The 144,179-nt window shown below is 40.1% G+C and overlaps 1 protein-coding gene across 1 annotated transcript; it reads left to right on the top strand.

Moving 5' to 3' along the window:
* Positions 1–24,554: 24,554 nt before the first annotated feature.
* Positions 24,555–95,144, top strand: LOC124261784 (C-type lectin domain family 4 member D-like). Its single transcript, XM_046696135.1, has 4 exons — positions 24,555–24,801; positions 56,288–56,422; positions 57,858–58,049; positions 94,689–95,144. The coding sequence occupies exons 1-4, from the start codon at positions 24,582–24,584 to the stop codon at positions 94,886–94,888; spliced, it is 747 nt and encodes a 248-aa protein (XP_046552091.1). The 5' UTR covers positions 24,555–24,581; the 3' UTR covers positions 94,889–95,144.
* The last annotated feature ends 49,035 nt before the right edge of the window (positions 95,145–144,179 follow it).

Here is a 144,179-nt window from a genome sequence, read left to right as displayed (position 1 = left end):
TGACAGCCCTGATTCTCAAAACCTACTTTTCGCCAACATTCCATATTTTTAGATGCACTGGTGTTATTTAGAAAATTATTTGCAGTTACAACGCTTGGAACTGAATCAGTTGAAAGCAATTTTAGTGTACGACATGATGTTTTTGTCTCCGTAAAAAATAGTCTAACAATTTAACATAGTTGATTCAACATTAAGTAAATATGTTTAGCAGAAATTGAAAAGTTGATATTCTTTATAAGTAAGGCAATTTGCTCACCTGACCTCTCCACCACGGTGTGCCTGATTTTGAGGCTTTACATTTATTTAAACTGTTAAACTGGGATATACAATACCTTTAGAGAAGAATGTGCCAATGTGCAAAATTAATATTGAGCAGAAACTATAAGCAATGGTTTTAGGGGGGGGAGCATAAATCAGCATATTATTGTTTATTCTTCATTGGCCTGTGCATCGTCGTCAGGCTACACATGGGATTCCAAAACTGCCATGTGCTACATGATTGAAAGAAGAGTGAAGAAGACTGAGGCTGAAAGAAACTGCACCATGAGCCATGAACATCTCATTAGACCTGACAATGCTGACAAAACTGGCACATTGAGGAATCTTCTTAGGGAAATTGATTTACGTATGAAACATTTTATACTTATATCATGATAATACATATGAAACATAACACAAAGGAGAACTGTGGTAGTCTAGTAACTTTGGGGTCCTTTCACGACAGGTTTTATAATATTTTATAACATACATACATACATACACACACACATACACACACACACACACACACACACACACACACACACACACACACACACACACACACACACACATACATACATACATACACACACACACACACACACACACACACACATACATACATACATACATACATACATACATACATACATACATACATACATACATACATACATACATACACACACACACACACACACACATACATACATACACACACATACACACAAACATACAGACAGACGCACGCACGCACGCACGCACACACACACACACAGATACACACATACATACATACATACATACATACATACATACATACAAACATACATACATTCTTTGAAAACGTAAAATTATTCTCCTCTCGAAATTGCTGCCAAATTGCCTATGTGACGTTAAATATTAACTCACTCACTCACAAAGTATAAGTTCCTCCACACAAATAACACTTAAACTTAAAAGTGTGAGTGAGTTAATATTTATCGTCACATCGGCAATATTTCAGCCATATCGTGACGAGAACAATGAATGATTATATCATTTATCAATACAAATAGAAATTAAAACCTGTTGACGAAGAACAGGAAAACTACTAGTGTATCACAGATATCCATTTAAAACTAGCAATAAAATCTAAAACATGTTAACTATAAATGACAAGACCATGTAACAAACAGGTTATAGAATGCCAACAACTGAAGGTAGATCACCATACTAGGGACTTACAGTACATTTGCTTCCTGCATGGACCTAAGCTCGATTTACACCATCCCTTCAGCCGTTAGCAGCCTAGACACACTTGGCCATACATTAAAAATACACATATTCTACGAGTAAAAGGTTGGATGGATTTAAACTGACTTTGAATGTTTTTGGACTGACGTACCTACTCAGGAGGACAATAATTTTACATTCCTTCAACCACCTTTGTGGGTACAGCCACTAACATTCTCAGTTACTAATCTAAACTACCAATAATACAATATTTAGCTATTTACAAACCACTTATCAAAATATATCTAGTAATTCTATTTCTTTTAGAAATGCAATGATCAATCATCGAAATCCTTGGTGTAATCCATTATATTTCTGTTGAATACTTAAAGGCATTTATTAATCTTAAACATGATTATCCAGGAAGTGCACAAGAGCTGTCCGGCCATTATGATGGATATACCCCCGCACCATGACGCTTTCACCGTCATTTACCAAATTTATCGACTTGCTATACACAGTTATTTCGTAGGAAACCTTCTTTCCGACGTCTATATAAACGTGAACGTCCATCAGCATGTCTGAGAAGAAACCAAGACTCATCTGAGAACACAATTGTCCTCCATCTTGCCCGCGGCCATCTCACTCGTCCGCACCATTGTAGACATTCAGTCCGGTCACGTGTCTGACGTTACTCCGAACTGGTCTTCTCGCAAAAAGTATGGTTTCCTGTAGCCGACTGTCTGGTCGGAGATTCGGTGCAGTGCGGGGATTTTGGGTTGTTGTGGATTTTACGGCCGTGGTGTGTGAACGAAGATGTCACGTGTAGCGATCCTCGGCGGCGGTGGTAACTCTAGGTCGTTCGGACCTGACGATTGGTCACATCTTACACAGTCCATTCAATATAATGTACATATTTCAATATTTTTCAACAAAAATTGGTAGCTATATCAAACAGAACCTAAGGTGGTGCCTTTTGCTATTTACAGATTTTTTTCATTTTCTTTTTTCTCGGTTTCCATGGAAACGTTTTGGACTTAGTCCCAAAAGGGAGGAGTGGGCTTCGTTTCCGGAGCATAATTAAAGAACCGTTCAATATTTTCCAGCAAAACTTGGTAGATGTATCAAACAGAACCTGAAGTGGTGTCTTTTGCTATTTGCAGATTTTTGGCATTTTTATTTTTTTCGGTTTCCAAGGAAACGATTCGGACTTAGTCTCAAAAGGGAGGGGCGGGTTTCGTTTCCGGAGCACAACTCGAAAACTTCTTTCAGCAAAACTTGGCAGAAATGTGAGGCAGATGCCAAAGTGGTGCCTTTTGCTATCTGGCAGATTTTTGGCATATATATTTTTCCCGGTTTCCATGGAAACGATTCGGACTTACATACAATAATGATATGGTCAGATTCCTTGGTGCATATGATGCAAGAGTCAGTGAAACAAAACACTATGAAGCTGAAAACCTAGCGTTGTTGTCCCCCCCAAAAAAATGAAAGCGGAAAACCTAAAACTTTGCAATCAATAAAGTGAAGCAGAATTGAGAGACTCAAAGGACACTTTCATTAAAATGCTAAACTCTATTGATAAGAGTGTACGCGCAGTTGACGGGAAGATGGATTGCATAAACACACAAAAAAAGTTATTGTATTCGGACACTGTAAAGGTAGATAATCATTTGTCAGATGCTGACTTTGACGATATCCACAAAGTGCATGCTCAAGCCCCAAGCGCACCCGCAGCAGCACAAGCCCATCGTATGCCAAGTTCATCACAGGTTATTGTTCGCAAGGGTACACCAATGACTCCAACCGACAATGACATAATCATCTGTGAACACTCTCACCCCTACGATGAGCGTGCTGATAATGAAACCCAGAGCAATACAAGGAAAGCCAGAACTGTGACATTCAACAATGAGTGGAAAAAGTGATTTAGTGGTGTTCCGAAGCATAGGAATAAACGTTTAGTGCTAAGTTTTGTCAGGGCTGACAAGTCTTTTGACATCATCAAAGACGCTATTGTGGATTACGCTAAAGACCGTGGCGTTGTGATATCTCATACCAGATTAATGAAGCATTGGGCTGTTCGCGTAACCCGACATACACCATTCGGATTACAATCACTAGAGACTCATCATGGATGACGACTCTTTCTGGCCTGAAAACGTGAACTGTCGGGAATGGGTTCCGAATTATACATGGTACGGCGATAATGGACATGAAGGTAACGGACAGTAATATATGTCTTGCAATTTATACATACTGAGTCTTGCAATGTCATTATCTCGTGTCATTACATGGAATATTCGTGGTGTTACGAACTGTTTGTCGGAACTCAAGTATAAACTGGATAGCTGTGATATACTGTTCCTAAGTGAACACTGGCTGAATGACAAACAGAACCCAATTTTAACTGATCTTCATGACGACTTCCATGTGTATGTCAAATGCCAGCAGAACCATTTTTCACCTAGAGGAGCTGGTGGAGTTGCATTGTTCATCAGGAAGCAAGATAGTTGTAGTGTCTCGGTATTAAATATACCGAACAGTGAACGCATCATTGGTGTTAAGCTGACTAAATGTGGCATTCCAGTGTACATAGTTGGTGTGCGACTCCCATCGTCTAATGTCATGGACACTGTCTACGCAGAAGAGTTCCATAATGCTATGGATGTATACGATACCTGTTCATATCATGGACAAACTGTAATACTTGGTGATTTTAATACTGACCTTCGGACTCTCTCAACATTAAAACTTCGAGCTAGTGTTTGCAGAGAGCTTTGAAGGAACGTGACCTGATCTCGATTGTACCAGTAGACAATCAAAATGCTTACACCTTCACTAGTAAATGTAGACAGGTTAAAACTATGATCGATTATGTTTTTGTTAACACTGATTGTAGAAGTAGTATTGTTGGCTATGATATTGACTATTCTATCCCGTATTCTGTCTCAGATCACTACCCTATACTTAAACTTTGTATGCATGCTATGAACTGATGATGTACGTCAATATCACTTATGGGGTGAAAAGTTAAACTGGCGAATATTTTACTTTATCAACCAAAGGCATTGATCTGATGCTTTATCGCTATGAGACTGTCATAGAAATTATTTCAGAAATGTCAGTTTAGATATAGCTGATTACATAGCTGAACACACCAGAGGAGTATATTGAAGCCTACCATAATTTCATCCTTGATTCATTACATGCTTCAGCCAATATCAGTATTCCTGCTTCAAAATTCCAATCCCATTCAAAACCCTACTGGAAGAGGGATAATTTAAAGCCATGTCATAACGATATGCGACACGCACGTAAAGAATGGGTCCATATGGGTAAGCTACGAAATAAGGACGATGTTCACTACGTAAAATATAAGCAGGCTAAGAGAATCTTTCGGAAAGAACATCGCCGATCAAAACGTAAACTTCAAGATGAAAAGTTCAGGGACATTTATGAAGCAGCCGAAGTTGATATTCAGGAATATACCAGGGTTACAAAAAGTACAAACGCAATAAAGAACGCGTTAAAACCCTTGTGTATGAGAACGAGACCTGTGACACTCAAGAAAGTATCTGTAACCTATTTGCTAAGTACTTTAGAGATCTCTCCCAGCCGTATGAAGATATCCATTTTGATCAAGATTTTACCTGTTTTGTTAATAGTTTTATTGAAGATCTTGTCACAAAACAAGACGTTGATGACTGTAATGACACCAGTATGAATCTTTTATGTCCATTTACTGGTGATGAACTATTGAAAACTGTAAAATCATTTGAAGGCGGGTAAATCCCCAGGCCCGGATCTTATTGTAAATGACCATGTTTAATTTAGTTGAAGATCACTCATCAACCATCTTCTTACGTGTTGTAATGATATTGTTTCTTGTGAATATGTTCCTAAGTTGTTTAGTGTGGGGAATAAACTCCCAACCCACAAAGGCTATGGTAAAAGTAAGGATAATCCTTCTAATTACAGAGGCATCACACTTACTCCAGTTTTAGGTAAACTTTTTGAAAGACTGCTTTTGAATACAATCAAAAACAATTTTCCTCACCCTTTTCAGTTTGGTTTTAGAAAAGGTGCTGGAGCAGAGACCGCCTTTTTTTACGCTCCAAGAACATATTGCTTACTACAATGAAAGAGAAACGCCAGTATACTGTGCATTTGTCGATAATGAAAACGCATTCGATCAGGTTTGGCTTAATGGTCTTTTCCTAAATCTTCACAACTTTGGAATTAAAGGTAAAATGTGGAGACTTTTTATACATACTTTCTTCATCAATGAAATCACGTTTTAGCATTGGCGGTCATATTTCGGATACCTTTGAAATACGTCAGGGTGTTGGGCAAGGACGGGTCCTATCGGCTTGGTTGTTTACATTGTACATTATAGATCTGTTAAATGCTGCTGATAATTCAGGAAGAGGCTCAAATCTCCCCCTGGGCCACTGCCCCTGGTATCCTACTTGCAGATGATACAACCCTATTAAGTTGTACACCCGATGGTCTTCAATATCTGATTAATGGTGGTAAAAGGGCCTTCCTTCTGTTTGGGGCACCCATGAAGGGCCACCTCCTCGTGGTGGGTGCTGGGTAACGCTAAGCGCCCTTCAACCCTCCGTTGTGGACCCGGGGGGAATATTTGGTCCACCAACCTGTTGGCCGTGGGTTGCGCCCCTGTGTCGGTGGAGGACGGGAGGCTGGTGGTTGAGGGCACTGGTTCCAGGAACAGTGTTCATTTGCCCAACACACCACTTCGCCCCTTACTTCACCTAGACGGGTGGTTGAACTGGCCCGGTTCAATCAATCGGCTGGTCACGCCATGCCCTGCGCATGGAAACTGTTTTCAATATTTGATCTTTTGAACAATTCAGACCATTTTGACTTTGAATATTCAAATGTTTGATGAAATTACATTGCCTAGAGTCCTGTGCCAGAAGGCGGTGGCTCATGGGCCAATCTGGTGATATGGATCTCTGATTTCTGAGTATCTTGAGATTACTGTCATGGGCCGAACCAGCCTGACATTTATTCTTTTAGATTTCTTAGCTATTCATGTCTGTGTTTCTGGAGTATAGCCTCCCTGTAGCCCTGGTGTTGTAGTCTGGTTTCCACTGCAACATCGTCCATGTTGACACTCGATGGCGGGTAGGGGGCAGGGTTGCCGAACCTTAGTATTTTACTATGGCTCAAAACACGCATTCTGGTTCGTCTAAAACAAATAAACGGAGACATCTTTCTTCTTCATCTGATGAGGAGGTATGCCCTTTATTGACTGAATCCTGGCGAAGATTTTTGGTTATTGCAACTGATGATGGGAGTCCGTTAAATATCAATCCTTTGGCCGTCTCCAAGGGCATCCAAGGTGTCTGGTGGAGAGGTAAAGAATGTCACCCGCCTCCGAAATGGTTCACTTTTGGTAGAATGTGTTCGGAGGCAGCAATCTGTCAATCTGCTGGGATTACAGCAGTTTGTACACAAGCAGGTTGTTGTCTCAGTGCATAAAACATTGAACACTTGCAGAGGTATTGTGAGAGACAGGTCCCGTTGTTTATCCGACATGGATGAAGACGAGATTGTGGCAGAGTTAAAGGACCAAGGTGTTACTACTGTGAAGCGTTTTACCAGGAAACAAGACTCAAACATTGTAAAAACAAATACATACCTATTCACGTTTGGTATGACACAGCTTCCGAAATCCATTAAGGCTGGATACTGTAACATCGGAATGGAGGTATATGTACCAAATCCACTCCGGTGTTATAAGTGCCAAAAATTTGGACATGGTGCAAGGTCTTGCACAGGCAAATCTGTATGCTCTCGCTGCAGTGGAAGTCACGAGAGTAATGACTGCAGTGATACCATACAATGCGCTACCTGTGGTGGTAATCATCTGGCATCCTCCAAATCTTGCCCAAAGTTTGTAAATGAGGCCACAGTTCTCAAAGTCAAATGTACTAGCAACATATCATACTTTGAAGCAAAGAAAGTAGTAAATGCAGAGTCTAAATCTTCTACAGGACCAACATACTCAGCCATAGTTTCTTCTCCTTCTCCGACACCTGTTTATAAATCTCAACCAGTTTCAACTGCATGCCAAACCGTTATATCTTGGGTGACTGATGTTCAAATAACCTTGAATGACACTGATCTAACATCAAACGATTGTCAACGTTCATCAGCCTCCCAGACTGACGAAACTCAACCAGACAATATAAATTCAACCCAGGCAACACAGAGTGTTATCCAACTTTCAAGAAAAGAAAAGAAAAAGTTAAGGAAAAAGAACAGGGCACTTCAGCATTTGGAAGAGTCTCCTTCTTTGTGCCCTCCTGTGGTGGTTCAAAATTCGTTTGACCCACTTGACATGGAGATTGCTTCTTCACACACAACGTGTAGGAGTGATGACTCCTTGCATTCTCGATCTCCAGTCAAACCACCATAAACATTTTTCATGAACTTAATCCAATGGAATTGCAGGGGTCTAAGGAACAATTTTCAGGATCTACAATTATTATCGCAGGATTATAAACCATCTGTGTTTAGTTTACAGGAGACATACCTGAAAAATACAGACAAATTTGAATTTCGTCAGTACAATTCATTCCATTCGTTTTCACCTCCAGGTGATAAAGCCACCGGCGGCGCTTCTATTTTGGTGAGGCAGGGTGTGATTCATAGCCCTGACCCCCTTAAAAGTCCTCTTCAGGCGGTTGCCGTCCGTCTTTCGTTACAAATAACCTTCACTCTTTGATCATTGTACATTTCTCCATCTTCAGCTCTTCAGCAGTCTGATCTTCAGGATCTATTCGACCAACCTTCCAAGCCCTGTATTCTCATGGGTGATCTTAACGGTCATAACCCTTTGTGGGGAAGTACTGATACTAACATTAAAGGGAAAATCCTAGAAGACTTCATTTCTAATAATGACCTGTGCATATTTAATGATGGATCTAACACGTATTTACACCCTGGTACAGGAACATATTCTGCACTAGATCTATCACTCACAGACCCAAATATTTATAACGAATTCGAATGGTCAGTTCATGATGACCTGTGTGGAAGTGACCATTTCCCCACAATACTTTCAGCTGTAAATCAAATGGATGATCCTCCTGCAACAAGGCGAAATTTTAATAAGACCAACTGGTCATTATATCAGACACTTTGTACTGACGAACTGAAATCTGACTTTTTGGTCAATGCTCTAGATCCTATTCAGTTGTTCTCGGACAAACTGAATCAAACAGCTGATAAAACTATTCCTAAGTCCTCTGCGACACCAACCATTCGTAAACCATGGTTTACTGATGATTGCAAACAGGCCAGGAAGTGTAGGAAGAAGGCAGAGAAATACTTTCGCCGGCATCCTACAGTTCACAATTTAAATAATGTCAAAATAAATAGTGCCAAAGCTCGACGTGCCTTTAAACAGAATAAGCGTCAGTCTTGGCGAAATTATGTTTCCAACTTAAATTCACGCACACCAATTTCAAAGGTGTGGAACATGATTCAACGAATAAAGGGCAAAGGTTCCAAATCTACTGTCCACTATGTGAAGGATGGTGATAATTTATTAACTGATAAGTCTGACTTTGCCAATATGCTTGGTGAAACTCTCGCCAAACATTCTTCTTCGTCAAATTACGTACCCGAATTTCAAACATATCAGAAACAACAAGAGAAAAGGAGAATAAATTTTAACTCAGACAATGGCGAAGACTATAATGAATTATTTTCATTACATAAGCTCCACACTGCCCTTGAGCAAGCTCATGATACATCAACAGGAGCTGATAATATTCACTATCAGCTCTTGAAGCATTCACCTGAATCATGTTTGGGAACTCTTCTAAATATTTTTGATTCAATATGGACTTCAGGGAATTTCCCCACTTCATGGCGTAATGCCATTGTAGTCCCCATTCCAAAACCTGGTCGTGATCATACAGATCCATCTAATTATAGACCAATCTCTTTAACGAGTTGTGTCTGTAAAACCATGGAACGAATGGTAAACAACAGGTCAACATGGTATCTTGAAACCAATAACCTCATAACAAATATCCAATGTGGTTTCAGGAAAAATCGTAGTACCATTGATCATTTGGTACGTTTAGAATCCTTTGTCAAAAATGCAATAGTCAATAACCAACATGCAGTATCGATATTCTTTGATCTCGAGAAAGCGTACGATACCACCTGGAAGCATGGCATTTTAAAGGATTTACATGATTTTGGTTTAAGGGGTCGTTTACCTCTTTTTATATCACAGTTTTTAAAAGACAGGCAATTTCAAGTCCGAGTGGGTTCAACCCTGTCTGATCATTATAATCAGGATCAGGGTGTCCCTAAAGGCAGTATTTTGTCTGTCACTTTATTTAGTATCAAGATCAACAGTTTATCCAAGGTTTTAAACGATTCCATTGATGGATCACTTTTTGTGGATGATTTTAATATTTCTTGTCGCGGTAAAAATATGCATACTATTGAACGGCAATTGCAGTTGTGTTTAAATAAAATAAATAAATGGTGTCTTGAGAACGGCTTTAAATTTTCCAAATCCAAAACTAATTGTGTACACTTTTGTAGAAAATATCAGCCGCATGAAGACCCAGAACTATCTTTAAATGGCACTCCCATCAAACTTGTCAAGGAGGCCAAGTTCTTGGGTCTAATTTTTGACTCCCATTTAACTTTTTTGCCGCACATTAAATCCCTTAAAGCTAAATGCCTGAAGGCCCTTGATGTGTTGAAAGTTGTTTCCTCGTGCTTTAACTATAATAGTTCAGGGCAAAAGTGTGTTTTATTACACTATACATGGTGGTAGAGCGAAGTGTATTTCTTAAATAACCTACTTCAAGCTTACAGTTTAACCAGGGTCATTGCCATTTAGTGAAAAATAGGACCTGCGTTTAAAACCTGATTGAAAGTCTATTTGAATTTAGATTTGAATATTAAATGGAGCCAAATGTATACTTAGAGTCATACTTAGAGTCATAGGCTTTCTAAATCATGTACGTTCTCCTCTCAGAGGTCACTATTTTCCCCAGAAACTAACAAAATATCTGCATATTTAGGGGAAAATTGTATCAAAATATGGGCAATTGAATACTGAGAATATTTCGACCCACATGTCTTAGCTTTAGCTGTAGCATAATTATTGTCGACAGATGGTCTAGTTCAAGAAAATGGCGGCCATCTTTAATAATGGCCGCCAAAAACGCATTTAGCTGGGCATGGGAGGTGTCCATCACGTGATTTCATAAACAACATACCTTAAGCTATATGAAAATCATAGTGGATGTTTGCCCCTCAATTCTGACTCGGGACTTATGTACCCTCTCAAGAGGACAATACTTTTACGCTACTTCAACCTGCTTTGAGGGTACAGCCACAAACAATCTCAGTTACTTATTTAAACTACCAATAATAAAATATGTATATATTTACATATTTTTAAAAAAAAATGCAGTAACATATTATTAAAAAGATCCTTCATAGTTCGTGATTTGAAATAGTTATCCCTTGTGATGGAATATTCCACACAGTCAAGCAAGACATGCTTGACCGTGATTCTTTCATCACAAGGGATGCAAAACGGAGGATCCTCACCTTTCAATAGGTATTCATGAGTATATCTTGTGTGGCCAATACGACATCATCGTATGATGACCTCTTCAAATCTGGACTGACAACCCAAGTAGGTATAACCAATATAAGGTTGTATTGCATGTAATTTATTTATACCTACTTGGGTGTCCCACTTATTTTGCTTGTAATAAGTGAAATAAGGCTATGGATTTGACGAGGATTGAAAATCCTCCTGTGGCTGTATCACCCGGAGGTGAGAAATAATTATGCATCTGTTGAAAAAAGCATCTGTTTCTTTTCAATATGTCTCCTGCAGACAGAATGTTGATGGCGTACAATCACGGACTAATAATTGTAAATCATTGTAATTATGCCTTAGTCCTCTGTAATTCCACTGTACAAAATTAATGGAATAACATATCTTTTGGGGGTGGTAGATAATGATTGAGACCTTCTGGCTGACTGAGATGATGTATCATGATTAGAAGCTAACTGATTGGTTTTGGGACATGCCAGGAAGTGGTTATGCAGTTTGGGTGGATACTGTAAGTAAAAAAAAATCTTCAGAGAATCGATTTTCACCAACGTCAAGTTTGTTTGACAGATTGAAGATGATTTAGGTACTTTAGTGAGTGACTGAGATAATAGTTTACGTCACATTGGCAATATCTCAGTCATATCGTGTCGAAAACGTAGGTACTCTAGTGGTAGACGTGTTTATATTTCTGTTAATTCTTTGAACAATCTGTTTGGCTTCGGCAAAACTAATATTTTGAGTGAATTTGACCTTCTTCCTTTCCATCAGCTGCTTAAAAATCGGACACTCTTTCGAGAAAGAAGACCTGTCTCCTGAACAGTTGGTGCATTTCTTGTAATTACTTTTACAACTTCTGTTGTGTGTCTTCTCAAGTGTTTACACCCTGACCATACTTTTGGCCTTAGTTTTGTGACTACTGCACCGCTGTGATACACATGTGGGCAAACATATTCCACACGCCGTAACATGCCTCCGCATCTTCCGGAGACCTTTGCAGAAAAGTAATAACACTGAGTCAATATGTTCATTTGAATATTTGGTTACACAGCAGTAAGTACAGACCACAATCAGAAGGATCAAAAAAAAGCCAAGTCTAGCACTTTTCATTGCGTTTATCTATTGGTTAAACCTCCAATCTGCACCAAACTTGCACTTTGGGTTAAAAGCACAAACTTATATATTGAACCATTCCGAACATTTCTGGATATGGATCCACCTCAACAGTGCCCCCTGGTGGCAGAAAATCCAAGATGGCCGCCATTTCGACTAAAATGCAATCGATGTTCAATATATCATAATTATCTTGTCAAATTTCGTATTTCATAGAGGATTAATTGGAACAGTGAGGTACATATTCCCAATTTATTACACAGCGCCACCTGGTGGTGATGAAAATCCAAGATGGCCGCCAAAATATTCAGAAATTGCCTTGTTATACTGCTGTTATTTGTAAGTTATTACCTTTTGGTTTTGGATAAGTTGATGATATTTAGATATATTTAATATTGTGAAAAAGACATTTTAAATAGCAACAAATGAATGTATATATTTGTGCACTCTTGTGTATGATCTGTTGGTATTATGCTTTATAATGTAAGAACTATTCCGGTTAGTATTTTACAAATGCAAAGTTTCAGAGAACAATTTAATGCAGACGCCTTTCAGTACTTATTTGCAAGTAAACGATTCTGTTGTATTATTAGTGAGTGAGTGAGTTTAGTTCTACGCCACACGCAATATTCCAGCTATATGGCGGCGGTCTGTAAATAATCGAGTCTGGACCAGACAATCCAGTGATCAACAGCATGGGCATCGATCTGCGCAATTGGGAACCGATGACATTTGTCAACCATGTCAGCGAGCCTGACAAACCGATCCCGTTAGTTGCCTCTTACGACAAGCATGGGTTACTGAAGATCAATTCTAACTCGGACCTTCATGGGTCTGTTTCCAGTGACTGATCATGAATATTGAAACTGTAGAAAGATGTATTGTACTGATATTCCTGGCCATATCTTAAACAAAGTAAGGTGGTTATTTAAAACGTACTTTCCAGATTTTAAGAAAAGAAACTATTTCTCTGTGATTGCGTAAATTTCATCAGAAGAATATAATACATCACCGATGCTCACGCTGTTGATCACTGGATTGTCTGGTCCAGACTTGATTATTTACAAACCGCCGCCATAAAGCTGGAATATTGCTGAGTGCGGCGTAAAACTAAACTCACTCACTGGAAACACTTTCCTTCACAACTGCACAAAGCAGTGCACTTTGGACCAGCTTTGTAACATTTACAAAGGCCTGTGCAAGACTTTGTACAGGTGCAGTATGTCAGTTCATAACACTGTTCCTGTGCCTGACCTAGCGTTGTCCACTATGGTATCCATGTTTTATCACATGCCAACTTCCAACCCCAGTCTGCAGGACGTGGCAGAGATGCACCTCACCTTCCTGTAATGTGTGTTGTTTTAGGGTTGCCTGTGTCTGTCTGGCTTTTGTCTGACTGACGTTCCAAGTCACACTAGTTCTGTCATATAAAAGAATGACAAACAGCTCAAGGAATTGCATTGCGTTGTCAGATACAATACAATACAGGTATCTGCTGGGGCATCTGCTAGTGGCAGGAATGCTTAGTGACTTCAGGATATAGCTTCCAAGTATCCCAAGCAGTTTTCTTCACGATCCCGCCAAAATGAAGTTACGCAATTGGTGAAGGCATGCAATACTGACAATGCCTTTTATTTTGATGGAAAGAGGGTAGTTCCAATTTAATGTGCAGCTATATATCCTTTGTGCTTGCCTAGGCCAAATGATATCCATACTCTGAAGGTATCTGTTGAATGTTTGTTATCGTTATGACAACAACGTCTGTGTAAGCAGTACTAATCAGCACCGTTTTAGCGCACCACGTGAAGCAGCAGATATTGCAATACAAGACGAGTGTGGGCTTCTTCATGGACTCTTCTGTCAGCTGTTTCAGGAGAGGTTACAACTCTTGTCTCAAGGGTGCTGTAAATTTGTTTTCCTTCAAATTATGTTGAAGAAACCTGTTCAGCATGCAGTGCAAAAGCTCATCTTTGTTCTCATTAACTGAGAAGAAGCTTTCTCAGTTACTTCGCACAAGTGATGATGCTTTGACTATTCTTCTTAGACCCTTGCCACCTTTTTCTATGGTGAATGCTTTAAGGCTGTGCGTTTAGGTGTCCCAAAGAATATCCAGTCTGTCCTGGTGTTCAAGATACTGGAACATGTATGGCAGAAATACATTCTGGATATCGACTTGAAACATTATGGATGTTCTGGGATGAAGCATCTGCACAATCATGGGGCCATCAAGTATCACTGCAGAAACTTCTGGAGTAGCATCTGGTGGCTCCGCCTGTATATGTTCAAGTTGTTCAAGAAGGTCTGTACGAGATCTAATTCCTCCCATCTTGGACAATAAAGGAGGCCATGGTTGATTTTCATGCTCGAAGAAAGTCCCCTTCTCTTGGTAGACATGATATGTACAACCTGGTAAACAGAGTGCACAGTCACCCTCAAGTGATGCACAATGAGATAGGAAGACGAAGAGTCTTCAGTCTTAAAAACAGTGGCAGCTTGCTCTTTCTTATTGGTTCCTTTATTGGTTTTGATCTGTCAATGAACCTTTCTTTTACAAAACTCTCATATTGAATTGAATTCTTGAATCATTCTAGACGCTTCTGGTCCTGCAACCACCCATCCTGATGGGTTTTCTGTCAGTCCAACTGCCCCTCCATCTCCTTTCACAAGAGCATTGATTTCTTCATGAGCCTGATCTAGTACCATGGCAGGGAATGGTCGTTTAGTTTTATGTTCTACAAATCCACCAGAACAAAATGTGTGGTACAGTGCTGAGTGTTCCACTGATAAGGAAGACATGTTTCTGATGTGAACTGAAAGCGAACGTGCATAGATGACATGATCTAACATAAAGACCCATGGTATTACTCTGACAAGTGATGCTACATACTTTGGGGGATCTGCTTTTCGAATTGCACCCACCAGGCACAATGTGCAAAGTTCAAGTTCAGGAACAAAGGACCAATACTGAAACTAGGATTGAGAAGCTGACTTTGCATCACACCAACTTCTAAAAGTAAAAAGGTCTTCTTTGTTTGGTTCTGTTTCCTGATAGTGAGCATATGCCTGTTGTAGTAGGAAGAGTGTAGCGGATGTGATCTGATGGACATGTCTTGTTCTAGCAAGGTGGGTACACTTGATGAAGGAATCAGCAAACCCAGCTACGCAAATTGCAGTTGTCCGTCAAATCCGAGGATCCTGAACGCAGCTATTTCAATACCCAATCCACCAAACCTGATATAAGGAAACTGGCATCATCATATGATTCCGGAAAATTCCACTGGATTGTTTTAGCATTTGCATACAGGTAGATGACCTGGGTGTAACTGCTCAACAGCTTTCTTTGCCACATTCATTGAATGTTGTATCGTAGCAACAGAGTGTGCACATTCTAAAAACAGTGGCATAAGCGCAATTGTTGTTGGAGGGTCTGTTAGTGCATTGTATGCTGCCCATGAGAGAAAAACATCATTATTACCTAGTTCTCATAATCAAGCATTGTGTTAACACAATGTTCATCTTGAGTAAAAGGTCATTTCAAAGGCGGCACATAATGATCCGTCTTGGTAAAACATAATGGGGTACACTGGTATAGACGAACGGCAGCTTGACAATGATCTTCCTATTTCTTCCATCAGTTGAACTTTGTTTGATGTTCCCTCCCATTCAACCTTTGGGTGCCTCATTAATGAAATATCCATCACAAGAATGCTCTCCAAAATGCATCGACTGCTACAAGCAGCCATCTTAGATTGTTCAAAGGAGAAAATTCCAATACTACTTGCAAAAGTGCTGATCTCATTTAAAAAGGCCATACACATATGTGTATTAACAGAATATATTTTAAAATCCATAGCTATAAAACAATAAACATTGTGGAACATAATATCGTTGATCAATACTGTATTCATCATGTTAATCATGTGTTAATTATTTTATAAATAACAAAAAGTAATACTTTAAATGTACAAGGAAAATCATTTTGGTATTAATAGCTAGAACATTCAGTAACAAGGAATTTTTTAAATCCTAAATTAAACTGATCTGAACAAATAATACTGACATTGTGTACAAACATTTGAAACATTCTATAGAAATCTAAATTTGGCGGCCATCTTGGAATTTTATCATCACCAGGGGGCGCTACATGCTAGATGTAAATTACATACAACACTATGAAGACAATTCCTTAATAAAATACTGAATATGACAAGATAATTATGATATGTTGAGCATGGGCTGACATAGTTAGAGATTTCAGTCAAACTGGCGGCCATCTTGGATTTTCGGCCACCAGGGGGCACTACTGAGGTGGATCCATATCCAGAAATGTTTAGAATTGTTCAATGTATCAGTGTGCCAAATTTGGTGCTTTTAACCCAAAGTGCACAATTTTGACAAAATCCTGGCCTTAACCGCCCCATTTTAGGTTAAAAGCTGGTTTTAATATGTCAAATTCTGATATTTTACTTATGTTACTCTCTTTTGTCGACAGATATTAGATACTAAAATATTATCAAAGGTTAACTTGTTATCTGTCTTAGTCACAATGTGACTTAAAACGTAACACATTCACTCCGATATACATCACTAAGTGTGACCAAAGCGCTTGTCAATATTTTTTCTTCTTCACGGGAAATTTATTTCTACTTCAGCTTCACGGGTTGTAGTTGGCTCAATGTCATCACTAAAAGCTTTTTGATCGATCACACTTCCGTTCCGTTCCTGTAGACATAAAGGAGGGATCTCAGAATTCTCAGATTCACCATTAAATGGAGTAGTATCAAGAAAAGTAATTATTTCAGTTTTTAATGTAAAGTCACATCGGCATTATTTCAGCCATATCGTGACTATGAGAGTTGAATATATGAAAATAGAATTAGACACTATAACAGATATCACAGATAAAGACATTAAACTATCAATTTACCAAAAAACAATAATTATGCATGCAACAATACAATATAAAGATGGGCTATAGATCAACAACAACTAAAGGTAGATCATCATACTAGGGACGATTCCTTACCTTACTGTCAACTCAAATAGGTCTAACCGATAGTTAGCTTAGTTTCTTGTAGTGAGCCACTTCTTTCGCATAAGATCTCTAATATAACATTCAATAATGTAGGGAATGAGAAGTGGTATCACAGACTTGCTGCGGCTTTGTTGCAGCATCAGCCACCGTCTTCCCAGAAATTCCTACATGACTTGGTAACCAACAAATTACGATATCATTTGGGCCAGTAGAAAAACAAAACGTCACGCCACATCAGGTACTGTTCCAACAATAGCAGGGTTGGGACACTAGAAATGGACAACACACATTGCACCCACTTGGCTACTACACCACTCTTAACGTCAAGAGACATCTCCCTAATGTACTGCAGTATCACTGCATATACTGAATCTTTGGTCAGAATACCTGTGTGGTTCGGTGAACAAAGGAGCCGAAGGTTAATGGTTCCATTTTCAATGTCGACACATAAATTGCATATCAAGTATGATGAGTTCACGCCATTGCTGTTCTTCTGGATCTTATTCGACGATCAATCAATTTATTTTTTTTAACCAAAAAAGTTAGCTTAATGTAATCACTGTTATTATTTTGCCTCACACATAAATGCCGTTTCTGATTGGCTGAGCGTTCTTCTATCATTTTCAATGTACCCCACTTACAAGCGAGTAACATTTTCTATGTACCCCGTTCGGAATGCCGAACTCATTTGGTACTTCGTAGTGGTATTCTTTAGCTCGAATAACATTGAATCACGTATGATGTACGGAAATTACCGATGTTTTGCGAATGCAAATCGATGGTAGGGAGATAACTCTTAATTGTTTTTCTTCTCTTGTTGTCTGCTACTTCATACTATGATCCGATAACCGTGCTTCAAACAGTTCAAAATTACCATTCAGGTGTTTGGTAAGATAAATTTATACGTTGTTCACTGGTCCCTCGGGCCCATAGGTTGATGTGCCCTCGATATTTCTTTATGTTCAAACAACGAAAACAAACATCGAGAGGACATCAGCCCATGCCCCCCTCGAGACCAGTGAACAACTTACAATATACCAAACATATTATTTGAGTCGGATACATTACTTGAACTTTATCATTTCGAGAAGTACAAGCAATAAGCCGGTACTTTGTTTTCCCTGATGATATCTACTTCATCGCATGCACTACATTCAACTCATTTTTTTAATCATGCGTTCTTATTTCCCTTTCAGCATTACAAATATGTTACGGGCGCTTTTAAGGTTTATACGGCTGAGTGGATATGATAATTGTATGTTTTGGACAAAGGATGGCGTTAAGCTTGAAGTCATGTTTCCAATGGATCACATACATCATTTAACACTAAGCATATGAGTACAGTGCAGTCGCATTAGACACAACAGTGTTATTACCACACTAATTGAAGCCTGAAGGTAAAGTTGGTGTCAGTAGGTGTGGCAAGTTATGCCTCCGTTGATCACAGGGCTGTTGTTTTATTGGTTATATTTTGGTGAATTCACAAATCGATATATTTTTTTAGCAAACTTAATCTTTCGTCAGAACCATTAGCATCACATTTCCCACAGTCCATATTTCCTATAGTTCTGGCGATATTCATTTATTTGTGTGACGTTTGGATTCAAAAGTTGAATATAAAAAGCTAACTGGGAATAAGTGAAAGAAGTTTATAATTCATTAGGACATCAAGTCAGTACAAGGTAGCACTATGTCAGAAGAAAGTCAAAATGAAGCTACGAACAATAGTCTGATGATCAAACAGAAACAAACGAAGAAAAAAATACTCACTAAAATGGATCGAGGGAGACAGGGTTAACTCATCTGTGAGATGAGTGAATTAAAATTTTACATCGCCTTGGCAATTTTACAGCCATATAGCGTTGAAAACAAGGTAATCAATTTAAATAGCTATCGACGAAGGGCAGTAGAGCCAACTAGACTATCACAGATATATACTTAAAACTAGTAGTGAGTGAGTGAATTAAAATGTATCGTCATATCAGCAATATTTCAACCATATCGTGACGAGAACAATTAATTTTATACATAGCTATTAATGGTAAATGGTTAAAACCTGTCAACGAAGGACATTAAAAAAACTAGATTATCACAAATTCGAATTTAAAACTAGTAATTAAATCTAAAACAGTTTAACTATAGATGACAATACAAGGTAAAAAACAGGCTATAGATTGCCACCAGATGAAGGTAGATCACCGTACAACTCACAGGTTAGGGGCGTCTTAAACAAATGTAGATAAGATCATTAAAAGTCGTGATATTCGGTTCAGTGGAATTTCTCAAATGTAATGTTCCAACACTTGAACATGTTTGATAATTCCACTACTACTTCAGGGATTTGAAAAAAAAGACGCCACTACCATCCCCTGTATGTTCTCCAGGTCCAAAAGGTGTTGTGCAGAACGCATTCTGGTCAAGCCACTGCCACCTCTGTAAGGTCAGGATACCAGATTTTTAAAATGTAGTATTTTTTTGTTCTTTTAAAGTTTGGCTAAATATTTCCTACAATCCTACCTTGTAGTCGGTGAGCACCAGTTTAGCAATTTTTGGGCGTGGTCTATCACTACCAGGCTTCTGCAATAAATAAATGGTATTTTAAAGATGGTAGTATAAATTGGGAACTGCAATTGTTAGCGGTTGTATCCTCGAAGGGGATTAAATTATCGTACAATTATTGTCTTCCTGAGAGGATACGTAAATCCCAAAACTTTCAAAGCTACATTTAAACCTACCATATTTTTAAACCGTAGTATTTTTGTTCTCTTAAAGTTTGGCTAAATATTGTCTACAATCGCCAGCGGCTGAAGGGATGGTGTAAATCCAACTAGAGTCACGCAGGTAGCAAAGGCACTGTAAGTCCCCATAGTCCCTGGTATGGTGATCTACCTTCAGTTGTTGGCGATATATAGCCTGTTTCTATATTGTATCGTCCTCTATAATTAAAGGGTTTAGATTTAATTACTAGTTTTAAATATATATCTGTGACAGTACTATTGGGTTTACTGTCCTTTGTCGACAGATATTTAAATTGATTACCTTGTGTCCATCGCTATATGGCTGTAATATTGCCGATGCCGATGTAAACAATAACTCGCTCACTCACTGTAGCGTCAGGATTATTTCGGACTCCAATCCGATATTCAGTTGCAATAAAAATCGAAAGTTATCATTTCAATATCCCAGTTTGCTGGTTGTCTCACACCACTGTATATGTTGTGTGTACATAACCGTGACATATCATGAGCGAAACTTCACGATGACTCTTGAAGATCCGGGTTAGTATCGGTCTTCAGCAAATCGTACCTGGCGTAGGAGACGACTGGCAGAATCGAGGCGTCAGGCCCCACGACCAGGGCCCCGTTCCTCAAAGCGATCGTAGCGCTAAGGTGATCGTAACTCCCACACTTTAACATAGACTTACGACTGTCGTAGCGCTACGATCGCTTTGAGGAACGGGGCCCTTGTTTATACCGCTCGTATTTCAATTCCCTAAATTGATTCATTCGCACCGGATCCATCACTGCATTGTCTGGTCCAGACTGCTGTTATACATTTCTTTGAGAGGCATTTCTGTTATACAACTGGAATAATAGCACGTGCTAATAAGTGAGGTCTTAAACAATTACACAATCAACAAATCAGTGACTGAGGCCATGAGTCACTACAATGATAAAAAAATGATTAAAATCCGGGCACACCTTCAGTCCGGAGAAAACGAAATCAAACAAATGTCTGTTTATGTCTGCGCTTTGTATCCCGACTTAATCAATTACGTATCTGAGGAGTTCAGGTTGAGGCAACGTCTCCTAGTCTATTATACTTAACTGTCTCATGTGTCAAGCAACGTTTTGCAGGTCACTATAACACCCATTTAAATGTTGGCTAGGCAGAAAGCTGATGAAGCCAGAGAGTAGACAAAGGACAGACGTGGAAGAGTTGTTTTCTTTGTTACATTTTACATCCAATATATATATACTTCCCCCTTCTTCATGTTCCATTATGCTTGACAACGGTACAAGAATCTGTATCGAAACGTCGCAGTCAAAAAAAGAAGTTGTTATCCATAAAGTTTGTTCTATTTTGTACTTCCCAACGTCTAAAATGCCACGTCGCACTCAAAAAAAGAAGTTGTTATCCATAAAGTTTGTTCTATTTTGTACTTCCCAACGTCTAAAATGCCACTCAAAGAAGTTACTGTACTCAATGTATCGGTGCCTGCTGCACATTATATAGAATAGTCAAGCGGTTTAGACAGAAGCGGCTGTGAAACATGTGATTTGAGTCAATGAGTATTAATCTGTCTAGACCGGCGCCATGGCAATTTGTACTTTAGACAGCGTGGCTGTAAGTGCTTATTGCTTTACCATACGATTTGCAATCTCGTGCATATTCGCGTGTTTCTCGTATCTCAGACTGTGTGACTATAATTAGAAAATGCTCATCTGAAGTTACAGGCTGCAGTGGTGATTATAATGTCTTGTCCACAGGGGCGTGTCGCGCTTAGAAACAGAGTTAGAAAGACATATATATATATATATGTATATATATGGTGATTATAATGTCTTGTCCACAGGGACGTGTCGCGCTTAGAAACAGAGTTAGAAGGATATATATATATATATATAAAGAAAGTGATGAGAATACCGAGCGTACAGTAGTACATATATAAGAAGAAGTTTTTGAAATAGGCACACGACACGGATCTTCTCCAACATGTTTCACTATTATCTTCAGGGAGAAGTGATTACAGTTAAACGGATTATGTTATGACGTCAATTTGTCATGACGTCACAATGCAACTGTATACAAATGTTGTGACGCGGCGTTGCCATGACGTGAAACTCACAAATATATATATATATATTTATATATCCTACCATATGTTATCCATATATACCATATATATGTTATCCATAAAGTTTGTTCTGTATTGTACTTCCCAACGTCTAAAATGCCACTCAAAGAAGTTACGCACTCACGGCGTTGCCATGACGTGAAACTCACAAATATATATATATATATATATCCTACCATATATTATCCATATTATACCATATATATATCCTACCCTAGTACTATATAAAAGGAAAGGGATGTAACGACGAAACCACCCCCTCCTCCATCAAAGTTAGATTTCACCATGTAAAATATTTTCGAGGCCCTGCCGAGGCGAGGCCTACGGATCAAAAGCTAGATAATGTCCCTACAAAATGAGCTATAAATTGTCACAATCGGATCATTATTTCAAAAGTTATACGCCACGACTCACCCAAAACAGCTTCCTCCGCAATTCAACGCAAAAATCATGGATCAGCCAAGAGAGCGAAAATTCACCTTTTAAAGTCGTTTAATAATTCCAGGCACGTTGACAGCACCAGTTGACCATGCTTGGAGCATTTGTGATGGTCAGCTTATCCCTATTCTGATGTCGAGAGATCCTGCTCCCCGTGGATTGGTTGAACTGTAATCGTGTAAATGCAAAAAGTCAGCATGCCAGCAGAAAGAATGATATAGTGTGTACAGAGGCATGTCTATTTGTATGGCTAATGATTTTTGCCCGAACACCTTTGAGTTGTTGCCAGTACATGACTCCGATTCTGACAGGGGTGAGTGAGTGAGTTTGGTTTTACGCACTCAGCAATATTCCAGCTATATGGCGGCGGTCTGTAAATAATCGAGTCTGAACCAGACAATCCAGGATCAACAACATGAACATCAATCTGCGCAATTGGGATACGATGACATGTGTCAACCCAGTCAGCGAGCCTGACAACCAGATCCCTTTAGTCGCCTCTTATGACAAGCATGGGTTATTGAAGATCAATTCTAACCCGGATCTTTACAGGTCCGATTCTGACATGAAGTAACATATGAAATGAAAGAAAGTGAAAAGGGGGGTTAATTGCAAGCTTTTGGATGTATCAAATGTGATTAAGAGTAATCTGATAGAACAATTTGAATACCTTCAACCAAAGCTTAGACGGAGTTATCGGCCATGAAACATAGTTTCCAAACACTTCTGGATAATGTTATTTCATCAAATATTTTAGGAGTGTGAAGATTTGATTGACAATATCATTGAAATGTTGCTCTATTCCTGTACTGTATTAAACATTAGACACCAAATGAGCTGTTTGGATTTCATATCAGTACAAATTTAGTCCTCCACTAAGTATATGAAGTTAAACTACAATGGCGGCCATTTCGAATTCTGGGTAATATGTAAACATTCCCAATAACATGCCGTCACTCTAGAAGTAAAGAGAAAACAAAAACAACTTGTTTTAGTAACAAAAATATGTTAACTGCCATTAAATAAGCTTGAACAACATTTTCAAGCATGATAACGCGCGGGCCCATACTGTCAGAGCTACACGGGACTTCCTACAGCAGAACAGTGTCAACATTATGCAGGAACCAGCCCTTAGTCCTGATTTAAACCAAGTTGAACATCTTTGGGATGAAATTCAGAGGAGACTGAATAATGTCATACCAAGGCACAGCCGATTTATTGCGCCATGCCTCTCTCATAGTGTGGTACAAGGTGCCAATGGCCGTCATCAATCGATTGGTGCACTTCATGCATAGACGATGTGCTGCAGTTATTGCCGCTCGTGGTGGTCACACTAGATACTGAAGTCAAGAGTCTGATTGGACTGCAAGCGTTCACGTAATGTCTTGGAATTGTGCTGAGTTATTCATTGATGTGTCAAGATGTTGTACACAAAAAATGTTTTAGATCCGCTTGTTATGTGCATTTCGGTAATGATTTGATTGCAGTGCCTATCTAATTTTGAATTCGTACTGACGTTTGTTTTGCTGCTGAGTATATATACATACTCAAAAACACACCAATGTGCCTCTATTGTTTGTTTAGACATCCTTGAACATACTACGAATGCAGATATTGATTCAGTCTGTTTTCTTTGCATAAATGATGACAGTTGGGTGGTGTTGTGCAGTGCTAGCTGAACAAACTCTTTTTGCGAATATACCACCAGATCAATTCTTTCGTTTTGAGTTTAAAAACCTCCATACAAGGGATACGGATCACAACATCAGTCACATACAGGAATAGTGTAACTTTGGATATTCATACATTCTATAGTCTGGCTGGTTCTCATCCCGTTGAAGGCCTGTTCCCCTGAAAGAGTTCACTGTCAGCTGAATCTGTATTACCAAAGAATGCCGAGTCGCAACATGAAGATGCTATCTGTCTTCTGTCTGCTATTCAGGTGTATCTACTTCATTGGTCTCACTGTGTTTTCTTCTATAACAGCCGCTGAGACCTACACCTTTCTGAATGCGCGACGCCTTATGGAGTATGACAATAGGAAGATTGTAGAGTCAGAAATACACACCTTCACAGTTAGGAGCATGATCGACTGTATTCGTGCATGTTCGGAAGAGACGTACTGCACAAGTTTTCAATTCTTCTCCGGCGGGCCAACCTGTGTCACTCTCCGCGAACGTTTCAGAGGTGTCACTACGAAGACGATTGCTGCCCCTGGGTATCAGCTCTTCCAAACTGACAAACGTAAGTATATTGTGTGACGATGTTCCGAAATCTTAAACCGGCCATGTGCCCATTTACTGTGATAATTCTTTCGACACATTGTATGCATGTCACTCAGTTTATCATTGTGTGCCGTAATCGGAGGCTATATAACAGTCGCTAACGTCCTGGCCGTGATTTTCGAAGCTCTCTTAGCGCTTAGATACTCGTAAGTTACATGGATTAACATTAACTTACGACTATCTTTGCGCTACGAGAGCTTCGAAAATCTAGGCCCAGATTTGAACCAATATCAGTGATATCAAAGAATCATCTTGGTTCAATGCCATAACAATGCCCATGTCAGTATTATTAAAGAGTGAGTGAGTTTAGTTTTGACGCCGCTTTCAGTAATATTCAAGCAATATCACGGCGGGGGACACCAGAAATAGGCTTCACACAATGTGCTCATGTGGGGATTCGAACCCGGGTCTTTGGCGTGACGACTGACTGACTGAGTGAGTTTGGTTTTACCCCGCTTTTTAGCAATATTCCAGCAACATCACGGCGGGGGACACCAGAAATAGGCTTCACACAATGTGCCCATGTGGGGATTCGAACCTGGGTCTTCGGCGTGACGAGCCAACGCTTTAACCATTAGGCTACCCCACCGCCCCGTTATTTAAGAGGAGTCATTCGTGGTTGGTAACGCTAATAGCTCTTCCCTCGTGTGGACCGATGCAGAATGTGTCCACAGCACCCATTGATGGTCGTAAAAGGTATTGAAGAGCAGTCTCCTCGTGGTGGGTGCTGGGTATCGCTAATAACGTCCGCATTGGAACCAATATCAGTGAGCGCTACAAAGAACCAGAATGGTTTAATGCCACTTCGAGGACTGGCATGCTGCTGACCAGTATAGGGTGATAAGGACCAATTTGGATGCAAGTGTTTTTCTTGTATCTTGAAACAAATCTATCTCATGTATAGAAAGTTCTATCTATAGGCATTGTTTCCGCAGACATTACAACATTTTATACACGTTATACATTTACATGATTGTGGATTGCGAGGCCATTTTCCTCAATTCATATCCATGATTTCAAATACACGTGGGTTCTGCCCAGTCTGATTATTTTAATTAGGGTCAGAGGCAGTGTTTTTTCTGTCACTTCATTCATCATTAAAATGAATAACACGTCACAATTTAATTCTTGAAACCCAAAAGTCCAGAATATCCATGAATATATGCGAAGGATGAAAACAATTGTTCGAAAACTTAGTTTTATAACTACCTCGCCCATGTTTACGTGTGCAAAACAATTCATGTTTGGAGGTTGTAAATGAATGAAAGTATGTTTACAAGTATCATGACACAAAATGTATTATGCGTTATTAAAATATCTCGCTCAAGAGACAGAAATGTTGTCCTTGGGCGAGAATAGTACTTCTGCTCAAAACCCAGGATTTTCGTTTTAATACATGTCAGTCCACAATGGGGAAAACATTTTGACCCCCTGGCGAGCAAAACTTTATTTCACAATTCATTTGTTTTGGTTTGCTGGAAAAAAACTATACACTCTTCAAACGGAACAGACAAGTCATTTTTAGAATATTTTTTTTCATCAGTTTAAGAGGAATTATTTCATGTAATTTCAATGTTCAAAAGGTGAAAGTTTACACGTCTCTAGACAAAGAGTTCATCAACACAACAGCAGTCCTTATTGTTGTGGTTGTTTATTGGAATCCAGAAGATGGTGTCTTAGTCAGTCCGAAGTCGCTGTTGCGGAATTCTTCCTACAATGCGATGGCCAGTTCTGGAAGTGTCTGAGGAGTGTTTTGACTTCGATGTACGCATCGATTGAGTTCGACAGCAGACGTGACGCGTGCTTTATGTGAAGTAGTGTTGTCATGCTCCCTCTGCCGGTGCATAATCGGAAGCATGTGACGTGTCAAATTCCCCTGACCCACCACTAAGTCAGATCTTTAGTGTACTGGATATTGCGCCCCTCACGTTGACACTCAATCTGTCGACCTGTCGAATGCAATTAGGGGCAAAGCGTAAACATGCTGTCGTCCACCTCGCCAGTGAAGACGAAATCGTGATGTATCACTGAACCAGACTCCACTGCAGTTTCTAGGGTTCCAGTTCCGGACACTACGACACCACTTCAAACGACTTTGCGATGGAAGTCTCTCAAATCAGGGGCGAAAACTGGCCTTCACGGTCGAATCCCCACTTCACACAATCGATTCCTGACAGTTGGGTGGGAAGTTCTCCCCAAATCAGGTTTGTTTTCTGCAGTCCTCATGACTGGCACACGTGAGCAACACAGATGTAGCGGTCCTTGTCTCGGGTGGTAGCATTTTAACGACAGCTCCTCGGGCGATCTTATGTACCCTGTGACGGGGACAGTAATTTTACAGTTCTTCAATCGTCATCGATGGCACAGCCAGAATCAGTCTCTGTGTATAATTATATCCTACCAAAATATTTTTAAAAAACCATTTCTATGTACATCACAATTTATGAATCAAAGTTATTTCTTTTTAAAAATCCAGAATATAATGAGGTGAGTAGAGTTGAAATTGGGTTCTACGTCATGCTTGAGAATATTTCGCTCATATGACGACGTGCATGCGTGTGTATGTACGGTTGCTTGTACTAGCCCAGACTTAAGCCGGTTTGATAGTGCTAGCCCACTGAGATACCATGCCGCAGTGAAGCATGAATACCCCACTCAGACACATTAGACTGAATCCGAGCCGACCAGTCCTTGTTGTACCCATTAATGCCGAATGCCAGGCAGGGGAAAATAAGTACCATATTTTAACATCTTTTGGTATGACGCAGTCGGGTATCGAACTTGCGACCTTCCGCTCTCGGGGCAGACGCTCTCACCACTACAACACGGAGGCGGTCCTTAGTTTGAGACAGACTCGGATCAGTTTCGACAAGGTAAATTCATTGACACATAGCAAATGCCTTTGTGAATTACTTTTTTGACGAACAGTATCCGAGTGTGTGGCAACAAAAATATATCTCATGCATTATAAAAGCAGCCTGACTTAAATGTTGGATGCAGCTTATAAAGATATACCTGAGCAATGAATGCTTCAACAATTGAGTCGTAAGTAGACAATATACATACTCGTGAGAACCATAAAACATACGGACATACAAACACCAAACTTATTGTAGATTTTGCAATGGATACGAAACAATATCAATGGGTTATTGTTGCCCACCCACCACAATGATATATGTCGCATTTTGACGACGAAGTTGTGCTCGGATGTCGTCAACGTTGGTTTATTCAAAAGGAAGAGAAGCTGCGATATCGACCCGTGGACGTTCTGGACTCATGATCCAACTAGGGTCCATGCAGGTAGCAAAAGTAATGTAAGTCCCCATGGTCCCTGGTCTGGTGATCTACCTTCAGTTATTGGCGATTTATAGTCCATTTTTAAAACTGTATTGTTGTCCCCTATAGTTATAACGTTTTAGATTTAATTACTAGTTTTACATACATATCTGTGATATTCTAGTTGTTTTACTGTCCTTCGTCGGCAGGTTTTTATAATATACATATATTTCATTTCAATATCAAATGTTCTCGTCACGATATGGCTGAAATATTGCCGATGTGACGTTAAATATTAACTCACTCACTCACTCTGGACTCATGGGGAAGCCCGTACATATTTATATATTCTCGCACAGCATACAATCAACGTAGTCCGTACATCATAGCAGACAGGAAATGAACTTACCAACAGAAGTGGACGAAATAAACTCTAGAGTAACGGCATATTTGGAATACTATCTATGGTGCGCCTATGACGCAGTGGTATGGAAATTTATAAAAACGTATGAGAGGGAGACAGAGCATGATTTCGATACAAGTTGTCATACGTCTATGAAAGCGATAGACGAAGATGCGGTAATTCTGAAGTGGCGTCAGTACGTGGATGGTGATCCGTATCTATGCGTCAGCTCTCCATTATATTTTCTGAAATATCAAAGTAGAGACTACCGAGAAATCAGTGTGAAAACCGACCAGTGGATGAACCATATCAAACGGACGCTTAAACGTTGGTGTGGGAAAGTATAGTCATGTAGGTTGATTATCAACAGGAATACTATGATCCTAGGAAACAAGGCGCTCTCGCGGGTACAAAAAAATTTTTACACTGCCCTTAAGCGTTGTAACCGTAACGTTTCTTCTCATGACGTACGAAGATGGATGAGAACGCAAGACGCCTACAACCTACATCGTTTACCCAAGATACGATTTTCAAGAAATAAAGTCATCGTGGGAGGAATCTACGTACAGGCAGAAGGAGACCTGTAGGCAAGCGCAAGACAACGATGGAATTAAGTATATTCTCATCGTAATCGACTGCTTTTCGAGATATGTCTTAGTCCAACCTATGGATACTAAAGAATCAAACACGACCACCAAAGCGATGAGGGAACTATTGTCATCCATGGAGAAACCGCCATACAGTCTAAGAATGGACAAAGGAACAGAATTTAATAATGAAACAGTGTGACAGATTTACACTCTATTTAACGTCAAACATTTTGTAACGTAAAACTCAGACATTAAAGCGAACTACGTCGAACGTTTCATTCGTACTTTGAGATCTATGATGTATCGATTCTTCACGTACAGTCATACCCATAGGAACATCGACGTATGACAAGACCTTGTTTATAACTACAACCATCGCCCGCACAGGAGCCTGAGAGAAAGAGCACCCGTGGAAGTGAAACCCATCAAACATTGCTAGCATATGGTTGGATATATACGCAACAAAGCGAAAAAACAAACCTCTATGAAACAACAGCTTTGCATTTAAAGTAGGAGACAACGTCAGAGTATCATTGGTCAAGAGGGTTCGAGAAGGAATACGAACAGAAATGGTCGGAAGAAGTATTAATGATATGTCAGTGTCAACTCAGAGACAATATACGCGTATATTGGCTAGAAGCCCTCCAATCCGATCCCATTTAAGGATTCTTTTATCGAAACGAGTTGAAGAAATATCCTCACGATCCCAACGAGGTGAATTGGCGAGTTGGACAAATACTCAAAACGAAATGTGTTGGTAAGAAAGGAAATAAGAAAAAGACCAAACGTGTTTTAGTGAAGTGGTTGGGATATCCAAAGAAATTCAATTCATGGATCGACGCTGACCAAATCAAGAACGTACACGCGTTGAGAGAATGATGTCAACGGAATTGATTGTGACTAAAAGCGACGACAGCATTGAGTATTTTCCTGAAAATAAACCTTATAAATTTTCCATGTACCTGAAACAACAACTCAGACTTATCCGACATTGGACCATATCGCTACAAGAAGTATACCCCAGAAGGAAGAACGCCAATGAGAAAAGATATGTTTTGAATGGAATGTTGTATATATTCTGTTCCATTTGGGCACCCGTGAAGGGCCACCTCCTCGTGGTGGGTGCTGGGTCACGCTAAGCGCCCTTCAACCCCCTCGTAGTGGACCCTGGGGGATATTTGGTCCACCAACCGGTTTGCAGTGGGTTGCGCCCCTGTGTCGGTGGAGGATGGGAGGCTGGTGGTTGAGGGCACTGGGAGCCTGGAACCGTGTTCCTTTTGCCCAACACACCACTTCGCCCCTTACTTCACCTAGACGGGTGGTAGAACTGGCCCGGTTCTATCAATCGGCTGGTCACGCCATGCCCTGTGCATAGACCTATTTTTGCACATTTAATTTATTGGGTTTTGGTTACTTTGATATGTAGTTTACAAATTATTTTCCAATTATTCATGATCTTATCTTGCCTAGAGTCCTATGCCAGAAGGCGGTGGCTCATGGGCCAATCTGGTAATTTCGCCCTCTGAATTCCGTATGTCTCCAATTACCTGTCATGGGCCAAACCAGCCTGGCAGTGTTTTTTTGGTAGGCAAATATGGCTATTCACGTTGTATTTACTGGAGTATAGCACCCTTGTAACCCCTGGTGTTGTAGATGGTTACCTCTGCACCACCGTCCATGTTGACACTCGATGGCGGGTGGGGATCGAGGGTCTCAAAACCAAAACCCTGGTTCTTCGAAAACAACGAAACGTCGCCACGTAGAATCTTTGTCTTCTGATGAAGAAGTTTCTCCAGATGTTGCAAAATCTTGGCCAAAGTTTATCGTTCTATCTTCTGCTGATGGAAATCCATTGAAAATCAATCCTTTCGCTGTATCCAAGGGCATACAAAGTGTCTGCGGAGAAGTGAAGAATGTAACTCGTCTTCGCAGTGGTTCATTGCTTGTTGAATGTGCTCGAAAACAGCAATCTGTTAACCTGCTGGGTCTCCAGGAGTTTGTTAACACTAAGGTTATTGTCTCGGTACACAAATCACTGAATTCATGTAGAGGGATAGTTCGGGACAGAGCTTAATGTCTGTTTGATATGACAGAAGATGGAATTTCTGCTTCTTTAACAAATCAAGGCCTTACCTCTGCGAAACGCTTCACCAGAAAACAGGACAACACTATTATGAAAACAAATACTTACCTGTTCACCTATGCCCTCTCCACTCTTCCGAAATCAATAAGGGCTGGTTACTTTAATATCAGTGTGGACGTTTATATTCCAAGCCCACTACGATGTTTTAATTGCCAAAAATTTGGTCATGGTGCCGGGACTTGCAATCATGTTTCTATCTGTGTCCGTTGCAGTGGGGCTCATGAGAGCTCAGAGTGCACAAATGAAATCAAGTGTGCCAACTGTGATGGACAGCCTTTAGCATCATCCAAATCCTGCCCCAGTTTTGAACATCAGTCTGAAATACTCAAACTAAAGTATACCTACAACATCTCTTTTGCATAAGCCAAAAAATTAGTTCCAATACCGACACAAACAACTGTTTCCTCTTATTCTGCAGCCGTATCTTCATCTTGTCCTGTTAAAGTTTCACAGCAATCTGTTTCCTGTCAGACAGAGATATCTTGGGTGACAGATACACAGTTTACATTTGATAAATCTGTCTCATCCGGAACTGTCCAAAAAAACTCATCAGCTTCTCAGACGGAGGAACAATCAGAACCACTAACTGTGCCATCATCTGACCAGGAAATTGGGACAATTCAACCGTCAAAAAATCAACGAAAACAGTTAAAGAAAAAGGGTAAAACTCTAAAGCATTAGGAGGTCCCCTCCTCTTTGGATGCTCATGTAACGGTTCACAATCCATTTGAACCGCTTCATATGGATGTCACTCCATCGCTTCCAATACATGAGAGTGGTCATTCCATACATTCTAGACCCCCAGTTGAGCCTCCATGAATGGCTCCAAAATTCTGATCCAGAGGACTCGGGAGGAATTTAAATGAGATACAGTTATTAGTACAAGATTTTCGACCATCAGCACTGTGTCTCCAAGAGACTTATCTTCAACTGACTGATCAAGTTGATTTGAGACAGTACAACTCGTCGCCTGAAAACCAAAGAGTACTAAGTCACAAAAACCTATTTTCGAGAAATTCGATCTTAAAGTTTAGGACAACAATATCTTCTTCACTTTTCAATCGAATTCTTTCAAATTTTGCACATGCATGTGACATGTTAAACAGGATCAGAAAATATCAAATCATATGCTCAATCCATTGAAATAAATAAGAAATTCACGAAAAATGATTGGAGATAGAACACTTGGCCAAAGAAAATCGTGATTTCTCTTAAAACCAAAGTGTTCTAAGTGTCAAAAAACACAGCTAAAACTCAGCTTTATTATATTATATCGATATTTGATTGTTAAATTTCCTTTTTACCAGGTTGTATTTTTGTCGTTTAAACCTGTTTTTCTTTCATAAGAACTAAATTTAATTAGATAAAGCAGAAATAAGAACAGAGTTAAAATGTTCCATCTCCATGATGACAATCACTTCAAAATTGGTAAATCTCAATGTCACGTGATCAAATTGTGCTTACCCATTGGTCAATTGACAACTTAGAACACTCGAAAATTAACAACATGTGATTTTCATGGAGATAGCAGACAGTTTGTGTTTGAAAAACCACTTTTACAGCTAGATAGCACTGTAAAAAGTTGCTAGAGTAATAGATTATGCTCTAAAACCTACCCTGAGCATACTAACTTTAATTTTGTCAAAAGTTGACTTAGAACACTCTGGTTTTCAGGCGACGAACTGTTATCATTCGTTTTCTCCACCTGCAGATAAGGCTTCAGGCGGATCTTCTATTTTCATACGACAAGGAGTTATTTCCAGCCCTGTTGCCCTTAATACCAATCTTCAAGTTGTTGCCGTCCGCATAACTTTACACATTGTGTTTACTCTGTGTTCATTGTACATACCTCCGTCCACTACACTCCGACCATCTGAGCTTCAACACCTATATGATCAGCTCCCTCAGCCATGCATAATCATGGGTGATCTGAATGGACACAACCCTCTATTGGGAAGTATAAATACAAATTATACAGGGAAAGTCCTTGAGGAATTCATAAATGACAATAACTTATGCATATTTAATGATGATTCAAACACCTGTTTACACCCTGCCACTGGGATCTATTCAGCCCTTGACCTTTCTCTCACAGATGCAAACTTATTAAAAGAATTTGACTGGTCAGTTCATGATGACCTTTGTGGTAGTGATCACTTTCCCACTGTACTAAAAGCCATGACCCCAACTGCTGACTCATCGTCATCTCGGTGGAAGTTTAATAAAGCAAACTGGCAAATGTATGAGTTATTGTGTATTTCAAACCTTACATCTGATCGTTTTGATAATACTGAAGATCCAATTAAGATATTTTCAGATCAGCTCACTGACATAGCTGATCAAACCATACCTCAGTCCTCTGCAAATCCTCACATTCGCAAACCATGGTTTTATAACGAGTGTAAACAGGCCAGGAAGAGTAGGAAAAAAGCCGAAAAATATTTTCGACGACATCCTACAGTTCAAAATTTAGATGAAGTTAAAATTTTACATGCCAAGGCTCGATGCGCATTTAAACAAAATAAGCGTCAGTCTTGGCTAAACTATGTTTCCAAAATACATTCGCGCACACCGATGTCAAAGGTGTGGAACATGATACAAAGAATAAAGGGAAAAGGTTCCAAATCTACCGTTCATCATTTGACTGAATGACTGAGTTTAGTTTTACGCCGCTTTTAGCAATATTCCAGCAATATCACGGCGGGGGACACCAGAAATGGGCTTAACACATTGTGCCCATGTGGAGAATCGAACCCGAGTCTTCGGCGTGACGAGCCAACGTTTTAACCACTAGGCTACCCCAACGCCCCGTTCATCATTTGAAGGACGGTGATAATTTATTAACTGATAAGGCTGACATTGCCAATAAGCTTGGTTAAACACTCGCCCAACATTCGTCTTCATCCAACTATGTTCCTGAGTTTCAGAAACATCAGAAACAAGAGAGAAGAAACGAATTAATTTCAACTCAGAAAATGGAGAAGACTATAATGAATTATTTTCACTACATGAGCTCCGTACCGCCCTTGATCAAGCTCATGATAGAGCCACAGGGGCTGATAATATACACTATCAGCTCTTGAAACATTTTCCTGAATCATGTTTGGAAACACTTTTGAATATTTTTTATACAATATGGACTACAGGGAATTTCCCAACTTCGTGGCGTAATGCCATTGTAGTCCCTATTCCAAAGCCTGGCCGGGATCATAATGATCCGTCTAATTACAGAACAATCTCTTTAACGAGTTGTGTCTGTAAAACCATGGAATGAATCGTAAACAACCGATTAACATGGTATCTTGAAACCAATAACCTCATAACAAATATTCAAGTTGGTTTCAGGAAAAATCGTAGTACCAATGATCATTTGGTACGATTGGAATCCTTTGTCAAAAATGCAATAGTCAATAAACAACATGCTGTATCGATATTCTTTGATCTCGAGAAAGCGTACGATACCACCTGGAAGCATGGCATTTTAAAGGATTTATATGATTTTGGTTTAAGGGGTCGTTTATCTCTCTTTATTGCACAGTTTTTAACCGACAGGCAATTTCAAGTCCGAGTGGGTTCAACCCAGTCTGACCATTATAATCAGGATCAGGGCGTTCCACAAGGCAGTATTTTGTCTGTCACATTGTTTAGCATTAAGATCAACAGTTTATCCAAGGTTTTAAATGATTCTATTGATGGATCACTTTTTGTGGATGATTTTAATGTTTCTTGTCGCGGTCTTAATATGCATACTATTGAACGGCAACTACAGCTGTGTTTAAAAAAATACATAAATGGTGTCTTGAAAACGGCTTTAAATTTTCTAAATCAAAAACAAATTGCATACATTTCTGCCGTAAATATAAACCACATAAAGACCCAGGACTGTGTTTAAATGGCACTCCCATCAAGGTTGTAAAAGAGGCCAAGTTCTTAGGTCTCATTTTCGACTCCCATTTAACTTTTCTTCCGCATATCAAATCTCTAAAAACTAAACGCCTGAAGGCACTCGATTTATTGAAAGTCGTGTCTAATTCAAGGTGGGGAGGGGATCAAGCTACGCTCCTACACCTTTTCAGATCACTGGTCCGCTCGAAGCTTGCTTATGGCTCCATCGTATATGGTGGAGCCTGCAAAAGCAACCTAAAACTACTTGATTCTGTCCACCACCAAGGCCTAAGACATTGTCTTAGGTCCTTTAGAACCTCTCCTATTGATAGTATCTATGTTGAGGCTGAAGAGCCATCTCTTACCCATCGTCGTATCAAATTATCTTTACAGTATATAACAAAACTATTCTAACGAGTCTAATCCTGCATTTAACTGTGTTTTCCATCCTCTTTATGAGGAGTTGTACAACAAAAAGCCTTCTCTTGTTCCGCCTCTTGGTTTAAGAATTAAACCATTTCTTTCTGCTGCCGGCATTGAGCTGGAAAATATAGCTCCTTCTCGTCTTCTTTCTTCTCCTCCTTGGCAACTGGTGAGGCCTGAAGTTGACCTAACTCTGACACAGTTTAAGAAGTCTGAAACTAATGAATTACAATATAAACAAGAATATAATCAATTAAAAATCAAATATAATACATACAAATCCTTATTTACAGTTGGGTCCAAGGACGGTGGCGCAGTGGCATGTGCCACTGTCATTGGATCCAGAACAATAGCTTCTAGACTACCTGATAACAGTTCTATTTTTACAGCGGAAGCAAACGCCATCTTAACAGCTCTTAAATATATCCAAAGACATTCCAAACATAAACAATACATAATATTTTCGGACTCTCTTTCTTGTCTTCAGGCTATTAACAACTTATCCTGTAAACATCCACTTTTAATAGAAATTATTGAGTTATATAATGAACTTGCTACTGGCCAATGCAACATCGTCTTCTGTTGGTTACCCAGTCACGTTGGCATTTCGGGGAATACAATGGCCGATCTTTCTGCCAAGGCAGCACTCAACAAATCTGTGACACCACTTCTTATTCCTTACTCTCATTACAAAGCTTGCATTAGAACTTACATCCGTGATCTGATGCAGAAGAAGTGGGACACCCAAGTAGATATCAATAAATTACATGCAATAAAACCGACTATCGGTTACACCTACTTGGGTTGTCAGTCCAGATTTGAAGAGGTCATCATACGACGATGTCGTATTGGCCACACACGATATACTCATGAGTACCTATTAAAAGGTGAGGATCCTCCGTTTTGTATCCCTTGTGATGAACGAATCACAGTCAAGCATGTCTTGCTTGACTGTGTTGAGTATTCAATCACAAGGGATATCTATTTCAAATCACGAACGATGAAGGATCTTTTTAATAATATAAGTTCTCATTTAGTTATAGCGTTTTCAAAAGAATTAGATTTGCTGAATGAATTGTAAATAGATAAATATTTTATAATTGGTAGTTTAATTGAGCAGCTGAGATTGTTAGTGGCTGTATCCTCACAGGGGGTTGAAGCACTGTAAAATTATTATCCTCCAGTGGGGGTACGTAAGTCCCAAAACATTCAAACTAAATTTGAATATACCATTAGTTTTAATCGTAGAATATGTGTTATTTTAACTTATGGCTAATTTGTCAAAACTTGCTGACGGCTGATGGGATGGTGTAAATCCAGCTAGGGTCCATGCAGGAAGCAAATGTACTTTAAGTCCCCATGGTCCCTAGTATGGTGATCTACCTTCAGTTGTTAGCGATCTATAGCCCATTTTTATATTGTGTTGGCCCCCATAGTTAAAATGTTTTAGCTTCAATTACTAGTTTTACATATATATCTGTAATAATCTAGTTATTTTACTGTCCTTCGCTGGCAGAATTTTATAATTTCACTTAAATTGTTGATATATTTATAACTTGCTTTAGTCACGATATGGCTGAAATATTGCCGATGTGACTAAAAATCTTAACTCACTCACTCACTGTTGGCGCTCTATAGCCCGTATTTTATATTGTATTGTCTTCTTTAATTGGAATATTTTAACTTTGCGCTAGTTTTATATTTATTACTGTGATTCTCTAGTCTTTTTACTGTCCATCGTCGACAGGTTTTAATCTTTAAAATGTTTCTACTTTTCATTGTATGACTTGTTTTCGTCACGATATGGCTGCAATATTGCCGATGTGACGTTAAATCTTAACTCACTCACTCACTCACTGTTCCATTTGCGAACCGATCATAGTATACGGCCAACGTCAACCGCTGTTGAGACGAGTGCAACAGTCAACAGCATCGACGTGGAAGGCTACGTTCTCTCCCTATTTTCACCAAAACAATAACTCCAGAAACAATGTCACGACCATGTCACCAGTTTCCGCATCAAATCTGATGATCATCAACTCACCACATGACATGTCAACTCTCCCGACGTGTGGCTACAGGGACGCCTCATCAGTTCCACAAACAATCATTATCTGTATAAAGCCATCATTAAAACGTTGTTAAATACAAATGAAGTCGACGCCAACTCCAAGCTGACATCGCAACTATTCATCAAGGAAAACATGGACGTTACAAAGCCAAACTCGACTAACAGAGGAATGTTCGAAAGACACAACTTGTCGGAGAGTAAGAGCTTCAACATGGAAGGTCCTATTATGCATGATCTCTTTCAGCTTAGACGCTACATCATGAACCAAATCGACGTGCAAGTGAAACTATACAGATCTCCTCCGAGCTTTCTTTTTCATGGCCGACCCGTGAAGGTCCGGGGTAGAATAGCCCTTCAGCAACCCATGCTTGCTATAAAAGGCGACTATGCTTGTCGTTAAAGGCGACTAACGGGATCGGGTGGTCAGGCTCGCTGTCTTTGTTGACACATATTATCGGTTCCCAATTGCGCAGATCGATGCTCATGCTGTTGATCACTGGATTGTCTGGTCCACTCGATTATTTACACACCGCCGCCATATAGCTTGAATATTGCTCAACTCACTCTCACTCACTCACTCACTCTCTTGATGACTACCAAAACGGATGAAAATTACACGGTACACATAGACGACATCGTCCTTCGCATCATGAGTGTCGAGGTGAACCCCGTTCTGATATACAGACACAACACCGCTCTTTCTACGACAACGGCTAAGTATTTTTACCCTCACACGGAAGTGAAAATGATGTCCATACCCAGACGTCAAATGGCGTTCACATGCGATAATATCTTTCAAGGCGTGCGACCCAACAAGTTGGTCGTAGGCTTCGTACCTTCCGATGCAGTAGCTGGAGATTATAGTCGAAATCCTTTCAACTTCGCCAACTACGATCTATCTCAGATAGCACTCAACTGCGACGGATGATACGTTGGAGAATCGGGACCTATGAAACTTCAATTCAACAAAAAGCAAGGTGAAAACGGCTCAAGGAGGAGGTATCGATTCACAAAGCAGCGTCTATCCAGATAGGACGGATTTCGACTGGGATTACGGCCTATACGTCTTTTTTTTTTAACCCATCTTCAGACGAAGCCACGAACAATCCTATCTAAATCTGCAAAAACAAGGTAACCTCTGTCTGGAAGCTCAATTCGCCACTGCTCTTCCGGAAACGGTCACGGGTATTGTGTACGCGGAATTGGGGGAAGGATTTCAGGTCGATAAAACCAGGAAAGTCATAGTGCGAGAGATAATGAACATACAGAAGGAATGTTATGTATACCAATATATACTGAGACATTAGCTGTAGTATCTCACTACTGTGTTTACTATTAAACCGTGTGCAACAACGACGATATGACGACTACCGCTCGAGACAGAGTACAGGGTACTACAGATGATGCTGTGAAGTGTTGTCGCCCCGACCACTATTTTCATTAGCGGTGCTACGGTAGCCGGGAAATCTACCTTCACCAAGAGATTGATAGAAAATGTTGACGCCATGTTTGAAAGAAACGTAATGAAAATACTATATTGTTATTCTGTGTGGCAAGATACCTACGACTCTTTGGAAAGAAATGCCGGAGAAAATGCACATCAACCGCTCTTAGAATTCAATAAAAGGATTACCATGCTAAGAAAGTCTAAACGAATTGGCGAATTCTATGGAACCCAAACAACATAAGCTAATGATAGCCGACGATCTGATCGATCTGATCTAGCATCACGTGACCCAACAATGTGTAAAGTCTATACGACTGTTGGGCATCATAAGACATAACGGTCTGTCTTCTGAGCCAAACTCTCTTTCCCTTTGTCGCGTATGGAAAGTGCGCAAGGACCATATCTTTCAATTCTCACTACATCGTACTATTCAAAAATAGATGTGATACCTCTCAAATATCAACGATTGGACGACAGATCCGACCCTGGAAGGTGAAGTTTTTTCTGGATGCATATGAAAAGGCAACGAGTAAACCGTTTGGGTATTTGATCATAGATCTGTCACAGAGAGGCGACCTGCGGTATCAGCTCAGAACCAACATATTCCCGGGTGAGGTGTTGACGTATACGAAGCATCCTGATAATCACCAAGTCCCATCCGCTATCGTCAGCAGGCGCATTTCTGCATTTTATCAAAGATGCGCCGACGGACAGACAGTGGAAGTCGATACTGAACCTGATGACCAATGAGCAAATGGACGTACTGAACGAAGTGTGTGTAAACATCTTATCATGCAGAAACATCCCAATTCCGCCCAATCTTAAGGAGAAACTCGGACGCAAGAAAGGACAGTTGAGGAAGATCGCCGACAGGAGAAAAGGCCGCTCTACCACCAAACGCCTCCTGTTACAAATCAGACATTTCTTGCCATTACTAATTAGTCTATTGAAGCTTAGGAATGAAGAAACACAGCACCATCTACCCCGATAGCATTGGTCAACAACCGTGGATACGATATTGAAGAAATATCACACCGCAGTAGGGATTGTGAATCTAGAATATGAGAATACACTATGTAAATAGCACCTTGTACAATCGTAGCACTACTTCTCTATATGTGTACATGTATATGTATGTATTCTGTTTTGCACTATCTATGTATCCGATGTATATAGTTCTCTTGATTATACGTAATTACTGATTAACTGGTGTTTTGTGAATATGTATCTTTCTCATGTTCAAACCCTTGCAGCTCAATTTCACACTCTGACGAAAGGCATACGTTTTCGAATTCTGCGTTACAATCTCATCACCCTGGCTCTCAACTTTAAAAGGCCCTGGAGTACGTTTGTTTCGCATGTCGTCTTTGGCGTAACATTCACGAGGTAGAAAATGCATTTTATCTTCCGCCTTGATGTCAGCTTTGTCGCAAAACCCGTACAGCATCCTGTCATACTCAGTTAGTTTTTCGGGTTTAACCGTCAGACGTACAGTCTTCTCCGATAAAGTGAAGTAACAGCTATCAGTATCGCATTGCAACAGCTCGAACATGCTCTTGTCAAGGAATTTCAGTAGGAATTCGTAATATAATTATAACATGCATAACTTGGGCTACTGTAACACGAAGTAGCAGAGGACAGACGGCATATCGACCGAGATAGACCTTTTAAGTGATGTGACCTCGAAGTCATTGTTGTCTAAAGCGCACAAGGACATGAAATGTCTTTTATTGACTTGAGTCAAGACCGAGTTTTCTCCGTGAACGTACTTACACGTAGTATGTCGCGTTTTGGTGGTGGATAGAGTCTAATTTTTCTAAAATGCTTTTGCAGGCTCCACCGTAGACAATGGAGCCATAATCTAGTTTACTGCAAACTAATGATCTGTACAAGTGAAGGAGGGTGGTCTGATCCCCTCCCCACTCTGTATTTGAGACTACTTTTAGCAAGAATGTCAGGTGGCGGTCGAATATGAGTCCAAGGAATTTGGCCTCTTCTACTACCTTGATGGGAGTACCATCTATAGATAAGTCTGGATCCTTGTGTGGTTTGTATTTTCGACAAAAGTGAATACAATTTGTTTTGGATTTTGAAAAATTAAAACCATTTTCATTGGCACATTTTTGGATTTTGTTAAGGCAGAGTTGTATCTGCCTTTCTATTGCGTGCATGTTCTTACCACGACATGAAATATTGAAGTCATCCACGAAAAGTGACCCATCAACGCAACTGTTCAGAACGTTAGTGAGGCTGTTAAGTTTGATGCTAAAAAGTGTGACAGACAGGATGCTGCCTTGGGGGACGCCCTGATCTTGGTGGAAATAGTCAGACAGTGTGGAACCCACCCGAACTTGAAATTGTCTGTTATTTAAAAACTGAGATATGAAATGAGGTAGTCTACCCCTCAATTCAAACTCGTGTAAATCTTTTAGGATACCATGTTTCCATGTTGTATCATATGCTTTTTTAAGTCGAAAAAGATAGATACGGTATGTTGTTTGTTGACAATGGAGATTTTGATGAATGATTCGAGACGCACCAGATGGTCAATGGTACTTCGGTTTTTTCCGGAAACCACATTGGAGGTCACTGAGGAGGTTATTAGTCTCCAAGTGCCAGATTAATCGATTGTTGACCATGCGCTCCATGGTTTTGCAAACGCAGCTAGTTAGTGATATAGGACGGCAGTTTGAGGGATCAGTATGATCGCAGCCGGGTTTTTGGTATAGGGATGATAATTGTGCCACGAAGGGGGCAAGTGTCTGGATGTCCATATGTCATCAAATATATATTAGGAGTGTTTCCAAGCCTGTGTCAGGGAGGTGTTTCAGAAGCTGATAATGGATTTCATCAGCTCCTGCTGCAGTGTCGTGAGCCTGTCCTAGGGCAGTACGTAATTCATGGAGGGAAAACGTTTCGTTGTAATCCTCCCCATTATCAGAGTTAAAATTGACTGGTTTCTTTTCTTGTTGGGTTTGGTATTTCTGGAACTGAGGGTTATAATTTGATGAGGAGGAGTGGTTTGCCAAAGTTTCGCCAAGTTTGTTTGCAATTTCAGATTTATTTGTTAGAAGGGAGTCACCAGCTTTCAGGTGGTGAACTCCTGATTTTGACCCTTTGCGCTTAATCTTTTGAATCATGTTCCACACTTTGGACATGGGTGTTTGGGGTTGATTTTTTGACACATATTTCCTCCATGACCGGCGTTTAGTTTGTTTGAAGGTACGTTTTACCCTGGCATTTGTCATTTTAACAGCATTGAGGTTATGCACTGTAGGATGTTGTCGGAAATATTTTTCCGCCTTCTTCCTATTTTTCCTAGCTTGTTTGCAGTTTGTATCAAACCATGGTTTGCGTATGTGCGGGTTTGCAGAGGACTTGGGAATAGTTTTGTCTCCGATGGCATTTAGGACGTCTGAAAATAGTTCCATGGGGTCAGGAACATTCCTGAAGTTGTCCGGCTTAAGTTTTTCTGAATATAGGGTTTGGAATAAAGGCCAATTGGCCTTAGTAAAATTCCATCTTGTTGATGGTGGTTCATCCGTGGGGTTGATAGGAGTAAGAATTGTTGGGAAGTGGTCGCTTCCACAAAGGTCGTCATGGACCGACCATTCAAACTCATTTAAAAGATTAGAATCTGTAAGTGATAGATCGAGAGCAGAGTATGATCCAGTGGCAGGATGGAGGTAGGTGTTTGATCCATCGTTGAAGATGCATACATCATTATTTGAGAGAAACTCTTCAAGGACCTTTCCCTTACTATTTGTATCAGTACTGCCCCAAAGGGGGTTATGGCCGTTGAAGTCGCCCCGGATTATGCAGGGCTTCGGGAGTTGATCATATAAGTTCTGAAGATCTGATAGGCGAACAGTTGAGATGGGAGGGAGATAGAAGGAACATAGTGTAAACCCTATGTTCAGGGTCATGCGGACAGCAACAGTTTGTAGGTTGGTTTTAAGTGGAACGGGGCTATGAAGGACGCCCTGCCTCACCAGGATAGAAGTGCCTCCTCTAGCTTTTACACCGGGAGGAGAAAAGGAGTGGTAGGAACTGTACCGACGGATGTCGAATTTATCGGTCCTTTTTAGGTAGGTTTCTTGGAGACAAAACGCTGGTGGTTTGAAGTCTTGAATCAATAGCTGTAATTCATTATAATTATTCTTACTTCCTCTGCAATTCCATTGGATCATGTTTTGTGGAGTCATGGTGCTTCCACTGGTGACATGTCACGTGAACGTGAGAAAGCGTTTGATGAACTCCTATTGGTGTGAGGTTGAGTTGGAGTTACCTCCATATGCAGAGGGCCAAAGGAGTTGTGGACCTCGATGGGGACCTCTGAAGGAGAGGTGGCCTTTGGTTTTGTGTTTGGCAGTTGCTCAAGTTGTTTTAGTCTCTCTAGCCTCTTTTTTTCCCTTTTCTGCGCGCAGTTTCTGTTTCTGGTTTTGGCATTTGTTCTGGTGTTTGTGATTCAGAGGTTTATACTTTTGGCGTTGGAGATGGAGTTGCTGAGATAGGCTGAGTTGTGTTGAGTTCAGTTGGCTGAGAAGACATGATCCATGTCAGGTCGGTCTGACATGTGATGGTTGCAGTAGTGATAGTAGGACGGGAGACAGCAGAAGAGTAGGTGATGGTTGAAGGGGCTGCAGTTAAACTTGCAACCCTCTTCTTTGCTTCGTGAAAGGAGATATTTTCTTTGTGCTTGATCTTTAGTATCTCGGATTCGCGTTTCCACACTGGACAGAACTTGGAAGAGGCCATATGGTTACCACCGCAGTTTGTGCACTTCACTTCCTTAGTACAGTCGGTGCCCTCATGCTTGTCTCCACAGCGGTAACAAACAGCAGAGGAACGACAGGACTTGGATCCATGTCCAAACGTTTGGCAGTTGTAGCACCGGAGTGGATTGGGCACATACACCTCCACACCAATGCTACAATAACCAGCTCTAATCGAGTCAGGAATGTTTGCTCGCGCGAACGTGAAGAGATAAGTGTTCGTTGGTTGAACAACACCATCCTTTTTGAAGGTGAATCGTTTTACGGCTGTGACCGATTGCTGAGAGAGTTCCTTGACAATTTGTTCTTCAGTCATGTCAGACAGGCATCGAGCTCTGTCCCGTAAAATGCCTCTACACGAGTTAAGTGTTTTGTGTGCTGAGACAGCGACCTTGATATTGACAGATTCTTGTATTTTGAGGTGATTGGTGTATCCGGGTACATTCTATAAGGAGAGAGCCAGATCTAAGCTTTGTAACATTGGCAACCTCTCCTCAGATACCAGCGATACCTTTGGAGATTGCAAAAAAGGTTCAATTGCAAAGGTTGCTTGTCACAAGCCTCAATGATCAGGAAACGTGGCCAGTAGTCAGGTCGGAGGGGCGTACTCTCGTCAGACGAGGAATTGTCATCATCCATGTGTCTTCGTTTTGAACCGGGATAATGGGAAGCCATGTCGTGGGTAATGTGGTTCGGCATCCCCTCTCCCCACCCACCGTGGAGTGTCAACAAGGACGATCTTATACTGCAGCGGGTCTCTAAGCTGCAAAGACCAGGGATAAGGGGGTGTTATACTCCAGCGAATTTGACATGAAATGCTGTAGCTGCCTACCAGATTAAGGGTCAGGATGGTTCTGTCCATGACAATCAATTGGAGACGTTCAGAAATCGGAGGTCAGCATCACCAGATTGGCCCATGAGCCACCGCCTTCTGTGCATGGGTCTGCGAGGCTATTTGTTTTGGTAAAATATTTGTTAACATTTTGAACATGGTCAAAAGTGTTATGTAATACCAAATTTTGTATAGACATTCCATGCACAGGGCAAGGCGTGACCAGCCGATTGGTAGAATCGGGCCTATTTTACCACCCGTCTAGGCAAAGTTAGGGTCGAAGTGGTGTGTTGGATTATTGAACACTATTGCCGGTTCCGTCATCCTCAACCACCAGACTCCCTTCCTCTGCCGACACAGGGATGCAACCCACGGCAAACGGGTTGCCCAATTTGGTCGCCTGTTACAACCAGCAATGGGGTGCTGTGGACCTATTCGACCCCGGGTCCACACGGGGGCGAAGAGCCATTGGCGTTACCCAGCACCCACCACGAGGAGGTTGCTCTTCAAGGGGTGCCAATTACAGAAGTGAGAAATTTCACTGTCAAATTTGGGACTGTCAAAATTGGGACTAAACCTATGTGGATATTGATGGATACATCCCTCGAACAAAGTAATAGCCTGGCATTGTTGCAGACTTTAGTTTGTTTTATTTCTAATATTTGCAGTTTGTTTTTATTCATTTGTGGTAGCATTCAACGTAATCATTTTTTTCCGCCGTGTAGCGTAATAAGACAGACAACATACACTTAGGGCGTGTGTGAAATATGATTCATGTTGGCATTCTATCAAATGTCTAGATATAACAGTCATGTTAGAAATACACTATAAGTATAAGCAGATCGTAGGCTTTTTATTAAGTTTCAATATGACAATAAAATAATTAGGATTATAAGACAAACTATAAAGACATACAGTCTTTTTCAGTCCTGAAGTTTTTTACCACTGGCAGATGATTAAACTTCAAAATGTTTTCATTTGTTATAATAAAAATGAAGATGGAAATAGTATCGAGTAAAACAGATTTCATTTTTGTTGATCAATCTATACCTATACTATCAATTACGAAGCAGTTGAAAGCATCCGGGTACTAAGGGGAGAAAAACAATAACAAAAGCAACAACCAGTGCGCGGAAATTGCTCTGGATAAGTGCCCTTTTAAATGTGTTCATCATATGATTGTTTTAATCATATTTTTACACGGTCGGCTCCCGTGTGCGATGTGTTCACTTCCTTCAACCACCAGCTTGTGATAACACGTCACATGAGATTAGCAATGTGCTAAAATAACACCTAAACTTTAAAGCGTACCCCCTTGTCAACGTCCTGAGCTTTATAAAAATCAAAAGGTCGGCTTCCTGAGTCGACGCCTTCTCAAACTATTGTCATGTAAGTGGTAATAATTCCTTAGCATTAGAGAACAGATTGGCCCGCTTATTTTGGAATGTAATGCTTTTCATAAACTAGAATCCCATGAACTATTTCTATCTGGAATCATCTGTGATATGAACTTGTGTATTGATTTCTCTAGAAATCATTTAACAAGATCTAAAATGAATAATGCATTAAACACTTAGTCACCTTTCATTGTAAATGACCAAATTAATTAGTTACACTATGAATTTTTTTAAGAAGGAATTCATTTGGGTTGTTTTGCCTCAGGCCGCCCGTGTGTGGACAACATAGCCAAACAAGTTCATGATATTTCGTGAATACACGAACTGCATAACGCCGTCTCGGACCACACACCCAAACGGGTTGTTCTCTATTCGCCTACATCCCAATTCGCCTACAGTCTTATTACAACAATTCAGGGTCTGTTGACTGTTGATTACGCAATGATAAACCCCCAAACGATCCATCCCTTGTGACAGGTGTTAATAAGAGGGTACCAATTAGAGAATGTATTCTACTACAATAACCCTATTATTCCCTGGCAAGGGTTCACTTTTATGACATGTAATAAACCCTGTCCAGTCAGTCAGTGGGTCCGGTAAACTTTTATTTAATCCATGATGTAACGTAGGTCTATGTAATTTATGTTTATGCAAACCGAGACAGGTCAAAAACTATTTTCGCTTCTGTGGATAATAAGTAAAACATACACTTAAAACGGTATTTTGGAAAATGCTAGCCATGCCAAGGGCAAATAAAACAGTCAATTTCAATTTTTGACACTTAGAACAAGAAGGATCCAGATGAGTGAAGTTATACCAGGGATAATCTACAACGTCTTATAGTCTCGCTGGTTATACTAATATATAGAATTAGTTCCTAGTTGATCGCATCAGACGAATACACTCCTTGGAGGACGAATACACAGTCTATACACGCATGGGGATCCTTGGGAAAAGGAGAAACTGAAAGAAGTAGTGGTAAAATCCTTCCTAAATTTCCAAAAAAATTCCAAGCCTTGGAAATATCATGTTTCCAATTTTGTAAATTTTTGGAAATATGATATTTCCAAATTTGAATTTTTGGGAAACAATCATTTACTTTCTTGTGTATAGCACAGGGCTTGGCGTGGCCAGCCGATTGATAGAACCGGGCCAGTTCTACCACCCGTCTAGTTGAAGTCAGGGGCGAAGTGGTGTGTTGGGCAAGGAACACTGTTCCTGGAACCAGTGCCCTCAACCACTCCCTTCCTCCACCGACACAGGGGCGCAACCCACGGCAAACGGGTTGGTGAACCAAATATACCCCCGGGTCCACAACGGGGGGTTCAAGAGCGCTTAGCGTTACCCAGCACCCACCACGAGGAGGTGGCTCTTCACGGGGGGCCTTCTGTTGGGTGAGTGAGTGAGTTAAGATTTTAAGTCACATCGGCAATATTTCAGCCATATCGTGACTAAAGCAAGTTATCAATATATCAACAATTTAAGTGAAATTAGAAAATTCTGCCGACGAAGGACAGTAAAATAACTAGATTATCACAGATATAGATATAAAACTAGTAACTAAATCTAAAACATTTGAACTATACAAGACGATACAATATAAAAACAGGCTATTGATCGCCAACAACTGAAGTTAGATCACCATACTAGGGACCATGGGGACTTACAGTACATTTGCTTCCTGCATGGACCCTAGCTGAATTTACACCATCCCTTCAGCCATTGGCGACAGAATAGAAACCTAGCCATAAATTAAAAGTACACATATTCTACGATTAAAAACCTGGTACACTTAAATTGACTAAATGTTTTGGGACTTACGTACCCTCTCAGGAGGACAATAATTTTACGCTACTTCAACCCCCGTTGAGGGTACAGCCACTAACAACATCAGTTACTAATTTAAACTACCAATAATAAAATATATATCTATTTACAAATCAGTTAGCAAGTCTAATTTTTTTAAAAAGGCAATAATTAAATGAGAACTTATATGACTAAAAAGATCCTTCATAGTTTTTACTTTGAAATAAATATCCCTTGTGATGGAATATTCAACACAGTCAAGCAAGACATGCTTGACCGTGATTCGTTCATCACAAGGGATACAAAACGGAGGATCCTCACCTTTCAATAGGTACTCATGCGTATATCTTGTGTGGCCAATACGACATCGTCGTATGATGACCTCTTCAAACCTGGACTGACAACCCAAGTAAGTGTAACCGATATAGGGTTTTATTGCATGTAATTTATTGATACCTACTTGGGTGTCCCACTTCTTTTGCATCAGATCACGGATGTAAGATCTAATGCAAGCTTTGTAATCAGAGTATGGGAGCAGAAGTGGTGTCACAGATTTGTTGAGTGCAGCCTTAGCAGCAATATCAGCCATCGTGTTCCCAGAAATGCCAACGTGGCTGGGTAACCAACAAAAGACGATGTCGCATTGGCTAGTAGCAAGCTCATTATACAATTCAATAATTTCTAATAAAAGTGGATGTTTGCAAGAAAGATTTTTAATAGCCTGAAGACGCGAAAGAGAATCTGAAAAGATGATATATTGTTTATATTTACGGTGTTTATTAATATATTTAAGAGCTGTTAGTATTGCGTTTGCTTCTGCTGTGAAAATTGAACTGTCATTGGGTAGTCTGGAAGATATTGTTTTGGACCCAATGACAGTGGCACAAGCAACCGCGCCACCATCCTTGGATCCATCTGTATATAAGGATTTATAGGTATTATATTTATTTCTTAACTGACTAAATTCTTGTTTATACTGTAAATCATTAGTTTCGGATTTTTTAAATGTGGTTAATGTTAAGTCAACGTCTGGCCTCACCAATTGCCAAGGAGGAGAAGAAAGAAGACGAGAAGGAGATATATTCTCCAGCTCAATGCCGACAGCAGAAAGGAATGGTTTAATTCTGTGCCCAAGAGGCGGAACAAGAGAAGGCTTTTTGTTATAGAAATCATCATAAAGAGGAGTGAAGATGCAGTGAAACGCAGGATTAGACTCGTTAGAATATAGCTTCGTAATATACTGTAATGATAATTTTATACGGCGTTGGGTAAGAGAAGGCTCATCTGCCTCGACGTAGAGACTGTCAACAGGAGATGTTCTGAAGGACCCAAGACAAAGTCTCAGACCTTGATGGTGGACTGAATCTAAGAGTTTTAGGTTGCTTTTGCAGGCTCCACCATAAACGATGGAGCCATAATCAAGCTTCGAGCGGACAAGTGATCTGTAAAGGTGTAGGAGCGTAGCTTGATCCCTTCCCCACCTTGAATTAGACACGACTTTCAATAAATCAAGTGCCTTCAGGCATTTAGTTTTGAGAGATTTGATATGCGGAAGAAAAGTTAAATGGGAGTCGAAAATGAGACCTAAGAACTTGGCCTCTTTCACAACCTTGATGGGAGTGCCATTTAAAAACAGTTCTGGGTCTTTATGTGGTTTATATTTTCGACAGAAGTGTATGCAATTTGTTTTTGATTTAGAAAATTTAAAGCCGTTTTCAAGACACCATTTATGTATTTTATTTAAACACAACTGTAGTTGCCGTTCAATAGTATGCATATTCTTACCGCGACAAGAAGTGTTAAAATCATCTACAAAAAGTGATCCATCAATGGAATCGTTTAAAACCTTGGATAAACTGTTGATCTTAATGCTAAATAAAGTGACAGACAAAATACTGCCTTGTGGGACACCCTGATCCTGATTGTAATGGTCAGACAGGGTTGAACCCACTTGGACTTGAAATTGCCTGTCTTTTAAAAACTGTGATATAAAAAGAGGTAAACGACCCCTTAAACCAAAATCATATAAATCCTTTAAAATGCCATGCTTCCAGGTGGTATCGTACGCTTTCTCGAGATCAAAGAATAGCGACACTGCATGTTGTTTATTAACTATTGCATTTTTGACAAAGGATTCTAAACGTACCAAATGATCAATGGTACTACGATTTTTCCTGAAACCACATTGAATATTTGTTATGAGATTATTGGTTTCAAGATACCATGTCAGTCTATTATTTACCATTCTTTCCATGGTTTTACAGACACAACTCGTTAAAGAGATTGGTCTGTAATTTGATGGATCAGTATGATCCCGGCCGGGTTTTGGAATGGGGACGACAATGGCATTACGCCATGAAGTTGGGAAATTCCCTGAAGTCCATATTGAATCAAAAATATTTAGCAATGTTTCCAAACATGGTTCGGGCAAATGCTTCAGGAGCTGATAGTGGATATCGTCAGCCCCTGTTGCTGTATCATGAGCTTGCTCAAGGGCGGTATGTAGCTCATGTATTGAAAATAATTCATTATAATCTTCACCATTGCCTGAGTTAAAATGTAACCTTTTCTTCTCCTGTTGTTTCTGAAAGTTTTGAAACTCAGGGACATAATTGGATGAAGATGAGTGCTTGGCGAGAGTTTCACCAAGTTTATTGGCAATATCAGTTTTATCAGTTAATAAATTATCACCATCCTTCAGATGGTGAACAGTAGATTTAGAACCTTTGCCCTTTATTCTCTGAATCATGTTCCACACCTTTGACATAGGTGTGCGTGAATTTATTTTAGAAACATAAGTTCGCCAAGACTGACGCTTATTTTGTTTAAAAGCACGTCTAGCCTTAGCATTTAAAATTTTAACTTTGTCTAGATTATGGACAGTAGGATGTCGGCGAAAATACTTTTCAGCTTTCTTCCTACACTTTCTGGCCTGTTTACAGTCATTATTGAACCATGGCTTACGAAGGTGTGGAATTGCAGAGGACTTTGGTACAGTTTGGTCAGCAATGTTGTTCAGTATATCTGAAAATAACTGTATAGGATCTTCGCTGTTCGCAAAAATGTCATGTTTTAAGTGATCAGTACATAGTGTCTGATACAATGACCAGTTAGCCCTGGCAAAATTCCGTCGTGATAAAGGTGGATCTTCACCAGGGTTGACCGCTCTGAGAATGGTGGGAAAGTGATCACTCCCACATAGGTCATCATGTACCCCCCATTCAAATTCATTATATACGTTGGAATCGGCGAGTGATAGATCCAGGGAAGAATATGTTCCCGTAGCTGGATGTAAATAAGTGGCTGAGTCATCATTAAAAATACATAAATTATTATCGGAAATGAATTCCTCAAGGATTTTACCTTTTGTATTAGTATGGTCACTTCCCCAAAGTGGGTTGTGACCGTTCAGATCGCCCATGATGATACATGGCTTCGGAAGCTGGTCATATAGGTTTTTAAGATCCGACTGTCTAATATCAGTAGAGGGAGGAATGTATAAACTGCACAGAGTCAATGCAATATGCAGGGTGATGTGAACAGCAACAGTTTGAAGATTTGTACTAAGAGGAACAGGGCTGTGTATTATCCCTTGCCGTACCAAAATGGAAGCACCTCCAGTTGCTTTGTCTCCTGGAGGAGAGAAAGAGTGATAATCACTATACCGTCTCAGAATAAAGTTATCGGTATATTTTAGATATGTCTCTTGGAGACATATAGCTGACGGTTGAAAATCCTGTGTTAGTAATTGAATCTCGTTGAAATTATGTTTGAGTCCTCTGCAATTCCATTGAATTATAGTGGACAATTGAGTCATGGTGCCTCAATTGGTGATCGTCCACGTGAATGTGAGGAAGTGGAGCTCCTCCGGGTGTCCTGAGTGGACGGTGACACCTCCATATCTAGAGGTTCAAAGGGGTTCTCAAAAGGAACCTCTGAAGGTATTGGGACAGTTGGTAATTGTTGTTTCCTGTTGAATTTTTTTTTCCTTTCTTTTTGGGCAAATGACCAGTGTTTGACTGTTGAGCTGACGCTTGTGATGTCTCTGGCTGAGTCTTAGTCTGAGAGTCTGATAAAGACTGAGAGACAGATGAAGTCTGAGATCCAGATGAGGTCTGAGAGGCAGATGGAGATTGCGTGGCTCGGGATGTCGAGGGTAAGGGTGAAGAAGAATTCATGGGCTTCTCTGACTTGACCCAAGTCAGATCTGTTTGACAGGTAACAGAGGATGTCATTACAGACCGAGTTACTGCAGCAGAGTATGACGGATGTAATGGAGTCTGATTCTCACTTTTAAAGAGTTTTTTAGCGTCAAGGTATGGGATGTTCTTTTCACACTTCAGCTTCATTATTTTTGATTCCGTTTTCCAAACGGGACAGGATTTGGATGAAGAGTCATGTGGACCAGAACAGTTTGCACATTTAAACTCTTTGTCACAGTCTGCGTGTTCATGATTGTCACCACAGCGATGACACACCACAGAGCCACGACAAGAGTTGGATCCATGACCAAATTTCTGGCATTTATAACACCGGAGTGGACTGGGGACATACACATCCACTCCGATATTAAAGTATCCTGCCTTAATTGACTGTGGTAAAGATGCACGGGCAAACGTCAAGAGATATGTATTAGTTTTCACAAGGGTACCCTCTCTCTTGACGGTGAAACGTTTTACAGCGGTTACACCTTGATCTACAAGCTCTGCAGCAATATCATCCTCTGACATGTCGAACAGACGGCGAGCTCTGTCGTGAATGATTCCTCGACATGAATTTAATGTTCTGTGCACAGACACAGCAACCTCAATATTGGCAAAAGTTGTGATGGACAAAAAATTGAGAGACTGCTGTCTCCGTGCACATTCCACCAGAAGTGAACCACTACGGAGACGGGTGACGTTCTCAACATCTCCACAAATTCCAGAAACAGCCTTAGATATCGCAAAAGGATTTAGTTTTATAGGCAGAAAATCAGTTGCCTCAATCACAAGGAAACGAGCCCATGAGTCAGAATTCGAAGAAACAGTTTTTGAAGGGTCATCAACATGTTCGAAACGTCGCTTTTTTTCGTTTCGCAATGAACCAGATGGAGTGGGATCCATGATAAGTGTAAATAGATTCAGCACCACTGATCCCCACCCACCACGGAGTGTCAACAAGGACAGTGTCAAATAGCACCGGATCTCCTAGATGCTGACACCAGGGACACAGTGGCGTTATACTCCAGAGACAAAGACTTGAAAAGCTATGGAAAACTAAAAGAATAAATGCCAGGCTGGTTCGGCCCATGACACCATTCCCAAGAATCACAGATTCCAGAGGTCTATTATCACCAGATTGGCCCATGAGCCACCGCCTTCTGGCATAGGACTCTAGGCAATTTAAAGTAATAACATTTCAAACACATTAGATCCAAAAAATCCAAGACCCAATGATAATATAATGTGCAATATAGTCACCACGCACAGGGCTTGGCGTGACCAGCCGATTGATGGAACCGGGCCAGTTCCACCACCCGTCTAGGTGAAGTAAGGGCCGAAGTGGTGTGTTGGGCAACAGGAACACGGTTCCAGGATCCTATTGCCCTCAACCACCAGAATCCCGTCATCCACCGACACAGGGGCGCAACCCACGGCAAACGGGTTGGTGGACCTAATATCCCCCCGGGTCCACAACGGGGGGTTGAAGGGCGCTTAGCGTGACCCAGCACCCACCACGAGGAGGTGGCCCTTCATGGGTGCCGGCCTTCTGTTGGACAAACGATGAGGTTGAGGTAGCTTTATTTTCACACTCAACTTTATATGCACGGAAATTTGAGACTTTGAGAAAGGCTTCATCTTCCAAGTAAACTGCCACTCGTGGTCGACTTGAACTCGGACGGCCCTTAAAGTCATTTGTCTGTTTATGGTTGGTAGTCGATGGATGACAAACAACATCTCTAGCAATATCCCTCAATGACATGCCAGCATTCCATGTACCAATAACTTGCCATCTTTGAGCCATTATCCGTTGAGGGGACAATGGGCGTAGCTACCATAATAAAAACAAGCCCGAACTTGCACATGATTGTTGCTAAAAAGTCTGGACAAGCCCTCAATACTATCTAAATATGAAGCTCTGCAACCTGTCGGGCTTATACAAAAACAACTGCCTGCTACGCGCCTGGGGACGGTGGGGTAGGTCGATTGCTTAAGCATCCCCCGTTGTAACGCTTGTTTGATTCCCCACATGGGTACAGCCATTTCTGGTGTCCCCACCCGGATGTTGCTGGAATATTGCTGAAAGTGACGTAAAACCCAACTCGCTCACTCATTTGAGGAGGCCCTATATGTGCTTATCAACAATGAAATCAATTGCTTTTTTCAAGTTATGGAGTTGTGTACTATAACTTGATATGTGTTTAATGACGGGAACAAGCATTGCACATATTGTCATGCCTTTGATAGCATCAAGTGCATATCTAAGTTCTACGTATGACAAAGGGTCTATATAATCAACATAATTATGATATGAATATTAACGGCTGTATTGGGATTAATAGTCACAGTGTAGCGATGCATTTTTCCGTGTGTATACATTTTGTTGGATATTAAAATATTTCAAGTCATAGGTTGGTTGTTTTTAAGAGACTGTCAAACTGGGCACTTAAAACCACATATGGGGCCTCGTCAAATGAGTGAGCGAGTTTAGTTTTACGCCGCACTCAGCAATTTTCCAGCTATATGGCGGCGGTCTGAAATAATCGAGTCTGGACCAGACAATCCAGTGATCAACAGCATGCGTATCGATCTGCGCAATTGGGAACCGATGTCATGTGTCAACCAAGTCAGCGAGCCTGACCACCCGATCCCGTTACTCACCTCTTACGACCAGCATAGTCACCTTTTGTTGCAAGCATCGGTTGCTTAAGACCTATTCTACCCTGCATCTTCACTGGTCTCATTGCCATGAGAAATGCCACACATATCGATGGGACGAACAATATTGAACAAACTTTATGGAAACGAAATAAAACAAGTTGTTATCCATAAACTTACAATAATCCGAAGATACCTTTTTGTACTAATTAGTGGTGAAGAAACGGCAATATCTTAATGTATGTTGTTAAACTATGGATGAGCGTATTCATCGTTGACATAAGATGCATGTTCAATAAATTTGGCTTAAGCACTTGTCGATTTTATATACCATTCACTGAATTCAATTCCACCATAGCTTCAGAAGTTGTAGTGGGCTTATCATCAGTACTAAAAGCTTTTTGATCATTCACATTTATCTTACTTTCCTGCGAAGATTAAAAGGGATCTCTGGATTCTCAGATTCATCATAAATGGAGTGCTGTCAAGAAAAGAATTATTTCAGGTCTCAAAGTCTGGAATATCTCATTAATCTAAAGTTTTTAACCAGGTGTTTGAGCAGGCAGTAGACCTTATATACTACCGACAAAAAAAAAGCCACTTCAGGGATTGAAATTATTATATATAATAATATCCACAGCACTGATAAAATCGTAATTGCAATCGTAGTAGTAATTCCTACCTGCGTGCCTTTATGACACTCTTGATTTATTAGCGAATGTGCACTAAAGTATTTTTTTACCGTTATTATTGATCATGCTTTAAAGTGAATGTCTAAACGAATTGTGAAGATATTTTCTCGGAAAACGGCAATGTAAACATCGTATGGGAGCGACCATTATTATGATTACTGCGCATGTCCAAACTGAATTATGGGCGATCTCGGAAGCAGACAATATGCGAGAGTGTTAGTGACACGTGTTCGATAAACATGAAAGAAACTGAGGTTTTAATTGTCTCTTATCGTGGAACAGCAGAAGATTTTAAAATTCTTTGGAAACTTCAAGTCTTTAAGATCCCTATTTATATTTAGATACGCCTCTGAGTTGTGAACAATGATAAAGTGAACAGGTCAGACAGGCAGCTAATCATCAATGTCTTGTCAAAGTTTGAGGTCAGCAAATATACAAAAATACTTATCTATCATTGTTTTTTTACTGATGATTTAGTAGTGAAGGTTATAATACGATTACAACTTTGACAATCACTTCAAATCCTGCACGTCAGGTCTTGTAATGTTTTCAAGTTTAATAGACTATGAGTTTATGCCACACTTGAAATGGTAATGGCACACTTAAATTATTAGGATGGTGCTCATGAGGTACAATTGAAAAAAAAAAGTTCGATCCCTGCACTTATTATGTGAATATCATTGCAAATGGAAATACTTAGATTTCAGTTGTAAACTTTCATGTGGGAACAATGCGATTAATCGAATCACAGAGCAGATTAAGTATCCAAGTGTAAAACATTAGAAGAAGAAGAGTATTTTGTCTTTCAGTTGAATATTGTAACATTACTACCACTCTTTCAGCTTTGGCTACTGTTGGATCTGACTGTGAACTGGATGTGGACTGCATCTCACTGTTCCATGCCCACTGCCACGAGGGTTCCTGTAGGTGTAAGGTTGGACATCGCCTTGGTGGCAACATATGTCGCAATTACACAGGTACAGTCGATAGAAATGAACGTTTGACATACAGACTAAAAGTCCACAACAACACTAGTAAGCAAAGATCAGTTTCCCAACCCCCAAAATGAAAACGACAAACATGAAGCACTCGGTCATTCAATATCATGTGTACCGTCCTCGCGCGTCAAAGACACAGGTGCACCTTGTTCTCATCCTCCATATCAAGTTCATGAACAAAGCTCGAGGAATCACATTCGATTCCTTTACCAGTGCTCTCCAAAGTCTTGGGAGATCCACTGGTGCTGGCCACAGCTGGGTGACTTGTGTACAGACGTCGACCGAGCTCATCCCAGGCATGTTCCATTGGGTTGAGGTCTGGTGAGCGTGCTGGCCACTCCATCCGCTCTTCGCCCTGCTGCTTAAGGTATTCCGTGACAATCCTGTCCCTATGGAAGGACACATTGAATCTGCTTTCATCTGTGAAGAGAACATGAGACTATTGACGTTGATTCCAGCGGCCATGATGTCTACTCCATCGCAAACGCGCCTGCCCGTAACGTGGTGTTAGTTAGTGTTAGCGGGTCACCAGCAGCGTAGTCTGGCTGCCAATCGACGAACGGTGCTCCTGCATATCCTTAATTGTTAACATTTAAGTGTTCTGTCAGACGATCTCCTGAGTTAAGCAATATGTTACGTAACGCAGTGTAGTCATGTGCCTATCATCTCAGACTGTTGTAACTCTGGGGCGACCTGGTTGACATGCATTTTCCACGGACCCATTGGCTTAAAATCTCTGCCACATTTTACCAATAGCACTCTGACTCACATTAAAGCAGACATCAACTGGCCGCTAAGTTTGACCAGATTTCAAAAGGCCTATTTCCTTACCCCCTTCAGCAAGTGTCAGTAAATGTCTCCTTTTAAGCTTCGATTTCAAAAAGGTACCTGAACAGTGAACGACAGTGAAAAAGCATCAATGCATGTGTATAGTTGTCCACTTTCCATGGATAGAACAACATGCACGTGCAAATCAATGACATTAAATGGCAGGTGTATTTCCATATTAACAATCTGAATAAAGAATGTGCCATTTGTAACAGAATGTATCGGGCGTTAAGGAACGTAATAATGGCACTTCAATGGCCTTAGGTGTTTTACATACTGTTAAGAGTGTTTGTAAAACATTCATTTGTATATATTTCAAACACAGACGAAGATTTTACTTTTAAGAAATAGTGTTACCAACAGTTTGACCCTTCATTAATGACACCGTGTTTAAATAACATAACCATAAAGCTTTGTAATTTAACCAGATGTTTCAAAGGCATCGATATGAGTGTTTATGGTGTTTTAAAGTAAAATTGTTTTTTCAACACCATTAATTAAGAAAGTGTCAACACTATATATGAAACACTGTAAAGACGGAAAATAATCTCTGATAGGTTAGCACATGTTTTGTTCTGCTTTTCAGAGCTATGTGTATCTTCACCTGGCTACACATTGGATGTTGACAGTGACACGTGCTACAGGATTGAAACAAGAGAGAAAAGGAACTGGACTGATGCTGAGAGAAACTGCACCGCCAACCAGGGGCATCTAGTCAGACCTGACACCGTGACCAAAAATAATAAACTGAGGACGCTTCTGGAACCAACAGGCTTAAGTATGAAACACTCATTGCATTATATCCTTTGGTTTTGTTGTTATTTATCGTGACATAAACTACTGGGCAAACGAAAGTAGTAGTAAACACAATAGTGCAACGAGACCAGGTCCTTCCCAAAGCCTTAAGTTTCCAAATTAAGGCCTTGGGAAGTCCCTAATCCCGTTTCGGTATTGTGTATACTACTGGTAGAGGTACATGCCAAATTTCACGAAAATCGGTTGAATAGTTTCTGATATATTGACTTTTTAGTGAGCATGTGGTAAGTCTGGCAAAAGCTTAAATGTTCAATGTAAATTGCAGTATTTGTTCATAGTGGCTAGGCGATGCCTGTCCGATGTCTGATGCGGTCACAACACCACAAGGGAGAAAGAAATAGAGAGATGCGCAAGTTTTCTCCCTCGTGGAATTGCATCCAGGCGTGTACTCTCGACGAGAGCGCCCCGTTCTAGATAACCTTACCTAAAGTCTCGAAAGTTGCAAGGAAATCATAGAGGCTAGACGGGATACGAACTCACAATCACACAGTTGCGCGGCTGCAAGAAAGCAAGATGACCCCAGCAGCTTAGTGAACTGAGCCACCACGGCTCCCGTTGGTCTTGGTATTCGATTTTCCTAGTCTATGTTGAGCAAGCAAGCGGTGTGTCAGATTTCACAGTTCACAGTTCACAGGTCAAAGATCACAATTGTTTTTCCTAGTCTGGAGTTGAGCGAGCGCTGTGGGCGAGTTGCAGTGCATGTGTGTCTCGGCTCGGCTATTATTCATCATGTGCAGCTCACTGTAGAGCTGGTTGGCTGGCTGGCTACGTTATGTCGATTTCCGCGAAACAATTTATTGTGAATCTCCTATGATTTGTTTTTTTTTTTCTGTAATGCCGACCGTGTTTCACGTTCATGTAGTAGTTGTTGTTTGATCTCGCATATCTGTCGCAAACGAAGCGCATCTACTGTTTCCAGTGTTTTTGCTACTTCATCCACGACTGGATACAGTCCTATCCTGTGTGTTTGTATATAAATATATTTTATAACATAATATTTAATTGTTTTTCCTTTAATATCCGATCGATGTATTTGAGGCTGATACGGTTTAGATTATCATACATGTAAATATTCGAGACATGAATCGAACACGAACTCCATCAAGGCTTACTAAGGGTGTCGATCCCGGTGACGATACGACACCGTTGCTGATTGTGTCTGTCAAAACAGCGTATTGTCAACCCAGTCGAAAGTGTTCGTTCTGACCCACGAGCATCTGCAAGATAGACATTTATTATGAGCATGGTGTGAGATTTGATAGTCAAATTTGAATCGAAAAAATCCCGTTGGTAATCGGGTACGTCGAACCGTAAATATGAAGCGACGTCGTTTGAAGCTAACATATTGCCCATGTGGCCTGGTATTCGTGAAACTTGTACATCGAGCTCTGGAGTGAAAGACGTGAGATTCGTAATTTTGGAGACGTAACCATTGTTTTTAAAAGATACGTTGGGTGAGGTGACAGTCATGTCGATCAACCAGTCGGGCTGTTTGAAGTCTTCTTGTATATCTACGTTGTCTTTTAAGTGCAGGTCATACAAAGTATTTTGCTCACCGGGCAGATCGAATCCCCGCGTGCCTCCGAGATTGGCTAGCATTACATTGGGAAGATGGATCATCGTTTTTTATACAAAATTACGAAATGGTTTTCAATTGGTTATCAGATAATACTTCGGACGTGCACTTCAAACCCATGAGATGTATGTTGTCGAGTAGGACAATTTTGGTGAGCGATATCGTGTCTTCCACGGTCACGGTGACTCCCTGCAGACTGGTGTAGGCGTTAACATTTACCCGCATGCAAACCGAGCAAACTTGGTATTGTTTGACTCAGCGGAGTTTGATCCCTTTCACGATTTTGACGACGTCACGCGCTGACGGCGGTTCACAGACGTAGACATGGATGTACAGCCTGGATTTTGCCAGCAGACTTTCCAGGACGTTTACCACGCTGTCCAATTCCGACACCATCTGCAATGGCACATTTCGTGTCCCGGGTTTGCTCGACAGCATATGGGTTGATCTTTGCCTCAACGTGCTTACAATCACGCTGCGAAAGGCTGGGGTTATCATCCATTCGTCCTAGTCATTGGGGATCAGGTCATACAGAGTCGAAGGTAAGCAGGGTTGAAGGTCGTTCGCCTTGAACGTTGTCGGTCGTGCTCAGCTGATCGAGATGAATACATACTTCGCGATACGGAATAAGATCTGGTATTTCGTGCCGGTCATGGTGATTTCGGTGGTATGTCGTTCGACATCAACCCGAGCGTTCTAGCCAATGGTTTGAAGATGTCTTCGTTGAGTGAGCACACGCTGTAGTAGCCATCCTTCATTTGGTTGTGTTTGTCGTTGATGATCAGCCTGTTGTTACTGCCGCTGATGTTGATCCATCGCGGGTAGTAGGTGATATCGCAGAGCGAGACTTCGCGCTGACCCGATGTATTATCAATGGCGTTATTCCCGGAAGCGTTACGTACATAAGTAGATATGTATACTAAATTTAAAATAACAATTAAATACGTACAAACCCGGAGTGTTTTATTCTAAAAGTGATAACATAAGTGCTACCGAGTATTGTGGTCGATGCAAAGGATGGTTTACATTTCATAGTTCGGTTCATCGACATGTTTAAAATTGATGTGTTTTCGGTCACGAATGTGATAATGGTACACGCTTGGTTTAACAACCTGATGCAGTTCTGGCATTCAATTTCGCCGATCACCGAGTGCAGCGTGACATTGAACAACACTCGCTGTGATGTGCTGAGTCGGTCTGTATTCTCGTTTGACGTGTACAACCAGATCAGATGTATCCTGAAAGAAATCAGCGCCCCAATTCCAGGGCAAGACGTGGAATGCCGCAATCAATCCATACGATCGACGTGCGTACGAACGCATTTGCGGTGAATTCGAACTAGATCCGAAGACGGTCAGTAGATTGGTGTTTGGGCATTCCCATCTCTCGTGGAAGCCAGCAAACAGCTGGTGAAAGATTGGGGTTACATTGGAATGACGATTACATGGCTTTCGATGACAACAAGGATTACCGTGTTTGGAGGCTTGAGCAGGGACCCGCGGACGGTGTCTTCAGATTGAACGATTAAATTCGAACATACGTGGGGCCGTGCTGGGCACTCAGACGCAAACGCGTTCCAGCATCGTGGGTCGTGAAGGGACTGCTTTCGACGCGCAAAAACGGTTTGTGGCTAATGTCGAGGATGCCATTACTAGATCGGTCGATCCACCGAGTGCCATCAAATGCTATCAAAACATGCTGGAATACGCCTGTTCGAAAGTCGAGTTGAGTTGAGTTGAGTTGGGCTTTACATCACATCGGCATTATTCCTGCCACATAGAGACGAGAACAAGTTTGCATTAGTAAACATTGTAAGTACATACTCGGAATGAGTTTTATTTCAAAGACATATATTGATTACATTGTCAATTAAAAGCAGAGAAAGTCATAGCATCAAATTTAAAGGCAGGCAATTTGTTAGTCACATTTCATTGTTACAATTTATGGTTGTTACATTTCACAGTTACAATTTATGATACAGATCAACTTCCCTCAGGTAGTTCACTATCAGATGAGCTCTCACACGGGAGAACAGATCTTTTAGGTTTGTTGCTTCATAATGTGAGTCCCTTGCAGACGATAAGTCCACGCATTCAAGCAGAATATGCTTGATGGTCGACTACGTGTTCAGTGCAGGATTGTACATGGCTCCGAGCGACATGCAACTGAGGGTCAATAACGCGAGTCGAGTCGAGTCGTGCCGCAGTACGAAACATGGCACCGACACCGGAAGAAGTAGAACCACCTCGCCAACAACAACAGCGGCGGCAGCTGCCCCTGCACGTGCAGGCAAACAATCAGCGGCATGTCGATCTCAAAACGGCGCTGGTGGTCGGCGGGATTGCGGTCAGACTGTGCCTCATTTGGTTAATAATTCCTTAGCTGCGACGTACACCAGACCCGACACGGCGATGACAAAAGCCAACAGGTTTTGACCGAGCCATGTGACCGTTTTAGACAAGAAGCCTAACAACCAGGAAACGATGCTGCCCAAGATGCCAGGCAGAGCTTCGACAGCTTTGCCGGCCAGTTTAGCCAGGGCCTCGCCGAGAGATTTCAAATGTTTTTTATCCAGTCACCCGATGATGATGATGATGGGCTTGGTGGTGGTGTTGGGCTTGGTCACTGATACGACCAGGGTCGAAATAATGGAGACGAAAGTCGTCAGAACACTGGTGATGGTGATCCCATGTTCCCGGGAACAGAATTCGAATCCTGTTAGTCAACGTGGTGTACTCGTTCAAGACTCCGTTGATGGTTTCGCGCATGCGGCTGATCTGTGATCGGAGGGCTTTCTGGTTGGAGGAAGCGGCTTCCAATTGGGTCCGTGTCTCGTCTTCCAGGTCGGGAAAGGCCTTTCTCAATGATGTTTTTCGTGGCCTCGTCGTCCACGATCCTGAGTTTTCTTTTCTCGCAAGCGATGTGCTCATTGATTTCATTCAGTTCAGTTGTTGGTGACGTTTTTCAGGCCTTCGTCTAGACCGCAAAGTTCCCTGAGGAGAAATTCTAAACTGGACAAGGGTTCGTCCCAGTACTGGGTCAATAATGTTTCGATTCGTCTGACGCTTCTTTGCCATGCTGGGGCTCTTCTCTCGAATCGGCGCCAGCACCACCGAGTTCGGTCCGTCCCTTTTTTGCACATCTCAGACAACCTTTGGCAGAAGTTTGGGACATCGTCCGCCACCATAATCTCGGAGGTTTAAATTGTCATGGATCAGTTGCCTACCGCCACGGCGACTGACTAGTGTAGACAGGGTGAGCGGTTTTCTCGTGTGTTTGTTCATGAAATCGACCTCCGGATGGGCTTTTAATCGCAGCGTCCCTTCATTGTTGATTTTGAACTTCGGATAGTCATGACCCAATGGTTTGATGTAATTTTTATCACGCTTTAAAGCATCGTAATAATCGTCCACGGTCTGCGTTAAAAGTTGCCCACAGTGTCGCCCATGAACGAGGTGTCCTCTGCTGCTGCATTGTCGTTGTCGTCGTTCAGCAGCGGCTGGATGTCGAAATCATCCATCTGAATATCGTCAGCCATTATTTTTTTAATATTAAACTTAGGATATAGTTTCAATATAAACAAGGTCGCAATACTGACAAAAGCTAGATCATTTCCGAAGATCGAGAGCGCCACATGTTGTCAAAGCCATGCGTCAGTCGGTGACCATCACCAACAATCCGAGCATGATCTTTCAAAACCAAACGTTACTGGTTTGATTCCAGTTTTGCATACCACTCGACTTCGAGCTGCTCGAGGGACACATGCCGTTGCACTAGGCCGCGCTGGGCAACTGGCTGGAATAAGAAGTCACTTTCAACGACTACGGCTAAGTTATATTACAACATGATTTGGAGAATTTCTTTTTATTCCTAATAATCGTTTGCATACTTCTAGATGAACCACTTCAATCTCATTTATGCTAGCAAAGCCCCAAACTTCAGACCCATATAGCAATATAGGTATCACCTCAGAATCGAAAATCTTGAAAAAAACCATCAAATGGTAACGGTTTTAAATTATGCATAGATTTTAATATACCATAAACAACCTTTTTGGCTTGCAATGCAGCATTATGAACCTGATACTCCAAGATAATGTCTTAGAAGAAAACTACTCCAAGATAAGTACACACACATTCTAATCTAATACCACTTTTCAATATTAGATATAATTGCTCAATTTTTAAACACTCCTACATTCCTTTTTTCTTAATTTACCGTGAAATGATATTGAATACAATACTTATCTAAAACACACTCTGGAGCCCCACAACAGCATCAGCTATTAATATTATATCGTCTGCAAACATATCTTTAGAAAGCTTATTAATAAGAAAACGAAAACAAAAAAGGAATTAATATGCATCTTTAGCGGACACCTGTCCTACAATGAAACTGTTCTGATAAATAATCTCCTGGTTTAACACAATCTTTAAAGCAATTATAAATAGAATATAGAGTCCAATACATCTTAGATGATAAACCACTTCTGCAAAGAACCCTAAAATCAAACGCTTTTCTAAAATCGACAAAAAACGCATAAATCTTACCACGTTTTTTGCAAAGATACTGTTCTACCATGGACTGTAAATCAAAAATATTATCCAAAGTATTATAGCCATTCCTAAAGCCAGCCAGACATTTTTTCATAAGCGTTTGATAATGTAATACTAATCAATAATGTAATACTATTGTACAAATCTTACATAATACACTAAGCACAGTTACTCCTCTATCATTATTGGGATCAGGCTGACTACCCTTCTTGTGAATAGGAATTAAAACTCGACCAGGCTCGATTACTGGTATAGATTTGCACACAGCCATAATACAGCTGGAATATTTGCTACTCGAATCTCATGATGTGTACTTTTATTTGTTCTTGCTCATCCGAAACTACAACTTTCCGAATTGGTGATCATAATTCATTGTTAATACATTCAGAAATGTCTGTTTGCCGTCTTTGCTTATGTTCCTTGACGACCACTCTCCAAAAGGCATTGAGTATTCACACCTTAATACAGTTGATCTGCATTAATAATGTTTCCACTTTCTCGCCTGTAAGGCCTTTGTCAACAACAAGTAGGCTTCCGTGGCTACAATTGACTAATGTTTGCATGCGTTTATGACTGGTGACACCGATTGGGCAGGATATGCCCAGCTACTAGAGAACATCTGGCATCATCATTTTTCGATTTATGAACACATGCTTGTGATATACTGCTTACTGATTTCACACTGTAAAGGGTTCTGCCGTGTATATTTATCTTAGATCAACCCTTGACAGCAGCGTTGATTGTTTGATCAAAAGACTACGCTCTTGTGTACCATACTAGGCAAAAGAAAGTTATCACCGCCTTCGCTGGACTAAAACAAGAGAAACATGGACGGATGTGAGATTTATGATAACCATATTACAAACAGAAATCATTTTCTGATAATTTGACATGTAAAGTTCATTCAAAAACTCCATAAATAGACACATAATGAGGCAGGAGTCAGGGCACATGGTAACAACATGTTAACCACCCTGAGCATTCATACACTCCAACACACGTCTCCTCATTGACGTCGTCAGTCAGCGGACGACGTCAGCAGGAATCCTGTTCCATAAGTCCAAAAGAGTCTGTTCCTGTTCCAGGAGCTCGGTATGTTGTCAAGTTCGGTACAAGTTTCTCAACGTTAGCCGGCTTATTGTTTCCCAGCAAGTTTCGTTGATATTCAGACATCCAGTCTGGGTTCACCGTCAATCATTCGGGTGCTAGCGGATAGCCGTTGTGCGATTTGTGTAACTCTCGGGGGTAGTCCACTTCGAGTATCTAGCCTCTGTTCGAATCTGGTGCCTTGCTTTTGATGTCGATATCAGTTGGGAGACCCATTCGAATCCTCCGGTGGGGAGATATGGACTCATGTCCCAGTCGTACAGGTTGTTGGACTAGTTTTAGTCACGATATGGCTGAAATATTGCCGATGTGACTTTAAATCTTAACTCACTCACTCACTCACTCACAGGTTGTTGGAGTCGAGATAGATGATGTGTTTGGTCAGTTTGCTCGGGTCATGACCTGGAACGTACTTGTTGTTGGCTTTGGCATACCGTTTGGATGTCATGGAAACAGACCTTTCTCCACGAACAGGTGCATGTCGTAATCCATCAGTAGTTTCGGTTCCACGTCTGTCTTTTTCAACTAGGCGCTTTTCTCAATGTCTCGAACACGTCAGCCAGCAGCAGCACGTCGGTTTTCAAGTACAGGTCGTGGTAATCGCCCAAATTCTTGCAGCCCAGGTCCACACGTTGATGGTGTGCTCGTAATCGCCCGGGGTGATCGTCGAGTTGGTCAAGTTACTGTGAAAGCGGTTGATGGGAGGTAATTGCATCACGTCTAACTTGGACCAACCGTCCATGTATTCGTAGGGGTAGACGCCCTTCCTCAGCAGCAGAGGTCGAGTCTCGGTGTTGGTGTAACGATTGGTGATGTCGAAGTCGTTCGGTTCATTGGCGTTCACAAGATCAAGAGACGACAGCAGGAACTGTTGTTGTTCCATGTTGTTGGGGATGCACATTATGTTACCGTCGACCTTCCCGATGACCTGCATGATCAGGTGAGAATCGTAACCGCGGAGATTGTGAAACACGACAGGGATTTTGATGGTTTTTGGATTGATTTTGAGTGAGTGAGTGAGTGAGTTAATATTTAACGTCACATCGGCAATATTTCAGCCATATAGTGACGAGAAATGTTTTATACAAATAATAAATTAAAGTTGCTAAAGAATCAGCCAGCGAAGGACTGAAAAATAACTAGAGTATCACAGATGGAGTCTAAAACTAGCATGAACATGTAAAACTATTTATTTACGAAGACAATACAATATAAAAACGGGCTATAGATCGCCAACAACTGAAGGTAGATCACCATACTAGGAACCATGGGGACTTACATTACTTTGCTACCTGCATGGACCCTAGTTGGATTTACACCATCCCTTCAGCCATTGGCGGCAGAAGAGAAATCTAGCCATAAATTAAAAGCACACTTATTCTACGATTAAAAAGCAGGTACACTTCGATTGATTAAATGTTTTGGGACTTATGTACCCTCTCAGGAGGACAATAATTTTACAATACTTCAACCCCCTTTAAGGATACAGCCACTAACAATCTCAGTTGCTAATCTAAACTACCAATAATAAAATATATATCTATTTACAACTCACTCAACAAATCTATTTTTTATTAAAAAAGCAATAATTAAATGAGAACTGACATTAATAAAAAGATCCTTCAGAGTTTTGGAGTGAGTGAGTGAGTTAATATTTAACGTCACATCGGCAATATTTCAGCCATATCGTGACGAGAACATTTTACATTGTAATGGAATATGTATATATTATAAAACCTGTCATCGAAGGACAGTAAAGCAACTAGAGTATCACAGATATATAAATGTAAAACTAGTAATTGAATCTAAAACATTTTAACCATAGGGGACAACACAATCTAAAAATGGGCTATAGATCGCTAACAACTGAAGGTAGATCACCATACTAGGGACCATGGGGACTTACAGTACATTTGCTTCCTGCATGGGCCCTAGCTGGATTTATATCATCCCCTCAGCCGTTAGCAATTAAGACATATCTAGCCATACATTAAAATTACAAATATTCTACGATTAAAAACGGAAAGTTGAAATTTACTTTGAATGTTTTGGGACTTACGTACCCTCTCAGGAGGACAATAATTTTACAGTACTTTAACCCCCCTCGAGGATACAGCCACTAACAATCTATGTTACTAATTCAAACTTCCAATCATAAAATATTTAGCTATTTACAAATCTGTCAACAAATTTAATTCTTTTAAAAAAGCAATAATTAAATGAGGACTTACATTAGTAAAAAGATCCTTCATAGTTCGGGATTTGAAATAGATATCCCTTGTGATGGAGTACTCAACACAGTCAAGCAAGACATGCTTGACCGTGATTCGTTCATCACAAGGGATACAAAACGGAGGATCCTCACCTTTTAATAGGTACTCGTGAGTGTATCTTGTGTGGCCAATACGACATCGTCGTATGATGACCTCTTCAAATCTGGACTGACAACCCAAGTAAGTGCAACCGATATAGGGTTTTATTGCATGTAATTTATTGATACCTACTTGGGTGTCCCACTTCTTTTGCATCAGATCACGAATATAAGATCTTATAGCAGCTTTGTAATCAGAATATGGAATAAGAAGTGGTGTTACAGATTTGTTGAGGGCTGTCTTGGCAGCAAGATCAGCCATTGTGTTCCCAGAAATGCCAACGTGGCTGGGTAACCAACAAAAGACGATGTCGCATTGGCCAGTAGCAAGATCATTATATAATTCGATTATTTCAATTAAAAGTGGATGTTTGCAAGAGAGATTTTTAATTGCCTGAAGGCAAGAAAGAGAGTCAGAAAATATTATATATTGTTTATATTTACGGTGTTTATTAATATATTTAAGAGCTGTTAGTATTGCGTTTGCTTCTGCTGTGAAAATTGAACTGTCATTGGGTAGTCTGGAAGATATTGTTTTGGACCCAATGACAGTGGCACAAGCAACCGCGCCACCATCCTTGGATCCATCTGTATATAAGGATTTATAGGTATTATATTTGTTTCTTAATTGACTAAATTCTTGTTTATATTGTAAATCATTAGTTTCGGATTTTTTAAATGTGGTTAATGTTAAGTCAACTTCTGGCCTCACCAATTGCCAAGGAGGAGAAGAAAGAAGACGAGAAGGAGATATATTCTCCAGCTCTATGCCAGCAGCAGAAAGGAATGGTTTAATTCTGTGCCCAAGAGGCGGAACAAGAGAAGGCTTTTTGTTATACAAATCCTCATAAAGAGGATTGAAGACACAATTAAATGCAGGATTAGATTTGTTTGAATATAGTTTAGTAATATATTGTAAGGATAATTTAATACGCCGTTGGAAAAGCGAAGGCTCATCTGCCTCAGCATAGAGACTATCAACTGGAGAGGTTCTAAATGATCCAAGACAAAGTCTTAGACCTTGGTGGTGAACAGAATCAAGTAATTTAAGGTTGCTTTTGCAGGCTCCGCCATATACGATGGAACCATAATCAAGTTTAGATCGTACCAATGCTCGGTATAAGTGAAGGAGCGTAGTTTGATCCCTCCCACTTTGAGTTGGAAACAACTTTTAACAAATCGAGTGCCTTCAGGCATTTAGTTTTAAGTGTTTTAATATGTGGTAGAAACGTTAAGTGTGAGTCAAAAATAATACCCAAGAACTTGGCCTCCTTCACAACTTTGATAGGAGTGCCATTTAGAGATAGTTCCGGTCTTTTATGCGGCTTATATTTTCTACAAAAGTGTAGACAATTAGTTTTGGACTTGGAAAATTTAAAACCGTTTTCAAGACACCATTTATGTATTTTATTTAAACACAGCTGCAGTTGCCGTTCAATAGTATGCATATTCTTACCACGACAAGAAATATTAAAATCATCCACAAAAGTGATCCATCAATTGAATCGTTTAAAACCCTGGATAAACTGTTAATTTTGATGCTAAAAGTGTGACAGACAAAATACTGCCTTGTGGGACACCCTGATCCTGATTATAATGGTCAGACAGGGTAGAACCCACTCGGACTTGAAATTGCCTGTCAGCTAAAAACTTGGATATAAATTGAGGCAAACGGCCTCTCAATCCAAAATCGTGTAAATCTCTTAAAATACCATGTTTCCATGTAGTGTCATATGCTTTTTCTAAATCAAAAAAGATTGACACTGCATGTTGTTTATTAATTATGGCATTTTTTACAAAAGATTCTAAACGCACTAAATGATCGATGGTACTACGGTTTTTACGGAAACCACATTGTATATCTGTTATTAAGTTATTGGTTTCCAGGTACCAAACAAGTCGATTATTTATCATGCGTTCCATGGTCTTGCACAAACACAACTAGTTAGTGAAATTGGCCTATAATTGGAAGGATCAGTATGATCACGTCCAGGTTTAGGGATGGGCACAACGATAGCATCACGCCACGACGAAGGGAAATTTCCAGTTGTCCAAATATCATCAAAAATATGTAACAGTGTCTCCAAACATGACTCTGGCAAGTGCTTCAGGAGTTGATAATGTATGTTATCAGCTCCAGAAGCAATATCGTGAAACCTGATCAAGAGCAGTATGAAGCTCATGTATCGAAAAGGTTTCATTGTAGTCTTCCCCATTATCTGAATTAAAATTAATAGCTTTCTTTTCTTGCTGTTTTTGATATTTTTGGAATTCAGGTACATAATTTGCCGAGGAAGAATGTTTGGCCAACGTCTCACCAAGTTTATTAGCAATATCAGATTTATTAGTAAGTAACTCGTTCCCATCTTTGAGATGGTGTATGCTAGACTTAGAGCCCTTACCCTTGATTTTCTGGATCATATTCCACACCTTGGATATAGGTGTGCGAGAATTAATTTTTGATATATAGTTTCGCCAAGATAAGCGTTTACTTTGCTTGAAAGTACGTCGTGCTTTGGCGTTTAACATTATATTTGTCCAAATTGTGGACCATAGGATGGCGACGGAAATAGTGCTCGGCTTTCTTCCGTGCCTTCCTAGCCTGTTTGCAATCATTGGTAAACCATGGTTTTCGTACATGAGGAATTGCAGAGGACTTTGGGATACACTCGTCAGCTATATTATTTAGTTCATCCGAAAAACATTTTATGGCATCAGGAACATCATTAAAAGTTCAGGCCTAAGTTTGTCACGACAGAGAGTTTCATATAAAGGCCAGTTAGCCTTTTAAAATTCCATCTCGATGATGGAGGAACGTCAGATGGATTCACAGGTGTTAGTATCGTTGGGAAATGGTCACTTCCACAAAGGTCGTCGTGGACTGACCATTCGAATTCACTCAATAGGTTGGAGTCAGTAATAGATAAATCAAGAGCTGAATATGTTCCTGTGCCAGGATGTAAATAGGTAGTTGAACCGTCATTGTAAATGCATAAATCATTATTTGAGATGAAATCCTCCAGTAATTTACCTTTGGTGTTTGTATTAGTGCTGCCCCAGAGTGGATTGTGCCCATTTAAATCACCCATGATTATACAAGGTTTAGGGAGTTCATCATACAGAGCCTGAAGATCCACCTGCTGAACAGATGATGAAGGCGAAATGTACAGAGAGCAAAGAGTAACTGCAACATGCAAAGTAAGTCTTACTGCAACGGCCTGGAGACTTGTTTTAAGTACAACCGGGCTGTGGATTACATCATTCCGAACAATGATTGAAGATCCTCCAGTGGCTCTATCGCCCATAGGAGAAAAACAATGATATGCATTATACTGACGTAAGTCAAAATGATCAGTCTGCTTTAGATATGTCTCTTGTAAGCAGAATACTGACGGTTTAAAATCTTGGACTAAAAGATGTAAATCATTCAAATTCGTCCTGAGTCCTCTACAGTTCCACTGTATTAGAGGTGAAGAAACTATCTCTTCGGGGGATTAACAGGAGATCGACCCCTTACTTTCCTCGAAGGTGACAAGCTATGTGTCCTATCATGGTTGTGGTCGGACACATCCATGTCCTCGAATGATCCAAACTTGTTAAATAGTTGGACCGGATTATTTGCCCCTTTCGGGGTTCTACCACTTTGATTCTTTTTAATTGTTTCAGCTCTAGATCTGGATTTGATTTTTTCAATTTGTTTCTCATTGTTGTCTGATTTTGATTTTGGAGATGATGTTTTTTGTGTGAGATGAGGACGGATCCTTATCGCTAGATGTCGTGGACTGATTTGATGTTTGTGAACTGGATGTTTGTGTAGGTTTCGCATGTACTGAGGCCGATATCAAAGTTGGAGCAGAAGATTTTGCCCAAGTGTATTCTGTCTGGCAAGCAACCGATTTACATGGAATAGATCTGGGAGTTGAAGTTGAAGCAGAAGTAGAAGCAGTTGCGGCGGCATAAGACGGGCCAGGAGTTTCCTGAGCCATGACATATTTCTTAGCCTCGAAAAAGGTGATATTTCGGTCATGTTTGACACGTGAAATTTTTGACTGGAGTTTCCATGTCGGGCAGTCTCTGGAAGACGAGGGATGACTTCCAGAACAGTTTACACAAGCAGACGGGTTAGTGCAGAGGGTACTGTCTTCACATTTGCCTCCACATCGGTGGCAGGCAGCTGGATTATGGCAGGATTTGGAGCCATGGCCATACTTTTGGCAATTGTAACACCTCAGGGGATTCGGAATGTAGGCATCGACCCTTAGGTGACAGTAACCAGCTTTAAGTGAGTTAGGGCGTGACGGAAGACAGAAAGTAAACAAGTATGTATTGCTTTTCAGAATTTCATTGTCTCTTTTATACGTAAATCGTTGTACAGCAGTGACTCCTTGAGAGTGCAACTCTGAAACAATGTCTGCTTCAGTCATGTCAGATAAGCAACGTCCTACATCACGGACGATGCCTTTGCTATTGTTGAGTGTCCTGTGAGATGAAACCTTTACAGGAACATTGGCCAGAGAGGAAGTTGAAAGCAGAATTTGTGATTGTATTTGTTTCTTACATTCAATAAGAAGAGATCCAGATCGTAATTTTTTAACTTCTTTGACTTCGCCAGCCAAACCTTCTATGCCTTTCGCAATAGCAAAAGGATTCAATTTAAGGGGACCATCATTTGGATCAGACATTACAAGAAAGCGAGACCAATTTGCAGGATTTGTGAGAGCTGTAGCAGCCTCGTCCTCCGACGAGAATGAATCATCTGATTCATGTGAACGTTTTTTAAGTGGTGGTGCCATGATTGTATTGAATATGATTCACTCTCCTAGCTCCCCACCCACCATGGAGTATCAACGAGGACGATGCCGTATGTCTGTGGATCTCCTACAGACGGCACCAAGGATACTAGGAGAGTATACTCAAGCAGGAAAATACCTTGAAAAGATAGATCCTACCAGATTGGCCCATGAGCCACCGCCTTCTGGCATAGGACTCTAGGCAAATTACAAAAGTAATAACTTGTGCTTTTAGCAAATAGGAAATTGCCAAGACCAAACAATAAAATTTCGAAAGTCAAAAGTGTGCCAAAATACTTACCATGCACAGGGCTTGGCGTGACCAGCCGATTGATAGAACCGGGCCAGTTCTACCACCCGTCTAGGTGAAGTCAGGGCCGAAGTGGTGTGTTGGGCAAAGGAACACTGTTCCTGGAACCAGTGCCCTCAACCACCAGACTACCTTCCTCCACCGACACAGGGGCGCAACCCACGGCAAACGGGTTGGTGGACCAAAATATCCCCCCCCGGGTCCACAACGGGGGTTGAAAGGCGCTTAGCGTGACCCAGCACCCACCACGAGGAGGTGGCCTTTCATGGAGTGCCTATATATTATATTTATTTCTTAACTGACTAAATTCTTGTTTATACTGTAATTCATTAGTTTCTGATTTTTTAAATGTGGTCAAAGTTAGGTCAACTTGGGGCCTAACCAACTGCCAAGGAGGAAAGAAAGAAGACGGGAAGGAGCTATATTTTCCAGCTCAATGCCGGCAGGAGAAATGAAGGGCTTAATTCTGTGCCCAAGAGGCGGAACAAGAGAAGGCTTTTTGTTGTATAAATCCTCATAGAGGGGATTGAAAACATAGTTAAATGCAGGGTTAGACTTGCTAGAATATAGTTTAGTAATGTACTGTAAAGATAATTTTAAAAGATGTTGTGTAAGAGAAGGCTCATCTGCTTCAACAGATAGACTATCAATAGGAGAGGTTCTAAAGGATCCAAGACAAAGTCTTAGGCCTTGGTGGTGGACAGAATCAAGTAGTTTTAGGTTGCATTTGCAGGCTCCACCATATACGATGGAGCCATAATCAAGTTTCGAGCTGGCTTGAATATCCAAAATTGCTAATAGCTGAGGGACGGTGTAAATCCAGCTAGGGTCCATGCAGGAAACAAAAGTACTGTAAGTCCCCATGGTCCCTAGTATGGTGATCTACCTTCAGTTGTTGGCAATCAATAGCCAGGTTTTATATTGTATTGTCAACTTTAGTTAAACTGTTTTAGATTTAATTACTAGTTTTAAATTATTCTCTGTGATAATCGGCACCCATGAAGGACCACCTCCTCGTGGTGGGTGCTGGGTCACGCTAAGCGCCCTTCAACCCCCCGTTGTGGACCCGGGGGGGGGGGATATTTTGGTCCACCAACCCGTTTGCCGTGGGTTGCGCCCCTGTGTCGGTGGAGGAAGGGATTCTGGTGGTTGAGGGCACTGGTTCCAGGAACAGTGTTCCTTTGCCCAACACACCACTTCGGCCCTGACTTCACCTAGACGGAGTGGTAGAACTGGCCCGGTTCTATCAATCGGCTGGTCATGCCAAGCCCTGTGTATGTATATTTTGATACACACGTTTTAGACACTTTGGAAAATGTTTTCTGAATTGACTTGGCTTCATGTTTATGTTTTTGAATTTGTAAATATTTCACTTTTTGTAATTTGCCTAGAGTACTATACCCAGAAGGCGGTGGCTCATGGGCCAATCTGGTGGAAAAATTAATCTTTTAGTTTTTCTGCTTGAGTATATCATCCGAGTATCCTTGGTGCTACAAGTTGGAGATCCACTTGTGTTTAGCATTGTCCTTGTGATACTCCGTGGTGGGTGGGGAGCTCGGATGATGAACCATTAAAAACTAACCATGGCTTATCAAACTCCAAACAAAAAAAACAAACGTCCTCTTGACAATGACCCTGTTGACAACGAACTTAGACTGCCCAAACCAACTGATTACTGGCCACGTTTTGTTGTAATTCATTGAAATTAGTCCTTAATCCTCTGCAATTCCACTGTAGGATATTATGCTGATAACCTATCTTTTAGGGGGATTTATTGGGGATCTACCCCGCACTTGTTTGGTGGGCGACAAGCTGTGTGCCCTATTACGGACGTTTTCAGACACGTCCATATCCTCAAGAGATCCATATTTATTGAATAATTGAATTTGATTTTCTGACCCCTTTGGGGCTCTGCCACTGAGTTTTTTGGTAACATCTGGCTTTTTAGTTTTGGTTTTAACGAGACCTTGTTGAGACTTTGTTGACAACTGAGAAGATGGTTCATGATCAGGGGATGTCTCTGTTTGGGTTAGAGATGTACCGGGAAGTGAGTTTACAGTTTGTGTAGACGTAGCAGGCGAGATAGGTTTAGGAGATTCTGTTTTGACCCAGGTTAAGTCTGTCTGACAACTAGCAGATACTTTAGTTACTCTAGATGTTGCCTCAGCCGATGTTCTGGCAATGGAAGCATAACTGTCTGTCTGTTCTGAGCCACGGACTAGTTTCTTGGCATCTGCAAAACTAATGTTTTGCGTGAATTTTATTTGATTGATTGCCATTTGCTGTTTCCATACGGGACAGTCCTTAGAGTAAGCTGGGTGGTTCCCTGCACAGTTGATGCACTTTTTGACAGTACTGTTACAATCTTCTGTTGCGTGTGTCTTTTCACCACAGTGAGCACACACAACAGACAATGTACAGGTATTTACGCCCGTGTGGCCAAACTTTTGACATTTAAAGCACCTGAGAGGGTTTGGAATGTAAGTCTCCACATTGAGGTTACAATAACCTGCCTTGAGAGATTTTGGAGCAATGGGTAAAGAAAAAGAAAACAGATACGTATTGGTTTTGATGGTTGTATCATTTTACGTGTAGAAAAACGTTTCACATAGAGTACACCCTGATCCTTCATTTCGGAAACGATATCTAGTTCCGACATGTCAGCCAGTAATCGCTCACGATCTCTTACGATTCCCTTGCTCGTGTTAAAGGGTCTTGTGAGCCGTAACGGTGACAGGAATGCCGACAAAAGTTTCAGTGTTCAGTAGGTTGTTTGATTGGTGCCTCTTGCCACACTCAATTAACAACGCACCAGAACGTAATCTTTTAACATTCTTCACATCGCCAGCAATGCCTTGGATACCTTTAGACACAGCAAAAGGATTTAATTTTAATGGTGTATCATCTTTGGTCTGAATTACAACAAAACGTGGCCAGTAATCAGTTGGTTTGGGCAGTCTAAGTTCGTTGTCAACAGGGTCATTGTCAAGAGGACGTTTGTTTTTTTGTTTGGAGTTTGATAAGCCATGGTTAGTTTTTAATGGTTCATCATCCGAGCTCCCCACCCACCACGGAGTATCACAAGGACAATGCTAAACACAAGTGGATCTCCAACTTGTAGCACCAAGGATACTCGGATGATATACTCAAGCAGAAAAACTAAAAGATTAATTTTTCCACCAGATTGGCCCATGAGCCACCGCCTTCTGGGTATAGTACTCTAGGCAAATTACAAAAGTGAAATATTTACAAATTCAAAAACATAAACATGAAGCCAAGTCAATTCAGAAAACATTTTCCAAAGTGTCTAAAACGTGTGTATCAAAATATACATACACAGGGCTTGGCATGACCAGCCGATTGATAGAACCGGGCCAGTTCTACCACCCGTCTAGGTGAAGTCAGGGCCGAAGTGGTGTGTTGGGCAAAGGAACACTGTTCCTGGAACCAGTGCCCTCAACCACCAGAATCCCTTCCTCCACCGACACAGGGGCGCAACCCACGGCAAACGGGTTGGTGGACCAAAATATCCCCCCCCCCCGGGTCCACAACGGGGGGTTGAAGGGCGCTTAGCGTGACCCAGCACCCACCACGAGGAGGTGGTCCTTCATGGGTGCCGATTATCACAGAGAATAATTTAAAACTAGTAATTAAATCTAAAACAGTTTAACTAAAGTTGACAATACAATATAAAACCTGGCTATTGATTGCCAACAACTGAAGGTAGATCACCATACTAGGGACCATGGGGACTTACAGTACTTTTGTTTCCTGCATGGACCCTAGCTGGATTTTACACCGTCCCTCAGCTATTAGCAATTTTGGATATTCAAGCCAGCTCGAAACTTGATTATGGCTCCATCGTATATGGTGGAGCCTGCAAATGCAACCCTAAAACTACTTGATTCTGTCACCACCACAAGGCCTAAGACTTTGTCTTGGATCCTTTAGAACCTCTCCTATTGATAGTCTATCTGTTGAAGCAGATGAGCCTTCTCTTACACAACATCTTTTAAAATTATCTTTACAGTACATTACTAAACTATATTCTAGCAAGTCTAACCCTGCATTTAACTATGTTTTCAATCCCCCTCTATGAGGATTTATACAACAAAAAGCCTTCTCTTGTTCCGCCTCTTGGGCACAGAATTAAGCCCTTCATTTCTCCTGCCGGCATTGAGCTGGAAAATATAGCTCCTTCCCGTCTTCTTTCTTTCCTCCTTGGCAGTTGGTTAGGCCCCAAGTTGACCTAACTTTGACCACATTTAAAAAATCAGAAACTAATGAATTACAGTATAAACAAGAATTTAGTCAGTTAAGAAATAAATATAATATATATAAATCCTAACGTAATGAATGTATGTCTTTGAAACGAAACCACTTTATACTTACAATGTATATTAATGCAGACTTGTTCTCGTCACTATATGGCTGGAATAATGCCGATGTGACGTAAAGCCCAACTCAACTCAACTCATTATTTACAGATGGATCAAAGGATGGTGGCGCTGTAGCTTGTGCCACTGTCATTGGGTCCAGAACAATATCATCTCGATTGCCTGATAACAGCTCTATTTTCACGGTGGAAGCTAACGCCATATTAACAGCTATAAAATATATTAACTCACACTGTAAATATAAACAATATATAATCTTTTCCGACTCTCTTTCTTGCCTTCAGGCGATTAGAAATCTTTCTTGCAAACATCCACTTTTATTAGAAATTCTTGAATTGTACAATGAACTTGCTACTGGCCAATGCGACATCGTCTTTTGCTGGCATTTCTGGGAACACGATGGCTGATATTGCTGCTAAGGCAGCCCTCGACAAATCTGTGACACCACTTCTTATCCCATACTCTGATTATAAAGTCAGCATTAGAACTTACATCCGCGATCTAATGCAAAAGAAGTGGGACACCCAAGTAGGTATTAATAAATTACATGCAATAAAACCCTACATTGGTTACACCTACTTGGGTTGTCAGTCCAGATTTGAAGAGGTCATTTTGCGACGATGTCGCATTGGCCATACCAGATATACTCATGAATATTTATTGAAAGGCGACGATCCTCCGTTTTGTATCCCTTGTGATGAAAGGTTCACAGTCAAGCATGTCTTGCTTGTATGCATTGAATATTCCATCACAAGGGATATCTATTTCAAATCCAAAACTCTGAAGGATCTTTTTATTAATGTCAGTTCTCATTTAATTATTGCTTTTTTAATAAAAAATAGATTTGTTGAGTGAGTTGTAAATAGATATATATTTTATAGTTGTAGTTTAGATTAGCAACTGAGATTGTTAGTGGCTGTATCCTTAAAGGGGGTTGAAGTATTGTAAAATTATTGTCCTCCTGAGAGGGTACATAAGTCCCAAAACATTTAATCAATCGAAGTGTACCTGCTTTTTAATCGTAGAATAAGTGTGCTTTTAATTTATGGCTAGATTTCTCTTCTGCCGCCAATGGCTGAAGGGATGGTGTAAATCCAACTAGGGTCCATGCAGGTAGCAAAAGTAATGTAAGTCCCCATGGTTCCTAGTATGGTGATCTACCTTCAGTTGTTGGCGATCTATAGCCCGTTTTTATATTGTATTGTCTTCGTAAATAAATAGTTTTACATGTTCATGCTAGTTTTAGACTCCATCTGTGATACTCTAGTTATTTTACAGTCCTTCGCTGGCTGATTCTTTAGCAACTTTAATTTATTATTTGTATAAAACATTTCTCGTCACTATATGGCTGAAATATTGCCGATGTGACGTTAAATATTAACTCACTCACTCACTCACTCAAAATCAATCCAAAAACCATCAAAATCCCTGTCGTGTTTCACAATCTTCGCGGTTACGATTCTCACCTGATCATGCAGGTCATCGGGAAGGTCAACGGTAACATAATGTGCATCCCCAACAACATGGAACAACAACAGTTCCTGCTGTCGTCTCTTGATCTTGTGAACGTCAATGAACCGAACGACTTCGACATCACCAATCGTTACACCAACACCGAGACTCGACCTCTGCTGCTGAGGAAGGGCGTCTACCCTTACGAATACATGGACGGTTGGTCCAAGTTAGACGTGATGCAATTACCTCCCATCAACCGCTTTCACAGTAACTTGACCAACTCGACCATCACCCCGGGCGATTACGAGCACACCATCAACGTGTGGACCTGGGCTGCAAGAATTTGGGCGATTACCACGACCTGTACTTGAAAACCGACGTGCTGCTGCTGGCTGACGTGTTCGAGACATTGAGAAAAGCGCCTAGTTGAAAAAGTGAGTGAGTGAGTGAGTTAATATTTAACGTCACATCGGCAATATTTCAGCCATATCGTGACGAGAACATTTTACATTGTAATGGAATATGTATATATTATAAAACCTGCCAACGAAGGGCAGTAAAACAACTAGAATATCACAATTAGATTTAAAACTAGTGTGGAAGGTTAAAACTAATAGCACTATTAGGACAATACAAGATAAAAACAGGCTATAGATCGCCAACAACTGAAGGTCGATCACCATACTAGGGACCATGGGGACTTACAGTACCTTGGCTACCTGCATGGACCCTAGTTGGATTTACACCATCCCTTCAGCTGCTGGCGATTGTAAGAAATGTTAGCTATAATTAAAATGACAAAAATGCTACGTTTAAAAATCCTGGTAATTTTAAATTGACTTTCGAAATTTTGGGACTTACGTACCCTCTCAGGGGGACAATATTTTTACGATACTTCAACCCCCCTTGAGAGTACAGCCACTAACAATCTAAGTTACTAATCAAACTACCAATTATTAAAACACAGCTATATACAGAACATGTTAATCAAAATTCATTAATGAAATCAATTTCTTTTAAAAACCCAAGAATTAAATGAAGATGAACAGAATAAAAAAGATCCTTAACAGTTTTAACATTGAAATATTTATCCCTTATGATGGAGAATTCAACACAGTCAAGCAGGAGATGCTTGACTGTGACTCTCTCATCACAAGGGATACAAAACGGAGGATCTTCACCATTTAACAAATATTTGTGAGTGTACCTTGTATGGCCAATACGACATCGTCGCATGATGACCTCTTCAAATCTGGACTGACAACCCAAGTAAGTTTAACCGATATAGGGCTTTATTTCATGTAATTTATTGATACCTACTTGGGTGTACCACTTCTTTTGCATCAGATCACAGATGTAGGTTCTAATGCAAGCTTTATAATCAGAGTATGGAATAAGAAGTGGTGTCACAGATTTGTTAAGTGCTGCCTTAGCAGCAAGATCGGCCATTGTATTCCCAGAAATGCCAACATGGCTGGGTAGCCAACAAAAGACGATGTCGCATTGGCCAGTAGCAAGCTCATTATATAATTCAATAATTTCTAATAAAAGTGGATGTTTACAAGAAATATTTTTAATAGCCTGAAGGCAAGAAAGAGAGTCAGAAAAGATGATATATTGTTGATATTTAGGGTGTTTTTTTAATATATTTTAAGGCTGTTAATATGGCGTTTGCTTCAGCTGTAAAAATAGAGCTGTTATCTGGTAAACGAGAAGATATGGTTCTGGATCCAATGACAGTGGCACATGCCACCGCGCCACCATCCTTGGACCCATCTGTAAATAAGGGTGTATATGTATTATATTTACTTTTTAATTGATTGTATTCTTGTTTATATTGTAATTCATTAGTTTCTGCTTTTTTAAATGCTGTTAATGTTAGGTCAACTTGTGGTCTAACCAACTGCCAAGGAGGAGAAGAAAGAAGACGGGAAGCAGCTATAGTTTCCAGCTCAACGCCGGCATCAGAAATGAATGGTTTAATTCTTAAACCAAGAGGTGGAACAAGAGAAGGCTTTTTGTTGTATAAATCCTCATAAAAAGGATGAAAAACACAGTTAAATGCAGGGTTAGACTCGTTAGAATAAAGTTTTGTTATATACTGCAAGGACAATTTTATACGGCGTTGTGTAAGAGATGGTTCATCTGCCTCGACGTAGAGACTGTCAACAGGAGAAGTTCTAAAGGATCCAAGACAAAGTCTTAGACCTTGGTGATGGACAGAATCTAATAGTTTTAAGTTGCTCTTGCAGGCTCCACCATATACGATGGAGCCATAATCAAGTTTCGAGCGGACCAATGATCGATATAGGTGTAGGAGAGTGGCTTGATCCCCTCCCCACTTAGAATTTGAAACAACTTTCAACAAGTCAAGTGCCTTCAGGCATTTAGTTTTAAGAGATTTAATATGCGGCAGAAACGTTAAATGAGAGTCAAAAAATTAAACCCAAGAACTTGGCCTCCTTTACAACTTTGATGGGAGTGCCATTGAGAAACAGTTCCGGGTCTTTATGCGGTTTATATTTTCTACAAAAATGTATACAATTAGTTTTGGATTGAGAAAATTTAAAACCGTTTTCAATTGACCATTTATGAAGTTTATTGAGACATAGTTGTAGTTGCCTCTCTATTGTATGCATATTTTTACCACGACAAGAAAAATTAAAATCATCCACGAAAAGTGATCCATCAATTGAATCATTTAAAACCCTTGACAGGCTGTTTATTTTAATACTAAATAACGTTACAGACAAAATACTGCCTTGTGGGACACCCTGATCCTGATGGTAATGGTCAGACAGGGTTGAACCCACTCGGACTTGAAATTGCCTGTTTGTTAAAAAGTGATAACGAGGTAAACGACCTCTCAAACCGAAATCATGTAAATCCTTCAAAATGCCGTACTTCCAAGTAGTATCATAAGCTTTCTCCAGATCAAAGAAAATTGATACTACGTGTTGCTTATTAACAATGGCATTCTTAACATAGGATTCTAATCGTACTAAATGGTCAATAGTACTTCGGTTTTTCCTGAAACCACATTGAATATCTGTAATTAGATTGTTGGTTTCCAAATACCAAACTAATCTATTGTTCACAATGCGTTCCATGGTTTTACAAACGCAACTGGTTAACGATATAGGGCGATAATTTGAGGGGTCTGTGTGATCCCGACCAGGCTTTGGTATGGGGATTACAATGGCATTGTGCCAGGAAGGAGGAAAATTCCCTGAAGTCCAAATATGGTCAAATATTTCTAAAAGTGTCAAAAGACATGATTGAGGCAGATGCTTTAGTAACTGGTAATGAATGTTGTCATCACCAGCAGCAGTATCATGAGCTTGCTCGAGAGCGGTATGTAGTTCATGTAATGAAAATACTTCATTATAATCTTCACCGTTATTAGAATCAAAATTAATTTTTGTTTTCTTGGCGATTTTTATATTTCTGAAAGTCAGGGATATAATTTGATGATGAAGAATTTCTGGAAAGAGTTTCACCAATTTTATTAGCAATATCACACTTACCAGTTATCAATTTATCACCGTCTTTAAGATGTTTAACAGAAGACTTGGAACCTTTGCCTTTTATTCTCTGGACCATATTCCATACCTTGGACATGGGTGTGCGCGAATTAATGTTGGATACATATTTCCTCCAAGACTGGCGCTTGTTTTGTTTATAAGCACGTCGCGCCTTGGCATTTGTAATTTTAACATTATTGAAGTTATGAACTGTAGGATGTCTCTGGAAATACTTTTCTGCTTTCTTCCTACACTTCCTTGCTTGTTTACAGTCATTGTTAAACCATGGCTTACGAATATGAGGAGTTGCAGAGGACTTAGGAATTGACTGGTCAGCAATTTCATTCAACAGAGCTGAAAACAACTCTATAGGATCTGATACATTATTAAAATTGTCCGGTATTAATTTATCCATACACAATGTTTCATACAAAGACCAATTTGCCTTCGTAAAATTCCATCGTGATAAAGATGGTTCGTCATCCGGTTTTATAGTTTGTAGGACAGTTGGGAAGTGATCACTTCCACAAAGGTCATCATGAACGGACCATTCAAATTCGTTGTAGATATTTGAATCAGCTAGGGACAAATCAAGAGTGGAATAAGTTCCTGTAGCAGGATGTAAATAGGTGCTTGAATCATCATTACAAATACACAAACTATTATCAGAAACAAAATCTTCAATAACTTTGCCTTTATTATTTATATTTGTACCTCCCCATAGAGGGTTATGCCCGTTTAAATCACCCATGATGACACAAGGTTTGGGCAGCTGATCATATAAAGCTTGTAGATCTGTCTGCTGTAAAGTCGAGGAGGGTGGGATATACAAAGAGCAGAGTGTTAAGGCAATGTGAAATGTTAGCCGAACTGCAACAGCCTGAAGGTTGGTAGTAAGCGGAACAACACTATGTAGATCATCCTGTCTTACCAAGATGGAGGAACCTCCAGTGACTTTTGCACCTGGAGGAGAAAAGTGATTATACAAATTGTATTTTCTGATATCACATTTGTCTGTGTCTCGAAGATATGTTTCTTGTAGACACATCGCTGATGGTGTAAAATCCTGTATTAAAATCTGTAAATCGTTAAAGTTATTCCTAAATCCTCTACAATTCCATTGGATTATGTTGGACGATTGATTCATGGTGGCTCAATCGGTGAACGGTCTCGTCGTGAGGGCGGATTCCTACCGCTCTGTGACGGAGGGGTTATGTCCATATCAAGAGCTTCAAAGGAGTTATGGACGACTATCTCTGAAGATGAAGGTTTTTTGTTTGCCTGTTTTCTATTTTTTCATTTCTGGTCAAAGGTTGTACAACTGGTTCAGCGGTGACTGATATATTGGGGTCATCAGGTACATCGTCATCAATTTGAGAATGATTCATAGTTTGAGTTGACAACGTGTCGGAATCACTGACATAAGTTAACCTGATAGGCTGATTTGAGTTGATCCATGACAGATCAGTCTGAACAGAAACAGATGTGCATGGGTATGGGCTACAACTGCAGAATATGATCTATTTAGAGGCAGTATTTGAATCTGATTTTCTACAAGTTTCTTTGCTTCCTGAAACGAAATGTTTTTCTCGTGTTTTAACTTTAGTATTTTTGACTGGTTTTGCCACACAGGACATAACCTTGAGGAAGCTACATGTTGACCTTTACAGTTTGCACACTGTATTTCAGCTGAGCATTCAGTGTTCTCGTGTCCGTCTCCACAGCGGTGACACACAGCAGATCTATTGCAAAATTTGGAGCCATGTCCAAATCTCTGACACTTAAAACATCCCAGTGGATTGGGGACATACACCTCCACTCCGATGTTCACATAACCAGCTTTTATTGATTTCGACAATGAAAATGTGAATAGATACGTACTAGACGGAACTATGTCACCGTCTCGTGTTTTCATAGTAAAACGTTTGACTGTGGTCACACCTTGGCTTTTCAGTTCAGTCGCGATTTCCTCCTCAGACATATCGGACAGGCAACGAGCTCTGTCGCGAACAATGCCACGGCAAGAATTCAAGGTTTTGTGCATAGACACAGCAACCTCAATGTTCGCAAATGTTTTAAGTGATAACAAGTTCTCAGATTGTTGTCTCCTTGAACACTCAATAAGCAGTGATCCACTTCGAAGACGTGTCACGTTCTTCACTTCGCCACAAATTCCTGAGGGTGGTAGAATCGGCCCGATTCTATCAATCGGCTGGTCACGCCATGCCCTGTGCGTAGAAAGTATTTTTTGCACTTTTGAATTATTGGGTATTGGTCATTTTGACGTCTAGTGTACAAAATTATTGATATATTTACTTGCCTAGAGTCCTATGCCAGAAGGCGGTGGCTCATGGGCCAATCTGGCGATGTTGACCGCTGAATAATGTATGTCTCTAAGTTATTGTTATGGGCAGAACCACCCTACCAATTAACTTAGTAGACAAATATAGCTATTCAAGTCATATTTGCTTGAGTATAACATCCCTGTATCCCTGGTGTTTGCATGCTGGAGACCCGATGCAGTTGGGCACCGTCCTCGTTGACACTCCATGGTGGGTGGGGACCAGGGCTGTCGAATCAATTTTATATCACCATGGCTCACAATCATTCTGGTTCTAGTCGCAGTGAAAAGAAGAGACGTTTGGAAGCTGAGATATTGTCCTCTGATGATGATGTTTCTCTTCCTCAAAATTCAAATTCCTGGCCACGATTTATTGTCGTTGACTCAAAAGATGGACTCCCTTTGAAAATCAACCCTTTTGCTATTAGCAAAGCAATTGAAGGCATTTGTGGCGAAGTAACAAATGTTTCACGTCTCCGAGGCGGCTCTCTTTTGGTAGAATGTGCAAAGCAGAACTGAACTGTGTTAATTGTAAGGGTCAACACGACGCATCTTCCAAATCTTGTCCTTCCTGGATATATGAAAAGGATGTTTTGACTGTAAAATGTCAAAACAATATTTCTTTTCAAGATGCTAAAAAGATTGTCGCTAGCCGGTTACCACCCTCAACACAAACCTATGTTGCTGCTGTTTCCCGCACTTCCTCTACTAGATCAATTGAATGTCAAACTGACTTGACATGGGCGAAAACGGAACACCCTGAGCCTATTACCAAAGCCTCTAACAGTCAGACGAATCATTCAGACAGTCAACAATGTGCCACTTCTCCAACGTCTCAGTCTACACCAGCTACTGCAACAACAACTCCAATACAAGTATCAAGCGACGTGTCAAAACATCAAAAGAAAAAACAAAATAAGAAAATTAAAACTAAGATTGCCACTCCTACTGAAACATCAGTAGATCTACACAACTTTTTTGACCCTCTCGAGATGGATTTTACTCCATCTTCAGAACGTATGAGTAGTAATCACTACTCTTCACGTTCACGTGAGCGATCACCTATAGACCCACCATGAGCCATTCCAGTCTTCTTCAATGGAACTGCAGAGGACTTAGACATAATTTCCATGAACTGCAGTTATTAACAACAGATATAAACCCATCAGCTATTTGTTTACAGGAAACGTACCTTAAACATACCGATAATTGTGATGTAAGACGCTTTAATTCTTTTCATTCTTTTTCTCCACCGGGTGCTAAGGCTACCGAGGGTGCTTCTGTTCTGGTGCGACAGGGTGTTATTCACAGTCCTGTTCCCCTGACCACAAACCTCCAAGCTGTAGCAGTTCGTCTTACACTGCAAATTACGTTCACACTTTGTTCCTTATACCTTCCACCTTCTTCAAATATTCAGAAGCTTGAACTCCAAAAATTGTGCGACCAGCTCCCTAAACCCTTTATCATCATGGGTGACCTAAATGGACATAATCCGTTATGGGGAAGTTCAAATATTAATCAAAAAGGAAAAGTGGTCGAAGATTTCATATCTGATAACGACCTTTGCATCTTTAATGATGACTCAAAAACGTACTTACATCCTGGTACAGGTGCATATTCATCACTAGATCTGTCACTTGCAGATTCAACTTTGTTGAGTGAATTCACATGGTCAGTCCACGATGACATGTGTGGAAGTGACCACTTTCCAACTATTTTGAAACCTGTGTCCCCATCTGATGTTCCTCCGTCATCACGATGGAATTTTAAAAAAGCTGACTGGCATTTATATGACACTCTTTGCACTAACAAATTGAAACCGGAGCTTTTCATGGACACCCTGATCCTATAAAATGTTTCTCCGATGAACTAAATATAATTGCTGATGAATGTATTCCCAAGTCCTCTGCTGCTGCTCACATACGAAAACCATGGTTTGATGACAACTGCAAACAAGCAAGGAAGGCACGGAAAAAAGCTGAACACTATTTCCGTCGCCATCCTATGGTCCATAATCTCAATAAATTTAAGATCTTAAATGCCAAAGCTAGGCGTACTTTTAAACAAAGTAAACGTCAATCCTGGAGAAATTATGTATCAAACATCAATTCACGTACGCCCATGTCCAAGGTATGGAATATGGTACAAAAAATCAAAGGTAAAGGTTCTAAAACTGGCATCCGCCATCTTAAAAATGGAAATCAATTATTAACAGATACTTCAGATATTGCCAATAAACTAGGTGAAACTTTGGCTAAGCACTCTTCCTCCTCTAACTATGTACCCAAATTTCAAAACTATCAACAGCAACAAGAAAAGAAACCTATTAATTTCAACACGGATAATGGGGAAGACTATAATGAGTTATTTTCTATTCATGAGCTTCATAAAGCTCTTGACCAAGCTCACGATACAGCTGCAGGAGCTGATAACATACATTATCAACTCCTGAAGCACTTACCAGAATCCTGTTTAGAGACACTTTTACATATCTTTGATAATATTTGGACGTCCGGTGAATTTCCTTCTTCATGGCGTGATGCAATAATAGTTCCAATTCCAAAACCTGGACGTGATCATACTGATCCGTCAAATTATCGACCAATTTCACTCACTAGCTGCGTTTGCAAAACCATGGAACGCATGATCAATAATCGATTAGTTTGGTACTTGGAAACCAATAACCTATTAACTGATATACAATGTGGTTTCCGTAAAAACAGAAGTACAATTGATCATTTAGTGCGTTTGGAATCTTTTGTTAAAAATGCCATAATTAATAAACAACATGCAGTGTCGATCTTTTTCGATCTAGAAAAAAGCATACGATACTACATGGAAATATGGTATTTTGAGAGATTTACATGATTTTGGATTACGGGGCCGTTTGCCTCAATTTATATCCAAGTTTTTAAATGACAGACAATTTCAAGTCCGAGTGGGCTCAACCCTGTCTGACCATTATAATCAGGATCAGGGTGTCCCTCAAGGCAGTATTTTGTCTGTCACACTGTTTAGCATTAAGATAAACAGTTTATCCAAGGTTTTAAATGATTCCATTGATGGATCACTTTTTTGTGGATGATTTCAATATTTCTTGTCGCGGTAAAAATATGCATACTATTGAACGGCAACTGCAGTTGTGTTTAAACAAGATAGATAAATGGTGTCTCGAAAATGGCTTTAAATTTTCTAAATCCAAAACTAATTGTATACATTTCTGCCGTAAATACAAACCGCATAAGGACCCGGAACTATTTCTAAATGGCACACCCATCAAAGTTATGAAAGAAGCCAAGTTCTTGGGTATTATTTTTGACTCACACTTAACGTTTCTACCACATATTAAAGCACTTAAAACTAAATTCCTGAAGGCACTTGACTTGTTGAAAGTCGTTTCCAATTCTAAGTGGGGAGGGGATCAAGCTACCCTCCTACATCTATATCGATCACTGGTACGTTCCAAACTTGATTATGCTTCCATCGTTTATGGTGGAGCCTGCAAAAGCAACCTTAAACTACTTGATTCTGTCCACCATCAAGGCCTTAGACTTTGTCTTGGGTCTTTAGAACCTCTCCTATTGATAGTCTCTATGTTGAGGCTGATGAGCCATCCCTTACCCAACGTCGTATCAAACTATCTTTGCAGTATATAACAAAACTCTATTCTAACGAGTCTAATCCTGCATTTAACTGTGTCTTTAATCCCCTCTATGAGGATTTATACAACAAAAAAACTTCTCTTGTTCCGCCTCTTGGGCACAGAATTCAACCATTCCTTTCTGCTGCCGGCATTGAGCTGGAGAATATATCTCCTTCTCGTCTTCTTTCTTCTCCTCCTTGGCAATTGGTGAGGCCAGACGTTGACTTAACATTAACCACATTTAAAAAATCCGAAACTAATGATTTACAGTATAAACAGGAATTTAGTCAATTAAGAAATAAATATAATACCTATAAATCCTTATATACAGATGGATCCAAGGATGGTGGCGCGGTTGCTTGTGCCACTGTCATTGGGCCCAAAACAATATCTTCCAGACTACCCAATGACAGTTCAATTTTCACAGCAGAAGCAAACGCAATACTAACAGCTCTTAAATATATTAATAAACACCGTAAATATAAACAATATATCATCTTTTCAGATTCTCTTTCGTGTATTCAGGCTATAAAAAATCTTTCTTGCAAACATCCACTTTTATTAGAAATTATTGAATTGTATAATGAGCTTGCTACTGGCCAATGCGACATCGTCTTTTGTTGGTTACCCAGCCATGTTGGCATTTCTGGGAACACGATGGCTGATATTGCTGCTAAGGCAGCACTCAACAAATCTGTGACACCACTTCTTCTCCCATACTCTGATTACAAAGCTTGCATTAGATCTTACATCCGTGATCTGATGCAGAAGAAAAGGGACACTCAAGTAGGTATTAATAAACTACATGAAATAAAACCTTATATTGGTTACACTCACTTGGGTTGTCAGTCCAGATTTGAAGAGGTCATTATGCGACGATGTCGCATTGGCCATACAAGGTATACTCACAACTACTTGTTGAAAGGTGAAGATCCTCCGTTTTGTATCCCTTGTGATGAGAAAGTCACAGTCAAGCATCTCCTGCTTGACTGTGTCGAATTCTCCATCATAAGGGATAAATATTTTAATGTTAAAACTGTTAAGGATCTTTTAACACTGTTCATGTTCATTTAATTCTTGGTTTTAAAAGAAATTGATTTGATCACTGACTTTTGATTAATATGCTCTGTAAGTAGATGTATTTTAATGATTGGTAGTTTAGATTGTTAACTTAGATTGTTAGTGGCTGTGCCCTCAAAGGGGTTGACGTAGCGTAAAATTATTGTCCTCCTGAGAGGGTACGTAAGTCCCAAAACATTTCAAGTAAATTTCAGCCTACCAGGTTTTAATCGTAGTATTTTTGTCATTTTTATGTATGGCTAAATCTCAGTATAAACGCCAATGGCTGAAGGGATGGTGTAAATCCAGCTAGGGTCCATGCAGGTAGCAAAAGTAATGTAAGCCCCCATGGGCCTTAGTATGGTGATCTACCTTCAGTTGTTGGCGATCTATAGCCCATTTTTACATTGTATTGTCTTCTTTAATTGGAATATTTTAGCTTTGTTCGCTAGTTTTATATCTTTATCTGTGATAATCTAGTTATTTTATTGTCCTTCGTCGGCAGAATTTTATAATTTCACTTAAATTGTTGATATATTTATAACTTGCTTTAGTCACGATATGGCTGAAATATTGCCGATGCGACTTAAAATCTTAACTCACTCACTCACTCACAAATTCCTGAAACAGCTTTTGAAATCGCGAATGGATTAAGTTTAATTGGTTGTTTATCTGCTGCCTCGATAACAACAAATCGAGCCCATGAATCAAGTACAGGACAGACATTTACATTGTGACCAGTTTCATCAGTTTCTACATGTCTACGTTTAGATCTATTTGAACCAGGGTTTTGTTGAGCCATGGTGGAAGTAATGTGATTCAGCATCCCTGCTCCCCACCCACCATGGAGTGCCAAAATGAGCGGTGTTTAATAGCATCGGATCTCCAACATGCAAACACCGGGGATACAGGGATGGTATACTTCAGCAAATATGACGCGAAAAGCTGCGGTAGTTTACCAAAGTAAATGTTTGGTTGGTTCGCCCAAAACAAGAAATTGGAAACATGCAGATTTCGGAGGACAACATCACCAAATTGGCCCATGAGCCACCGCCTTCTGGCATGAGACTCTAGGCAGATTTCATTTTGACAACGTAAATACGTTGGCCAAGACCAATCAAAACATATTATAGAATCAAATAATGATATGCATACAATTCATGCACAGGGCTTGGCATGACCAGCCGATTGGTAGAACCGGGCCCATTCTACCACCCGTCTAGGTGAAGTAAGGGTCGAAGTGGTGTGTTGGGCAATAGGAACACGGTTCCAGGATCCTATTGCCCTCAACCACCAGAATCCCGTCCTCCACCGACACAGGGGCGCAACCCACGGCAAACGGGTTGGTGGACCAAATATCCCCCCGGGTCCGCAACGGGGGTCGAAGGGCGCTTAGCGTGACCCAGCACCCACCACGAGGAGGTGCCCCTTCATGGGTGCCTAGTTGAAAAAGACAGACGTGGAACCGAAACTACTGATGGATTACGACATGCACCTGTTCGTGGAGAAAGGTCTGTTTCCATGACATCCAAACGGTATGCCAAAGCCAACAACAAGTACGTTCCAGGTCATGACCCGAGCAAACTGACCAAACACATCATCTATCTCGACTCCAACAACCTGTGAGTGAGTGAGTGAGTGAGTTAAGATTTAAAGTCACATCGGCAATATTTCAGCCATATCGTGACTAAAACTAGTCCAACAACCTGTACGACTGGGACATGAGTCCATATCTCCCCACCGGAGGATTCGAATGGGTCTCCCAACTGATATCGACATCAAAAGCAAGGCACCAGATTCGAACAGAGGCTAGATACTCGAAGTGGACTACCCCCGAGAGTTACACAAATCGCACAACGGCTATCCGCTAGCTCCCGAATGATTGACGGTGAACCCAGACTGGATGTCTGAATATCAACGAAACTTGCTGGGAAACAATAAGCCGGCTAACGTTGAGAAACTTGTACCGAACTTGACAACATACCGAGCTCCTGGAACAGGAACAGACTCTTTTGGACTTATGGAACAGGATTCCTGCTGACGTCGTCCGCTGACTGACGACGTCAATGAGGAGACGTGTGTTGGAGTGTATGAATGCTCAGGGTGGTTAACATGTTGTTACCATGTGCCCTGACTCCTGCCTCATTATGTGTCTATTTATGGAGTTTTTGAATGAACTTTACATGTCAAATTATCAGAAAATGATTTCTGTTTGTAATATGGTTATCATACATCTCACATCCGTCCATGTTTCTCTTGTTTTAGTCCAGCGAAGGCGGTGATAACTTTCTTTTGCCTAGTATGGTACACAAGAGCGTAGTCTTTTGATCAAACAATCAACGCTGCTGTCAAGGGTTGATCTAAGATAAATATACACGGCAGAACCCTTTACAGTGTGAAATCAGTAAGCAGTATATCACAAGCATGTGTTCATAAATCGAAAAATGATGATGCCAGATGTTCTCTAGTAGCTGGGCATATCCTGCCCAATCGGTGTCGCCAGTCATAAACGCATGCAAACATTAGTCAATTGTAGCCACGGAAGCCTACTTGTTGTTGACAAAGGCCTTACAGGCGAGAAAGTGGAAACATTATTAATGCAGATCAACTGTATTAAGGTGTGAATACTCAATGCCTTTTGGAGAGTGGTCGTCAAGGAACATAAGCAAAGACGGCAAACAGACATTTCTGAATGTATTAACAATGAATTATGATCACCAATTCGGAAAGTTGTAGTTTCGGATGAGCAAGAACAAATAAAAGTACACATCATGAGATTCGAGTAGCAAATATTCCAGCTGTATTATGGCTGTGTGCAAATCTATACCAGTAATCGAGCCTGGTCGAGTTTTAATTCCTATTCACAAGAAGGGTAGTCAGCCTGATCCCAATAATGATAGAGGAGTAACTGTGCTTAGTGTATTATGTAAGATTTGTACAATAGTATTACATTATTGATTAGTATTACATTATCAAACGCTTATGAAAAAATGTCTGGCTGGCTTTAGGAACGGCTATAATACTTTGGATAATATTTTTGATTTACAGTCCATGGTAGAACAGTATCTTTGCAAAAAACGTGGTAAGATTTATGCGTTTTTTGTCGATTTTAGAAAAGCGTTTGATTTTAGGGTTCTTTGCAGAAGTGGTTTATCATCTAAGATGTATTGGACTCTATATTCTATTTATAATTGCTTTAAAGATTGTGTTAAACCAGGAGATTATTTATCAGAACAGTTTCATTGTAGGACAGGTGTCCGCCAAAGATGCATATTAATTCCTTTTTTGTTTTCGTTTTCTTATTAATAAGCTTTCTAAAGATATGTTTGCAGACGATATAATATTAATAGCTGATGCTGTTGTGGGGCTCCAGAGTGTGTTTTAGATAAGTATTGTATTCAATATCATTTCACGGTAAATTAAGAAAAAAGGAATGTAGGAGTGTTTAAAAATGGAGCAATTATATCTAATATTGAAAAGTGGTATTAGATTAGAATGTGTGTGTACTTATCTTGGAGTAGTTTTCTTCTAAGACATTATCTTGGAGTATCAGGTTCATAATGCTGCATTGCAAGCCAAAAAGGTTGTTTATGGTATATTAAAATCTATGCATAACTTAAAACCGTTACCATTTGATGGCTTTTTTCAAGATTTTCGATTCTGAGGTGATACCTATATTGCTATATGGGTCTGAAGTTTGGGGCTTTGCTAGCATAAATGAGATTGAAGTGGTTCATCTAGAAGTATGCAAACGATTATTAGGAATAAAAAGAAATTCTCCAAATCATGTTGTAAATGGGGAATGTGGACGTTACCCCTTAAGTATCCTTATTCATATAAGAATAATTAAATTCTGGGTACGCATCGTATCTCTGCAAGAAAATAGATATGTAAAGTTGGCATATGATATGTTATTAAAATTGGCAGAATCTGGTAAAGTAAATTGGGTATCTAATGTTAAACATCTGATTTATCCTTTAGGTTTTGGATATATTTGGGAATCGCAGTCTATTAGTAACAGACAAAAGTTCTTTACAGAGTTGGATTCTAGATCAAAATTTTGTAATGTTCAAAAATGGCACTCTTTTATATTTGAAAGTCATAAAACAAACTTATATGCTCTTTTTAAGCCTTGTTTCGGGCGAGAATTGTATCTAAGGTGTGTACAAATAGATAAGTTTAGGATAACTATGGCAAGATTTAGATGTGGATCTCATAACCTTAGGATTGAAACCGGTATGTATATACAATAAAGAGCAGCCTGATAAAAAAAATGTGTGAATATTGTAATAGACAATGTAATGAAAATTAACATCATTTTTTATTACTGTGTGATTATTATTATGACTTAAGGATTGGATATATTGCAGAAAGGTTTTACAAGTATCGATCTTTACATAATTTAATATGCTAATGTCATCATCAAATATTGAAGGTATTAGAAATACTGCTATGAATATTTACTATGCAAATGTAAAACGCTCTGCACCCTCCCGATTGTACATCCGTAATTATCTGTTATACATCCCTCAAGGGAAAACCAGTAAGCTTGTAACCATTGACGTAATTATCTGTAATACATCCCTCAGGGGAAAACTAGTAAGGTTGTAACCATTGTCGTAATTATCTGTTATACATCCCTCAAGGGAAAACTAATAAGCTTGTTACCATTGTTGTAATTATCTGTTATACATCCCTCAAGGGAAAACCAGTAAGCTTGTAGCCATTGACGTAATTATCTGTTATACATCCCTCAGGGGAAAACTAGTAAGGTTGTAACCATTGTCGTAATTATCTGTTATACATCCCTCAAGGGAAAACTAATAAGCTTGTTACCATTGTCGTAATTATCTGTTATACATCCCTCAAGGGAAAACTAGTAAGGTTGTAACCATTGTCGTAATTATCTGTTATACATCCCTCAAGGGAAAACTAATAAGCTTGTAACCATTGTCGTAATTATCTGTTATACATCCCTCAAGGGAAAACTAGTAAGCTTGTAACCATTGTCGTAATTATCTGTTATACATCCCTCAAGGGAAAACTAATAAGCTTGTAACCATTGTCGTAATTATCTGTTATACATCCCTCAAGGGAAAAGTAGTAAGCTTGTAACCATTGTGGTAATTATGGGTCTATGGCCTACATTACAGTACAGAAAATACAGATATCGAAGTAATCGAGTCTGTTGCAGTAATCGAGTCTGTAGTGATTGACATAGTGATATAATCTACATCTCTAGTATGCGACGTCATTTATCAACCTGGTCAGTAAGCCTGACCATTCGATCAAGTTAGTCGCCTCTCATACCAAGTACAAGTTGTTGAATGCCAATTTTAACAGGATCACCGTGGTGTTTTGCTTATGGTACGACACGGTTACAAACACACAGTCTTGATATGCGTAATGCGGTGGTGGAAGACAACAAGGTAACTGTGATACTGTATTGATGACTTTCGATTTTGATTGCAGGTGCATTTTGGATTGGAGTCCGAAAAAATTCAGAGTGGCAATGGCTTGACAACACTCCCGTCACATCGCAAGCTTGGGGATCTGGAGAACCCAGCGGGGATGGCAGTTGCGTCGTTCTTTACATACGTCTGCAGTACAAGTGGAATGATGCACCGTGTTCAAGTCTTGAATATTACGTTTGTGAAATTCCACTGAACTGAATTTCATGACTTTCACGACCTTTTAATTTAAGGCTTTTAAACACTGTCTCGAACTCCACACAATTCAGGAAACATTCGGCTTTCCATAATTACTGATGTTTCATAAGATAAAATAAATCTTTTAAAAATTCCTCAAGAAGTGCAAATGAATTGATCATGAATCTTCAAGAGTGGGATCTAATCCCTCAAGCTACCGTCCTATATCACTAACTTGCTACGTTTGCAAAATCATGGAGCGCATGCTCAACAATCGATTAATCTGGTACCTGGAGACCAATAATCTCCTGAGTGACCTCCAATGTGGTTTCCGAAAAAAACGAGGTACCATTGACCATCTGGTGCGTCTGGAATCATTCATCAAAAACTCCATTGTCAACAAACAACATACCGTATCTATCTTTTTCGACTTAGAAAAAGCACATGATACAACGTGGAAACATGGTATCCTAACAGATTTACACGAATTTGGATTGAGGGGTAGACTACCTCAATTCATATCTCAATTTTTAAACAACAGACAATTTCAAGTTCGGGTGGGTTCCACACTGTCTGACTATTTCCACCAAGATCAGAGCGTCCCCCAAGGCAGTATCCTGTCTGTCACACTCTTTAGCATCAAAATTAATAGCCTCACTAACCTTCTGAACAGTTGCATTGATGGGTCCCTATTCGTGGATGACTTCAATACTTCATGTCGTGGTAAGAACATGCACGCAATAGAAAGGCAGCTACAACTCTACCTTAACAAAATCCAAAAATGGGCCAATAAAAAATGGTTTTAAGTTCTCAAATTCCAAAACAAATTGTATTCACTTTTGTCGTAAATACAAACCACACCAGGATCCAGACCTTACTTTAGATGGTCCTCCCATCAAGGTAGTAAAAGAGGACAAATTCCTTGGACTCATATTCGACCGCCACCTGACATTCTTACCACACATAAAATATTTGAAAACAAAGTGCTTGAAGGCTCTAGACTTGCTAAAAGTAGTTTCAAATACAGAGTGGGAAGGGGATCAGACCACCCTCCTTCACTTGTACAGATCATTAGTTCGCAGTCAACTAGATTGTGGCTCCATTGTCTACTGTGGAGCCTGCAAAAGCAATTTAGAAAAAATAGACTCTATCCACCACCAAGGGCTGAGGCTCTGCCTGGGAGCTTTTAGGACCTCTCCGGAAGACAGTCTATATGCGGAGGCAAATGAAACTTCCCTTGAACAACGCCGCATTAAACACTTACTGCAGTATATCACTAAATTACGTTCAAATGAGTCCAATCCAGCATACAATTGTGTTTTCAACCCGCTCTATGAAAACTTATTTCCTAAACTGCCAAGCCTGGTTCCACCACTTGGAATCAGGATCAAACTACACATATCTGCAGCTAAAATTGATCTCAACATCATTGCACCTTACCGACTTCTGTCCTCACCACCATGGCAAATGGTGAAACCACAGGTCGATCTTACCCTCACCAAACTCAAAAAGTCTGAAACAAATCCTTTGGTGTTTCAACAGGAATACAACAAGTTGCGTTTGAAGTATAACACCCATAGCTCCATTTTCACAGACGGATCCAAGGACGATGGCCACGTTGCCAGCGCTACAGTCATTGGATCCAAGACTGTCTCCTCTAGGATCCCCGACAACAGTTCCATTTTCACCGCTGAAGCCAAAGCTATCTTCTCAGCTTTGACCTACATTCAACAGCAAAAACATTTCAAAAACTTCATCGTTTTACAGATTCATTATCCTGCCTTCAAGCACTTCAAAATGTGACTTTACTGGACATATTAAAACTTTACAACGACCTTTCTACTGGCCAATGTGACATCGTCCTCTGCTGGTTGCCGAGCCACGTCGGTATAGCAGGTAACACCAAGGCCGATGCTGCAGCAAAAGCAGATCTTGACAAGCCCTTATCTCCACTGCTAATCCCGTACAGTGATTTCAAACCCACTATCAAAAGCTATACTCGGGACCTGATGCAAAAAAGGTGGGACACTCAAGTAGGAAGAAACAAACTCCATGAATTGAAGCCAACAATCGGTTATATCTACTTGGGTTGTCAGTGAAGACGTGATGAGGTAATTTTACGACGATGTCATCTTGCCCACAGTCGATTTACACATGACTATCTGCTGAAAACGGATGGGGATGGACCCCCCATGTGTGTCTCTTGCGATGAGGTTTTCACCATCAAGCATATTCTGCTTCAATGCGTGGACTTATCGTCTGCAAGGGCCTCACATTATGATGCAACAAACCTAAAAGATCTGTTCTCCCGTGTGAGCGCTCATCTCATAGTGAACTACCTGAGGGAAGTTGATCTGTATCATAAATTGTAACTGTGAAATGTAACTATCATAAATTGTAACTGTGAAATGTCACTAACAAATTGCCTGCCTTTACATTTGATGCTATGACTTTCTCTGCTTTTAAATGACAATGTAATCAATATATGTCTTTGAAATAAAATCATTCCGAGTATGTACTTACAATGTTTACTAATGCAAACTTGTTCTCGTAACTATATGGCTGGAGTAATGCCGATGTGATGTAAAACCCGACTCGACTCAACCCAACTCATATTTCGCTATGTAAATGTCTTCTCTAGAATTAAAATTGTGTATGACAGTTTATTTTAGACAGTGTAAAAATTATCATCAACGTAGTTAATCCTAGATGCACATGTACTTAGATGATGCTATATGTGATATTGTGACAAAACGTATCATTACTCATATTGTCCTGTGAAGATGCCACCCTAGTTGGAGAAAATGTATGCAAACATTTACATTTGAAATAAAGGTGACTACTAAATTTTACTGTTAATTAAATTAAATGTTTGGAAGCATGTTGGTCGTTTCTGCTCATTTTCCCTTTTCCGTTTTTTTACAACATACTGAGATCAATTCAAATTTACAAACAATCAGCACGAAAATAAAACTACATTGAGTTTTACTACATTAAACTACGTTTAGTTTTACGCCACACTCAGCAATATTCCAGCAATATTATGACGGCGGTCTGTAAATAAACCAGTCTGGACCAGACAATCCAGTGATCAGCAGCGTGAGCATCGATCTGCGCAATTGGGAACCGATGACATAGGTCAACGAGCCTGATCACCCGATCCGGCTAGTCGCCTCTTATGACAAGCATAGATTACTGAAGATCAATTCTAAACCGGATCTTCACGGGTTACGGCTGTAAGGTGTATAACATTCATATGCAACTTCAACACAATGAGTGAGTGAGTGAGTTATTATTTAACGTCACATCGGCAATATTTCAGCCATATAGTGACGAGAAATGTTTTATATAAACAATAAATTAAGTTGCTAAATAATCAGTCATCGAAGGACTGTAAAATAACTAGAGTATCACAGATGGATTCTAAAACTAGCATGAACATGTAAAACTATTTTATTTAGGGAGACAATACAATATAAAATGAGTGAGTGAGTTAGTATTTAACGTCACATCGGCAATATTTCAGCCATATCGTGACGTGAGTGAGTTAATATTTAACGTCACATCGGCAATATTTCAGCCATATCGTGACGAGAACATTTTACATTGTAATGGAATATGTATATATTATAAAACCTGTCATCGAAAGACAGTAAAGCAACAAGAGTATCACAGATATATATATGTAAAACTAGTAATTGAATCTAAAACATTTTAACCATAGGGGACAACACAATCTAAAAATGGGCTATAGATCGCTAACAACTGAAGGTAGATCACTATACTAGGGACCATGGGGACTTACAGTACATTAGCTTCCTGCATGGGCCCTAGCTGGATTTGTATCATCCCCTCAGCCGTTAGCAATTAAGACATATCTAGCCATACATTAAAATTACAAGTATTCTACGATTAAAAAACGGAAAGTTGAAATTTACTTTGAATGTTTTGAGACTTACGTACCCTCTCAGGAGGACAATAATGTTACAGTACTTTAACCCCCCTCGAGGATACAGCCACTAACAATCTATGTTACTAATTCAAACTTCCAATCATAAAATATTTATCTATTTACAAATCTGTTAACAATTTTAATTCTTTTAGAAAAGCAATAATTAAATGAGGACTTATGTTAGTAAAAAGATTCTTCATAGTTCGGGATTTGAAATATATATCCCTTGTGATGGAGTACTCAACACAGTCAAGTAAGACATGCTTGACCGTGATTCGTTCATCACAAGGGATACACAACGGAGGATCCTCACCTTTTAATAGGTACTCATGCGTATAACTAGTGTGGCCAATACGACATCGTCGCATAATGACCTCTTCAAATCTGGACTGAAAACCCAAGTAAGTGTAACCGATATAGGGTTTTATTGCATGTAATTTATTGATACCTACTTGGGTGTCCCACTTCTTTTGCATCAGATCACGGATATAAGATCTTATAGCAGCTTTGTAATAAGAGTATGGGATCAGAAGTGGTGTCACAGATTTGTTGAGTGCTGCCTTAGCAGCAATATCAGCCATTGTGTTCCCAGAAATGCCAACGTGGCTGAGTAACCAACAAAAGACGATGTCGCATTGGCCAGTAGCAAGTGCATTGTACAATTCAACAATTTCTAATAAAAGTGGATGTTTGCAAGAAAGATTTTTAATAGCCTGAAGACACGAAAGAGAATCTGAAAAGATGATATATTGTTTATATTTACGGTGTTTATTAACATATTTAAGAGCTGTTAGTATTGCGTTTGCTTCTGCTGTGAAAATTGAACTGTCATTGGGTAGTCTGGAAGATATTGTTTTGGACCCAATGACAGTGGCACAAGCAACCGCGCCACCATCCTTGGATCCATCTGTATATAAGGATTTATAGGTATTATATTTATTTCTTAATTGACTAAATTCTTGTTTATACTGTAAATCATTAGTTTCGGATTTTTTAAATGTGGTTAATGTTAAGTCAATGTCTGGCCTCACCAATTGCCAAGGAGGAGAAGAAAGAAGACGAGAAGGAGATATATTTTTCAGCAGCAGAAAGGAATGGTTTAATTCTGTGCCCAAGAGGCGGAACAAGAGAAGGCGTTTTGTTATACAAATCCTCCTAAAGAGGAGTGAAGACACAGTTAAATACAGGGTTAGATTCGTTAGAATATAGTTTGGTAATATATTGTAAAGATAATTCAATACGGCGTTGGGAAAGGGAAGGCTCATCTGCCTCAACATAGAGACTATCAACTGGAGAAGTTCTAAATGATCCAAGACAGAGTCTTAGAGTGAGTGAGTTAAGATTTTAAGTCACATCGGCAATATTTCAGCCATATCGTGACTAAAGCAAGTTATAAATCTATCAACAATTTAAGTGAAATGATAAAATTCTGCCGACGAAGGACAGTAAAATAACTAGATTATCACAAATATACATGTAAAACTAGTAATTGCATCTAAAACATTTTAACTAGAGGGGACAACACAATATAAAAATGGGCTATAGATCGCTAACCACTGAAGTTAGATCACCATACTAGAGACCATGGGGACTTACAGTACATTTGCTTCCTGCATGGGCCCTAGCTGGATTTACATCATCCCTTCAGCTGTTAGCAATTGAGATAAATCTAGCCATACGTTAAAATTACACATATTCTTCGATTAAAAAAATGGAAAGTTGAAATTTACTTTGAATGTTTTGGGACTTACGTACCCTCTCGGGAGGACAATAATTTTACAGTACTTTAACCCCCCTCGAGGATACAGCCACTAACAATCTGTGTTACTAATTCGAACTTCCAATCATAAAATATTTAGCTATTTACAAATCTGTTAACAAATCTAATTCTTTTAAAAGGCAATAACTAAATGAGAACTAACATTATTAAAACGATCCTTCAATGTTTTGACATTAAAATACTTATCCCTTGTGATGGAATATTCAATGCAGTCAAGCAAGACATGCTTGACCGTGATTCGTTCATCACAAGGGATACAAAACGGAGGATCCTCACCTTTTAATAGGTACTCATGCGTATATCTAGTGTGGCCAATACGACATCGTCGCATAATGACCTCTTCAAATCTGGACTGACAACCCAAGTAAGTGTTACCGATATAGGGTTTTATTGCATGTAATTTATTGATACCCACTTGGGTGTCCCACTTCTTTTGCATCAGATCACGGATATAAGATCTTATAGCAGCTTTGTAATCAGAGTATGGGATCAGAAGTGGTGTCACAGATTTGTTGAGTGCTGCCTTAGCAGCAAGATCAGCCATCGTGTTTCCAGAAATGCCAACGTGGCTGGGTAACCAACAAAAGACGATGTCGCATTGGCCAGTAGCAAGTTCATTGTACAATTCAATAATTTCTAATAAAAGTGGATGTTTGCAAGAAAGATTTTTAATAGCCTGAAGACACGAAAGAGAATCTGAAAAGATGATGTATTGTTTATATTTACGGTGTTTATTAATATATTTAAGAGCTGTTAGTATTGCGTTTGCTTCTGCTGTGAAAATTGAACTGTCATTGGGTAGTCTGGAAGATATTGTTTTGGACCCAATGACAGTGGCACAAGCAACCGCGCCACCATCCTTGGATCCATCTGTATATACGGATTTATAGGTATTATATTTATTTCTTAATTGACTAAATTCTTGTTTATACTGTAGATCATTAGTTTCTGATTTTTTAAATGTGGTTAATGTTAAGTCAACTTCTGGCCTCACCAATTGCCAAGGAGGAGAAGAAAGAAGACGGGAAGGAGATATATTGTCCAGCTCAATGCCGACAGCAGAAATATATTGTTGGATTCTTATCCCAAGAGGTGGAACAAGTGAAGGTCTTTTATTATACAAATCCTCATAAAGAGGATTAAAAACGCAAGTGTGAGCAGGATTGGATTCATTAGAATATAACTTTGTGATATATTGTAGGGACAATTTGATACGGCGAAGTTTTAAAGATGGCTCATCGGCCTCAACGTAGAGACTGTCAATGGGAGAGGTTCTGAAAGACCCAAGACAAAGTCTTAGACCCTGGTGATAGATAGAATCAAGTAGTTTGAGGTTGCTTTTACAGGCTCCACCATATACGATAGAGGCGTAATCAAGCTTCGAGCGGACCAGTGATCTGTAAAGGTGTAGGAGCGTAGCTTGATCCCCTCCCCACCTTGAATTAGACACGACTTTCAATAAATCGAGTGCCTTCAGGCATTTAGTTTTAAGAGATTTGATATGCGGAAGAAAAGTTAAATGGGAGTCGAAAATGAGACCTAAGAACTTGGCCTCCTTTACAACCTTGATGGGAGTGCCATTTAAAAACAGTTCTGGGTCTTTATGTGGTTTATATTTACGGCAGAAATGTATGCAATTAGTTTTGGATTTAGAAAATTTAAAGCCGTTTTCAAGACACCATTTATGTATTTTATTTAAACACAACTGCAGTTGCCGTTCAATAGTATGCATATTTTTACCACGACAAGAAATATTAAAATCATCCACAAACAGCGACCCATCGATTGAATTATTTAAAACCTTGGACAAACTATTTATCTTTATGCTAAAAAGTGTTACAGACAAAATACTGCCTTGTGGGACACCCTGATCCTGATTGTAATGATCAGACAGGGTAGAACCCACGCGGACTTGAAATTGCCTGTCAGTTAAAAACTTGGATATGAATTGAGGCAAACGGCCTCGCAAACCCAAATCGTGTAAATCTCTTAAAATCCCATGTTTCCAAGTAGTGTCATATGCTTTTTCTAAATCGAAAAAGATCGACACTGCATGTTGTTTTTGAATAATGGCATTTTTAACAAAGGATTCTAAACGCACTAAATGATCGATCGTACTTCTATTTTTACGGAAACCACACTGGATATCTGTTATAAGGTTATTGGTTTCCAAGTACCAAACAAGTCGATTATTTATCATGCGTTCCATGGTCTTGCAAACACAGCTTGTTAGTGAAATCGGTCGATAATTCGAAGGATCAGTATGGTCACGTCCAGGTTTAGGGACGGGAACAATAATAGCATCCCGCCAAGAAGCAGGAAATTTTCCAGATGTCCAAATAATATCAAAAATGGTTAAGAGGGTCTCTAAACATGATTCTGGTAGGTGTTTTAGAAGCTGATAATGTATGTTATCAGCCCCTGCAGCAGTATCATGAGCCTGGTCAAGAGCAGTACGAAGCTCATGAATAGAAAATAGTTCATTGTAATCTTCCCCATTATCTGAATTGAAATTAACAGGTTTCTTTTCCTGTTGATTTTTATAATTTTGGAATTGAGGTAAATAATTCGATGAGGAAGAGTGTTTGGCCAAAGTTTCTCCAAGTTTATTCGCAATATCAGATTTACTAGTTAATAATTCGTCTCCATCTTTCAGATGCTTAATGCTAGATTTAGAACCCTTACCTTTTATTTTCTGGATCATATTCCATACTTTTGAGATCGGCGTTCGTGAATTTATTTTTGATACATAATTTCGCCAGGATTGACGTTTATGTTGCTTGAAGGTACGCCGTGCCTTAGCATTTAACATTTTAAATTTATTCAAATTATGGACCATAGGATGGCGACGGAAATAATTCTCAGCTTTCTTCCGTGCTGTCCTAGCCTGTTTGCATTCAGCGTTAAACCATGGTTTTCGGATGTGTGGAATTGCAGAGGATTTGGGTATACACTCATCAGCTACTTTATTGAGTTCATCAGAGAAATTTTTAATTGCATCAGGAACATCTATAAACAGTGCAGGTTGAAGTCTGTTACAACAGAGAGTTTGATATAAATTCCAGTTAGCTTTTTTAAAGTTCCATCTAGAGGATGGGGTATTATCAGATGGGTTCACAGGCTTTAATATTGTTGGGAAATGGTCACTTCCACAAAGATCATTGTGGACTGACCATTCAAATTCATTCAATAGGTCTGGGTCTGTAATTGATAGATCTAGAGCTGAATAAGTTCCCGTGCCAGGATGTAAATAGGTGTTGGAACCGTCATTATATATGCATAAATCATTATCTGAACAGAACTCTTCCAATAGTTTACCTTTAGCATTAGTATTTGTACCACCCCAGAGTGGGTTGTGGCCATTTAAATCTCCCATAATAATACAGGGTTGTGGGAGTTGGTCATATAGATTTTGAAGTTCACTCTTCTGAAGAGCTGAAGACGGTGAGATATACAAAGAGCATAATGTGAGCGTAACATGAAAAGTGAGTCGAACGGCAACAGCCTGTAGACCAGTAGTAAGTGAAACAGGGCTATGGATAATATTCTGCCTGATGAGGATGGAAGATCCGCCAGTGGCCCTGTCACCCGGAGGTGAAAAATAATGATACGCATTGAAATGGCGTAAGTCAAAAGTGTCCGTCTGTTTTAAATATGTCTCCTGCAGACAGATTGCTGATGGTGTATAATCTTGGACTAATAGTTGCAATTCACTGAAGTTAGTCTTTAGTCCTCTGCAATTCCACTGTATGATATTATTCTGATAACCTATCTCTTGGGGGGATTTATGGGGGATCTACCCCGCACTTGTTTGGTGGGCGACAAGCTGTGTGCCCTAGTATGGACGGCTTCAGTCACGTCCATATCATCAAGAGATCCATATTTGTTGTACAACTGTATTCTGTTTTCTGACCCTTTGGGGGGTCTTCCACTTTGTGCTTTTGAGGAATCAGGTTTAGGTTTATTTTTGGCTTTACCAGTTTGTTGACCAGTAGATGACGATTGAGACTTTGAACTCGACTGAGACTGTTTACCAGAAGATGATGCTGACTGCTTTTCAGACATAACAGGAATTGAGTCTGTAGTTTGAGAAGACATTGCAGGGTACAAGAGCTCTGGAGAATCGCTTTTGACCCAAGTCAAATTTGTTTGACAGCTTGTGGACAATTTGGGCACTTTAGAGCTTGACTCAGATGGTGTTGCGGTTACTGAAGCATATGTTTCCTTAAGGTCAGAACTCTTTACAAGTTTTTTGGCTTCGGAAAAGCTAATGTTTTGGGTAAATTTGATCTTGTTAATTTGCATTTGTTCTTTCCAAATCGGACAATCTTTGGAGAAGGAGGAATGTTCGCCTGAGCAGTTGGTGCATTTTTTAAAATCACTGGTACAATCTTCTGTTGTGTGTGTCTTCTCACCACAGTGAGCACACACAACAGACAATGTGCAAGTATTTACACCATGTCCATATTTCTGGCATTTAAAACACCTGAGCGGGTTAGGGATGTAGGTGTCAACTTGGACGTTACAATAACCTGCCTTCAGTGATTTGGGAGCATTTGGGCATGAAAAGGAAAACAGATATGTATTAGTTTTGAAAGTTTCATTGTTTTTCCGAGTTGTAAAACGTTTGACATAAAGCACGCCTTGGTCCTTCATTTCAGACACTATGTCAAGTTCTGACATGTCAACAAACAATCTGTCACGATCTCTGACAATGCCTTTGCTCGTGTTGAGTGTTTTGTGAGCAGTGACCGTGACCGGAATACCGACAAAGGTTTTCGTGCTCAGAAGGTTCGTGGCTTGATGTCTTTTCGCACACTCAACAAGTAGAGCACCAGAACGTAACCGCTTAATGTTCTTAACATCACCGGCAATACCTTGTATACCCTTCGAGACGGCAAAAGGATTCAATTTCAATGGTGTCAAGTCAACAGTTTCAAGTAGAAGAAAACGTGGCCAATAATCAAGTGAGTTGGGCAGTCTATGGTCAGTCTCAACAGGATCAGTGTCAAGTGTACGCTTGGTCTTTTTTATGGGGGTTTCATAAGCCATGTTTAGTTTTTTTAGAATTCATCATCCGAGCTCCCCACCCACCACGGAGTATCACAAGGACAATGCTAAAACCAAGTGGATTTCCAACTTGCAGCACCAAGGATACCCGGATGATATACTCCAGCAGAAGAATTAAAAGATTAATAGTTCCACCAGATTGGCCCATGAGCCACCGCCTTCTGGGCATAAGACTCTAGGCAAAGTTCATAACATAATAATTCAAAATCACAAACGTTTTAGATAAACAAGTAAGCCCGAAATTAAAACAATTCCAAATGTAATTTGTGCAATGACATATATAGATATAGTCTATACACAGGGCTTGGCGTGACCAGCCGATTGATAGAACCGGGCCAGTTCTACCACCCGTCTAGGTGAAGTAAAGGGCGAAGTGGTGTGTTAGGCAAAGGAACGCTAATCCTGGAACCAATGCCCTCAACCACCAGCCTCCCGTCCTCCACCGACACAGGGGCGCAACCCACGGCAAACGGGTTGGTGGACCAAAATATCCCCCCCGGGTCCACAACGGGGGGTTGAAAGGCGCTTAGCGTGACCCAGCACCCACCACGAGGAGGTGGCCTTTCATGGGTGCCCAGAGTCTTAGACCTTGGTGGTGAACAGAATCAAGTAGTTTAAGGTTGCTTTTACAGGCTCCGCCATATACGATCGAACCATAATCAAGTTTAGATCGTACCAATGATCGGTATAAGTGAAGGAGGGTAGTTTGATCCCTTCCCCACTTTGAGTTGGAAACAACTTTCAACAAATCGAGTGCCTTCAGGCATTTGGCTTTAAGTGATTTAATATGCGGCAAAAAGGTTAAATGGGAGTCGAAAATCAGACCCAAGAATTTGGCCTCCTTAACAACTATGATGGGAGTGCCATTTAAAGATAATTCTGGATCTGCGCCTTATAATTTCTACAAAAGTGTAGACAATTAGTTTTGGACTTGGAAAATTTAAAGCCGTTTTCAAGACACCATTTATTTATTTTATTGAAACACAACTGCATTTGCCGTTCAATAGTATGCATATTTTTACCGCGACAAGAAATATTAAAATCATCCACAAAAAGTGATCCATCTATTGAATTGTTTAAAACCTTGGATAAACTGTTTATCTTGATACTAAACAAGGTGACAGACAAAATACTGCCTTGCGGGACACCCTGATCCTGATTGTAATGGTCAGACAGGGTTGAACCCACTCGGACTTGAAATTGCCGGTCATTTTAAAAGTTGGATATAAATTGAGGCAAACGGCCTCGTAATCCAAAATCATGTAAATCTTTTAAATTCCCATGTTTCCATGTCGTGTCCTATGCTTTTTCTAAGTCGAAAAAGATCGACACTGCATGTTGTTTATTAATCATGGCATTTTTTACAAAAGACTCTAAACGTACTAAATGATCGATGGTACTACGGTTTTTACGGAAACCACATTGTATATTAGTTATAAGGTTATTGGTTTCCAAGTACCAAACAAGTCGATTGTTGATCATACGTTCCATGGTTTTGCAAACGCAGCTTGTCAGTAAAATTGGTCTATAATTAGAGGGATCTGTATGATCACGTCCAGGTTTAGGGATGGGCACGCCACGACGAAGGGAAATTTCCAGTTGTCCAAATGTCATCAAAAATATGTAACAGTGTCTCCAAACATGACTCTGGCAAGTGCTTCAGGAGTTGATAATGTATGTTATCAGCTCCAGAAGCAGTATCGTGAGCCTGATCAAGAGCAGTATGAAGCTCATGTATCGAAAAGGTTTCATTGTAGTCTTCCCCATTATCTGAATTGAAATTAATAGCTTTCTTTTCTTGCTGCTTTTGATATTTCTGGAATTCAGGTACATAATTTGCCGAGGAAGAATGTTTGGCCAACGTCTCACCAAGTTTAATTGCAGTATCTGATTTACTAGTCAATAATGTGTTCCCATCTTTTAGATGGTGGACGCTAGATTTAGAGCCCTTACCCTTGATTTTCTGGATCATATTCCACACCTTTGATATAGGTGTGCGCGAATTAATTTTTGATATATAGTTTCGCCAAGATTGACGTTTACTTTGCTTGAAAGTACGCCGTGCTTTGGCGGTTAAAATTTTAAATTTGTCCAAATTGTGGACCATAGGATGGCGACGGTAATAGTGCTCGGCTTTCTTCCGTGCCTTCCTAGCCTGTTTGCAGTCATTGGTAAACCATGGTTTTCATAGGGGGGAATTGCAAAGGACTTTGGGATACACACGTCAGCTATGTTATTTATTTCATCTGAAAAACATTTTATGGCATCAGGAATGTCATTAAAAAGTTCAGGTTTCAGATTGTCAGCACAGAGAGCTTCATATAAAGGCCAGTTAGCCTTTTTAAAATTCCATCTTGACGACAGGGGAACATCAGATGGATTCACAGGTGTCAGTATTGTTGGGAAATGGTCACTTCCACAGAGGTCGTCATGGACCGACCATTCGAATTCACTCAGTAGGTTAGAGTCAGTAATAGACAAGTCAAGAGCTGAATATGTTCCTGTGCCAGGATGTAAATATGTCTGTGAACCGTCATTATAAATGCATAAATCATTATTTGAAATAAAATCCTCCAGTAATTTACCTTTGGTATTTGTATTAATACCACCCCAGAGTGGGTTGTGGCCATTTAAATCCCTCATGATTAAACAGGGTTTAGGTAGTTGATCATAAATAGCTTGCAGATCGGTTTGTTGAACAGTTGATGAAGGCGGAATGTACAAAGAGCATAAAGTAAAAGCAACCTGTAATGTGAGTCGGACTGCAACGACTTGAAGATTTGTTTTAAGTGGAACTGAGCTATGGATAATATTGTTCCTCACCAGGATGGATGATCGACCAGAAGCTCTATCACCGGGAGGAGAAAAACAGTGATATGCATTGAATTGACGGAGGTCAAAAGTATCGGTCTGTTTCAGATGGGTTTCTTGTATACAGAACGCTGACGGCTTAAAATCTTGGACAAGTAACTGTAAATCGGCTAAATTATTCCTCAATCCTCTACAATTCCATTGTATTATGTGTGAGGACATTATGTGTTCGGAGGATGGACTGGGGATCTACCCCTCACCTTCCTTGAAGGCGACAAGCTATGTGTCCTACCATGGTCTTGTTCGGACACATCCATGTTGTCAAGGGATCCAAACTTATTAAAGATTTGGATCGGGGTTTTGGCCCCTTTTGGGGCTCTGCCACTTTGATTCCTTCTGGACTGTTCAGTGTTTGGTTTGGACTTGTTTTTCACGGTTGTCTCTGGTTTAGATGATTGTTTCTGAGATGCAGATGTATCCATCTCAGAAGATGCTTTGGACTGAATGATACTTTTGGAGGAAGACATGGTTTGGGAACAGGACGTCACTTGAGAAGGTTTGACCTGGATTTTAGTAGACAGCAACGTGGGAGCAGAAGTCGAAGTCCAGGTATAATCTGTCTGGCATCCGACTGAAGTACATTCAACTTGTTTCGGTTTCGAGGCTTTAGAAGAAGCAGAGACGGTGGTAGCATAGGTCGGACCAGACTGTTCTTGTGCAAGAACAGTCTTTTTCGCTTCTAAGAATGAAATATTGCGCTCGTGTTTCACCCGCGAAATTTTAGATTGCAATTTCCATGTAGGGCACTCTTTGGATGAAGACGGGTGGCAACCAGAACAGTTGACACAAACAGCAGGTTTGTCACACAGACTGCTGTCCTGGCATGTTCCAGCGCATCGTTGGCAAGCAGCTGGACTGTGGCAGGATTTGGACCCATGACCGTACTTTTGACAGTTAAAGCATCTCAAGGGGTTAGGAATAAATGTGTCCACCCTCAAATTGCAATAACCTGCTTTCAGAGATGTGGGATGAACTGGAAGACAAAAAGTGAATAAATAGGTGCTTGTTTTGATAATCTCGTTATTCTTTTTGACCGTGAACCGTTTAACATCAGTAACTCCTTGTGACTGCAATTCTACGACGATGTCAACTTCATTCATATCAGCAAGACAACGCCCAATATCACGGACGATGCCTTTGCTTGTATTCAATGTCCTGTGAGGGGACACCTCAACAGGAACATTTGCCAACGATTTTGTGTTGAGCAGAAGTTTAGATTGTATCTGTTTCTTACACTCAATGAGCAAAGAACCAGATCGTAGCTTTTTAATCTCCTTAACATCACCGGCTAAACCTTCAATGCCCTTTGCCACAGCAAAAGGGTTCAACTTGAGAGGGCCACCATCAGGAGCACACATGAGGAGGAAATGAGGCCAATTGTCAGGGCTGGTGAGAGATGTAGGAAGCTCATCCTCTGAGGAAATCGAATCATCGGATTCGTAGGAACGTTTTTTGTGTGGGGGTGCCATGATTGAAATATATATGTTTCACCCTCCTAGATCCTCACCCACCAAGGACGATGTCACATGTCTATGGATCTCCAACAGACGACACCAAGGATACTAGGAGGGTATACTCAAGCAGGATAACATCTCGAAAGATATGACCTACCAGATTGGCCCATGAGCCACCGCCTTCTGGCACCAGCATCTAGGCAAATATTTCATGTTTGAAAATTCATTTATCATATTATATACAACAAATAACAAGTCAATAATGTTTCTAAAATCCAAGCCAAATAATGATAGAGCAATGAAAGTTCTAATGCTCAGGGCTCGGCATGACCAGCCGATTGGTTGAACCGGGCCCATTCAACCACCCGTCTAGGTGAAGTCAGGGCCGAAGTGGTGTGTTGGGCAAAGGAACACTGTTCCTGGAACCAGTGCCCTCAACCACCAGGCTACCGTCCTCCACCGACACAGGGGCGCAACCCACGGCAAACGGGTTGGTGGACCTAATATCCCCCCGGGTCCACAACGGGGGGTTGAAGGGCGCTTAGCGTGACCCAGCACCCACCACGAGGAGGTGGCCCTTCATGGGTGCCTTCAACACAATGAAATTAAGATTCACTTTATTGAGGTTATTTCTCCACCAAAAAGGATAAGTAGTTCAATGTAAAAACTGCTAAGGATCTTTTTACTATTGTCAATTTTCATTTAATTATTGGTTGTTTTTTTTGAGACATCGATTTATTTGATACATTCTGGTTACTACGTTTCGTAGATAGATGTATTTTAATGGTTGGTAGTTTTCATTAGTAATTTAGGTTGTTAGTCGATGTATCATCAATGAGCTTAAAACATTGTAACAAAATATACTCCTCCTGAGAGGGTACGTAAGTCCCAAAACTTTCAAAGGAATTTTAAATTTACCACATTATTTAAATGTACTATGTTTGTCATTTTGGCTAAATGTTACTGCCATCGGCATATGACGTCATACTGGCTGACAGTTATGTGTGAGTGAGTGAGTGAGTTAATATTTAACGTCACATCGGCAATATTTCAGCCATAATGTGACGAGAACATTTTACATTGTAATGGAATATGTATATATTATAAAACCTGTCATCGAAGGACAGTAAAACGACTAAAATATCACAATTAGATTTAAAACTAGTGTGGAAGGTTAAAACTAATAGCACTATTAGGACAATACAAGATAAAAACAGGCTATAGATCGCCAACAACTGAAGGTAGATCACCATACTAAGGCCCATGGGGACTTACATTACCTTTGCTACCTGCATGGACCCTAGCTGGATTTACACCATCCCTTCAGCCATTGGCGTTTATACCGAGAATTAGCCATACATTAAAATGTCAAAAATACTACGATTAAAACACCTGGTACACCTAAATGTACTTGAAATGTTTTGGGACTTACGTACCCTCGCAGGAGGACAATAATTTTACGCTACGTCAACCCCCTTTGAGGGTACAGCCACTAACAATCTCAGTTACTAATTTAAATTACCAATAATAAAATATTGATCTATTTACAAATCAGTTAACAAATCTAATTCTTTTAAAAATTCAACTATTAAATGATAATTAACATTATAAAAAAGATCCTTCAATGTTTTGACATTAAAATACTTATCCCTTGTGATGGAATATTCAACACAGTCAAGCAGGACATGCTTGACCGTGATTCTTTCATCACAAGGGATACAAAACGGAGGATCCTCACCTTTTAATAGGTACTCATGAGTATATCTAGTGTGGCCAATACGACATCGTCGTATGATGACCTCTTCAAATCTGGACTGACAACCCAAGTAGGTGTAACCAATATAGGGTTTTATTGCATGTAATTTATTTACACCTACTTGGGTGTCCCACTTCTTTTGCATCAGATCACGGATGTAGGTTCTAATGCTTGCTTTGTTATCAGAGTAAGGAATAAGAAGTGGTGTCACAGATTTGTTGAGTGCTGCCTTAGCAGCAAGATCGGCCATTGTATTCCCATAAATACCAACGTGACTGGGTAACCAACAGAGGACGATGTCGCATTGGCCAGTTGCAAGATCATTATATAATTCTATAATTTCTATTAAAAGTGGATGTTTACAAGAAATATTTTTAATCGCCTGAAGGCAAGACAGAGAGTCAGAAAAGATTATGTGTTGTTTATATTTAGGGTTTCTATTGATATATTTGAGAGCTGTTAGGATTGTGTTTGCTTCAGCTGTGAAAATTGAACTGTCAGTGGGTAATCTGGAAGAGATTGTTTTGGACCCAATGACAGTGGCACAAGCAACCGCGCCACCATCCTTGGACCCATCTGTAAATAAGGATTTATATGTATACTCTGCAAAAAAAAAGAAACGCACAGGTGAAAACTCAGGAATGTAAACACTTTATTTTGTTTCCAAATAAAACTTTAACTAATGATCGCACGAACGTAAAATTTCACATGGATGTTGTCAAGAGTCAGCTTTACAACATGCAGCTATCATTTGTCTCTGAAACCATTGCACCGGGCGTACAGATGGCGTGGAGGTCAGTACCTGTTGTGACCACCTCGAGCTTGCAACACAGCTTGGCACCTCCTGTCCATGGACATGATCAGTCTTTGAATCCGTGCTTGGGGGATCCTCCTCCATTCCTCCTGCAAGGCTTGAGACAGTTGTTGCAACGTTTGGGGTTGAGGCTGACGACGTCGAACGCGTTTCCCAAGCTGGTCCCACAAATGCTCTATTGGGTTCAAATCGGGGGATTTTGAAGGCCAGGGAAGAACTGTGATGTTCTGATTCGTCAGGTAGTCCATCGTGATGCGAGCCACGTGCGGTCTGGCGTTGTCCTGTTGGAAAACGTGACGTTGAGGGTTGATGACAGGTAAAAGATGACGTTGCAGAATTTCATCCCTGTAACGAATTGCAGTCAGGTTACCACGGACGTGCACCAAGTCACTTCTCCGTTGTAAGAAATGGCCCCCATACCATCACACTTCCCCCTCCAAATCTGTCCGCTTCAACTACACAATTACGGGCGTTACGTTCGTTTCTCCGTCTATAAACCCTCGTCCTACCATCGTGTCTTTGAAGTTGGAAACGAGATTCGTCGCTGAACCAAATTCGCTGCCAATGTCTCCAATTCCATCTCTGGACGTTCCTGCACCATCGAACACGTGCCAGGCGATGATGAAGTCGTAGTGTGCATCCTACGTGAGGTCGTCGAGGGCGTATCCCGTGCTGTCTGAGGCGATTTCTGATGGTCTGGGCGGAGACGCGGCGAAGACCTGGGACGTTCTCTGCTGTTTGTGTTGCTGGGACGGCCCGGTTACGTAAATGGAACACCCGGATGTAGCGGTCCTGTGCAGCATTGGTTACCCGTGGTCTACCACTCCGAGGTCGGTCGCGGGTCGAGCCCAGTTGATTGTAGCGCCTCCATAAACGGGAAATTGTTGTGTGATGCACGTTGAAGTGTCTTGCAACTGATGACTGAGATTCGCCAGCTTCAAGACGTCCGATGGCGATGTTCCGGTCAGCTTCGCTAAGTCGTGGCATGTTGAATTCGTCAGTAAACTGGCGTTGAAAGTGAATTGAACACGTTAACCTGCCTTCCTCATATACCCTACACACTGGTGCATAGGTGAAGCAACTTTCACGTGCATATCGTTCGAAGTGTCATTTACACGTGAAAATTTCATGATGTTTTCAAAAACCATCATCAAACAACAATATTTCATGAAATGGTGTGTTTGAGCAATACTTAATGGATATGAACAAGTATACATTATGTTTGGTTAAAGTAACCGGGTTTTGTTTGCATAGAAATAAAATAAAGTTAATTTTAAATTTCATTATCACCTGTGCGTTTCTTTTTTTGCAGAGTATATTATATTTACTTTTTAATTGATTATATTCTTGTTTATATTGTAAGTCATTAGTTTCTGATTTTTTAAATTTAGTGAGTGTTAGGTCGACTTGTGGCCTAACCAATTGCCAAGGTGGAGAAGAAAGAAGTCGGGAAGGAGATATATTCTCCAACTCAATGCCAGCAGCAGAAATATATTGTTGGATTCTTATCCCAAAAGGTGGGACAAGTGAAGGTTTTTTATTATACAAATCCTCATAAAGAGGATTAAAAACGCAAGTGTGAGCAGGATTGGATTCATTAGAATATAACTTTGTGATATATTGTAGGGACAATTTGATACGGCGAAGTTTTAAAGATGGCTCATCGGCCTCAACGTAGAGACTGTCAATGGGAGAGGTTCTGAAAGACCCAAGACAAAGTCTTAAACCCTGGTGATGGATAGAATCAAGTAGTTTTAGGTTGCTTTTACAGGCCCCACCATATACGATAGAGCCGTAATCAAGCTTCGAGCGGACAAGTGATCTGTAAAGGTGTAGGAGCGTAGCTTGATCCCTTCCCCACCTTGAAATAGACACGACTTTCAATAAATCGAGTGCCTTCAGGCATTTAGTTTTTAGGGATTTAATATGCGGAAGAAAGGTTAAATGAGAGTCGAAAATCAGACCCAAGAATTTGGCCTCTTTTACAACTTTTATAATGATCTTGACACCCAGTGCATCTCCTGTCTCTTGTAGACCTGTCCAGTTCAGAGGTGAGTAGTGGCAGAACTTGTAAATATCATCCATCAACTTATCAAGTGTAGCAAGTAAAGTGAGGTTCTTTCCATTGCAAGTTCCAGTCTATGTGCTATACATGGGGTAGGAATAATGTGAGGGACATCATGTTTTAATTTTGCTGCAACGCCACCCTTTCTTCCCATCATTACAGGTGCCCCGTCAGAAGTGAAAGAAACAACACTGTCTTTCCAATTATTAAATTCCCCATCCTCTGTCAGTGCTCTTTTCACAGCATCATAGATGCCAGCGGCATCAGCTTTCTCAACACCTTTAATTGCCAATAATTTTGTGACAGGTTTAAAGTGCACTTGTTCAATATATCTTACATACACAATTTCTTCTTCAATAACTGAACTGTCTGTGCTCCCATCGCACAAAATAGAAAAACAACCAGATTGCCTCACATCATCCATCATATTTGCAGTGATTTCTTGTGCAATAAAGTCAATAAAAGTTTTTGCTTGCTTGTCATTTGCATAATTGCTGATTAAATCTGTGTCAAAGTTCACACTCTGTAGTCTCAAAAGTTCTTCAAATTCAGTAAATAGCAATTCTCTTTGAGCAAGATGGTAAGCAGTAATGAAAATTTTTGAAAGTCTTTCAGTCTCTTTCTCATTTAGAGTTACTATCCCTTTCTCAATACTTGATTCCCCTGGCTTTAATTTTGAGGTTATTTGAGCACTTACTCAGTGCAAGCAAATGTTCATCACTTTCACCATGAGTTTCTAATTTACTGGTTCTGAAACCCTTTGACCCCATGACAAAGTTGTTGTTTTTCCCATCTCTACCAACAACATGGCCAAAGTTTTTGCATATTTTACAGAATATTAAGTTTTTTGAACGGTCACATTCAAGCCATGATTCATATTTCTTTCGAGGCCAACTCTGAGGTATTCCACGTACATTACTACTAGTGCTAGCAGACGCTGTTAGATCGGGTTTCGTTTTCTCATGTTGAGTCGATGATTTATGTTCTTCATCAGTTGTAGAATAATTGTTATCAGATGTTTTAACAGAATTCCGATCAGATGGCTTGAAAAAGCTCAGAATAGTTTTCTTTTGAGACATTTTTGTCGTCGGTTGTTTGGTTGTCGTCTGCTTTCAAACAGGCCAAAACATGTTCATAAGGAGATTTCCTGTCATGTGCACTGACATATAAAATGGCCGCGCCAATGGAAAACAGAAAGATCGTAACCACGGGGTAGAAGTGGGTTTATGAGTATTCAAATATGTATGGTATTATTCATTTTGGAAAAAATATAATTGTTTTGAGGATTAAATGACTAAAGGTGAGTTATGTTTCCCCAAAACTTAGGCGTGCCATAAAGGCACCGAGAACATTTTTTATCCGTACCATTTCAATATTTACCGTGCCATGGCACGCAAATGTATGGGGTATTTCGAACCCTGTTAAAATGATAATTCTCTTGTCGTTTAACATACTCTAAGTATTTCATTTCATCTTGCCCAAATTATAAGTTCCAAGTACATGAGAATTTACAAAATCTCTATCCGTATGGTGAAACAGGGTGTAGAAAGACGCGTTGCTGGGGTGCCCGACTGTATTTCAGCCATATAGTGGCCAAAACAAGTTACACATGGCAGAGTAAGGGGGACATCCGTGAGTATTTTGTCATTTCTCATACAGGCTGTCTGAAAATACAGGACCGTCTCCGTGGTGTAGTGGTTAGAGCGTCCGACCGGAGTGCGGAAGGTCGCGGTTTCGATCCCCGTCATACCAAAAGACGTTAAAATATGGTACTTGTTGGTCCCTGTCTGGCGCTCGGTATGAATAGGTACAACAAGGAATGGTCGGCTCGGAGTCAGTATAATGTGTCTGAGTGGGGAATTCATGCTTCACTGCAGCATGGTGAGTGAGTGAGTGAGTCAATATTTAACGTCACATCGGCAATATTTCAGCCATATCGTGACGAGAACATTCGATATTGAAATGTAATACATGTATATTATAAAAAACCTGCCAACGAAGGGCAGTAAAACAACTAGAATATCACAGATATAGATGTAAAACTAGTAATAGAGTCTAAAACATTTTAACTATAGTGGACAACACAATATAAAAATAGGCTATAGATCGCTAACAACTGAAGGTAGATCACCATACTAGGGACCATGGGGACTTACAGTACATTTGCTTCCTGCATGGGCCCTAGCTGGATTTATATCATCCCCTCAGCCGTTAGCAAGATTAGACAAATTAGCCATAAGTTAAAATAACACATATTCTACAATTAAAACTAATGGTATGTTTAAATTTAGTTTGAATGTTTTGGGACTTACGTTCCCCCTCAGGAGGACAATAATTTTACAGTGCTTCAACCCCCTGTGAGGATACAGCCACTAACAATCCCAGCTGCTCAATTAAACTACCAATTATAAAATATTTATCTGTTTACAATTCATTCAACAAATCTAATTCTTTTAAAAATGCAATAACTAAATGAGAACTGATATTATTAAAAAGATCCTTCATCGTTCGTGATTTGAAATAGATATCCCTTGTGATGGAATACTCAACACAGTCAAGCAAGACATACTTGACCGTGATTCGTTCATCACAAGGGATACAAAACGGAGGATCCTCACCTTTTACTAGGTACTCATGCGTATATTTAGTGTGGCCAATACAACATCGTCGCATAATGACCTCTTCAAATCTGGACTGACAACCCAAGTAAGTGTAACCGATATAGGGTTTTATTGCATGTAATTTGTTGATACCTACTTGGGTGTCCCACTTCTTTTGCATCAGATCACGGATATAAGATCTTATAGCAGCTTTGTAATCAGAGTATGGGATAAGAAGTGGTGTCACAGATTTGTTGAGTGCTGCCTTAGCAGCAATATCAGCCATTGTGTTCCCAGAAATGCCAACGTGGCTGGGTAACCAACAAAAGACGATGTCGCATTGGCCAGTAGCAAGTTCATTGTACAATTCAATAATTTCTAATAAAAGTGGATGTTTGCAAGAAAGATTCTTAATAGCCTGAAGACACGAAAGATAATCTGAAAAGATGATACATTGTTTATATTTACGGTGTTTATTAATATATTTAAGAGCTGTTAGTATTGCGTTTGCTTCTGCTGTGAAAATTGAACTGTCATTGGGTAGTCTGGAAGATATTGTTTTGGACCCAATGACAATCGCACAAGCAACCGCGCCACCATCCTTGGATCCATCTGTATATAAGGATTTATAGGTATTATATTTATTTCTTAATTGACTAAATTCTTGTTTATACTGTAAATCATTAGTTTCGGATTTTTTAAATGTGGTTAATGTTAAGTCAACGTCTGGCCTCACTAATTGCCAAGGAGGAGAAGAAAAAAGACGAGAAGGAGAAATATTCTCCAGCTCAATGCCAGCAGCAGAAAGGAATGGTTTAATTCTGTGCCCAAGAGGCGGAACAAGAGAAGGCTTTTTGTTATACAAATCCTCATAAAGAGGAGTGAAGACACAGTTAAATGCAGGGTTAGACTCGTTAGAATATAGTTTGGTAATATATTGTAAAGATAATTTAATACGGCGTTGGGAAAGAGTAGGCTCATCTGCCTCAACATAGAGACTATCAACTGGAGAAGTTCTAAATGATCCAAGACAGAGTCTTAGACCTTGGTGGTGAACAGAATCAAGTAGTTGAAGGTTGCTTTTGCAGGCTCCGCCATATACGATCGAACCATAATCAAGTTTAGATCGTACCAATGATCGGTATAAGTGAAGGAGGGTAGTTTGATCCCCTCCCCACTTTGAGTTGGAAACAACTTTTAACAAATCGAGTGCCTTCAGGCATTTGGCTTTAAGTGATTTAATATGCGGCAAAAAGGTTAAATGGGAGTCGAAAATTAGACCTAAGAATTTGGCCTCCTTAACAACTTTGATGGGAGTGCTATTTAAGGATAATTCTGGATCTTTATGCGGCTTATATGTTCTACAAAAGTGTAGACAATTAGTTTTGGACTTAGAAAATTTAAAGCCGTTTTCAAGACACCATTTATGTATTTTATTTAAACACAACTGCAATTGCCGTTCAATAGTATGCATATTTTTACCACGACAAGAAATATTAAAATCATCCACAAAAAGTGATCCATCAATTGAATCGTTTAAAACCTTGGATAAACTGTTTATCTTGATACTAAACAAGGTGACAGACAAAATACTGCCTTGCGGGACACCTTGATCCTGATTGTAATGGTCAGACAGGGTTGAACCCACTCTGACTTGAAATTGCCGGTCATTTAAAAAGTTGGATATAAATTGAGGCAAACGGCCTCGTAATCCAAAGTCATGTAAATCTTTTAAAATCCCATGTTTCCATGTCGTGTCGTATGCTTTTTCTAAGTCGAAAAAGATCGACACTGCATGTTGTTTATTAATTATGGCATTTTTTACAAAAGACTCTAAACGTACTAAATGATCGATGGTACTACGGTTTTTACGGAAACCACATTGTATATTAGTTATAAGGTTATTGGTTTCCAAGTACCAAACAAGTCTATTGTTGATCATACGTTCCATGGTTTTGCAAACGCAGCTTGTCAGTGAAATTGGTCTATAATTAGAGGGATCAGTATGATCACGTCCAGGTTTAGGGATGGGCACAATTATAGCATCACGCCACGACGAAGGGAAATGTCCAGTTGTCCAAATGTCATCAAAAATATGTAACAGTGTCTCCAAACATGATTCTGGCAAGTGCTTCAGGAGTTGATAATGTATGTTATCAGCTCAGAAGCAGTATCGTGAAACCTGATCAAGAGCAGTATGAAGCTCATGTATCGAAAAGGTTTCATTGTAGTCTTCCCCATTATCTGAATTGAAATTAATAGCTTTCTTTTCTTGCTGTTTTTGATATTTTTGGAATTCAGGTACATAATTTGCTGAGGAAGAATGTTTGGCCAACGTCTCACAAAGTTTATTTGAAATATCTGATTTACTAGTCAATAATTTGTTCCCATCTTGTAGATGGTGTATGCTAGATTTAGAGCCCTTACCCTTGATTTTCTGGATCATATTCCACACCTTTGATATAGGTGTGCGCGAATTAATTTTCGATATATAGTTTCGCCAAGATTGACGTTTACTGTGCTTGAAAGTACGTCGTGCTTTGGCGTTTAAAATTTTAAATTTGTCCAAATTGTGGACCATAGGATGGCGACGGAAATGGTGCTCGGCTTTCTTCCGTGCCTTCCTTGCCTGTTTGCAGTCATTGGTAAACCATGGTTTTCGTACGTGAAGAATTGCAGAGGACTTTGGGATACATTCGTCAGCTATGTTATTTAGTTCATCTGAAAAACCTTTCATGGCATCAGGAATATCATTAAAAAGTTCAGGTTTGAGTTTGTCAGCACAGAGAGCTTCATATAAAGGCCAGTTAGCCTTTTTAAAATTCCATCTTGAATATGGAGGAACATCAGATGGATTCACAGGTGTCAGTATTGTTGGGAAATGGTCACTTCCACAGAGGTCGTCGTGGACTGACCATTCAAATTCACTCAATAGGTTAGAATCAGTAATAGACAAATCAAGAGCTGAATATGTTCCTGTGCCAGGATGTAAATACGTAGTTGAGCCGTCATTATAAATGCATAAATCATTATGTGAAATGAAATCCTCCAGTAATTTACCTTTGGTGTTTGTATGAGTGCCACCCCAGAGTGGGTTGTGGCCATTTAAATCCCCCATGATTAAACAGGGTTTAGGTAACTGATCATAAAGAGCTTGCAGATCAGCCAATTGAAGAGATGACGAAGGTGAAATGTATAAAGAGCACAAAGTAAATGCGACGTGCAAAGTAAGCCGTACTGCTACTGCTTGGAGATTTGTTTTAAGTGTAACTGGGCTATGTATTACATGGTGCTTTACCAGTATAGATGATCCTCCAGTGGCCCTATCGCCAGGAGGAGAAAAACAATGATAGGCATTATAATGACGTATATCAAAATTATCAGTCTGCTTTAAGTAAGTTTCCTGTAAGCAGAATGCTGACGGGTTAACGTCCTGGACTAATAGTTGTAGATCGTTAAAATTTGTTCTCAGTCCTCTACAATTCCATTGTATTAAAGGTGACGAAGTTATGACTTAGGCGGATGAACAGGTGATCGACCCCTCACCTTTCGTGAAGGTGACAAGCTATGTGTCCGACAATGGCTGGTGTCTGACACATCCATCTCATCAAGTGATCCAAACTTATTAAACAGCTGGACCTGATTCTTAGCCCCTTTAGGGGTTCTACCACTTTGGTTCCTTTTTGAAGTGTCAGTTTTAGATTTAGGTCTATTTTTCGCAATATGTTTCACAGTTGTTTCTGATGTAGACTGCTGAGCTGGTTGTGATGACGGCTGTGTCTCACAGAAAGACGAATCCTTATCACAAGATTCCTGAGAATGAAGAACCGTTTGTGAGCTAGAGGTCTCTTTTGAAGGCGTCACTGTGACTGCAGCAGATAATAATGTAGGGGCAGTTGTCTTCGCCCATGTGTAATCGGTCTGGCAAGCTATGGTTTTAAGGGAGATATTTTGGGGCTTTGATACCGCAAGTGGAGCGGATGCAACATGTGCAAATGTTGGCCCAGGTTGTTCTTGCGCAAGAACGATTCTCTTCGCTTCTAGAAAGCTTATATTACGGTCATGCTTGACTTGTGAGATTTTAGACTGCAATTTCCACGAGGGACATTCCTTGGAAGAGGAGGGATGGTTACCCGAACAGTTAACACAAGAAGCAGATTTATCACATAATTTGCTATCCTCGCAAGTTCCACCACATCGATGGCAAGCAGCAGGATTTCGACAGGATTTTGATCCATGACCGTATTTCTGACAATTGTAACATCTCAAGGGATTAGGGATGAAAGCATTCACCCTCAGGTTACAATAGCCAGCTTTAAGTGATTCTGGACGATTTGGCAGACCAAATGTAAACAAATAGGTGTTGGTATTTACAATGTCATTGTTTCTTTTGAATGTAAAACGTTTTACATCAGTGACTCCTTGTGATGTCAATTCTGACAGAATTTCTGTTTCAGACATGTCCGAGAGGCAACGTATGGCATCACGGACAATGCCTTTACTGAAGTTCAATGTCCTGTGAGGGGAAACCTGAACAGGAACATTAGCTAGTGTTTTAGTTGAAAGAAGAATTTTTGATTGTATTTGTTTTCTACAATCAATCAAAAGGCAGCCAGAACGGAGCTTTTTTAACTGCCTTCACCTCTCCAACTAAACCTTCAATACCCTTTGCTATGGCAAAAGGATTCAACTTGAGGGGATTTCCATCTGTGGCAGACATGACCAGAAATCTAGACCAGTTCTCTGGATTCAGTTGAGGCGTTGAAGCCCCTTCATCCTCTGATGAGAAGGAATCTTCAGGTTCATGTGAACGTTTTTTGTAAGGGGGTGCCATGTTAGTAGTAAGTATGTTTCATCCATCTGGCTCCCCACCCACCATGGAGTGACAACAAGGACGATGCCTTACATCTGTGGATCTCCAACAGATGGCACCAAGGATACCAGATGGATATACTCAAGTAGAAAAAAATATCTTGAAAAAGACATATTCTACCAGATTGGCCCATGAGCCATCGCCTTCTGGGCATTGAAGACTAAGGCAAAATAATAAATCTATATTGAACATTTTGCAAAAGAGTAATTTTGAAAGAAATTAAGGCCAAGACAGTTCTTTGAAACGTTAATGAAGTAGTTATAGATATATTCAGTACAATTTCAAACACACAGGGCTTGGCATGACCAGCCGATTGGTTGAACCGGGCCCATTCAACCACCCGTCTAGGTGAAGTCAGGGCCGAAGTGGTGTGTTGGGCAAAGGAACACTGTTCCTGGAACCAGTGCCCTCAACCACCAGAATCCCTTCCTCCACCGACACAGGGGCGCAACCCACGGCAAACGGGTTGGTGGACCATATATCCCCCCAGGTCCACAACGGGGGTGAAGGGCGCTTAGCGTGACCCAGCACCCACCACGAGGAGGTGGCCCTTCATGGGTGCCGATCCTGATTGTAATGATCAGACAGGGTTGAACCCACTCGGACTTGAAATTGTCTGTCTTTTAAAAACCGTGATATAAAACGAGGCAAACGGCCTCTCAAACCAAAATCATGTAAATCCTTTAAAATGCCATGCTTCCAGGTGGTATCGTATGCTTTTTCGAGATCAAAGAATATCGATACTGCATGTTGTTTATTTACGATTGCATTTTTAATAAAGGATTCTAATCGAACCAAATGATCAATGGTACTACGATTTTTCCTGAAACGACATTGAATATTGGTTATAAGGTTATTGGTTTCAACATACCAAGTTAATCTATTATTCACCATACGTTCCATGGTTTTACAAACACAGCTAGTTAGAGAGATCGGTCTGTAATTCGACGGATCTGTATGATCCTTGCCAGGTTTTGGTATTGGGACTACAATGGCATTACGCCATGAAGGAGGAAATTCTCCAGACATCCATATTTGGTCAAATATATCTAATAGTGTCATCAGACATGGTTCCGGTAAGTGTTTCAGTAGCTGGTAATGTATATTGTCATCACCCGCTGCAGTGTCATGAGCTTGCTCAAGAGCAGTATGTAGCTCATGTAATGAAAACACTTCATTATAATCCTCACCGTTAGTTGATTCGAAATTAAGTTTTGTCTTTTCCTGTTGTTTCTGATATCTCTGAAACTCAGGGACATAATTTGCCGATGATGAATTTTTGGCAAGAGTTTCGCCAATTTTATTTGCAATGTTGCATTTGTCAGTTATTAAATTGTCACCATCTTTAAGATGATGAACAGAAGATTTTGAGCCTTTGCCTTCTATTCTCTGAACCATGTTCCACACCTTAGACATGGGTGTGCGCGAATTAATTTTGGAGACATAGTTTCTCCAAGATTGGCGCTTGTTTTGCTTATATGCCCGTCGTGCCTTGGCACTGGTAATTTTAACATTGGTCAAATGTAGGATGTCGGCGAAAATATTTTTCTGCCTTCTTCCTACATTTCCTGGCTTGTTTGCATTCATCGTTAAACCATGGTTTACGAATGTGAGGATTTGCAGAGGACTTAGGAATTGTTTGTTCAGCAATTGCATTCAGTTCAGCGGAAAACAGCTGTATTGGATCTGATACATTAGTAAAGTTGTCCGGTATTATTTTGTCTGCACACATTATTTCAAATAAGGGCCAGTTGGCCTTGGAGAAATTCCACCGTGATGAAGGGGGATCATCATCCGGTCTGATAGCTTTCAGGACAGTAGGGAAGTGATCGCTTCCACAAAGGTCATCATGAACAGACCATTCAAACTCGTTGTAAACAGTCGCATCTGCGAGGGACAGATCAAGTGAAGAATAGGTTCCTGTAGCAGGGTGCAAATAGGTGCTTGATTCATCATTAAACACACATAAATTATTATCAGAAATAAAATCTTCAATTACCTTACCTTTAGTGCTTGTACTTGTACTGCCCCACAGAGGGTTGTGCCCGTTCAGATCGCCCATTATGATACAGGGCTTAGGTAGTTGATCATATAGATTCTGAAGATTTGATTGCCGAAGAGCAGATGGAGGTGGAATGTATAGTGAGCATAGGGTAAATGCAATGTGCAAAGTAAGGCGAATAGCCACAGCTTGAAGATTAGTTTTCAGGTGAACGTCACTATGAATGACATTATTTCTTGACTCACCAATTACTAAGGAGGAAATACTTCATAGTATCACAAACTTAAAAGCTAATAAATCTTCTGGTATAGACTCTACCATCTCTGAATTTTTTAAACACTCTACAGATTTACTATTGCCACTCTTAGAATTGATATTTAATATCATCTTGGAAAAGGGATACTTCCCAAAATCCTGGTCCACTGGCATAATAGTTCCTATATATAAGAACGGAGACGTAAACAACCCTGAAAATTATAGGGGCATAACGTTATTAAGCATATTTAGCAAAATATTTATATCTACCATAAATAAGAGGTTAGTTAAATGGGCAGATACTCTAGACAAGATAACAGAATCACAAGCTGGCTTTAGGAAGGGATACACTACTATTGATAACATATTTGTTTTACATTCTATTATTCAGAAATATCTTAATCAAAAGGGACAAAAATTCTATGCCTTATTTGTAGATTTTTCCAAGGCGTTCGATTCAATAAACAGGAACAAACTATGGAATCTCTTAGACAAGCATGGTGTCAGTCGCAAAATGGGAAAATTACTGCGGAGCATATATGCAAATGTGAAAATTTGTGTAAGGAGTAATAATGAATTATCAGATACATTTCCGAGCCAATTAGGAGTCAGACAAGGCTGTATATTAAGCCCTTTTCTATTTACATTTTCATAAATGAACTAGCAACCCAAATCCAAGAAAACTGTTCAAACGGTATCCAATTACATCCAGATATAATGCAAATATTCCTGTTACTATTTGCCGATGACATCATATTGTTTTCCAGCACAATTAAAGGCCTACAAAGAGAAATTATTGAACTAGAGAATTATTGTGATAAATGGAAACTAACTGTAAACCAGGCTAAAACAAAGATAGTTGTTTTTAAAAATGGAGGTAAGCTAGCCAATAATGAAAAATGGTTCTTCAAGGGAAATAGACTGGAAACAACCACTTCGTATAAATACTTAGGCGTGCATTTTACCAATCATCTTTCATGGGCAGTACACACATCACAGGCAGCTATACAAGCAAAGAAAATATTAATAGGTATAATAAAATATATACATATTTTTTAGGCGACTTGTCTTACAAGTCTTTTTCAAAATATTTGACGCCAAAATATACCCAATTTTGTTATATGGTGCAGAAGTATGGGGTTTTAAAACTTTTGATGCCATAGAAAAGTCAATTTGTATGCATGCAAGAAATTTCTGGGCGTAAAAACAGCCACGTCAACTTGTATGGTCTACGGAGAATGTGGAAGATATCCATTGTACATAGAATCAAATGTAAAAATTATTAGATATTGGTTGAAATTATTAACAATGCCCTCACACAGATTGCCAAGAAAATGTTATGAAATGATGATACTATATGATAGCCATGGGAAACGTAATTGGGTAACAGACATAAAACAGTTATTATCATCTATCGGCTTCGGCAATGCCTGGCATGAACAATTTGTAGAATCTCATTCTCACTTTGTCTGTACAGTTAAACAAAGACTTAAAGATATATTCCTTCAAAATTGGTTAACTAGTCTCTCATTATCTAATAAATGTTTTTACTACAAAATGATAAAAGATTCCATATATGCAGAACATTATCTTTCAGTCTTGACCATAAGGAAATATAAATCTTCATTAGCGAGATTCCGCTGCTCCGCGCATGATTTATATGTTGAAACTGGGAGATACCAAGGTATTGAGAAAGAAAGGAGAATCTGCCAAATGTGCAACTTACACGAGGTCGAAGATGAGTTTCACTTTTTATGTGTTTGCCCAGCATACTTAGCGTTAAGAAATAGATATATAAAGAAATATTATTATGTACATCCTGAAATGCATAAGTTTATATCATTGATGAATAATTCCAGTAAAACACATATAGAAAGATTGTCCATATATATCCATAAAGCTTTTATTCTCCGAAAGAATGTTCTACTACCCGCACATGATTAAACAATGTACTACAGGCCTGTGGCCTTTCAGTATGAAATAAAGATTGACATTATTTCTGACTAGTATAGTAGCACCTCCAGTTGCTTTATCTCCCGGAGGAGAAAATGAGTGATGACACTTGTACTGCCTTATATCAAATGTATCAGTATGTTTGAGATACGTTTCTTGTAGACAGAATGCTGACGGTTTAAAAGCCTGAATTAACAATTGTATTTCATTAAAATTATTTCTAAGTCCTCTGCAATTCCATTGAATTATATTTGATAAATGGCTCATGGTGGTTCAATGGGTGATCTCTCACGCGGACGTGATGGAGAAGAACTCCTCACAGAACTCTGTGATGATGGAGTAATGTCCATGTCTAGAGCACTGTAGGTGTTCTTGACAGGCACCTCTGACTGAGAAGAATTCCTGGACGATTGTTTCCTGTTTAACTTCTTTCTTTCACGTTTTGTTATAGTTGTAGCTGCTGCTTGTTGTGGAATTTGTTGTGACGGCGTCTGACTCTCTGCCTGGGATGTTGATGGTGCCTGAGATGTTTGACTGTCTGTTGGATCTTGCTCGATGACTGGTGTAGTTGGCATGGGGCGAGCAGATTTTGACCCACGTCAACTCAGTTTGACATGATACAGATGAAATCTGAGTTGACCGTGTGACATCCGACATCAGTTTTTTAGCCTCTCCAAAAGAAATGTTTTGTTCATACTTAAGTTTAAGGATTTTTGATTCTGTTTGCCAAACAGGACATAGTTTTGAGGATGCCAAATGTTGGCCATCACAGTTTACACACTTGAGTGCTTGTTGGCAATCAGGATTCTCATGATTGTCACCGCAGCGTTGGCAAACCGTATGACGAGTGCAGTTCTTAGAGCCATGGCCAAACTTCTGACATCTAAAGCACCGGAGTGGATTGGGGACATACACCTCCACTCCGATGTTGACATAACCAGCTTTGATAGACTGTGGTATTGTGGACCGCGCAAAAGTGAACAAGTATGTATTTGTTTGTTCAATGGTAGAATCTGGCCTTTTTCTGGTGAAACGTTTCACCGAAGACACTCCTTGATCTTTCAATTCTGCTGCTATGTCTTGTTCCGACATGTCGGACAAGGAACGGGTCCTGTCGCGAACAATGCCTCTGCAGGAGTTAAGTGTCCTGTGTTCGGAAACAACAACCTCAATATTGGCAAATTGATGAATCGATAACAGATTCAGGGATTGTTGTTTCCTTACACATTCGACAAGCAAGGAGCCAGAGCGAAGTCGGGTGACATTCTTCGCCTCTCCACAATATCCATGAATAGCCTTTGATATGGCAAAGGGGTTGAGTTTAATAGGCAAATGGTCTGTAGCTTCTATCACGAGGAATCGAGCCCAGGAATCAAAATCTGCAGTACTCTCATCAGATGAACTTGACTCTAAATGTCTACGCTTGGAACCAGTATGATTATGAGCCATGGTGAAAGTAAATGTTTCATCAACCCTGCTCCCCACCCACCACGGAGTGTCAACAAGGACAGTGTGTAATTGTGACGGATATCCAAGACGCAAACACCAGGGATACAAGGTTGATATACTCGAGTGAATATGACGCAAATAGCAATATTTGTATACCAAATCTACTGCCAGGCTGGTTCTGCCCAAGACGATAAACAGGATACATACCGAATTTGGAGGTCAACATCACCAGATTGGCCCATGAGCCACCGCCTTCTGGCATAGGACTCTAGGCATTGACATATACTGATAATTTGAACGTTGAACATTTAACCAACCAACACCCAATAATAGAAATGTGCAAAAAATATTCACCATGCACAGGGCTTGGCGTGACCAGCCGATTGATAGAAGCGGGCCAGTTCTACCACCCGTCTAGGTGAAGTAAGGGGCGAAGTGGTGTGTTGGGCAAAAGGAACACGGTTCCTGGCTCCCAGTGCCCTCAACCACCAGCCTCCCGTCCTGCACCGACACAGGGGTGCAACCCACGGCAAACGGGTTGGTGGACCAAATATCCCCCCGGGTCCACAACGGGGGGTTGAAGGGCGCTTAGCGTTACCCAGCACCCACCACGAGGAGGTGGCCCTTCATGGGTGCCTGCAGCATGGTATCTCAGTGGGCTAGCACTATAAACTCAGCTTCAGTCTGGGCTAGAACAAGCAGCAACATATACACATACACACGCATGCACGTCGTCATATAAACGAAATATTCTCAAGCACGACGTTAAACCCAATTCCACCACCACCACTTAAAATACAGACTACCCGAACATAAAGAGCTGAACTTTTGCCGTCCTGACGCGAGTCTCCGTGTGTGGTTTCAGTTTCAACCACGAGAAGTCCGTGCACTACAGTTCCACCGACATACAGTGGACGGACAGCCTAAGGTGAAGCGGCCTTAGCCAGGTTATAACACTTGGACAGAATGTACATAAACTTGGCTATTTTGTCTCTGTTCGCCAATGAACCGGGGCTCCTTTCACGAAGCAACCTTTACTAAGGTTAACCTTAACTCACGTTCTTTAACATTCCACTAAGGTTACCTCTGTGACTTACGATCACCTTAGTGTGTAATAGGCGTGGTTCTCAGTAGACTACCATCGCCCAGTGACAGCTGAGTTAAGCTAGGTAGTATGTAGGAACATGATGATGAATCAACCTTTCTTGGACTTTGCGTTGTGTACTTTTATTTTATAGGTGTGCGTTCAGGTTGACTTGTTCTCTACTCAAAACTCGGTGACCAGTTCGTGAATCGGGCATAAAGCCTATTGGGAAATATCAGAGTGAGTGAGTGAGTTAAGATTTAAAGTCACATTGGCAATATTTCAGCCATATCGTGACGGGAAATATCAGAGACAAAAAGAACAATAACAATGGTGTATTACAAACAATAGGTAGAAAAATACAAACAAAAACGTAACAGCTTATAAATGACACATTCTGTCACTCACATAGCTGATTAAAGATCCAGCTACGTGAAAACCTGTACACGTCTTCTGAAAAACCACCCAAACCAGCCCTGTTTAACTGAACATTTACTCAAAGTCTGTAGCCTAATTCCTATTCCGTTTCCTACTTCTACTTTCCCCCCAACCCGACCTAGCACTAGTAAAAGGAACCTAGCATCCCCCTACTTATAATCGAAGATCCCACTCTGTAAACGGGGAGGGAATGATCCTGAAACAAGACCTCGGGACAGAGACTTTACCGGATGTTGCTCGGATGACCGAAAGCTAGACACTGAATCCAAAGAGCCAGGTCACTTATATAGCGCTCTAGAACGACCTCTGACATGGGTCAGAGTTCATCTACTGATGACGGACCTCTCCGCCAAACAGAGTCTACCCAACATATTTAGCGTCAACCCAATGTATCTAGCGCTACCATGAACAGTAACCCCGGTCAAACCCCAGTTGCCCCGTAGTAGAGAAAGTGAAACAATGTGCTACAAGACTATCTGGTAGACAGTTACGCTATTTGTGGTACGTATTGTTTGAATATCCCTTTATGAACCCTCTGCCCCCTGCTAACACTACAGCTTAACCCAGTTTTCCTACAATGCTATCAAATATTGTAAAATTATTCAAAAGTTTGCTGCAATCTGTTGAGTGGAAACAGAGCTTTAGTGGCTTGTGCTGCTTGACAAAGCTGAGTTTTTGTCCATGATAATTTTGAGGTGAACAATGTTCCAAGATATTAATAAACATTTACTCAAACCAAATAACCATGTATAGGTTACAGTGTCAATGTCTACAATCAGGCAATGTGTACAATGACTGAAATAACCAGTCAATGTGTACAATTACTGAAATAACCAGTCAATGTGTACAATGACTGAAATAACCAGTCAATGTGTACAATTACTGAAATAACTAGTCAATGTGTACATTGACTGATTAATTAACCCAATTATTGTACAGATTGACTGATTGTTGAACAGGGATTATTGAGAAGACAAGATTAGCATACATTGACTAAAGAAGCATGAAGCATCACATGGGGAGAAATCTGGCCAATGTGAGATATGCAAGAACTTCAACTAAAAAGACATTATCGAGAGGCCCATGGCGATAGAGACAAGAAGTGTCACCAATGACGTTAGTACCTGGAGTACGGACCTTACGCAGCACATGAAAACTGAGTACTCTATTAAAGTGGAAATGTGTCCATCATGTATTTATTGCATAAGTCTGAAAATGATGACGTTGTGATATGAAATGTTAATTCACTCACCCATAGATTTCTACATTAATGTGTAGCTAAAAGTAACGCCCCATGTAATTTGGCAGGTTCTAGATACGTTGGTAATATGTTACACATGTTTGTGATGCAGTTCCAAATTAGTTTTAATTCTCTAGCTGTGATATTTTGGTTGTTTTGCTGTTCTTTGGCGACAGAGTTTATGATATACCATTATCCGCCGATGTGAATATGAGTTTAAAATTCACGCATTCACTGATTTCAACAGTATGTTTTTGTTGATACGGACATATTTCTCTAGTCATTCCCTCTGTCACATCACCATGGTTCCTAGTATTTTGATCTACCTTCAGATGCTGGCGATCTACAGCCCGTGTTTTATATTGTATTGTCTTCTTTAATTACTCTGTTTTAGTTTTACATGCTAGTTTTATGTTCATGAAGGAGCAAGCATACATTCCGAAACATCGTGTTATTCACAATAAAGAAGTTGACATACATAAATATTGCTTTTCTTATGTATTTCACATCGAAATGCCCTTCGAAGATTTGAACACATTTGTTATTCATAAGTTATAATCGTCAGTTATATTTGGACATACACTTTACTGGCCTGATAACTGCGTGCACTTTTATCAGTTTACACGAAAATACTCCTAAACACCCACAAATATATGTTTATCTTACACGTTGTCAAACATTAATCAATACATAAGTTATTTAGATACGAAATATACATCCATCAATTATATATGGTCGTAAGACGTGTTCGCCCAAAATCTGCATGCATTTATATCAGTTCGCATCTATTATTCACAATAATAATCAGTAAACCAGGAACAACATGAAATTGTCATGTAGCAAAACCACAGAGGGAAATATAAACAGTAATATGAACCACCTTTTGGTGAAAGTAATTGTTGTTTGTTGAAGGAGAGTGTTCTCAGTACCGTCTTTTGTTTTATAGTTTAGTTTTACAACACATTACATTACAATTCATTTAACTTCTGTTAAGATGCTTGTGAAGTTCACAAAATTGTGGTTTTTGGTAATGATTAGTTGTCACGGATGCATTACCTATATGAGGTCATAAGTGGTTTCGAGGTTACATGGGGCGGTGGGGTAGCCTAGTGGTTAAAGCGTTTATTCGTCACACCGAAGACCCAGGTTTGACTGTCTGACTGACTGACTGACTGAGTTTGGTTTTACGCCGCTTTTAGGAATATTCCAGCAATATCACGGCGGGGGTCACCAGAAATGGGCTTCACTCATTGTACCCATGAGGGGATTCGAACCCGGGTCTGCGGCATGACGAGCCAACGCTTTAACCACTAGACTACCCCGCCGCCCCCTAGGTTTGAATACCCACATTGGTACAATATGTGAAGCCCATTGTGTGACCCCCGCCGTGGTGTTGCTGGAATATTGCTCAAAGCGACGTAAAACCAGACTCAGTCAGCCAGTCGAGGTTACATGCTGTTGATTATGTTATTCTGACAACTTAAAAATGATCGATTGTGCAGCATTGTATAGGACATAATGTGAGGAACACTTCGGTCGGAAAATGTTGGTAGGAACATTCTTGAGGGAACAGTTTGGTCGGAACAATCTTGGAGGAACATTCTTTGCGGAACAGTTTGGGAGGAGCATTCTTGGAGGAACAGTTTGGGAGGAACATTCTAACTGGATCGCTATTTCCCTTGCACGATCCTCACAAAGTGAGTGCTTTAGACTATTTTCTTTATTCCTGGAATCTCGTCGCATCCATTTCACCAAAATTAAGAATATTGAATGACATGGTGTAAATGTAACTCATAGATGTCGAAAGAGCAAACATGTTCAGATATGTAACGGTGGTAATGAGGCTGCGTAGTCGGCTACAAGTCGATATTTTCACAATGAAATCAGACAAACACTGACACATCGTGATATAAGGGATAGATGTTCACTCAGTAACTGGTTGTCCCTATCAGAGGTTGTCACAATGCAACTGTACATCATATTCCTAAATGTCACTGGGAAATATCAATACAGATTCGTGTCCCATAAGCAAAAGCCTTGAAAATATATTGACGGGAAGGATCAATTAACGTTACAAGACTGAGATACGTTGTATTTCTGGAGACAAACTTATACAGAGTTTCAGATAGAGGAAGGACTCTCGTACAACAAGTCATGGCGTATTTCTCTGCGGTCGTCGTACTTCTGGCTACAACACTCTGTGTGAACTCTCAACCTGCCACGTTCCACTACACGAGAACTCACACACGGAAGGTCAAGTCGGGGAAGGGAGTATCTCCACATCATAGAACATCATTGGTTGGATGTGCAGTCCAGTCAGCCCTGAGTGAGTGAGTGAGTTAAGATTTAAAGTCACATCGGCAATATTTCAGCCATATCGTGACTAAAACTAGTTCTAACTTTGTAATACAGACATATAATATATAAAACCCTGTCAACGAAGGACAGTAAAACAACTAGAATATCACGATCAGATTTAAAACTAGTGTGGAAGGTTAAAACTAATAGCACTATTAGGACAATACAAGATAAAAACAGGCTATAGATCGCCAACAACTGAAGGTCGATCACCATACTAGGGACCATGGGGACTTACAGTACCTTCGCTACCTGCATGGACCCTAGTTGGATTTACACCATCCCTTCAGCTATTGGCGTTTATACTGAGAGTTAGCCATACATTAAAATGACAAAAATACTACGATTAAAAACCTGGTAGACTGAAATTTACTTGAAATGTTTTGGGACGTACGTACCCTCTCAGGAGGACAATAATTTTACGCTACGTCAACCCCCTTTGAGGGCACAGCCACTAACAATCTAAGTTAACAATCTAAACTACCAATCATTAAAATACATCTACTTACAGAGCATATTAATCAAAAATCAGTGATCAAATCAATTTCTTTTAAAAAACCAAGAATTAAATGAACATGAACAGTGTTAAAAAGATCCTTAACAGTTTTAACATGAAAATATGCATCCCTTATGATGGAGAATTCGACACAGTCAAGCAGGAGATGCTTGACTGTGACTTTCTCATCACAAGGGATACAAAACGGAGGATCTTCACCTTTCAACAAGTAGGTGTGAGTATACCTTGTATGGCCAATGCGACATCGTCGCATAATGACCTCTTCAAATCTGGACTGACAACCCAAGTGAGTGTAACCAATGTAGGGTTTTATTTCATGTAGTTTATTAATACCTACTTGGGTGTCCCACTTCTTCTGCATTAGATCGCGGATGTATGTTCTAATGCTGGCTTTGTAATCAGAGTATGGAATTAGAAGTGGTGTCACAGATTTGTGTGTCACACCAACAAAAGACGATGTCGCATTGGCCAGTAGCAAGTTCATTGTACAATTCAATAATGTCTAATAAAAGTGGATGTTTGCAAGAAAGATTTTTTAATAGCCTGAAGACACAAAAGAGAATCTGAAAAGATGATATATTGTTTATATTTACGATGTTTATTAATATATTTAAGAGCTGTTAAGATGGCGTTTGCTTCTGCTGTGAAAATAGAGCTGTTATTTGGTAGTCGAGAAGATATTGTTTTGGATCCAATGACAGTGGCACATTCCACCGCGCCACCATCCTTGGACCCATCTGTAAATAAGGATTTATATGTTTTGTATTGATTTCTTAATTGACTAAATCCTTGTTTATACTCTAATTCATTTGTTTCTGATTTTTTAAATGTAGTTAATGTTAGGTCAACTTCAGGCCTAACCAATTGCCAAGGCGGAGAAGAAAGAAGACGGGAAGGAGCTATATGTTCTAGCTCAATGCCAGCAGCAGAAAGGAAAGGTTTCAATCTTATACCAAGAGGCGGAACAAGAGAAGGCTTCTTGTTATACAGATCTTCATATAGTGGATTAAAGACACAGTTATATGCAGGGTTTGACTCATTGGAATAAAGTTTTGTAATATACTGTAAAGTTAATTTTATACCGCGTTGTGTAAGAGATGGCTCATCTGCTTCAACATATAGACTATCAATAGGAGAAGTTCTAAAAGATCCAAGACAAAGCCTTAGACCTTGGTGGTGGACAGAATCAAGTAGTTTTAGATTGCTTTTGCAGGCTCCACCATATACGATGGAGCCATAATCAAGTTTCGAGCGGACCAATGATCGATATAGGTGGAGGAGGGTAGCTTGGTCCCCTCCCCACTTTGTGTTAGAAACTACTTTCAACAAGTCAAGTGCCTTCAGGCATTTAGTTTTAAGGGAGTTAATATGTGGCAGAAACGTCCAGTCAGCCCTGAAGAAACGGACTGACCAGTGCTTCTTCTATGACGTAGCGCGTGGCTCCTGTGACGCCTCTTCCCTGCCGTTAATATGCAACTATCGACCACTCAACAAACCAACTAAACCTAACAAAAAGGTAAGATTTACCCATTTCCACAAATGTTTATTTTATAAACAAACACGAGTATTTTTTTCAACTTTGGATCTAGTATTGTTTGTTTGACACCTTACCTTTTTAATTCTCATCAACCTCTATGTCAGTCATTCCGGTTTATATTTCTGTTGACGTTTTGCTGGATCTTTACCTCCACACACAACACTATTCCAACTGCAGATAATCGAGTCTGGACCAGACAATCGAGTGACTGACTTCATAAACTATGCCATCGGGGTATGATGAAAAGGGTATGAGTTGAGTTGAGTTGAGTTGGGCTTTACGTCACATCGGTATTACTCCAGCCATATAGTGACGAGAACAAGTTTGCATTAGTAAACATTGTAAGTACATACTCGGAATGATTTTATTTCAAAGACGTATATTCATTACATTGTCATTTAAAAGCAGAGAAAGTCATAGCATCAAATGTAAAGGCAGGCAATTTGTTAGTCACATTTCACAGTTACAATTTATGGTTGTCACATTTCACAGTTACAATTTATGATACAGGTCAGCTTCCCTCAGGTAGTTCACTATGAGATGAGCGTTCACGCAGGAAAACAGATCTTTTAGGTTTGTTGCATCATAATGTGAGGCCCTTGCAGACGATAAGTCCACGCATTCGAGCAGAATATGCTTGATGGTGAAAACCTCCTCGCAAGAGACTCACATGGGGGTCCATCCCCATCCGTTTTCAGCAAATTGTCATGTGCAAATCGACTGTGGCCAATACGACATCGTCGTAAAATTACCTCATCGTGTCTTGACTGACAACCCAAGTAGGTATAACTGATTGTTGGCTTCAATTCATGGAGTTTGTTTCTTCCTAGTTGAGTGTCCCACCTTTTTTGAGTATAGCTTTTGATAGTGGGTTTGAAATCACTGTACGGGATTAGCAGTGGAGATAGGGGCTTTTCGAGAGCTGCTTTTGCTGCAGCATCGGCCTTGGTGTTACCTGCTATGCCGGCGTGACCCGGCAACCAGCAGAGGACGATGTCACATTGGCCAGTAGAAAGGTCGTTGTAAAGTTCTAATATGTCCAGGATGATTGGGTGACTTGAAACCACATTTTGAAGTGCTTGAAGGCAGGATAATGAATCTGTAAATACGATGAAGTTTTTGGAATGTTTTTGCTGATGAATGTGGAAACATGGTTATGATTCACTGTTTTTGATTTCCTGGACTAGGTTTCCTCACAAAACGCCGATAAACACAACCGGTGATAACTTTAAATGCCCCCCTGTGATAGTGTTGAGTTACTTAGACACACTAAAAACTTTGATTTTGGGTTCGAACCCAGGTTTACCCCGATGGCTCGTAAGAACCATGTCGTGATAATGGTTTTCCCCAAAATAGTACCGCCTTCTTTAAGCTGACATGTCGTTTTATGACACGTTGTTCGCTCACTCACTCACCCATGTCCATGAGAGGTATCTCAGTACCATGCTGATGCGACCGTAAGGATTATTTACACACTCACTCAGTTCTACTGTGTGGAATGTCCAGTCAACACCTCAAATAATCTCAATTTCTTCAAAATTATCAAGGCAAGTCTGGTCATAGGGCATGTTGCGTCATGTGACAGCGCATTGTGTTGTTTAGCGTCACATTCAGCAAGAAGCAAGTTATGTGGCTGCGGTCTGTGAATAAACGAGTTTGGGCCACACTCCAGTGCTCCATGCTGGCGATCTATAGCCCGTGTTTTATATTGTATTGTCTTCTTTAATTACACTGTTTTAGTTTTACATGCTAGTTTTATGTTCATATCTGTGATACTCTAGTATGTTTTCTGTCCATCGTCGACAGGTTTAACTCTTCACAATGTTTTCATTTTTGTATTGTATATATTGTTTTCGTCACGATATGGCTGAGATATTGCCAATGTGACGTTAAATATTATCTCACTCACTCCAGTGCTCCGTCCATCCAATTGTTGTGGGAGCTAGATGCTTCTCATGTGTTGATCCATCCACCCTGCCATCCATCCCTCCATCTTGTTGTGGGAGCTAAACGCACATCCGTCCAGAGCTATATATTTCACTTGTTTTGAGTATTCCATTGAGGTATCGGAAACAAGACACGACCTGTAAACGTAGTTATAAGGCTTTGTAAAGTCTTGTTTCCTGTTGGACGGTGACCGGACATTTTCAGTTGGATATGATTGCAGTATATGTTTCATTTTGTGAATAGTTTGATGCTGCCGTTTCAGCAATACAATTCATTCTCACGTCAACTTTTTTGTTGTGTATACAATATATTACAGTGTGGAACTGCAAACAATTATGTACCTATACGTGTGTGTTTGTTTAAATAGATTAATATTAGTCTGATTTTAGAATTAGTGTCCAGCCAGCTATGCTTGCCGTAAGAGGCGACTAATGGTAGCGGTTGGTCAGGCGGCTCTCCGACTTGGTTAACGCACGTACTCCCATTGGTAGATATCTCTGTACATGTTCATCACTTAGTATCTGGTCCCGAATCGATCATTTAAAAACCGCGGTCATATAGCGGTGGTATGTCTGTGTGTGGCGTTAAAAACAGACAAACATACAAACTGATGAAGATAGTGTAACAGATTGTTTTGCCTTCTCTTCTGCACAGATTCTGTTCATGGTATGTAGACACGGGGATATGTGCAAGTTCACGTTCTTGCCTGGGCCAGGCGTCGTCAATATCACCCAGATAGATTCATTTGGATTGAGTTATAAAATACATCAAGTCCGATACCACCAAACACTGAACACGGTTTACTGGACGAAAGGGCTACTGGCTACCAAAATCTATTCGACAATAGCGAGCGGCGAGAAGGGAAAAAAATACCATCACAGGAAAATGCCATGTGAGTTTCATTATAATAAGAAAATTCAGTTTTACATCTGAACTGTTTTAATAATATTTTCATTTCCACATTCATACCCATGAAAGACTGCATAATTTAATATCAGTAGAAAATGGAGCAGCCTTTACAATTGGCACGTTAACTAGTTTTGTTTAGGTGTGACCATATCTCGTTTTAGACGTCCGATGAATTTTATTCGTGGTTAATGGTCAAATAGCAGGCAAAGTTGTATTTCCAACAATTTCAAATCATAACTCAGTGAGAGATTTGTTCTTGGGATAAATGAGTTAACAATATTTCTTTAGGTACCGTTATCAATATTGTATATTCGATTGACATTTGACCCTCATACCACGTGTTGTAAAACGGGGTCGGCGTTGGTTTAGTTTCAATAACCGCTGATGTTACCGGAAGAGGTCAAATACATTGTGAAATCATTACAAAGTGTGATATATTGTATTGAGAACTGAATTTCCACCTCGAGGTTATCAGGAATGTTTTTTTTTGTTTGCTTCTTTTCAGTCAGAGTGATTACTTTTGATATCGACAGTAAAGTCAACCACGTGTTCCTACTATCTGACAAAGCCCTTCACAAAGGTGGCGTTTCGACAAATGACTTTGAAACGTTAGTTCATTTTACAGATCAAACAGTATCTTTGTTGACAGATATTACAGGTTAGACGTGTTAAATATACCAATGATTGTACAGGTTAGACATGTTAAATATACCAATGATTGTTCAGGTTAGCCATGTTAACTATACCAATGATTGTTCTGGTTAGACGTGTTAAATATACCAATGATTGTACAGGTTAGACGTGTTAAATATACCAATGATTGTACAGGTTAGACGTGTTAAATATACCAATGATTGTTCTGGTTAGACGTGTTAAATATACCAATGATTGTTCTGGTTAGACGTGTTAAATATACCAATGATTGTTCAGGTTAGACGTGTTAAATATACCAATGATTGTTCTGGTTAGACGTGTTAAATATACCAATGATTGTTCTGGTTAGACGTGTTAAATAAACCAATGATTGTTCAGGTTAGACGTGTTAAATATACCAATGATTGTTCAGGTTAGACGTGTTAAATATACCAATGATTGTTCAGGTTAGACGTGTTAAATATACCAATGATTGTTCTGTTCAGTGAGTGAGTGAGTTATATTCTGTTCAGTAAACTGGGAAACAAATAAAGAAGCAACAGCAGTCAACACATGTCGATCTTCGATATCTCGAACGTGAAGTTGTCTCGAAGATAAACCTTGGTTCTAGTAGTCTTTACTTATTTATAATGTGCCGTTTGTGTTGAACATCATAGTATTTACGTTGGTAATTTGAACTTCAGGAAAACAACGTTTATTAGTTTATTGAAACAAAACCGTTACTATCTGAAAGAAATGAATGGCAAGTCACATGTCTTCAAATGAATCTGTTACAGACGTGTGTATTACACATGCACGTGCACGAGCAGAACAACGCATGACCTGATGCACGTCAGCTACGATGGGAAGTTGAAGACAAGAATAGCCAAAAAGTTGACTGTAATGTCTTCGTTTCTTGTCGATAACAAAGGTATGTGTCTCCATTTATAAACACACGAAACAAAACATTAGTACAGCTACTTGATTTGTCAAATTTCGGTTTACAGTCCCCAGATATGGAACTCTCTGCGATCTCAACAAATCCAAGGACCTGTTCATGTCTCTCCTTAAAACCCACCCTTTCTGCTCAGCATTCAACTAGACTTTAAAGATTGTGTATATGTATATGGATTTGGTTTTGGTTTTAACTTTGTCATAGCACCTGTCGATGGATACTAGGCACTTTGGAAAATAATTATATTATTATTTTTACAATTGATCAATTACATTAATCAAGGCTTGTTTTGACGTCGCAACTGACTTTTGAAATAGGGCCTTTTAGACGAGCGACATATTTACAAAGAGAAATATAATATCCGAAAATCATGTTTTATCTCAATTCTAGCATGACTATAAACGTCATTTTGAGATGATTTCCGTCAAACTTAATATGTGTACATATGGCAGATACTAGCTGACTGCACATAAAGTATACATTCTTGATTGGACAAGAGCAATAGTTAATACATAATATTACAGACCAAACGTCTCCTAACACCCATCACATGTACAAGTGTCACCTAAGACCCATCACCACGTGTACAAGCGTCACCTAACACCAATCACCACGTGTACAACGCCTGCTAAGATCCATCACCACATGTACAAACGTCTGCTAAGACCCATCACCACGTCTACAAACGTCTTCTAAGACCTGAACTGTACCTGTGTTAATTGTTAATCTGCAGTGTCATTGCTTTTGGCAACACTCTGAGGTAAGGCGGGGATACGCAGTCTGTTCAGCTGAAGCCATTATGATTGGTATAATTCCGAATACAGCTCTCATAGAAGTATGATCGTTGTTGCTTTAAGAAAATGATGTTTGTTTTACTTAACTCGGCGCGTTCTGGAATCATATGTGATAAAGTCCACTGACCAAGAGCCCGTGTGATACACAAATGAACTTCGGGTCCTAATGCACCGTAAATAAACTGTGGGCGAATGTAGATATACCATGTGTCACCAAGTACCCTGGCATATTTGTTTTCCACCATTGGACAATGTGCGGATCATGAAGTGTTAAGGGTGATGAAACTCTTTGAAGAAGCATAGGTTATATTATCATTATATTTTTTTTGGTGGGGAAAACCTTGCATATTTATGAATCTGTCCTTATGTCAATACCGACCACCGTCAGCCTTCCCCATATTGAGTGGGGGTCTGCATGTTTGTGTCTGTGTGTCTGATCGTGTCTGTATTTGTTTATAACCCAGTAGTAGACCTGTATTCCCATATTATTATCAGGCTGGAACGTCTTCGTCTGCAAACGTCATCTGTACCGTTACAACATCAACACGACAGCATCAACCCAGCTGCAATCTCTGGCCCCCGTAATGTGTTCCGGCATGACGTCAAATGGACAAGACATCTACGTACCTGCTTTCAGAAAGTGAGAAACGTGCACCATAAATCGTTAAGTCGTCACATACAACATAATCAAACTACAGCTCTTATTTCTGTGTAAAAATATATGACCGCATTTTATCTCTGAAACTGAATCACATTATTTTCATCTGTTTCAGAATTTTGGTGGTATCAATGGATTCTGGTGCAATTACATTAACGCTTCAACTAGCTACAAGGAATCGTCATCCCGATAAATACTTACCAGTGATCGTTCCTGACCCAAACTAACGTCTACCAAATCTCTCTCTCCACCTAATATTCAATAGACTAATAAGATCACTGGTAGAAAAATCTCGACTTACCCCTACAATAACTCCAGCTCCAGCATACATTGTCTTCTCCGACGTCCGCGCCCCTAGCAAACACTCCATTTGGATCCCGTCTTATCAATAACCCTCACCAACAATCTCCCACCTCTCCCCTCAGGCACGGCCACCCACCCAATCTTCCCTACCAAGCAAACTCGCCTACTTTGCTCCCTCCCCCCTTTAAACCCTATTTGATTATTTTATAGGCCCCCTTATCTATACCACAATACAGCTTAACTGTATTATCTATGTAAAGTCCACCTATGCAATACCAATTCCCCTAACCCCCCATCTTAGGCCCCCGTTTTCTCATAACCTATCAACTAGTCAACACTCCTTCTCTTAGTAAACCACAAACCATCTTTTGTTTTCTCTCCCTTTCCTTTTATAAACTCGGCTTCTGGTTATTTTTATCTTTTGTTTTAAAGTTTCTATTATAAATTCATTTAGGTTAACGTCCCTACATTTACATGTTGGGGGGCATGGTGTATTATTCCTTATTACCAACTATACATATTTATTGCTAAAAAAACCCCACCTGCCCCGTCGGCGAAATTGGCCCCCGCCAGAAGCCGACGTAAAATCACCAAATTCGTCGTTGTTCAGGGTCTCTTATGATCGGGACCGATCAGAGGTGAGGTGATCCATCGTAATGTGTCCCGTGATGAGGCAATAAGATGTTACGTGACGGGACAACCGATCAGAGGTGAGGTGATCCACCGTAATGTGTCCCGTGATGGGGCAATAAGATGTTACGTGACGGGACAACCGATCAGAGGTGAGGTGATCCACCGTAATGTGTCCCGTGATGGGGCAATAAGGTGTTACGTGACGGAACAGTGGGCCCTTCCTCCATTCACCGTTAGGTTCTAGTTTATTTTCGGCTAATATAAAGAGACACTGAGTAGAAAGATTGTGCATTTTGAGGTAAATTTGTTAGTGGGGACGGCCGGGTGGATGTCAGCGCTAGGACACATGCCAGGTAGTAAGACTCTAGTATACTAGTGTTAAGTACAGTGGACTGGAGGTAGGATGTAGTGTTATTTTAGTGAGTGAGTGAGTGAGTTAATATTTAACGTCACATCGGCAATATTTCAGCCATATCGTGACGAGAACATTTTACATTGTAATGGAATATGTATATGTTATAAAACCTGTCATCGAAGGACAGTAAAGCAACTAGAGTATCACAGATATATATATGTAAAACTAGTAATTGAATCTAAAACATTTTAACCATAGGGGACAACACAATCTAAAAATGGGCTATAGATCGCTAACAACTGAAGGTAGATAACCATACTAGGGACCATGGGGACTTACAGTACATTTGCTTCCTGCATGGGCCCTAGCTGAATTTATATCATCCCCTCAGCCGTTAGCAATTAAGACATATCTAGCCATACATTAAAATTACAAATATTCTACGATTAAAAAGTGGAAAGTTGAAATTTACTTTGAATGTTTTGGGACTTACGTACCCTCTCAGGAGGACAATAATTTTACAGTACTTTAACCCCCCTCGAGGATACAGCCACTAACAATCTATGTTACTAATTCAAACTTCCAATCATAAAATATTTAGCTATTTACAAATGTGTTAACAAAGTTAATTCTTTTAAAAAAGCAATAATTAAATGAGGACTTATAATAGTAAAAAGATCCTTCATAGTTCGGGATTTGAAATAGATATCCCTTGTGATGGAGTACTCAACACAGTCAAGCAAGACATGCTTGACCGTGATTCGTTCATCACAAGGGATACAAAACGGAGGATCCTCACCTTTTAATAGGTACTCATGAGTATATCTAGTGTGGCCAATACGACATCGTCGCATAATGACCTCTTCAAATCTGGACTGACAACCCAAGTAGGTATAACCAATATAGGGTTTTATTTCATGTAATTTATTGATACCCACCTGGGTGTCCCACTTCTTCTGCATCAGATCACGGATGTAAGTTCTAATGCCAGCTTTATAATCAGAATACGGAATAAGAAGTGGTGTCACAGATTTGTTGAGTGCTGCCTTGGCAGCAAGATCAGCCATTGTGTTCCCAGAAATTCCAACGTGGCTGGGTAACCAACAAAAGACGATGTCGCATTGGCCAGTAGCAAGATCATTATATAATTCGATTATTTCAATTAAAAGTGGATGTTTGGAAGAGATTTTTAATCGCCTGAAGGCAAGAAAGAGAGTCAGAAAATATTATATATTGTTTATGTTTGGGATGTCTTTGAATATATTTAAGAGCCGTTAAGATGGCGTTTGCTTCTGCTGTAAATATAGAGCTGTTATCAGGTATTCTAGAAGATATTGTTCTGGATCCAATGACAGTGGCACATGCCACTGCGCCACAATCCTTGGACCCATCTGTAAATAAAGATTTGTATGTATTATAGTTATTCTTTAATTGATTATATTCTTGTTTATACTGTAATTCGTTAGTTTTGGATTTTTTAAACTTTGTCAGTGTTAGGTCAACTTGTGGCCTCACTAATTGCCAAGGAGGAGAAGAAAGAAGACGGGAAGGAGATATATTCTCCAACTCAATGCCAGCAGCAGAAATATATTGTTGGATTCTTATCCCAAGAGGTGGAACAAGTGAAGGTTTTTTATTATACAAGTCCTCATAAAGAGGATTAAAAACGCAAGTGTGAGCAGGATTGGATTCATTAGAATATAACTTTGTGATATATTGTAGGGACAATTTGATACGGCGAAGTTTTAAAGATGGCTCATCTGCCTCAACGTAGAGACTGTCAATGGGAGAGGTTCTGAAAGACCCAAGACAAAGTCTTAGGCCTTAGTGGTGGACGGAATCAAGTAGTTTGAGGTTGCTTTTGCAGGCCCCACCATATACGATGGAGCCATAATCAAGTTTCGAGCGGACCAATGATCGATATAGGTGGAGGAGGGTAGTTTGATCCCCTCCCCACTTTGAGTTGGAAACAACTTTCAACAAATCGAGTGCCTTCAGACATTTAGCTTTAAGTGATTTAATATGCGGAAGAAAAGTTAAATGAGAGTCGAAAATTAGAC

Source organism: Haliotis rubra, unplaced genomic scaffold (assembly GCF_003918875.1).
Source record: "Haliotis rubra isolate DU_JTF1 unplaced genomic scaffold, ASM391887v1 Scf809, whole genome shotgun sequence".
Classification (NCBI taxonomy): domain Eukaryota; kingdom Metazoa; phylum Mollusca; class Gastropoda; order Lepetellida; family Haliotidae; genus Haliotis; species Haliotis rubra.
Note: the sequence above shows the minus strand (reverse complement) of the source record. Positions and strands in the feature narration are given on the sequence as shown.

What these genes read in the sequence shown, in the direction of transcription:
- LOC124261784 (XM_046696135.1), top strand. Translation starts at nt 24,582, where the DNA reads ATGGAGTATGACAATAGGAAGATTGTAGAGTCAGAAATACACACCTTC. An exon ending in CATATGTCGCAATTACACAG is followed by an intron (nt 56,423 to 57,857) that starts GTACAGTCGATA and finishes TCTGCTTTTCAG; the next exon opens with AGCTATGTGTATCTTCACCT. An exon ending in TCTGGAACCAACAGGCTTAA is followed by an intron (nt 58,050 to 94,688) that starts GTATGAAACACT and finishes TTTTGATTGCAG; the next exon opens with GTGCATTTTGGATTGGAGTC.